The sequence below is a fragment of the Augochlora pura genome, chromosome 5, assembly GCF_028453695.1.
Source record: "Augochlora pura isolate Apur16 chromosome 5, APUR_v2.2.1, whole genome shotgun sequence".
Taxonomy (NCBI): domain Eukaryota; kingdom Metazoa; phylum Arthropoda; class Insecta; order Hymenoptera; family Halictidae; genus Augochlora; species Augochlora pura.
Window position 1 is genome coordinate 11987740 of NC_135776.1, and position 127355 is coordinate 12115094.

General features: G+C 35.2%; 3 protein-coding genes across 3 annotated transcripts; 2 read left to right on the plus strand and 1 right to left on the minus strand.

Moving 5' to 3' along the window:
* The first annotated feature begins 48986 nt into the window (after positions 1-48986).
* On the plus strand, positions 48987-55173 carry LOC144470084 (trypsin-1-like). Its single transcript, XM_078180898.1, has 5 exons — positions 48987-49096; positions 51118-51286; positions 51820-51955; positions 53821-53928; positions 54668-55173. The coding sequence occupies exons 1-5, from the start codon at positions 49045-49047 to the stop codon at positions 54962-54964; spliced, it is 762 nt and encodes a 253-aa protein (XP_078037024.1). The 5' UTR covers positions 48987-49044; the 3' UTR covers positions 54965-55173.
* An 8465-nt stretch (positions 55174-63638) lies between these two features.
* Positions 63639-95878, plus strand: LOC144470112 (trypsin-1-like). Its single transcript, XM_078180944.1, has 7 exons — positions 63639-63770; positions 63854-63906; positions 76975-77063; positions 77166-77304; positions 80286-80402; positions 84688-84834; positions 95373-95878. The coding sequence occupies exons 1-7, from the start codon at positions 63725-63727 to the stop codon at positions 95526-95528; spliced, it is 747 nt and encodes a 248-aa protein (XP_078037070.1). The 5' UTR covers positions 63639-63724; the 3' UTR covers positions 95529-95878.
* An 8222-nt stretch (positions 95879-104100) lies between these two features.
* On the minus strand, positions 104101-120993 carry LOC144469830 (trypsin-7). The gene is made up of 6 exons (XM_078180501.1): positions 120927-120993; positions 117395-117456; positions 115580-115668; positions 112813-112951; positions 108736-108999; positions 104101-104247 (listed from the first exon to the last, which is right to left on the minus strand). The coding sequence occupies exons 1-6, from the start codon at positions 120991-120993 to the stop codon at positions 104101-104103; spliced, it is 768 nt and encodes a 255-aa protein (XP_078036627.1).
* Between the last annotated feature and the right edge of the window lie 6362 nt (positions 120994-127355).

Sequence of the window (127355 nt, forward strand, 5' to 3'; positions counted from 1 at the left end):
GCGGCGCCACGTATAGTGAGAGTGTCATGGCGGACAGAGCGCTCGTACCGAAAGGGTTAAAAAAAAAAATTCTTTATATTCTAAAATAGCTACGAATGTACATCCGCATCATAAAACCACTCGCCTTAGAATCCTGAAAACTTTCCTTATGTCGTTTAATTTAAATTCTGTACGCACAATATATTATATATAAGTATGTATATGTTATCGGCAAAGTTTGAAATCCGATATTCTATAGAATACGACATTTTTAGGCAATATGAAAAACGATTCATATTTCACACATTTCCTTGGCATTCTATAGAATGCCAAACGAGAAATTGGCAAAGTATGAAATGCATCTCTGATTCGTTTCGAATATGGCGTGGCAAGGCACGTGACTTTTAACGCGCGTTTCAGGCTTAGAATCTGTTAGTTTGCGTTTACGTCAAGGTTATACAATTATACATATGTCAAGACATAAATATGTTTTATACGATGCATACATGCAATTTTTTAATTGGCATTTGGTATTATATTCACATAATGTATTCTGTAATATTTTGTATGCATCTATCATCTATTATGTACCCTTTTCTATATTTTAGTTATCGATTGAGTCGAAAAAGCATGAAAACGAGATATCTCGTCTACGCAGTGTCTTATGAATGCCTTAATACACTAGAAAAATTACTTACAATGTAACTAGTTCTTTTGTCATTATTGTTGAGGAGACGTCAGATGTATGACGAAATCCTCTGAATATTGCACTTGGTGCCTATTACTATACTCGAAGGACCACCCACTGTGTGTGGGACTAAAAACTGTTCCTAATTGTAACACGTAACCTAACCGTTACGTATTCTGTCTATTTCTGTACTGTACTGAACTGTCTGAATCTGTACTGTTCTCCTCAAGGTCTGTACCTTTCTGTGTTTGAATCTGTTCTAATTTGCAACCCCTCTTCGGGCCTTACGCGCCCCCCCCCCCCCTTTCCAGAGTGGCGGGAAAACCTAGTCATCCCTTCCAATGTGCCCGAAGCACGTTGTCTGTGGTGGGGATGACTAGACGGGCCGCGTGCACTCGGGGGTGGACGGATGTTTTTGGCAATGGTTTGAAAGTTCAGCTGGCCAGGATCGCTGATGCCGATACCTGACGGCCGAGTCCCTTTCCTTAGTCTTGGGACTTTATGGCAGGGCTTCATGGATCTGTGAGACTAAATGATGGCATTACCTTCATCATCCTGAAATCTATTTACTTTATTTGCCACATGTTGGCTGCGGACCGGTCCGCTAATGACTGTAATAATCCTAAATGCATTTAAAACGAATTGCTGAAAAACTCACAGATGGCCAGCCATACCATAAAGTCATTTCTAAATCTCTCGCCCTAACAATTATTATCTAAAAGAAAAGTCTCGATCTCCGTTTACTTAGACATAGTTCAGTCATTAAATACCTATTAATCGATTACCACTAAATAAAGTGTTTAAACTATAGTGTTATAGTTATATATTAAATTATACAAAATTATAGTGTTAAAACTGATATCTAACGTAGTGTTTAAAGTTATCGAGAAAAATTGTCATGTATAAAACACGCCTGATCACTTCCTTTTGCAGAAAACGCGTCGAATTGCTAATTTAATAATTAATGTAAAATTGAAATACTGTAAAACTGAAATATTGTAAAATTGAAAAAAATTAAACAAGTGTCAACTATATTTTCGTTCACAGTCCACTGCTACATATACATTTATATAGAAGTAGCCTAACAATTGGTATAAAAAATTACAAAAGATATTATTTAAACTTAAGCTTACAATTTTATTTAAACAAACGACCTTTCCCAAATTAGTACCTTTAAATTCGTCACTTTGAAGCGCATGATTTAAACAAAGATGTTCGTTCTGTGTCCTCTACTATTTGAATAATTAATTGAATAATAATTGATGAATGATCGTGATTACCATGACTACTTGTAATTACAGATCGCGGAAGTGATCGTAAACTCATCAATTACTGGCCGACTGTGCTGTGTACGAGGCAACGTCGATAAACGGAACAAGAGAGAAACAGGAATTTGATATTCGCCGAAGTTCGAGAGAAAAATGGAAACAGCGTTGAAAGCAATGGCAGAAACATCCTCGTGATTAATACAGTAGAAACGGAAATTAATGTTTCGAGATTGAGGCAACAACAATATTATTGCGGCCAGGACCAAACAGCGCCTCGAGGTAACGAGAGATCTTTCAGTCATAGCAACCTTACCTGAGAGGAAGGTAAACTGATCTCGGCTATTTTCAGAAGATTCTATTAAATATTATTAAAGGCTATTTTTTTATTGTGAAATTAGAAACTCTGTAAAATATTTATATAGCGTATAAAATGTAAGTATATAGTATCTAATATCCTAATATCTAATATATAAAATATAAACATATAATATTTACTACTTAAAATCTAATATATAAAATATAAATACCTAATATTTAGAGACTAATATATCAAATATAAATATCTATATAATGTATAAACTATATAAGTTATCGATAGGGTATTATAAATCATCCTAAATCAGTATCGTCGTTTCTAATCATTTTGTTCTTTCATTATATATCATTTTTACAGAACTTAATGAACCTAGTATATATTTTAATTAAGCCACGAGACTCCTTTAACTCTCGGGCTGTTTAATTCTTTATCCAAGCGAACATGTCGAAGTTTTATTTGATTTTTTAAATGATTTGTTCGTTGGAGTTCGGTGTTTGCTTTGACCGCATTTTAAGCAGTGATACCTTATATTAATAATAATATATATTAATGTTACACGATAATATGTTTTAATTTTATGTAAAATAGAACAAATACAAATAATAAATAAATAGCTATGGTGACCAAAACTAAACATGCGATTGAAAAGGGTAAAATTGATAAGCTTCGATAAGAAAATTATGTTCAATAATGTAAAGAAAATTTCAAGAAATAGTTTTCCTTTGTGTTTTACTTTTTTTCAGAAATGTTTAATGTTAATCAAACGTATAGGTTAGGTACTTTACGAATATGTGACTTTGAGACAATAAAACAGAATATATTTTAAATGGTTAAATCATATGACAATGAAAATAACAAATGTTTAATACCTTGAACTAAATAATCCATTCATACTTATTGCCATATATAATAATAAATCGATGTTACAAACATGGCAATATTACAGGAAAATGTTTCAGGAAGCAGAAGCAAGATCATTACCCTGGATGTTGGGGGTTACTTTTTCATTTTTTTCAATAGTTTACATAAAAATATCTAATTTCTTATTATTTGTATCATTTATATAACTTGCCATATTATTTGTATGAGTTATCATAAATTATTATTTATATCAGTTATAGCATTTCTAAAATAATTTTGACTTTATTAAAGACCTTTCCATTTAAAAGACTGTTAAATGTGCTTGACGAATCACAAGACTCAATTTCATATGCATAAATTGTATTAATATAATTGGTATAATTCATATATGATAAAATCAAGGCTATGTATAATAAAATGGGAATGCAGCTGGTCAAAATAGCTATTTTGGACATACGTTTAAAACGGCTTCGAGTGCAAAGAGAAATGACTCTAGATAATATTATAAAAAAAATGTCGATTCCCCGACTATTTTATATCGCTCGAATCACCGTGCGTGAAATTGAAGACGAGTATTCTCGTCTTCGAGTATTTTACTCGGTGGACCGCCAGTTAACACATATGTATTCGTTCGGTAATTGTTTGCACCGCCATTCACAAAATACCGGCATCTTTGACCCTATCTGTAGAAATGATATTACCTATATAAAAACAACGTTGCTTACAGCGTAGCAAACGCATATATCTTTCACTCAAATTTTGGAAAATGATAAAAAACAAATATGTCTTCATATATATATATATATATATATTTTTAATTTGTTTTTTGCTTTCTGAAGTTAAAAAAGAATTAAATAATTAATTTATAAATAATTAATATTTCTTCAGCCAATGGTACTGTTCAAAACCTGCTCCAGTATGAAGAGAGATGTTGCAAAAGTCATATACAGTTCTATATTTTTGTTGTGGACTTTGCATAACTTGCTATATTTCAAAGGATGTTTTGTCTTTCCTGTAGTCACTATTTTAACGCATTTATGTTTACGTAAACCATAATTTAGTCTGCCAGGTGGATCAAATTGTAGCGTACTCTTTGTTGGTTAAATTAAAAATAATACAACTCAAATAAATATCCGAACAGCCAAGCGCTTAAACTTTGAATAAAATTCTTCTATATACGATACCGAAAACTACGTTATTACTTTGTTTTTGTTTATGTTTTTCACCGTTATGCGACGCAACTGAAGCTGAAATCAGTTTTTTATTGGAGTAATTTTTGCTTGGTAAAAATTAGAATTTAATTTATTTAGAATTAACAGAACAATAATCAAGGAACTTTCTGTAATATAGAAATGATGAATTTTCGTCATTTGGCTATTGCTGATTGTTGACGAAATGTCGAATTTTCGTTATACGGACGAATATGTGTTAAGCATTCACGAGGTTAACCGTGATCAAAGCAACGAAATTTCTCATTCGCTCTCGAAGCGGTGAAAACGTCACCGACTTGGATTGCGTTGAACCGCATTCCCACCGAAGTCGGAAGGAAACAAATAACACGACAAAAGGGGAATGAGGAGCATCGGATACCAATAGCAGGGTAAGAAATGTCCTCCAGAAGAGGATGAGAAGTGAAAAGTGCCGAGCCGATGTGTGCTTCCGTCGCGCCGCGTGCGGCGTTTCGCGTCAGTGAAGTTTCGCCTTTGCTTTAACGGCATTGCGTAATGCATTATGCAGGGTATGGAGACTCTGGGAAAAGCAGAGAAATCATCGGTGTTCCGTCTGTTAACCGTTCCGTCAGTGTTCGTCCCGACAATCGTTGAACCGACCCCGTCCGCGTCGTTCTATGGGGGAAGTTGTTTCGCCGTTCCGTACGCGTGGAGTTGGCGCAGGTATGCATAATAATTTCAAGTGTCTGCGACTCGGAATCGAGGGGGAATGCAGCATCGTATAGCATCGTCTTCGAGGCAGATTAAGCCGCCAGAATCTTCAAGCTTCTTTAAGATTCGAGCTTCAACCTTTTTCGAGTTATTAGATGCGAGCTTCTTTTAAGATTAAAGTTTCGTCTAGCTTTGTCAAACTTGCTGAACATTGTTGCTTTATATTTTGTGAATATTCTATAAGTTACGAGATCAATGCTTCTTCAAGTTGCAAGTTTGTTCAAAATTCAAACTTTATCCAGCTTCAAGCTCCCTTAAGATTCTTCAAGCTTCTTCACGCTTCATCAGGATTCAAGAATTCAGAGATTAATAAAATCTTATTTTGAATGTAATAAATCCTAATATGTTAAATGTGGATCATTGATTTTTTTATATTACTACTTGTGTCCAACGAGTAATGTTACAATTAGTTTATCATATATTTGCTGCTATTAAAGCAGGTGTTTCCCGTTATACATGTATATGCAACATGTATCAATAGTAACTATTTTACACTTTAAATCGACAAATTACGTATATCTTAACTATAACCTAACTTTTAATTATGATCAATGTGTTTCATAAATCCAACATGTATCAACTGCAGCTACTTGACATTTTAAATTAAACAAACAAATTATGTATTTCTTAACTAATCTAATATTTAATTACGATTAACGTGTCTTATGAATCCAACATGTATAATTTTCAACTACTGTTCCGTTACAGGACGGAACTAGTCTTTACTGCCATCATTACCATTCTAAACACCCTGTTCCGTTGCAGGACGAAATTATTCTTTGTAGCAATAACTACCTTCATAAAAACACGATAATCTTCAAATAGTCTCCACGCATCCCTGGCCGGTAATGTCTCTAAAAGGCCGGTGCTTAAGCTATTGTTCGTTATTTCCTTCAATATACCCCACATCTGGCCATCAGCTTTCAATATTTTGTCAAGACCCGCAATAGTACGTTTTGTCTAACGCACAAGGCCCTTTTACGATTCACTGTCTGCCACGATCGATTATTGGAACACGCGGATCCTTCGCGGGCCTCAACCGAGGGTACGAACACTAACTGCGGGTGACCAATCAATACAAGACGACCGTTTCCCTTACTTCTTCCGAAATATTGCAATCTACAAATCCGCTTGTTCCATGTTTTAATACACACCCACACCGAGGTTACCTCGGAGATTATCAGTACGACGAAAGATCAGAACAACATTACACTTTACACGAGATTCATTAGCCTATCCATTACTCTAATCTGTTAGTTATTCGCACTATCGCAGTCAACTTATAGTACTCGCAGAGTCAACAGCATTTGTAAATTCTATTTTTTGTTATTTAGTGTTAATATAATAAATCGTTTTTTGTTACATTTACGTCAATCAATTTTATCATCCCTGTCATTTGGGAACCGCGTATCATCGAAATAATCGTGTGTGCGCGGATAAACAACTACATTACACATTAAATCAACAAATTATATATATCTTAACTATAATCTAACTATTATCTATCACCAATGTATTTTATTCACACGCACTCGACCCGAAAAACAATAAAATGCGTTAGAATGGCACTGTTAACAAGAAAATAGTATCCCTGCATCAATTTCTTCTCTATTTTCTCTCCTTACATTTGATTTCCTTTTCTCGTTCTACAATCCTCACTGTAACTGCAAGATATTACTGTCAATGCATCGAAACGTACAAACTATAATCTTTTAAATTCCATTTTTGTTATTCGTCGAATCTCTTATTTGCTCACACTGGAAACACGAGGAAAAAGTAGAACGATTGAGCTTCGCTAGGAATTTGCTTGACGAGAGGTATTCGTATACGATAAACCAGGTTGCGGGGCAAGTGCTCGGACATCCGATCAAAAATGCATAGTGGCACCTCCCCCTATGCGACGATCGCGTCGCATACTATGCAGCCGGCTGCATCGAATGCCTCCGAGGGGTGCAGAACGCAAGACACGCGTGACACGCGACACGTCCAGCGATCGCATATTAATCGCTACCTAACGGAATCTATCCAATAAATTGTTCATTATATTTGTACAATGAGGTATGGCACGCTTGTACAATATTAACCGGTTAATTGCCACAATCTCTTCGAAAAGTTATAATCTCTCTAATTTACTGTACTTATCCTGCATATTATTTTTATCTCGTTTAAATAAAGGGTGTTTCAAAATTCATATAAAAAGTAATTGTGATAGGAAATGCTTGCACATAATTAAAAATTGTAAATTTTGTGTTGATTTATAATATATACAGTAAAAGGTTATGTATGAAATAGTATGTCGAATAAATGACTTCCAAGATTTTGTTGGCACATGTGTACTCTTTTGTTGAAATTTTCTATGACAGTTTTACATTAATATTGCTGAACTTCGTTAGTACAGTGCTCAATTTGCTTCCTTTAAAATGTGAGAGGTCTTAGACTTCTTGGCATAAATTTTAGATTTCAAAAAGAAAACAAAAATAAAAGCCCAATGGAGTTAACCCCTTGCATTATAATAACGAGCCAGACTCGTGATAAAAATTCCCTGTAAGATCTATTGAATATGAATATTATTAATTTCTTCTAATTCGAAATCAAATTGAATTTTTCTATTATCAAAGTCTAGAAACGGAAACAAATAAAGACAATACAAGAAACAAAAATTATCCGGTCCTATTAAGAAAAATATTAAGGACAAATAAGTGCTACTCAACGCAACGTGAAACGAGTCGTAGTGCAAGCGGTTAAATCGCATGATCTAGACAGCAAATTCTAATCACGAAAACGGGACCTTACACCACCAAGAAATGGCACCTGCAGTAATTGCATTCTATCTCGGATTCTATGGCACGTGACACTGTCATCTTGAAAACCCATGTCGTTCACATCTATAACTTGCAATTTGAACATAAAACGTAAAAAGTGCTTTAAAATTGATCATACTGCACAAAATTATAAGAAACAAAATGTTGTTGATTTTAAGTATTCCTCGGTGTCTACAAATTCATACAAATCGAATATTATTATAATATTTTACTTTGTTCCAAACGTATACTATTGAAGGATCGTAAGTGCTGGTAGATAACATCCATGATCGCGCGGAGTGCAAAGGGTTAAAATCACTCGACGATTTACTCAATTCCAATTGTAACAATTTTGCCGATTAACCAATCCATGCAGTTGAAAACGAACCTCGCCGATGAAAATGATCTTGTTCGAAAGCCTTGACATAACCTTGACGTATTCTTGACATAATCTTGACATAATCTTAACATAATCTTGATATAACCAAGCCGTCCACCTTAAATCCACTCGTTGTTGTCCGATGATTCATTGAACAAACTTTACTCACTGTGGTGGTCAGGAGGCTTCAGTTTTGAGTCAATTGAACTTTGCAAGCACAAAGATGCAAAAATATTGTAAGAATACGCTTTAAAGAGTGTTCCGCTTATAAGGAATCGCGGAATCAGGCGCGCGACCCAGCAGTTTACATTGTATATAAAACCATCCGTAGCAGGCAGTTCTCCGAAAAGCCATTACTTTACTAAAGTTTTATCTGTTTATTTCATTATGACCTACAGCTGCATCCAAATGTTAAACCATTATCGCATTCATAGATTTGTCTTTAAGTCGAGGCACTTTTCCGGGTTTATTGCCTGCTACGTGCAAATTTCAAAACATGCAGTGTTCCGTCCTACAACGAAATTTTACCTTTCTTCATTTCTCTTTTAAAATCCGATTTCTCCAATTTAGAAGATAAGTATTTTAGTACCTCGTTTACATCGCTAAATTATATTAGTACCTAGTAAATTATATTAAACCATAAAGCAATTCGTGAAAATTAGTTTTCCCAGTTTATGGTAGAGTCGCCAGATGGGCCGCGCCGGTCACTCGCTTGGGTTTTCGAGGCCTACGCCATCGCCAAGGTCAGGGCCCTCTGACTTCCCTCTCCACCTCACCAACGAATGTCTACTTGGAGCTGAACAGCCAAAGGGTCCGCTCTGGCCGGACGAAGCACAGTTTGCTTAAGCCGGCCGATAGAAAAGCAGCGGTAATACCCCCTGCGAAGGTGCCGGGTTGGTCCATTTCGCAGGTCCAGAGCTCCCAGTCTTGCCTCTCGTCGGCGGAAGGACTTTTACTGTATGATATTCGGCTGCCACTGAGGTGTAGCAACATAAAAATCAAAATAGCCATGAAGACACACACCCTCATGCTTCTTTACCTACATCGGTACACTTTGTGGGTGACTGCACCACGTTCACCCACCGGCAGTCTTCTACTCCTATGTTAGCCCTCATATGTTATAATAATAATCCAATTCAGGGAGTGCTTCTTTTGTACATTCGCTATAGATGGTCTGAACCCATTAATAAAATCCAGCTTAAATATCATATCGAATATTAATTTGGTCCGTTTGTGGCGGGTGTCGAACACCTTCTCACGCACCAACGGGGTGGGAGGGCAAAATACTCCAGTAACTGTGACGGAAACAGTCACTGCGCCCACGCACTGCATAATGTAGGTAGGTATATCGGTATTGAGACTCTCTTGCTCTTGACGCTGTTGACGGTCAACGAGATTCATGCTAAACTGCCCCTTAACTAATACCGTGCCAGGGCCTTCGTTCGCCAATCTTCTTGTGTAAGAATGTTACCGGCCCACACCACGGGGAGGTGAAGGTTGGGCTTTGTGGGCCTCCACCTCACCAGTACCCAATCCGCGGGCGAGCTTTCTCTCCGTAAATTTATAAAAGGGATGCAAAACTTGTAATTACCAACATTCTTCATTCTCTCGCCGTATTACACAACAAACATTCTATCAACGCCTACACATTATACAACTTAGAAAGTTACAATAATCGTTATCTTTAAGTGTTATTTTTAATAACGAGTCTAGTCTTCGTTTCATTAAAAACAAATCATTCATTTAATATCCCGCTCACTTGAAAAAGTCATTGGGAACCGCGTCATTACGATCTTAACGGGTGTACGCGGAAACAAAGAGCTTGTCGAAGTGTACAATTGCTAACCAAGGTGTCGAATTATAATGCTCTTGGATTCTCAGGAACACAAACACAAACTGCTTCGATGTTTGCATTGGAAGATGGCCAGAGCGTTTAAGGTTACTAATTGACCCAGTCTCCCTAATTCTTTAATCTTTTCACAGTCGATGACCTTCGACAACATTTTAACACACGAATGGCGCAACATTCAAATCTTGCATGAATTTTCGGACACGCGCAATACTTTTACAAAATATGCAATATCAAAGTGTGTATACTTTCTAATCAGTTGCTTTCTAACGAAGCAGACATTTTTTGTTACAATAAGTATACTCGTCGATAACAGCTAATTAATTAAAAAGATACATATATTAACGTGGAAGAAGAATTGATGTCATCAATTTGAATTTTAATTAGATCGATCCTCTTCAGCAATCATTACACTGCACGACTCAAATCTTGCATGAATTTTGCGACACGCAATACTTTTACAAAATGCACAATGCCAAAGTGCATATACTTTTTAATCAGTTGTTTTTAACAAGGAATATATTGTGTATTATGAAGTGTAAACTCATCGATAACAGCTGATCAATTAAAAAGATATATATCAACGTGAAAGGAGAAGTGATATCAACAATTTGAATTTCAATCAGTTCGATCCTCTTTAGGAATCGTTATCGGTATAAGGCTCCAAGATATTAAGGGGACACAACAAATAACGCTTTCAGAGAATAATTAACAATCGCCAGTGTTAACGCAATATCCACTTCCCAGCGGCGGTCTACGTGCGCTAGCAGCGCGCACTAAATGGGTTCCCTACAAATTGGATCGTTGCGTTTGTTTATGGGAGAGGATACGTTTTGCCGAAACCACGATAAAATGTTTACTCGCCGAAATTGCTGTGGTGCGGGCTTTTCATTTGCGTGCCCGGCAAAATGCTGTCACTGGAACTGGTCAGGAAAGACACCTGGTCAAATGACAAAAAGATGCTCCGTGACCTATAAACGCTAACCCAATTGTTGTGCCTATAAACAGTAACCTAATTGTTGCACCTATAAACAGTAACTAGTGGCGGTGATTAATTTATTCTTGCTTATTAACGTTACTTTTCATTGTCACTACTGAGTGTTATTTGTCATTAAAACATGTCTGAGTACCCTGCCATCGAATTAAGGTAACCTGCAAAAATTCTGTTTTTTAACTGTAGTATTGTGTTATGAATTATAAATTGCATGTTGTCTTTAATAGCTTGTATTTTTATTATAGACTAAACTGAGTATATGCAAAAATGTTAGATTTACATTTTATTATCATCGATTGATTCTGCAGTTGTTCTGCCATGCGAACGATAGCAGACAAAGCGTGTGTTTATACAGGGTGTCCCACAAGTCACTCGCAATCGGGAAATGAGGGATTCTTGAGGTCATTTGAATTTGATATTGATTTAAGTTCGATACCTTTGTTAACAATAATCTATTGGGTAGGTTAAATAACGAAAGAAAATAAACAAAATGAAACGTATTATAAAGGGTGTCCCAAAAATCGCTTTTAATCATGAAATAGTGAGTTCCTGAAGTCATTTAGAATAACTCTTTAATTAGAAAAAATGAAATCCGCGGCTTTGTTTACTAGTTATTAACGAAAAACAGTGAGCAATGAGAGGAGACATCAACTGACGCGAGACGGCCGAGGCAATGAGGAGTAACTAGATCTCGCCGTATATAAATATTGCAATTTTACAACTTGCACGTATTCGTAAAAGTAAGAGGCTCCAATTTATTTAAATTTTACACATCTTTAATTACGACAATAGCCGCAGTAATGTAACTTATGCAGTCATCTTCCACGAAAGCGTCTTCATAACGTATATTATTGTAAAATGAGAAATCGGATGAACATTACAGAATTATATTAATATTTAATTTATACTATGTATAATATAACGAATCAGATATATCTCTTACTTTACTGATTTCATTCTAGTACAAATACGTACGAACATTCCTATATTAGGAAATAGATTTGAGAAAGCAGTCGAGGTATAAATTCGATATCGATTTGATTTGTAATTCAATTTATTTACGATAAGAGAGAAGATAAATTGAATCGACGCAATGTATGAAGTGTTAACGATAAAATGAAAGTGAAACTATCAATCATCACTTAGATTATAGCTGCTGCAGATAATGGTTTATACTAGTAATCTCTACTTCGCGTGCACCTTTTTTTGACATGTACACGTGTAATTAATTGACGCGTGTTTTACTATATCAAAAAGCGGCATTTTTTAATTCGTTTTGTTAATTCATGTGATAATAGAATTATAATCCAATCAATCATCTAAACAAAAAATTTAAATCGTTATTACGTTTTAAATAGTGATATATATGTTAATGGGAGTCATTGCATGTATCAAATATTGATAACAAAAGAGGATATAATATTGTTCCAATAATTAATGTGATTTGTAATATGTATATTTTTATACACATATAATAATATTATAATATAATGTATTATATTATATATGATATTGTGAACATATTTGCAATATATGTGTGTTATTATTTAAAAACTACTACAGAAATATGTTATTACAAAAACGTGAAAATTTAATGCAATTCCTTCTGGATGTAGAAGAAACTCATTGACACAATACAGTTTTATAATAAACAACTGATCTTTCGAATGTTTAAAACTAAAATTAGCTAGATCGTTCAATTTTTTTTTATCTTATCCTTACAAGGTTGAATGCTACGCCAATTTTACCGGGATTATCCGTGGCGTCACGATGAAATTTCCGTTTAACGATACATATAATGTTGAAATATTGTATACAATAGATAATTTACAACGTATAAACATGTTTCAAATGTTTTATACTGCATCCATTTCTTCACACCACTACATCGACGATGATAATAATAAGAAATTGTAAGTGTTGTCTTTTGTCTAACTTTCTTATGTTTTTTTCAATCCAGACACGCCGGTCACCGGTGGCCCCCATGGCGTCACAGCCAAGTTAGGCGCCGGTCACCGGTGACCCCCGTGGAATTCAACCTGTTAATAAGAGTGCCCTATCAATGAGGCAAAATCATTACGTACAAGGAACGAACGTCGACACGAAAATATAAAATCGTACGAAATTGTTGTCCCCACAGCATAAACAGTGTTCGCCTCACTTCCGGAATCCCGGACATTTTTGCAGCATTCATTATTCTATAGCAGTGGCAACACTTAAACGAGATCACGTAGCAGCTGCGATGTATACACCACAAAGGCGCCGCTTAGTTTTTGTTCGTCTGTGAAGCTGCGTCTAATGTTTCTAATAACCAACGCAGACGGTATCCATTTCCTTTGTGAAAGGAAGACGCCCCCTTAACACGGGCAGGAGGTAACCTTCTCGTCGGTGTTTCATAAATCTCGAAGTAGCAAAAAATGGCAAAGTAACGTTTCAATAAAACACAGTGTGGATTCGCAGGGAATTTTATATTTTTATTCGAAAAATAGCGGAGCCGAGGTAATGTTTTATTTCATGTGTATACGTACACACCAAGTATTGCCACCAAAAAAGTTTCAAAAAAACCGCATTATGGTATGGAATGTTTCATAAATTGGCACAATTAATTTTTTTCTGTATTCATTTCATATTTTGTGAAACGATAGTATTTTTTTATTTTTATTGTGACTGCTACAACTAGAGACTTCTTGACGCCGGGACGGACGCACATCGAAGAAGGAACCGCTCCGTCCTCGAATACCTGACGATCGTTTTCCGATCGTCACTTCTTAATCATGACCGCCTATTGATTTTCGCTCGTCCCTTGTTCCTTTATTCAGAATTTTTCCTCGTGCTCCTCCACAATTTTATGATTTTCACTCTCAACCATTCTGTCGACGAACTTTTTTGGCTTTCAGCGGAAAAACCTTACAGCGTGTTGCAGTTTGGAAGTGCTTTTTTTTCGTCACAGCATCTCAGATTTCTTTAAAACATAGTCTGCGTTGCCATGACGATCGACATAGTCTGCGTGAAAATCTTCGTGTACAGCGTCAGTTTCGTTCCAGATTTCATCCCCGCAACTTCACCGTTTTTAAAATGTACGTGCCGCGACAAAAGTGGAAGATATTTTGGGTGTTTGTGCAATGCCTACATGGAGACATATTTCGTGATCAGTGTGGAATAATAGTGCAGTGAAAGTGAACGTTAGTGTAATCTGTGTCGTTTTACATACGTGGATTACAACATTTACAACTGAATGGGTGAGTTTTTCATTAATAATATTTGTGAAATTTTTGAAATGAATAGAAAACTTCTAAAATCCTTGTGCTTTACTTTAAAACGCGTCTCAGAGCCTGAGCGCAGCCCTCTCCTTCCGTCGTGCCCCGGAGTGAGGTCGGTTACAGCCCGCTGGCTTGCGCGGGTAGCAGCAGGTTGAATTCTCGCGAACTCGCCTCTCATTCGTTACTGTTTTTCATTAATAACTCGTTAACAAAGCCGCGGATAGCATTTTCGCTAAGGAAAAGGTTACTTCAAATGCCCTCAGAAACCCCTCATTTCTTATAGTTACAATAATTTCGATACATCGTGTATAGTGCTTGTAATGGATACGAAGAGATCTGCGCGTAATGTGTACGGATTTGTATACGTCTTCGACTGAACACAATATTCAGCGAAGCTGTCGGAAAATAATATAAAGGACGCGGTGCAATGGATCGTGATAAATAGGTACATTTCAAACTGTGCCAAACAAGATGCTTGTGGTTGCAACGACGGCTGACGAGATTCTGGTTAGACTTGGTCGGTACACTAAAACTCTAAACGCGAAATAGTCCTACGCCATTTACTAATAAATAGTGGTGTTTATCCGCGCACACACGATTGTCTCGACGATACGTGGTTCCCAGTGATTCTTTCGAATGACAAGGGTGATAAAATTGGTTGATGTAAATGTAATAAAACTCTTTATTATAATAACACTTAATAACAAAATCGAAATTATAAACGACGTTGATTCTGCGAATATTATCACGATTATGATTACGATGCAGCGAATAACTAACAGATGAGAGTGATGGTTAGGCTAATGAATTTCGTGTGAAGTGTATGTTTGTACTGTCTGTTCGTCGAACTGATCATCTCCGAGGTAACCTCGGAGTGGGTGTGTATTAAAATATGGAACAAGCGGATTCGTAGATAACAATATTTCGGAAAAAGTAAGGGAAACGGTCGTCTTGAATTGATTGGCGCAAAGAAAAGCGTATACTAACGGAAAGTGACCGCCCCAAACTCATCGTCACCCGCAAGGTAGTGCTCGTACCCTCGGGTGAGGCTCGCGAAGGATCCGCGTGTCCTAGTGACGGACCGTGGCAGACAATGCATCATAAAAGGGCCTTGTACGAGATTAGATTTTTTGGCGCACCCCCATAGCTGGTTACCGTACGTCCAAATTGGAATTATTGTTGTTTTATAGAGTAATAACTTGTTGTTTATTGATAGAGGTGATCTGTAACCAAGTAGCCAGTACAGTTTACGTAGTTTGAGTTCCACTTGTTTTCTTTTAGCAGTGAGGTGGGTTTTCCAGGTTTGTCTTTTATCCAGATGCATGCCTAGATATTTTGCCTCGTTTGTTGTTGGGATTACTTCAGCGTTGATTGTAATTGATGAGTCTGGTACTCGTCGGGTTGTAAATATTACATGCTTTGATTTATTTGGGTTAATTTTTATTTTCCATTTTTGAGCCCACTTTTCGATTTCATTAAGGCCGTGTTGTAGTAATTTTGTAGCTTCGTTTGGTTCCTTATGAATTGCTAGTACGGCTGTGTCATCTGCAAAGGTTGCTATATTGATACCTTCCACTTGTGGTAGGTCAGCGGTGTATACCTGGTATAGGATGGGTCCTAAAACGCAACCTTGAGGGACTCCGGCTTGTATTGTTTGTATAGTGGAGTAACATTCATTATGTTTGACTCTAAAATAGCGTTCGGATAGGTAGGATTCAAAGAGTTTATAGAAATTATATGGCAGTTGAAGTTTTATCTTGTACAGTAGACTTGTGTGCCAAACACGATCGAATGCCTGACTTACATCGATAAATGCTGCTGAGCAGATTTTGCGTTCCTCGAAGCATTTCTCTATTGCATCGACAACTCTGTGTATTTGCTCTTGAGCAGAATGTTTTTTTCTAAATCCAAATTGGTGTGCTGGAACTATATTGTTGTCGTTGATGAATGGTTGTAGTCTCTTTAGTATTATTTTTTCTAATAGTTTGGATAGTATTGGAAGTAGAGATATTGGTCTATATGAGGCGGTCTCCTGCGGTGGTTTACCTGGTTTGGGAATTAGTAGGACTTCAGCAAATTTCCATTGAATGGGAAAGTATTGAAGTCGAATAACTGCGTTGAATATGTTGGTAATGGCGACAATGGCTTTTCTGGATAATTCTTTTAATAGTTTTGCTGTGATTAGATCGTAGCCCGGAGCCTTCTTACTATTTAGTAGATTTATTTCATTTTCCACTTCTTTTGGCGAGCAGTGTTTGATTGTTGGGCAGATCTCATGGGGCGAATTTATAAAATCCATTATAGTGGTCATTTCTTCTGGGTCTGTAGGTATGTCGTGAGGTGCGAATATACGCGAAAGATATTTAGCAAAGGTCTCGTCTCGGCTTTGTCTTTGTCATTTCTCGCCCATAATCCATCCTCTGTGCGGATTGGAGCATTATGTTGGATGGGTCTTTTCAATTTCTTCGTTGCTTTCCATAGCGAGTAGTCTGTATCCGAGTGTGGGGAGAGATTTCATATGTATTGTTCAATATTGTCATTTTTTAGTTCGTATAGTAATTTTTTTAATTGTTTAGTTAACTTGTTCAGGTGTTTTTTGTCAATTGGGTGTCTGCTGAGTTGCCACTTTCTCCTAGCTCTTCTTTTTTCGAGAATTTTTTGATGTATGTACATAGGGTACTTGATTAATTCGGTCGATTTTCTTTCCTCAAACGGAGTGGAGAGATATGCTCCGTGCTGCAACTGTTCCGTTAGATTTTGGACAGCTTGGTCTATTTGACTCGGTGTCTTGAGTGGAATTGATAAGTTTATGTGCTTGTTTAGATAATCCTTGAATGCGTTCCAATCTGTGTATGAATTATGGAGAGTGGGTTTTTTTTCTTTAGTATGAGGTGGGGCTGCCAGCATAGTATGATATGTTTTATAGTTGTAAATGTTAAAATAATCTTTATCGGTAAAGTGAGTTTCTGATACTAGTAATATGTCAATATTTTGTGAGTTAAGGAATAGTTCGATTTCTTGTTTGCGTTGGGCCATTCCATTGGTGTTTCAGAGGGCAATTCTAAGTACATTATTCGTCATTTTTGTGAATGTTTTTAATAACAGATGTTAGTAGGTTGATGATAGTACTGTTCTGGTTCATTAGTTGGTTGAACATAGTCTCAAATCTGTTTAAGAATTCGGTTATTATATTTTTATTTTCGTTCGCGGGTTCTATTTCTTGATTGTTTTGTTTGACAGCTTGCGAGTAGGTTAGATTTTCGCTAACAGTTCGACTGGAGAGTGGACGTGGATTTGTACTTAAAGGTTGTTGTCTTCTGGGGGCAGAGTCGTAAGTCCTTGTTTTATACAGGTCTTTGTAGATTGAGCATCCTTTATAATTAGCTGGATGGGGACCGTTGCACAGCGCGCAGGTAGGCGGAGAATTTTTACTCTTAGTACATTCGTTTGTTGGGTGGTTACCTGCACATTTTACGCAGTGGTAGGCTCTTTGGTGCAGTAAGTTTTGGTGTGGCCATAGGCTTGACACCGCATGCACTGAGGTATTGACCTTTTTTTACGGGGGGGTTCTACCGTTATTTTAGTTCCCAGTAAATGGTTTAGATTGTATATTTTTTTGTTTTCTTCGTTAGGTTCTTGATCCACGAAGAACATTGGTAATGGCTCTTTTGTTTGCCAGCTCCGAATATTTGATACATTGCGGATTGCGAATCCTTTGTTGCACAATTCTTCCTTGATTTCGTGTGTAGGTATTGACGGGTGTAAATTTTTTATAACCACTCTGTATGCTCTCTCCTGCTTCAGTTGGTAAGTGTGGAATTCAACTTTTGATTGTTTGAAAAATTGAATCAATTTCCTATAAGCCTCTACGGACTGGGTGTTTATTTTCACTGTATTGTTTGCTATTGTTTTGCAAACGAATTCTGTGTGGTTTAAAATTGATTTTACGCTACTTATCATAGCTGTAAATTTTGATACGTTTTGCACGAATATTGGTGGGGTCTTGGGTTCAGATTTAGAGTTAGGAGGTTCTAATTCTGGCTCGCTCATTGAATTAAGGGCTTCGTACCTATTTGAGGTTGTGATGTCCTGCTTTTCTGCATTACTCCGCTGGTTTAGGTTTTGAGTTTTGCTCCTCTTTATCAGCTGCCAAGCGACGCTGGTGTCTATCGATGTAGGCTCTTCTAAGTCCATATTGATGACTTTCCTCTTGATAGTGGAAGATTGGACTGTACGCCTTATGGGCGTACTTAGTTGTTCTGTTGAGCACTTCACTGCACTATCTATGGTTGAATGGTTGAGTTTAGTTAGATTAATTTTAAAGTTAGAGTAGCGGGCTTCAGGAGTCCCGCTACCCTTGCTGCTTTAAGCACGTTCTTCGACGGCCGCCGTACACAGGTAGACACGTCTTGACTCTACGACGTCTCACGCGCGAATTGAAGAAAATGACAAACAATAGATTAAGCACCGGCCTTTTAGAGACAGTACCGGTCAGGAATACGTTGAGGATATTTGAAAATTATACTATGCGCGTGTTTTTATGACGGTAGTTGTTGCTATAAGAATAATTTCGCCCTGCAATGGAACAGGGTGTTAGAATGGCAATGACAGCTGTAAACTATGTAGTTCCGTTCTGTAACGGAACAAGTGGCATACTGGGCCTGCCGATTAGAAACAATCTATCGGGATTGAGACGGTGGGGGTAGCTCGACAGTTAGAAACGGTGAGGCCGTTGACGATGGCAGCCTTTGAACTCCGTGTAAATTACGGAAGATGAACCGTCGGTTGGTGGAAGACTGTGTTGGGGCGTCACGGCGTCGTCAGTAATAGCGACGAATTGTGACGTTATATGTGTGGACTCTATTAAAAGTAGGACCGGAATTTAGTGGCGAAAAAAACTTTGTAGCGGGATGTTGGTGGAAAGGTAGTTGGAATGAATTCTCGGCACAGGGTATAAGAATTACTGAGGATGAAAGGAAATATATTCTGATTAGCAGGTTACAGGGTGTTACAGGTTTATTCTTTGATCAATTTCCTTGCTAACTTCTATGGCGAGCAACGAAAGCAACTTTGATCAAATTGAATTTTTACTACTATCAGGCGGCCGGTCTTCATGGCTGTCTTCTCCCAATAGATCTAAGCTACCCTGCGAGGCTATCGTATCCCTATGTCCGGAAGGCGGCCGGCCTTTCGGCCTGTCCTCTCCAACCGTCATGGTCACCGATGAACCTATGCAGTTCATACAACGGGCGGCCGGCCTTCATGGCCATCCTCTCCCTGACTACCCTGTGAGCAGCCGTGGCTTACTTCGTCCTCTCTCACAGGTGTAGCGCCGAATCTGAGCAAGATCCCTCTATATATACTACCTCGTTGCTAGCCATGAACCGTTAATGACAATTTGGTAACTAAGGAGTCTGTCGCGTCTCGATGCTTCTAGAAACTTCGATCCTGGTCCAGAAATAACCTCAATGATGGTAGTCTTTTGTCTTCTTCTCCTTTCGCCTCGTTACAACTTATATATTTAGCCTCGTACTATATACACCTTTCCAAATGGAGGTCTGAGGTCCTCGAATGCTAATCCAACTCTGTCTTTCTAAAAAATGTTCTCTGTCGAGATAAACTGATATCCCTCTCACGCATTTCTAATACACGCTGATTGGTTTTCCATGATATTATAAAAAATAATATTATAGATTATATAAAAAATAATTTTGTAATTTTGTAATTCATCATGCTCGGTTTCAGGTGGGACTACATTATCGTTTATATCGTTACGTATTTTACGTCAGTAAGTTATTATCTAATCTATTTCTTTCTAATTGAACTTCTCATCCAATTTCGGATGACATTTAGGGCATTTCTAAAATCCTTGTAAAATGTAAAATGTACTTCTTGTAAAACGCGACTCAAAGTCGTAGCATAGACCTGACTTTCCGTCGCATCGCGGGAATGCTATAGGCTTCAGTCAGTTGGTTCGCATGCGCAGCAGCAGGAGAACTCGTCCGTGCGCAATCAACTTTATTCATTAATAACTAGTAAACGAAGCCGCGGATTGCATTTTCGCTAAGGGAAAAGTTACTTGAAATGATTACAGGTACTCCTCGTTTCCGGGGTGCAAGACATTTTTGGGACACCCTATAGAAAATTGCAAAAACCCAAAGAATATGTTTATTAATTGTTGTATATAGACTCGGTATAACAATATGATCTTGGTGGAGTATGATTGACCGTGTCATTTAGCTCGCCAAAACTCGGGCCCGAGTGTTAGTCACCAAAGCGTGGTAAACAAGCCCGTAACTATCACTGGATTCGTTATCACCGCTTTCATTTAAAACTTGTGTATGTATTTTGCATTTTGTAAGGATTTATTAAATTTCAATAACAAAACTGCTTTGTAACAGCAACTATGAAAATCTTGACTAACTTTCGTAGCGTACTGATAGGAACTAACATTCATTTACGATGATGTTATATTACGATGTTTATGTTAATGAGCCTGGCTCGTCATGTTCATGTTTGGCCCCAAATCTTCATCACGAGTCAGACTCGTTAAAGCACGGGAAGGGGTTAATGACCTTTTATGAAATTGTTCTGAACGATGCATTCAGTTGTAATGTCATTAGTTGTGATAAATGATGCAGTTATAATGATGTTAGCCAGATTATTTCATCTAGTTTAATGCTTCATTTTAAATTACTTTATTATATATATAATATTGAATTTTAGCGCGAGTAAAAGGTGACATTGATATATACAGTCTTGGTAAAGCAATGTGATCTCGGTGAAATATGATTAACATAACCACGACATGACTTTGACATAAACGATGAACATTGATGATCGTTTATGAAATTGTTCTAAACGATGGATTCAGTTGTAACGTCACCAGTTGTAATAAACGATACAGTTATAATGATATTAGACAGATTATTTCATCTAGTTTAATGCTTCGTTTTAAAGTTTTGCACTCGAAACTATTTTCATTATATTTTTAACATATTTTCTGATTTCGGTATTTCTATTTTTATGGTGTATTGCGATTTATGCATATAAAATTGAGTGTATTAGCAAGTAGAATACATGTTATTTGAAAAATTTATAAATATAAACGGTTCCGATACTGTTACAATTATTTTGAAAACTAGTATAGTAATTTTTAGTGATGCTTCAGAGTCGCCATTCGTTTATTATATATATTATTAAATTTTAGCGCGAGTAGAAGGCGATTTTGTTGGTAAAACAATGTGATCTAGGTGGAATATCATTTACATAACATTGATATAACTGATGAACGTGGAGTCGCCACTTGAGTGCAATGGGTTAACATGATCAAAAGATTCCCATCTAAATTCAAAAATAATTTCTAATTTTATCTCGTCACGCATGCACGATAAATTAATATTACCACTCGTGTCGCAAAAGTTGCAGTAGTTCTATCGTCTACCGTTTCCCTGAATCTTATAAAAGAATTAATACCCTCAGTATCATCGTTACATATTTTGATATGCTTTACAAAATAAAAGTAAATACTCTTTCAAGCTTGAAACCACTTTACAGCTGGAAGGAAGCTCTGCTGCGCGAATACGATACACGGAAGAACTGGTAGAACAAAAGAATGAAAGGATAGTCCAGAGTGAAACGTACCATTTTTCACAATTGCGCAATTTGCGGGAATTGTAGCTCGTTTTCTTTCTCAGCGATTACCGAAGTGTCTTCTCCGAGCCGATGCGCGAGCCAGTGAACAACGAACACGACTCGATCTCGGCTGCTCATTCCTGACGTTTCGTTCGGTGTAACACGGTGGGTCAGGGTTAATTGGAATCGGCGAAGATCTCGTCCCGCGGAGCGAGCGAGCACGTCCGCAGTTCGAGCGGTGATTTATTTCGGTTCCCCGACCATACGGAAGCGAAGGGCGCGCTTCGCTTCGATGGGACCATCTCGATAATGTTTCACCAACGTATCCGCGCTCGAAAGTTAACTCTGCAGTCCGCGGAACACTATTTAATTAACAGATTCGACGGTACAATACGCGTCGCACTCTCTCTCTCTCTCTCTCTCTCTCTCTCTCTCTCGCTCTCGAGCCCGCATATATTTGATGACTGGTGTAGTCGAACGGGGTCAGCGAGCTGTCGGAAGTATTTAAAAGTGGGCTTGTTATCGAACGATTCCCGATATGGATATTTACACTACATTTATCCACCAATAAATGTTCCGTCCAATCAGAAAGTGTCTCCAATTTGGAAAAATTGACGGGCGCGTTTCTCTAAACAGCGAGAGCGTAATAATATTTGTCTGTGCTGACAGCTGGTGGTGATTTTTGCTGAAACTCGCGACTGTTTCGGAGCATACTTGTTCAATCTGTGAAGGATAATTAATGTTTATGCGTTGTGTATGACAGTAAATATGTGTAGGGGATCTTGTTATAGAGATTATTAATGATTCCATAAATGTGCGACGTAAATTATAGTATAGATAATTTATATGTAGTATATAATTTATAGTATTGTTACGGCGACTTGTTTGAATGTGGTCGTAACGTGGTACTGCTCTGTGGTGAATACCCCTTAGAGGGAATAGCTGAAGACTGGGGTTGTCACGGATCTGTTGTGCCAATAGACAGTCAGCAGTCGAGATCGGACCGTCGAGCGACTCATATCGATATATTGTATCTACAGGTTGTGGCAAATAAAGTGTTACAAAGCAATATCTGCATTATGGTTAATGATACGCGGAAATGCTTGAGGAACAAATTGTTTGGTTCAAAGGGGCACATGTTGTGGTGGAAATTGCTTTTTTTAAGTCATATTTTTGGGGTTTCAAGGCCATCGATGTTTTTTCAAATGGAACTATGTATTTTTTTTCGATGACATTATTACCGATTTTAAGACGAATCCATCGACCTATAACTCAAGGTCATTCTAGTTGAGCAAAGTATGAAAATAGTTGAAAAACTGAAAAATATCGCAATAATCACGTTCACTTTTGTGACTTTTCGAATTGAAATTGTGAATTTTCGCGATCCGACGTATTCATATTAGAAGGTAATGCGTAAGTAAATAATATGTTTATGCTGTCGCGTGAGGTGAACGATTCAACAAAACACGAACGAACATCATTTCGGGCATGTTCTGTAGGTAGAACCAAACCAAGGTTAGTGGATCCTGTGAAAGCGATTATTGCGACATTTTTTGGTTTTTCAACTATTCTTATGCTTTGCGCGACTAGAATGACCTTGAGTTATAGGTCGCTGGATTCGTCTTAAAATCGGTAATAATGTCATCTAACAAAATACCTTTAAAAAAGAAACAATTGTCACCACAACATATGCCCCTTCGAACCAAACAATTTGTTCCTCAAACATTTCCATGTATCATTAACGATAATGGAGATATTTCTTTGTAACATTTTATTTGCCCCATCCTGTATATTGTATATTGTAAATAAACGAGCTTTAAATAAAATGCCGCGACGCGAGACGCGTAACACGAGTAGTGAAATTCGCAACAGTATATATAATTTCTAACCCATATTATTTATAGGGTACAATTTATAGTATATTATATTATAACTTATAATATACCATTTACTGTATATAATTTATAGCATAGAATTTGAAGTATATATAATTTATAGTATATAACTTATAATATACAATTTACAGTATGAATTTGTAGTATACAATTTATAGCATAGAATTTATAGTATACAATTTGTAGCATATAATTTATGATATATAATAATTATCAATATTTCCAATACTTCCTTTAAATTTGGTTGCTGTAAGCGTCTTCGGTTTATTCTGCATTGATTTATACTAGCTTCTAAATCGTTCACGTCAGACTGCAGCATTGTCACGTTGAAAAATGTAATCTGTACTTGAAATGTGAAACTCATGCTCCTGTAATTGATGTGTTATTAACATTAGAGTTCGTCTTGATAAAGTAGTCTGTCTGCATTCTTAACGTACTTGAATGTACATCTTTTTTTTCGAATCATAGAAATAAAAAACTGTAGTTTCTTCATTTTTTTATCTAAGCCTATAATGAAAATTAAAAAAATGTATTTACTATTTCTTGGTAACTTATATATGTACATGCTGAAAATGTCATCGAAATCAATTAACTTTTACATGGGTTCTAGACAATTAAAGGTAGAGAGAATCACGGTTTACACAAATTTCAACCAAAAACAACTAATTTTTACGTGTTTCTATTGCCTATAGCTTCACTATACATCAACTAATTTCAATAAAATTTGCAACAAACTTATGAGCACTAAGTGCATTTTTAAAATCGCCATTATAAGCTCGTATGAAACGGTGAAAGAACTATAATATTGACCTTGCTTATATTCCAAGTAAAAATTGATATTAAAAAGAAAATTATTTCAGTCACTGTATAATAAACTAATCCCACCGACATCAACAGAAAAACTCAAGTAATCTCGACCGGCTTCAAAAAAGCGGCACTACTTTAAAAGTATCGACTACTGTATAATATCTGTACAACATCTGTAAAAGTATTGACCACTGTACGGTGTAGAGCTTTGAGGAACGATATATGTATGGTAATGTCTGCTGCGGTCTACGGCCATAATTTCAACGATGAAGAACGATCGATACGTGCATAACTCCAATTCTCGAAACGAACCATCATAACCGAACGTTTTTCACGAACATCGTCATGTTCTGAACATTTATTTTTTAGAAGACAATCCCGTGTCGGTTTCGTCGCACTGCACACTATACAATATCCTATATACTATACAACACCCGTTCACTTTACCGTAATCCTTTACAGCGAGCGGGCGCCATTTTTGGCTTAACTTTCGCTCCACTTCTTTTCATTGTTCGCTGTGTAAATCTGCGCATCGTGAATTAAGCACTTTGGAGGTGGAATCTGGCGACAAACACCACGGTGGAAACTCCCTAAATTATTTCGTCCGCCCCATCCTAAATTGCGTTGGATTTCACGCGACTACTCCCAGATTCCGCGTATATTTTCTTTATCGTGTACACGGTGATGTCCGTTTGTATCACTGAATCAGTATTAAGAACGTTGTGTCGCAGTTATTTTCTTACCTCGCGGTTTCGCTGTCGAGATTTATGGCTAGGAATACAAGGAACTACAGTGTTCTGTTCATCGAAACAGAGATTATTTTACTATTACAAAAATTATTTTACTACTACTATTTACTCGTAATATAAGTAACCTCAAATGTTTTATTGATAGATAACTTAAAATAGTACACGTAACCGTGGGCAACCGGAAAGAATAGACAAATGGACTTGTGCCACTTTAAAAATAAACGGCTCAATCTATCTCTCGAATGTTTCTAACTAAAATTAAATAAATCATTTAGTTTCTTCATTATCTCGCCCTAAATAAAAGTGTCCCATTTGTTTCGTACATCGAAGCAGAAATTACTTTACTACTGCTGTTCACTTCGATGGAGCGGAGCAAGCTACGACATTGGTTTGCCACATGTGGAAATAATAAAACATTCAAAATGTTCAGTGGGCCCTCGGATCCTAAGTTTTATTACATCTGGTAAAATTCATCTTTGAACAGTTTAACCCCCTGCAGTGCCATTTTCTTTAGAAGTTGCACGATTAGAATTTCTTCGATCGCTCTAAATTCTTAGATCAGAAAGGAAATTTTATATTTATGGTGTGCTTATATCTACTTGAATGTTTAAATATTGGTAACGAGAGAATAAAATTTTATTCCCAGTTAAAGGAACGGATGAATATTCATACCTAATAGCTTATTACTAGAAATCTCCATCACGAGTCTGACTCGTTAAAGTACGGCAAGGGGTTAATGAAGGCCTCCATAAATGGCTTTCCGAGCCGATATACCATCGAAGAAACTGTAGTGGTCGCACTCGGTGACGGCATAAATGGTCGACCTTGGTTCGGTCCTCAAGGGTCGTCGCCGACCCGCGCGCCGTTTCGCCTGACCGTAAAACACTTGCGCGGACCCTTTTCCCTTCCACTCTCTTTCGGAAAATAGCGAAACATGTGTGCTATCTTTAATTTCGCGAAAACTACATGACATTTCTGAAATGTAAATTGTAGTAAAGTTTACGACGCGAAACGAAGGAACATGTTAATAAACAAAATCGTTCTTACTGATATTCGTAGTTCGCCAAAATAACGTGTAGAAACAAGGGGCGAAATAATAGCACGCTTGAACTTTCTGTTGCCATTATTCAGTAGGTTGTGAGCTTTTGACGAGGTATTAATCAGTTCTACATAATACACAATCAGGCGACAGTATGGGTCGTGGAAATAAATTAAGTGACAGTGTCTCATGAGTCGTAATTTGAATGTTTCTCAAATTTCAAAAATTATGAAAAGAAGCAGAAAAGTTATACATAATTTGTTAAAAGACGCGACAAGTAATGGGAAGAAAAAGAGTTCTGGGAGGCCACCGTCTTTATCAGAAGGAGTCAAACGGACCATTACGCGAGTTGCATCAAACTCGACATTAACATCTCGAGAAATTTCTTGCCGATCAGGCGTTACAGCGAACATACGCAGTGTCATGTAACGTAAGCATACAGACGAAAAAGGATTTAATCTAGACGATCCTGACGGGTTGGCATATTATTACCGTGACATTCGAAAAGAAGAAATTGTGAGACAACGACGACGAATGGGCGGTGGTGGAATAATGATTTGGGCCGGAATTGGTTACGAAGGGAAAACTGATATAAAGTTCATTAATGGCAAAATGAACAGTAAAATGTATATTAATATCTGAACAAATACAGAAACATACACATAGGTTTATAAAAGGAAATTTTATCTTTCAGCGTGACAATGCTGCCGTGCATCAAGCTAAAATTGTTAAAGCATATTTTACGAATCAAAATATTGCTGTTTTGCCATGGCCTGCCCGCTCCCCCGACTTAAACATAATAGAGAATTGTTGGGGTGAATTAGCACGTACCGTATATAAAAATGCAAGACATAACAAAATGACAAAATGCCATCCTGAAAGAATGGGACAATTTATCCCAAGAGACAATAAAAAAAACTGTACAAATCATTACTAAACCCAATAATTGAAGTCGTTGAGAATAAAGGTAGTTATGCTAATTACTAATTTTGATATAAATTGTGTTTCTAAAATAAAATATGTGGATTTTGTAAATGTGCTATTATTTCGCCTTCTGTGTCTACACGTTATTTCGGCGAACTACGAATATCAGAGAGAACAATCTTATTTACTAATATGTTCTGTTGCGTCCCGAAGGAACAATCACCTGGAATTTCTGCCGATGGGGTTTATGACACGGACGCGAGGGAGGTTATTTTTGAGAAGAAGCCCCCTTGTACATCTGGAAACCAGAAGCATGTTAATTTCATTTCCGTCTTCCTCAATAACCATTACGTGTCATAAAGTTAAGATTTCCAAGAGAACTTTCTAATAGCATTTTTGAAGCCCACATCTGGGATGTGCCGTAAACCGGGTAATCCGAAGGGTCACGCTAATTAAGTACGCGACGGTACCGTAACTGTCGAAGGCTGACCTGGGCGATTTCCCGTACCACTTTTTAACGCCATAAATTACATACATGCAAACATCCTCACGACGCGACAAGAGGGTGTCGCCGAGTCAACGAAGGCATTGATGGGTACTATGCAGCAGTAGGTAAAACCCAATCAGTGCCCTGCTTACATACCGAAATGCAAGTTCTCGCGAAACCCCCAAAAAGGCAGAACCCCCCCCCCCCCCCCCGACGGATCCTAGTTCGACGACGATCGAGTCGAACGATTCGTCTTCACTTCATCAGTCTACAATCATTCATCAAACGGTCCACATCAAGGGACTCGTGAAGCAGTCGAGGAAACATACAACATCACAGTCTCCCAGTCGAGACATCGCAAGTTGAGTCATTCAGTCTCCAACGTAGAGCTGAATCGTTAAGAAACAACATCGTACGCGCAACCACTGTTCTACCATTTGAATCCGTTACCCAATATTAATTTGGCGGGTAATATATCCGCGACACCGGCATCACGCGCCCTCCAACGGTTCAATCGGGGCCTTACAACCCCGGAAGGGTGGAAAAACACCCACGCGTCGATACCGTAGTGCTCGCATCGTAATTCATGTTCCTTGGTTTCGTGTCGCAAGCTTTAAAAACTACAATTTACATTTGAGAAATTTCATGTAGTTTTCGAGAAATTAAAGATAGCACGCATGTGGTATCTTTTTGTCCAACACTGTACGAAGGGAAGAAGAAACAGGACTCGAAAGGAGTCGTCGCGAGTCGGTCGGCAGAATCGGAAAGAGAATTACACGGAACGGTCGCGCCAAAATCGGACATCGAGTCACGCGACACAGTCTCGCAGAATCGATCATCGAGAAAGAGTCTTGTAGAAACAATCGGTCGAAATCGGCTGTCCAGAAAGGTTTAAACAGAAAGTGTTCGCGAGATAAGAGCAAACGTCCGTCTAGATCGACGTCTTTCGCCTAACGAAAAAAGTAGCGCGACGAAACGAAGCTTTGTAGAAACACCGCACGTACACAACGACTAAAATTCGTTATTAGACAAAGGATCTAATTCGGTTAATTCGGTGAAAGGATCGCCTAAGCAATTTTCAAGAGGAATAGTCGATGCATCCTCGTGGCCCTTCGCCCAGAAATTGGTTGGTTAGCAGACGATTGGGTAGCGTTTTCCCCGGCGCCGCTCATCGCTACCCTTGTTTCCAATCTACGCTTTACAAGTTACACGCTGACGGCAGCGAATGTCTATGACGGTGGATGAGCGATCGAGAGCCGACGTACGAAGCGTGAACGTTGAATATCCCGCCGGCTCCTCCGCGAAGTTTGCCAATCACTTACGAAGCCGGATTACTCGTGTCTGCTTCATGGTTGAAGACGCCTCTCTCATATTGTCGTAACGCGCTCACGGGAGCCGACACGACGTTGTAAACGAATCCATTCTCGCCGGTGAGATCGCCTCACCTGATACGAAAACGTTCGCCGTACGAGATTTTTCGAAAGCTTATTGAACGTCCATCGCGTTACTCATCCACCCCTATCCAGTGCAGCAGAGTGAGCCATCCGGGAAAAATATGAACTCGACTGAATTATAACTCCCACTCTGAGCTCTGGGTGAAATATTGCTACAAATAGTTTGTATCAGACGGTAGCTATACTTTTGAACAAAAAATATTTTTATCAAAATAACCGACAACGCTGAAACTTAATAACTACAATATTACTACAGAAATAGTTTGTATTAGACAAATTTTAAAAATTCGAGAATCAGTTTTTAAAATTGTAACAGTTTTTAAACTTTCTGTATGAGAGTAAGATAAATTGTGCCATAGAGAAACAACTTTCTTTTAAATACCAGATTACGAAAAAGTTGTTTTATGTACAAAATATATAGAAGAAAATCTGGAACACTGCTTATCAGAAAATGTTCCAATGTTTCTTGAAAATTTGAAGATTGTAAACGGCAGTAGTATTTTGCTTCACGCAATTCTGTTTTCCTTCGTGTCAAATATCTTTTTGGAAAAAAGATTTTTATTTCTGAAAAGTATAATCAGATTTTTAGCAGTTGACAATTTTCTTCTTTATCTGACTTCTTACAGAGGAAAAATTCATAAGAAACCTGGTTATATTCCACGTTGTTCTATAAACATTGAACATATTAACATTATTAGTTCTTAAACTATTTAATCCATAATTAAAATCACGACCGTAATCGTATCCTTTTCATTTAATGTTGGAGATATATTATCTGAAAAGGGAACAAGATAAAATAAAATTAAAAGTTACACTTTAAATTGAAATTTTTTTATTTCACAGCCTTAATTTGACGATAATAAAATCATAGATTATTTAGATTAGAAAGGTTTATCGAATCTATTTCGACTAAAGGTACAATTACAGATACAGAACAATTAAAATGAATGAATATTTTTATTTTTCACTTCATGTTATGGATAAATAATCGCAATCAAAATACATTCCAATGAAAATTCTTTACACTGTCTACGTTGACGTTGCGTCAAAACTGTAATTTTTTTCAAACACCCTAATTATTTACCCAGTTTACGAAGTTTCGTATTCCAAATAGCCCCAAAGTCTTCCTCGTTCCCAATCTATTGATAACTCGGTGTTCCGAAATTTATTTTCAGAATTTATGACACACGACAGTTTTAATGAATTCATTTACTTTGACAGCGACAGTCATGGGAAATAACCATGGGAAGAGTCGCGCGATCAGCGCGCGGTTTTTTCCGAGCGGGCCGTTCGATTCGGAGAAACATCGATTCCGACTGGAAATACTAGGGAGTCCCATGAGTTTCTTCCTTTTTTAATGCAAAATCAATAGACGATATTTTTTATTCAAGGTTGATTTATTGTGTTATGTAAGAACCATTCTGTTTCTTTCTCAGAATCACCACTCGAGCGCAAAGGGTTAATATAAGATTATAAGGATCAATTTAAGATTTTCAATATAGAAATCCGAAGAATCAAGAAATCAATTTCGTTCTTTTATACAAGATAAAATTCTCATCGAACTCTTAACGTAACACATATGTGTATGGTAATTTTTTGCAATGCCATTCACAAAATGGCGACATCTGTTTTACGCTGTCTGTAGAAATAGTATGGTCTATAGAAAAGTAACGTAACTTGCTACAAATCATATATTAGAATGCCTCATAAGTTCCTTCCTTCTTTTATGCAAATTCAATAGACGATATTTGGACCGTTTATTTTGAAAGTGGTGTAAGTCCATTTTTGAAAAAAATGAGATATCGCGTAATTCATGCTTAATTTAATGTAAATTTTTCATGTACAACTAGTCCGTGTTTAATTTATTAAAAAATTCCCACGTTTTGTACAATTTAAAATTGGTCGGTAAATGAAATTACATAATCATCGATTATGAAAGTGGTGTAAATCCAATTGACAGAGGTAGGTGGCTTAGCACAGGATTATTATGATGTAATATAGCAATATAGAAAACATGATAAATTCATTTTACGTGAAATGAGACGAGAGAATTTCGTTTCAATAAAAAGTCTTCAAAATGCAATTAAAAAACAGATAAGGAAAAACACTAATGAAAAATAGGTATATTAGTTGCAAACACGTTGGATGAGGTTTCTCAAAAATCTACCGTACACTATTTTATATAAAACATCGACGAAGGACAAAGACTTTAAAACTATGAATTTATTACCTACACGTCCTGGAAGACCGCTAAGATTTGAAAGAATCGCCCTGGCGTCTTTGTACTGAGATGCCAGGCCTATTACTTATGATAAATATAAAAACATCAAGCAGTTATTAACTTATATACCTCGGGTGCACCATGCATATTTCGAAACACTGCCACATGCAGAGCATAAGTAAATACTATCAATATCTTGTAATTTTAACAATGTAATTAGCCTCTAAAATTAGAAATACTATTTTATGTCGTGTCATTATTTGTAAACAAAATTGCATTAATATGAAGTATATTTTAAGTGATATTTGATTTTTCAAAATTGAAATTAAACGATTTTTACAATTGTCTAATTTTGAAACTGGTGCAAGTCCATTTGCAGCCCGTAAGTATACATCAGTTTAGTAAAATACGCCTAAAACAAATTTATATAACCAAATCACATATTGATAAAACAGTAGAAACATTGCCGGACTTCATATAATTTGCCTAAATTTTTTAATTAACAGATATGTTAACCTTTAATTTTCTCGAAACAAGAGAAAATGGACTTACACCACATTCAAAATAAACGGTCCATTTGTTGTTTAAAGGTTGATTTATTGTATTATATATGAACCGTTCTGCTCTATTATCTTGTTCCATCTCTTCGGAAGCTTCATTATGACTCCTTTACAAAACGGTTCAGACTTATTAGGTTGGAAACTATGACACGGGCGTCGCAATTGAACACAGACTAAACAAAAACGCCCGTTTCATAGTTTCCAACCTAATAGGTACTTGTAAAATTTTTGATTTCTGACATTGATCACGGAGAGAATTTTTTAACGAAAGAAACAAGTAATAATCGGATGGTACAATGTCTGGGGAATTAGGAAAATCAGGTGGAACGAGTCCCAATCAAACTGTAAGAGTTTCTGTCTTACGGCTAACGCAATATGACGGTTTTTCGGCTATGGCGGCTTTCAATTTATCCAGTTGATTGCAATATTTTTCAGAATTGATTGTTTCACCTTGTGGAAGGAGCTCGTAGTACACTACATCTTTTCAGTCCCATCAAATGCGCAAAAGAACTTTCTTCGAATCATGTCCTGGCTTCGTAACAGTCGAAGATTGATTTTCCTTGGACCAAGTGTGTTTTCGATGCACATTTTCATATAAAATCTGTAGTAATACTATTTATTCTTACAATTTATATCGAAGAGAATTAGACGATATTGTACAATATTGCAGTATATTGTACTGTTGTGTCGTATCGTTCGCCTCGTTGACGACTTAGATTTACGACCGGTTAACGAAGAAAGCTTGCAAGGCTAACTCCGGAGAATCCGTTTATTTACACTTTGTACAGAAGTGATCTTAGCTACAAAGGACTTGGCTGCAGTTGTAGCTAATCTCGATATAATTACGTCGCGATTTATAATAGTTAAATGATTCTAAACTTTGCTGTCTTCGATGTAAAGACGATTCTTTGATCTTGCTACCTCGGTGCAAGACGATTCTAACCTTGCTGCACTTGTTGCAAAAACGATTCTAACTTGCTGCACTTGTTGCTGAAACGATTCTGTTATTTTGATGTCGTACTAGCTTTTAGGAAAGCTCGGTTGCAGGAGAAATTTGGTGGAAGTGGAAAAATGTTTAAAGTAGGGATAGGAAGGAACTCTGTGGTAGGGGATGTTTTAGCAACGTTTGACAGCGATTTCCTCCAGGTCTGAATTTACCGTAAAAATAGCCGTTCGCGGAACGGTCGCGAGCCTGGCTTGGGCCTTCAGGCCTCTGTCCGCGGAGCCCTTTGAAAATCCCCGAGGTTTATGATGCCAGCGTTCGCTATTGAGACCGAGAACAAGAGATTGTAAACCGATTACCATGCGTCGCGCGAAATATTAAAATTACTTGATGGTTCGGTTCCTCAAAAATAGCTTTTTACCATTACTAGCATTATAAACTGTAAATTGGCCTTCCTTGTCTGAATGTCGTTCTTGGGGCCCTATGCCCAGGACGGAACATGTACGATATTGTACAGCGCGGTTTAACAATTTGTTAATCTACTACTACAACTTATAAATACAACTTTCAACTTCGCACGACTTGTCTCAACGCGTACACCACCACGACTCCCTACTTGATACAACTTAATTTCTGCGACACTTCGCAACGACTTTTAAACAAGAAAGAACTATGTTTCAACTCCGACTCGGCTTTTTATATTATTGCGAATCTCAGTACTCATGTTACGCGTCTCGCGTCGCGGCATTGTATTTACAGCTCGTTTATTTACAATATACAATATAGATACAATATATCGATATGAGTCGCTCGACGGTCCGGTCTCGACTGCTGACTGTCTATTGGCACAACAGATCCGTGACAACCCCAGTCTTCAGCTATTCCCTCTAAGGGGTGTACACCACAAAGCAGTACCACATTACGACCACATTCAGACAAGTCGCCGTAACAATAAGTACCTACCTTCCTTTCCCAAATTTTCACACACTAGATGTGGGCATTTGCGTTGACGATGAGCCGAGGACCTATCGGTACTCGCAGCTCGGGGCAGGTCTACGCCGCTTTCCTTTTTAAGACTATACAACTTTACTACACTAATGTCCTTCAACCTACTTTTAGAATTATCAGTCGGCTGCCGAAATATTCCCGACACCACAAATCCAAAATTCGTCTACAGTGATTTGGTTCTTTAAAAAAGGATTTGTTTCATATATTCCGATTCACATATCCCATCTTAATTAAATGATTATGCACGGTTGTCCCGAGAATGTTAGTGGCATCCGCTATCTCGCGCACACTACATATATCGCGGATTTTCATCGAGCATACTCTCGAGGTCATACATAGTGCGGCGCGGAAAAAACTTATGATGAGACACCCTAATTACGTAGGTCCATCGACGTTCCCTGGGAATTGAACGCGACCGTGGAAAGTTTAGATAAATATGAGACAGAGGCGGTTTTAACGAGACGCGGAGCTAATCGCGAATGGTGCCTCCGTGTCCAATTCGGGGATATTACGGCACGCAGAGATGGGAGTCGGCTCGACGCTGCATCAAATTTAATTTACCGGCGTATATAATGTAGGAGCCTCTGACATTAATGGTCGTCGCAGTGGCGAAGTTAATTAAATTTGATTACAAATAATATTACGCAATATTACACAGATACGCCGACGGTGTTTTAGGCGTGACGGCCGACTGATAATTCGCCGGGGCGCCGCGGTTTCGAATATAAATTCGGCCATGGAAAATCCTCTCGCGGCTCCCTCTAGTAGACCGACCCCGCTATCTGGTGCAATTAATTCACTCCTCGGCCGTAACACTTTACGCGGCTTCGGTAAACGCCATTGGGATACGAACCGTTCTATGCTGCGTGATGTGCAATGACAGGGACTCGATAGAAACTCTCGATCGCGCGAGCGGACTGTCGTAGATAATCCGATACACTTCGAATACAGATATACGCGATATTGTTTAACCTCTCGCTCTATTTGGTTGGCAACTAAGTGATTGCGGACTTTTAAATGAGAAGGAACATTCAATATTTTTGCTTAAAAATATAACTTTATTCAATTAGATATTGTTCGTTTTGTCGATAACCTTTTGCCATCTGTCGTAATTCCATGTTCACAAAACTTTCGATTTTTCTCAACAAGAAACTGAATTGAACGCGATTTTACGTTGTCGGTGTCATTAAAGATATTACCATTTAAGGAGTTCTGCATGGAACGAAATAAATGGTTATTTGAAGGTACAAGGCCAGAGCTATATGGTGGATGTCACAACACATACCAACCTAGATTAGATACCAACCTTAATTTGAATTTCTAATTCAAATTAATAATAATTTTCAAATCTAATAATTTGAATTGCAATTATCTAACCTCAAAATCAATTTGAATACGCTTTTAGCATTCTCATAAGTATTGCACGTAATCTATGCTATAAAATGAAGCATAAAAATGAATAGGGTTGTACGATTACTAAAATAGATAATGCTAAAATTGCTAAAACTTTACATTAGCCTCACATATTTTATAGAAATTGGCAGGGACAGCACAGAAACACGTTCTTGCGCATCATGAAATGTTAACAACTATTATAATTGTCTAAACTTTTAAGAGATATCGCTAATTACCGCTAGAATTCAATTTTAAACAAATTTTAAATGTTAGTATGACTTAAGAAACTGGTACGATATTGTCAACTTGCAATATAGTATAGCAGATTAGTATGCAAGATTAACCCCTTGCACTAAGATTTCTTTAACAACTACGTTGATTAACACTTTTTCGTCTTTAATAGTTTTCTTGACGCAACCAGAAAATTTTTGTTTCCTGATTGCCTTTACTTACCTTCATTTAAAATTTTGATGACAGAAGATAAAAATTTTGTTTCGATTTAATAGAAATGATTGACAGTCATACTCTTTAAATTATGTACAAAATGTTTGTCACGAAACTGACTCGTTATTATAGTGCAAGGAGTTAAGTAGGAAAAACAAAATTTATTAACCCTTTTTTAAAATTTAGCTGTACACAACAGAGTAATATATTTCAACATTACGCGAAAATAAAGAAAATAAGTAGCTTCAATGGCTAAAAGCCATAGTTAACCCAGTTAAACTTGTTATTATCCCAAGCCTAATCAAGTATCGTTACATCACCATCCTTTCTTCAGCAATATTTAGTAATCCTTAACTAAACATCGCAAAACCGACACGAACTTATTCACTGCTACGTAATCAACATCTCGTAAAAAACAAGCACACATATAAAATAGTTTAAACAAGTAAATTTCAAATATCCAGTATACTTCGATCGTATACACAAGAATAAGAATAAACGCTCTCGGAAATCGTGAAATATTTATTAAACCAGAGAAACTGCAAACAAGACAAAATTTCTGGACATTACTCGGTGATCTTCTGAGCAGGTCGCAGGGTCCCTTTTGCATAACTGCTGCGCATTATTTGGCCCCGTTGAATTTTGAATAAACAGTTATCTAGGAAACTAGCAATCAAGCGAATCCAGAGCCTGCAAAACGACCGCGAAGACATAAACTGCAAGAAAATTAGCCACGTATGCTCCTGCGACTACTGCGAATTCCAAGAGCAGCGCTGGCACAAGATAGCAACGTGGAAATGAAACGATGCCTCTGGGTATGATTTACAGAAACCGGGGGTGGCCATTCTTTCGGTGAAATAAGTCGGCGGATTCGTCCAGCAGTTCGTACATAATGCAAGACCATTTATAATGCATACAGGAACGATACGTGTAGGTATAATTACAGCTCAACCCTTGCGATCTTCGCAAGCAGCTTCTCATTTCGAAGGCTCCGCACCGTTTGCGTCTACGTTTCGCCAGCCCTCGATTCTTCGCAGAAGCTGCCTAACCAACGTTACTTGCCACTCAACAGCGGACAATGCCTAACATCAAATATTAACGAGGGTCAGGATGTTGTAATATTCATAGATAGGGTTACAGAGGGCCGCCCGACTGTTTCGTTTCGAATTTATGGGATCTACGCGGAATTAAGCCACATTTGGATTCTCGAATAGCAGCCGATGTTAATAAGTAATAGCTTAGATTATACATCCAGGTAATATTGTTTATAGTGTATAGAGTGATGAATGGTCTTAGCAATGTTTACATTTTTCATTGTTTTAGGCTTTTGGATGAGGGTGTATGAAAATTAGATTAATGAAGCTGCTTCTAGTAGTGTATGTTTGATATACAAGACGTTTTTTTGGAAAGTGGTCTATTTTATTTAAAAAATGAGATATTGTATAGTTTGTGATGAATTTACTGTAAACTTTTTATTTGTAACTAGTCCATATTTAATATTTTGAAAAATGTCAATGCTTTGTTCAATTTAAACTTGAATAATGAAAGAATCTGTATAGAGATTAATTATGAGATTTTTAAGGTTATTGTGAAATTTCTAAATAAGATAGTATATTTTTATGCGTGCAATATTGTAGCTTGTAAAAGAAAGAATACATTCATGTATAATATTATAACTTTTAGATGCTGACAAAATCGACAATGATCTTGAAAATTCGACTTGAAAACCTGAAACATTTAACAATTCTGCATTACTTAAACGTACCGATTATTCAACTAAAGGAACTGCCTAAAACTGAAGTTAACTTGTTAAATACTAATTAATTAAAATTGCCTACATCATTGCCTTCGGACATTATCAATAATAAATATCTCAATTTAAGTATAAATGGACTTAGGTAATTTTCAAAATAAACGGCTTATAATTTATAATAGGTACAAGACAAGTACACAATAAAACAGAATTCTTTGCGTAGAAACAATGATAATGCGAGTCAAACTGTTAATGCATCACCATTCAGGTAGATCACACTTGATTGTGTCGGGCGAAATAGATTTACAGAGAGATCATAGATGTAAAATCTACTTAGATCTCACAGATATTTTTCTACTTTTACGTTTTAGCCTGCGAATCCTCTTTTTTCACCATTTCGCTCTCATTTTAGATTTACGAGAACTCTAGATTCGAATACATTATTTCGATTTATGCGGGTCTCGAATGCGCTGTCTCCTTCGGCTCATTATACATTTTGTAATTGGTACAATACTACTACAATAATACAAATAAAAATTCTTTTTTATTCTTCAAAACATTGTTACGAGTCGAGGGACGACGTGCACACGTGGCCAAGAATCGATGTGATTTTTCTTTGGAAATTGGCGAGGAATGCGTGGAATGGCCAGGGCTTGTTTTATGAAATAGCCGATGCTTGTTACTGTTTTATTTGTTGTTATTCCCTCATATATTCAGTCGACTTTTAATTTCATCATCAGATTACTTAACCTTTTTTTATTAAAGAATATCAATATCCTTGTACAAGCAACCTGAAAGAAATATCGAACTATACTGTGTCAATATTGTTACGACGGCTCGAACAATTAAATCGATCAACTACGCGTTGCACTGTTGATCGAGAAAAGTCGATAAATCGATCCCTGGATTTCTAAACAACGGGATTGTTTAGGAGAAAAAAGTGGAAATATTGACTCGAGACGCTACGGAAGCTTGACGTGTTATTTACGACTGTTATTAATCTCTTGCACAATAATAACGAGTTAGACTCGTGACAAATATTTCATGCAAGATCTATGTATTATTATAAATATGAATATTGAATATAACAACCTTGTTCCGTTCATGGAAGCACTTCACATCATACAATATGTCAACCTTAATCACAGCAGCAAACATAACTTACTAATACATCTTCATTTACACAAATTGTATAAATAAATATGCATGGCATTGCTAACAGTCAGTGACGGCATAAATGGTCAACCTTGGTTCGGTCCTCGAGAGTCGTCGCCGACCCGCGGGTCGTTTCACCCGTCATAAAACATTCGCGCCGACTCTCTTCCCTTCCGCTTTTTTCGGATAAACAGCGAGATCGGGTAACAGCTGCGACTCCGAGTGGGAAAGGTACGAAGGGAAGAAGGAACAGGACTCGAAAGGAGTCGTTCGCGAGTCCGTCGGCAGAATCGAACAGAGGATTCCACGGAACGGTCGCTTCAAAATCAGACATCGAGTCACGCGACACAGTCTCGCAGAATCGATCATCGAGAAAGAGTCTTCTAGAAACAATCGGTCGGAATCGACTGTTTAGAAAGTGTTAAACAGAGAGTGTTCGCGAGATAAGAGCGAACGTCCGTCTAGATCGAGGTACTTCGACTAACGAAAAAACGAGCGCGACGAAGCAAGGTGTCGTAAAAGCACGGCACATACACCGAGCGTGGCCAACTTTATTGTGTACCTGCCGCGGCGAGAGCCGGATCCGTTGTTTATTTTTGTGCAACCAACCGGTGAGTGCAGTCGATCTTGTCCGTGTAAATGGATTATTCCTAGGCCGATGATAGGACGTTCGACGACGGCACTCGATGCGGCGAAAGTTTTTTCCTTGCAAGGGAGCGGGACACTCGCCCCCGCCGTCCCGTGTTCCGATTACGAGCGAGACGAACTCGAACTGGTTGAAGACGACGGCGGGCCAGATGGGGTGGCGAAGCGGCTCGAAGGGCGGAGGTGGACCGAGGCTAGGCGGAAGCTGACTAATTGAAGTATTTTAATTATTTCGTAGCGGGATGAAGTTCCGAACAAGTCCGTGCTTTAGTGAACTGCCGCCGTTGATGTTTTAAAGCGGACCGGTGTAAGACAATTAAGCCGGTAATTTAAGCAATATGAACTTTCGCAGTTAATGAGAATTGCAACGACCGGCGATAAATTACAACCCGGCGAACATATACGCGTATCCATCGTGAAAGAAATGTATTGAGGCGATATAACACAGTCAAACGTCTTGTAACACGACGAAGGATTTTATTTATAATTTTGGTCTAATGAGCAAGTGAAAGTGTTCGTATAAGGAAACTGTTGTTTTTTCTGATATTAACCGTTTCGTTACAAGTGTCAACTATAAACAGCATATAATACTATATAAATATCATATACAAAATACAATACAATATTATATAATATAATGTAATATAATTTTGGAACACCCTGTATGTACATATTCCTAGAATGATAAAAGACAGTACATAAAAGCTATAAATTATATTATAAATCAAATTTGTATTACATATTATATTCTATATATAATATGTATATATGTATAATATAAAGTATAAATTAAATGTATCTTAATACCTGTTATGTATAAAAACCATATTTCCCACAGAATTATCATGCCTGCGCTCACATCTTGCATATGTCTACTTAAAATGCTAACAATTCAACGTCCAAATCCTTTGATCCTCTCAATCCCAACATTCATCCCCAAATGTTTCACCAACTTAACCACCAAATTCCCCACTTACCGAGGTTTCCTTATTACGTACAGTCGGTAACGAAAATTATGGTACACCTTTTAAAACTAACTAACGTTTTGAATGCTGCAACGACGACTTGAATTTTTCTTTAGATGATACAGATGCCTTTTTCAAAACTTTGCTATCGTGTAAAATGACAAAAGAAAATAAAAACCCTTTTATTTCTTAAACTTTTTAACGAAACCTGTAACAATAATTTGACAATATTGTGTTTTGTAGATTCAGTAAGTTATATATAATATACATTTATTGAGGAAAGTTAAGAAACAACGTAACTTGAAAATAAAAATAGCATAAAGAAATAACATTACATACATAAATAAACAATAATTTCTTTACCGAACATGCTTGTACAAGGATCACAATTAATTTCAATCAAAGAAATAAGACAAAAGTTGCATGACAAAATTTAAGAAACATACATCCCGTAAGTTATATAACCACATTTAATAAAAGCAGCGATATGTAGATGTCTGCAATTTTCATAACAGTCTAATAGTATGTCGGATAACCCTTGGATTTGAGGACAAGATTAGCATCGCATTATTTCGATTAATTGAACAGAAAACTCAACCGGTATTTCAGACCATACTTTCATGATTTTTCCATTAATTCTGCTTTATTGAAAAAAGAATGGTTTCCCAATTGACATCCAACGTAATCCTACAAATGTTTAATTGGGTTTAAATCTAGCAATTGACTTGGCCACTTGATTACATTAACATTTTGTTCTGCTGGGAACATCTTAATTAATTTACAAGAATGTCTGAGGTCGTTATCTTGTCGAAATGACCACCCTGATAACATTTTTTCATTGGCAAACGGCAGCGTATGATTTCGTAAGATGTCGCGATACACAATGCTATCCATTGTTTCTTTTATTTGTATTAATGAACCAGAGCCGTTACGTGATAAACAACCCCATACCATTACATTACGGCCACCAAATTTGATTATGGGTTTTAGGTATTTAACATTAAATCGTTGTTCATTAGAGCGTCGCACATTATTTTTAGAATCGGTACCAAACAGGTTGAAGTTACTCTCATCGCTCCATAGAACTTTTGACCACCCGGTAGCAGTCCAATTAAGATGTTTTGTAGCAAACTCCAACCGAGCTGCTCTATCCTTCTTCGACACATGAGGTTTCTTGAATGGTATGCGTGAAAAATGATTATTTTCATCTCAACGATGGCTAAGTGTCCTGCTATTAATGTTTTCCAGACACTTGATTTTTAATTTCAAAAGCACTGTAAAATGGATTCGACTTAGAGAGTCTTGCAATTCGACGATCTATCTTTTTATTTGTTTTTCGCGGTCTGTCAGTTCATCGCGCCGTTTTAACAATTCCATATTCATCGAATCGTTTTATGATTTTGGTGATAATGCAACGATTCACACTAAACACTTTTGCTATGTCAATTCTTTTCTTATCTTCCTGAAACATTTTAACTATTTTCAGATATTCAGCTTCTGTTAAATGTTACCTTCTTATCTAATTTCATGCAAACTATAATATGAACTAGAGTCAGCAACGTCACAAAGGAAACTACGCGTCTCAAAATATCTTTGTTTAAATTGCAGACTCAACTAATTACGAAAAGGTTGTATATTAATCCTTTTACAAGCATGTCTAGAAAAAATCATTGTTCATCGAAGTATAGAATGTTATCTCATTATCCTATCTTTAATTTCGAACTACGTACCTTAGGAGAGAATGTATACCGAAATTACCAAACAATTCCGTTGTTTCTTAATTTTTGTCGGTGAATGTATCTCACATCTATTACTAAGAATTACTTCGAAATCAGTTAACTAAATTGAATTCGTTATTTGAGAAAACATATCGTATCGAACGTAGCCTAAATTTCGAAGACGAAATTAATATTTTATGTTTTACTAAACAATTGGACTATCATCGAACGCTAATCGTTAGAAGTTTCCAAAAACTGCAAATTTCTCGCACCTGTTGGTCAAAACTGTTAATAATTCTAACGAAACTGCGATTTCTTTAATTATTTACAGTCCGTATCAAGCTCAACTTGCGGAACATACATTAACCTCCTGCACTCTACTCTCAGGAGTCATCGTGTTTCATTAACACTAGACATTAAAGTTTATTAGCTAGTATGGGGTATTAATTTATTATAGTGCAACTTTTTGAGAAATGTACGTTTATCTAAAGAAAACAAATCACAATATAGTACAATTACTGAGATATATAATTATATATGTAAAATATATAATGATCAGTTGAAAATTTGTTCAAAATTAGGCTTGCACTTTGTATAATGAAAATGCTGCTATACAAATATCCGTCATAGCAATAGACAAGCGAAGCGCGTTTATTGTTCTGTCGTTGTATTGAGATTGCTTAGATTGTGTAAATACAGTTATTGTATATTTTATAAATGATCTTGTGACAGAAGAATACAACATAGAAGACGTCGAATCACTTATTATTGTAAAATATGCAGTAATCTTTAAAGAATGCTTTAAAATTGATCGTACTGCACGAAATTCTAAGAAACAAAATGTTGATTTGCAAATATTCCTCGATGTCTACAAATTCATATAAATCGGATGTTATTATAATATCTTGCTTTGTTCCAAACGTATATTATACATATAATATAAAGATTCATATGTTATACCATGCTGGTAGGCAACGTCCATGATGGCGCAGAGTACAAAGGATTAAAATGAAACAATGTTAAACAAATATAAGTCTCGTAGAATTCCTCGCTCGAGAAATGAGCCGTCACGCATTGAGAAACTCTCTCGTTCTGCTGTGGCAACATAACACTGAAGAAAAACGTCTTCTAGATTCGCGTTCAGCGGTCGCGAAGCATGCGTATTCGATTAGATTCGATTAGATTCGATTAGTTCTTTGTGATAAACTTCATATTGACGAGTGAAATTAAACATGTTACTTACATAGTTATCAATCTCAAGTGCAGTAGGGATGTCTGATAAATCAAGTATCTTTGATGATCTGTCACGTTCGCGATAAAAAGAGAAAAAAGTGGAATCCATGCGAAATGAACGGTAGATTAATCGGGAGGCAATCGATTTGTGGATTAACGTGACGCGGAACGTTAATCTAGTCGGTAGCCGTCCACGGACGGGAAACGTGTTGAACGAAAATGAGAGAGGACTCTTGAAAGCCTGATCCTGAGACAAAGGAGACGGAGCGGAGTATGTTACGTTCTGATGAGTTGCGCGCTTTGTACGTACCGCCGGGTATTCCTAGGGTAATTAAATCTTGTAGCTTCGAATGGAGGAAACACACTTCTGGGAATGAGACGAGCGGTAATGTTTTTCGGTGTTCAGCGAAGCGGATCTAATAGAAGAGATGAAAAGACCTCGCGAGAGGGATGCGAAAGAAAGCGCGGAATTAAAAAGAAATTCGATTCAACGTCGGAATTGAAAGCGACGTTTCCGCCTGGCAACGTATTTTTAGAGCCGTCCGACGAATGCCAAATAGAAATATGTTCTGTCAAATGAATACCGAAAATCGTTCATTTAAAAACCGGTTGCGATAGGTGCGAGAATATTTTTTTATGCAATTATTGTCACCGATGGGAATAATTCACGTGCAGAGCATCCGCGCGACCTCTCAACCAGTTTGTTTACAATTCCGCTTTGCGTTAATCGATGTTAAGCTTGCGCTGCGATTTTCACAGTCGATTCAAATGTCGAACGAAGGATTCGAATTTTGTGTCATTGATACAATTTTTTTATTCGAAGCTTACGGTGCAGCAATTTATTTTGAAACACTAGGAGTGGTAAGAGGCATTTTATATTCTATTTTCTATATTCTACATTCTTTGTTCAATATTTTATTTTGTATAATCTCTCTTCTATAGTCTCTACATTCTCTATATTTTCGACGTTCCCTACATTTTCTATATTGTATATTCTCTAAATTCTATATTTTCTATATTCTGTAGTTTCCATTTTCTATAGTCTTTATATTTTATATTCTGTATATTCTATAATCTGTATATTCTATTGTCTGTATATTCTATAATCTGTATTTTCTATTGTCTGTATATTCTATAGTCTATATTCTATATTCTATATTCTATATTCTATATTCTATATTCTATATTCTATATTCTATATTCTATATTCTATATTCTATATTCTATATTCTATATTCTATATTCTATTTTCTATATTCTATATTCTATATTCTATATTCTATATTCGATACGAAAAATCGCATCGTATCAAACAAAGCATTAAGAAAACAAAATTAATATTTCATGTTTTATAAACAATTTCAAATATTTATCTGACTACAATCAGACGATAGCGTTCAGCGAATCGGAATGATTTGTTTTCTATTTATAAGGGAAAATCATTTGGAATCTTTCTTACGAAACGGAGCGCGTCCGCTCGGTTGCTAAACAGACGAAAGTGATTAATAAAATGTGTGACTAAACCGGATCGGACGCAACCGACAGGGACTCGTTGACAATGGACAAAGCCCGGGAGACGCATTACACAATTGACATTCAGAACTGTCGCAAGCTAATGCCTGGTGCCGATCTGTTTCGCTTTATTGCATTGAAGCCGTACCGTAACATAAGCCGATCGCTGCTGATCCATATATTTGCTGACAAAATGTGTAAATCAACGCCGCCGATTAACCCTCAAATTCTAACGACCAATCGCGCGTCCACGATTGGTCCCTGGTTACTAATAATGTTGCGATTAGACACGCCGCTTATACCGCGGGCTGTAAATTTCATCGAATTAGACGAGCGAGCAGATACTTCCAGAAATTTAACCACTTGCGCTAGAAAGTTGCGTCAAACGCGTTGAGATGGTATTGTTCCAATATTGCCAGTGAATTGTAGAGCAAGTCGATGCTACAAACCGTTTTGATTTTTACTAAACAGAAGTAGATTGTTAATAATATGATATTGATGTCGTGCGTATTCATTTATATCTGTGTAAAATTCCTTATCTATGATTGTACCAACGCGTTGAGGTGCTACTTAAGAGTTACAATGCAGTGCACGGCACATCGATACCGCAAGCTCATTGATAGCGTAAGTGATATAGTAGAATATAGTAGATATGTCGTGATAAGTGAATATAGTAGATATAAGTAGATATAGTTCATTTAGTTAATACAATTAATGTAATTAACCCCTTAAGTAGATATAAGTAGATATAGTAGATATAGTAGATATAGTAGATATAGTAGATATAGTAGATATAGTAGATATAGTAGATATAATAGATATAGTAGATATAGTAGATATAAGTAGATATAGTTCATTTAGTTAATACAGTTAACGTAATTAACCCCTTAATCTACGATTTAGTTTTGAAAATTTCGGGCCGAAAACGTATACAAGCTCGCGCAGATGATCGGGCCAACCGTAAATATTATATAACCGTAAATAAACTTTTTGTAGTACTTGCATCTACTACAATTATTACATCACGTTGTAACTACTTATCAAATATTCCACAAATATTTATAACTTTAGAAGGGCGCCGCCGCTAATATTCATCCTCGTATTTGGCACGATCATCGTATTACGGGCGTAGCCCGTAATATTTACGTTTGACCCGATCATCTACTACGGGCTATGCCCGTCGCTTTAGGTTAAGGGGTCGCGCTAGAAAGATGTAACATGCACTTCAAGATACTATTGCTCGAAAATTGCCAGCGATGTGTAGGCGACGTCGATATTGCAAAGTGTTATGAAATCCACCAGACGGAAGTAGAATGTTAATGATTAAAAGATTAGTGTTGTTCGAAGTGTTTATTCATATCCTTGTATAATTCCTGATGTAAGATCACACTAACGCGCTAAGGCGCTGCTTAAAGGATTTCACTCGCAGACGCGGTGAGGTGTCAAAGTAACACCTCACACCGGGGATTATAGCACGGTGCACGGCAAGCCTGAACCGTAAGTTTATTGATAGCGCAAGTGGTTAATATAGTCAATCTAGTTAATCTAATTAACATGGTTCACATAGAGTTAATAGAGTTAATAGATTTAATAGAACTTGATAAAGTAAATACAGTCAATAGAATCAAGAGAGCTGGTGCAGTTAATACCGTTAAAACATATAGAATTAATAGAACTTTACAGAGTTAATATAGTTAATATGGTTAATTGAGTTAATATATTTAATAGATTTAATAGAGATAATGCAGATAATACACTTAGTATAGTTAATATAGTTAATAGAGCAAATATAGTTAATACAGTTAATAAAGTTAATAGTTTGTATAGTCCCTATAGTTAATACAGTTCACATATAAGTCATATAGTTCACATACTCCATATAATTAATATAGTCAACCACTTCCGCTATAAAGACGTGCCACGCACGTCGTGACGCTTTCGTTCCAAAATCAATCATTCGTAGTAAAATCATTAAATAAATAGAACCAAAGGTGCCAAAAATGCTTTATGTAATTTAACATCATTATATATTATTACTTATACTTAGAATTAATAAAAATAAAAACAGTACTTACAAAATTAATGTCAAACATATTTTATTATATTATCCGATGCCTGTCCCATTCAATACAATTAATTAATAAATAGGACAAAAGACACTTTTTTAAAAGAAGAAGAAAGTAAAAAATAAAACAAGTAGACGGATGAAATTCATTGTCCCGTTGAATAAATATAAAAAACAAAAACTGCAATTTTTCGCATTATTTATTCCATTCAATTGAAATAACTTGGCAAGTCATATATGCCTTTTTGAAAAATATCTTCAATTTTAGAGTTAATAAACAATTCAAAATCTTTTATAAAATCATTTTCGTTATCGTATTATTTTTCTCTTAAAAATAATTCATAATTTTTAATCTTCTGTTTGCTTTCTGCAGTTATATAATATCCGAACAGCGAAGCGCTTAAACAGTGAATAGAATTCCTCTATACGGAATACTGAATACATACTACGCTATTACTTTGTTTTCGTTTACGTTTGCACCGTTATGCGACGCAATCAGATTTGCATTTCATTTCTGACACCGAAATTAGTTATTTATTGGAATAATAATCTCTGTTTGATAAAAATTAGAATTTTATTTATTTAAAATTAAAAGAACGAAAATCAATTATTTTCTGTAATATAGAAACGACGAATTTTCGTAATTTGGCTATTGGCGATTATTTACGAAATGGCAAGTTTTCGTCATGCAGACGAATATGCGTTAAATTTGTTTGTTTATCTTTGATAAATTTACGAATAATAGAACAATAGAAATTTTACGAATGGATATAATGGAAACAAATGATTTCGTTTTGGAGTTGAAATTGTCTCGAGTGCAACGGGTTAATTTCTTGAGATTCGAATGATATGTATTTCTTCGAACTTTGCTTCACAAGAAACTTAAATGTCGTTAGGTCGAATAATCTGCTAAGAAATTTTGTATTATGGTAAATGTACCTATTATGCAACCCTTTTCATGTGACATGCGATTATTAACAATTGATTATAACTCAAAAGTGAGATTGTGGTATATTTATATTAATCATGATTTATAGTCATAAACTTTGAGTACTAGTATGAATAAAAAGTGAAATTGTTAACTTGTAATCCTAATTTATTTTTGATCCAGGACTTTTAATAAGAAAATACAATTTTATTTTAAAAAATTTATACTAATTCAATTTTTTTACTAAACAACATGTTTCTTGTCAATTTAAACATTGCAATTTGTTCTCATGTAATTAATAAGTAATTTAAATAAACTACTAAGAAGATGGTTAAAATGGAAGTTGCTCAATAATTGTACCATATTAAATTGTAATATTAAGAAAGAAAAGGTTAAGTTCATTTAAACTTGTATTTTGGCTAAATTAGCATTTGTATATTGGAGATTGTTCGCTAAATGACGAATATTTGTTAAAAGAACGAATAATTCGAATAAGAAATTTTCAAACAAGAATTACACAGACTAATCAATTTCTTGAAATCTCCTTGTCCTAAAGAAACAGTATTTACAGTAGTTATCTCCCAAAACCCAATAAGACTGATCAATTGATAATACTATAATCCGTAAATCTGTTATTTAAAAAATCAATGTCGTCGTGAACGCGAAGGAGAGAGAGAGTAGCGTCATCCTGTTCGGTTCAACCAGTGTTCACGAGTCGCGAATAATCGGCAAGCGTGTGGCCGACACGCTGTCCCAAGAATTCTAAATCTCCTCACTAACGGTTCGCCGAAAAATCTCTCGCCTCCGATATTATAGAATCCATCGGCACGATAAACATCGCTAAAAATTCCTTATCGGCTCTATAGCGCGCTTATTCAAAGTCCCATCGCCCCGCTTAGCCGGCTACGACGTGATTTTTATCTCGCGATATCGTTGCAATCGTGCTTGCGAAAAAGCTAGACTATTCTTTTCGTAGAGAAGATCAGCCAATCCCTTCTTCCCCTGCTGCCACCCTGCTCCGCCACCGTAACTACGATATTACGAATGCCTGCGCCACGTGCCGCTCGTGCAAAGTACGGTGCATTGTCGTCAGATAAGGATTTTTCGCTGAATCAGAAGAACAAGTTTCTCGTATAAAAGCACGACGCGAACGTTCTGCAGCATACTTCTCAACATGATCCGAACTGTGTGTTTGGTACTGACTGTTTTAATCGCCGGAGCCTTGGGTGAGTGAGAATAAACAATTGTTTAGAGCTCGATCTCCATTTTCCCTTGCTTTGGGAATTGACAACTCCTTTTAAAAATTTGATTTGTCGCGGGTCCATTTCATTATACTCGGAATAAGTTTGATTGCTCATATAAATGAAATAGAAATATAAGTAAAATATAAATATAAATAAAATATAATTGGAGCATTTCTCACAGGGAAAGTCGAATATAAATGCTATTAACCCTTTACAGTCGAGTGGTGGCTCTGTTAAATAATGTTTATATTGACAAAGTTTATATTTAAAAAATTGTTAAACAGTAAAATTGTTGATACGAGTCGCACGAATCAATTCTGTATGCACTTTGTTATATAGAATGAAAATACTATAAGATAGAGAAATTGTTTTAGATTTATAGCTAAACTGGCTTCGAGTGCAAAGTGTTAATCTTTTAATTAAGTAAAGTGAATTATTGAAAGAAATCAAAGCAAATACACAAAGTTTTACAATTGTTGTTTTTCGAAATAATAACTTTTGGCAAACGATTTTGTTTTCAGTTGCAATGATTGACAGTTCTTTTGACATAACCTTGACAGTTCTTTGTAGTCAGTTCTAGAAACAGGAAGTGCCAGTAGTAATATATAGTGATATATAGTGACATATGGTCATATACAGTGATATATTGTAATATATAGTATTATACAGTAATATATAGTAACACAAATAATAATAGTTTACCAATAGCATCAATTAATTGCAAGTATTACTTTGTATCTAATTTACCTATTAATATTTCAGAAAAAATATTATCAGTAAAATGAACTAACAACGTGCCATAAATTAGTTTCAATATAGATACTAGTCCATCTTTTTGCTTCCAGATATAAACAATAACTTTCAAACTCGACGCATTTTGTTTAAAATTACGAGTCTGAATTGACAATCAACAAATATCACAAGAAATAATCCTAACAGTATACATTAAATTACGATATATAAATAAAGGTGACAAATAATCAGACAGTAGACAGATGAATTGAACAATTATTATTTGAACAATTTCCACAATTTCGATGTACTTTGACTTTCATCCTATTCGCTCGTTTCTCTTCTCACAGATAATTTGGTCGTATCAGTAGAATTTACGTGGACTGACTGATAAGACATGCAATTAGTCGATACAGATTTTATATCGCTTTGTAAGCCACTATGTCACTGTGTCTTTCTATGAGTTACGTGCAAGGTATGCAAACAATTGACGTGTCAATAGGCTTGACAGTCAATAGGCTTTTAACAAGTTTTTCACTGCAAATAAACTTAACAAAAATTATTTTAAAACGTGGCAGAATAAGTTTTAACGGCCCCAAAGAATTAAGTCTAAATTCAAAATAGTTTTCCTTAGTATAATTCATATAGTATAGTATGTACAGTATATTTTACTTTGCACTACTTACAAAGGATGCTCGGCAATCCGTAAATGCTGATCTTTTTGGAACTGTGCAGATTTGTTGGGGAAGAGAAAAGAGTTTTTAAAACTACAGTATGTATGAAAACTAGTTGCAGTAAAAGTAAATAAGAGTTTCTATGCTTTTTGAGGAAATATTGTTAAAATGATATAGAATTGTTTGAATAGGAAGATTGTAAGAACAATGCAGATATTTTTATTTATACAAAAAATAAAAAACAGTACGTATTAGAAAGCAGAAACGGACTATTAGATATTTGTTGTAAATATTTTCCTATAATTACTGCAGTTTCATATAGATTAATGGGAAAGCGTCATTGAAAGTCCTAAAAAAAATTGCATAGCTTTAGAAACAAAATTTAACTTGTACTTTCAATAAAATTAAATAAAATTTAACTTGTGCTGAAAAATAAAATAAAATTAAATTGAATTTGTACTGTAAATAAAATTTAACTCGTACTTTAAACAAAGTTAAAAACAGAAAATTAGATAAAATTGAAAACGAAATAAGACATAAATAAAATTAAAGTGAAAGTCTCGATTGAAAATCTAAGCGGAAGTTGCACCATTGCAGGCTCCGTGCTGAAGATGCTGCCCCCCCTTCCGGACTCCCGTATCGTGGGTGGAGACCCAGTCGATATTTCGAAACACCCGCATCAACTGAGCCTTCAAACTACGGGACACATTTGTGGCGCCTCGATCATCAGCAGTAAATGGGCCGTCACGGCTGGTCACTGCGTGGGGTAATAACACAAATGCGTAAAGCTAACAGCGCGTGGACACGAAATACCCTAACCCTGTTCCACGTGTCACGGAATTTGGTTATATTGGCCCGGGCCAGTGAAAACTGCGTTTCACCAGTTAATGTCCGCCGATAGAATATTTAACTGGCCGCTTGTAAAATTTATTAGCGCGTCGGAATCGACTGCTTTGACGTCGTGCAAGCTTTCAATTGTATTATTAATTATTCGGATAATTGAAAGTGTGCCCATCGTCGAAGTCGCGCGAATAATTGAATAATGCCGGAAGACAGGGTGTCATTAAATCGACGCTAGCCGCCGCGAAATTCTATTATCGAATTAAATCAACTTCAGGGATATTACATCCCATTTCGCGTGTCGACTATTGCATAATGAAGAGGGGGCTCGCTGAATGCCGGCCGCGTATTTTGAAAAGGAAATGCCAGCCCGGTTTCATCGGCGCGTTATACAGTCGCGCGCGCGTCAATCTCAGGTAAACCAGAATCATTGGCACTTTGATGTCTCGTCGATTACAGATCGGCAGCCAGTCGCTACAGTCTCAGAGCTGGCAACAATGACAAGAACAAAGGCACTCGCCACACTGTGAAGAACATTATCCGCCATCCTCAGTACAACTCGCAGACCATCGACTATGATATCGCTCTTATCGAGGTGAGTGAAACCTTCGAATTCAGCGAAATTGAAGATTCCAGGTTGAGAAACACAGAGCCAGATATGAATTTATCATTTATAATTACGCGCAGATTGCGGTTTCCTTTGTTTTATATTAACATTATACAAGATAGCTTTTTCGACGTACGATACTTACTATACGAAGATTTATTTTCGAATACAGATTTTTTTAATAAAAATTACTCCGTCGAGTTCTCTACTAGATGATAATATATCTAAATAATAATATAATGTTTAAATAATAGAACGCTTGGATCCCATGATATTGCAAAAATAAATTTTCGAAGACTTTATTGCATTCCCATTTGATATGATTTATTGCATTTTATTCTTACAAAATTGAGTCTTTTGGATCGTATAATATATATCTGTATTTCCAACAGCTTTTTAAACGTAAACAAATTTGGTGAAATCAAAATTATTTCAACAAGTGTGGAAATTTTTAGTGAATCCATACTATGCCATAATATATAACCTTGACTAGATTTCACTATGAATCTTACTTTATATATAGAGTGTTCCAAAAATGTGTAATAAAATGTTATTGAGGAGATATTAACGAAAAACTGTGTATCATAGGTCGCGTCGTTCAATTTATCTGCTATCGCAAACAAATCGAATGATAAATGTTTTCGATATCGAATTTATTCCGCGGTTGATTTCTCAAATATATTTAATAATAATACAAGAATTTTCATATATACTTGTACTAGAATAAAGTCAGTATAGTAGGAGATAATAAAAGTTCTCCTTCGTTATGGTACGAATTCGATATTAATATAGTTCTATAATGTTCATTTGGTTTTTCATTTTACAATAATGTACATGATGAAGATGTTTTCGTGGGAGATGATTACATAAGTTACATTACTGCGACTCTTATCGTAATAAAAGGTGTGTAAAATTTAAATAAATTGGAGTCTCTTAGTTTTACGAGGTAATGCACACCAGTACGTGCGAGTTGTAGAATTGTATTATTTATGAACATCTGTTCACTGCTCATTGGCCACTGTTTTTCGTTAATAACTCATAAACAATGCCACAGATTGCATTTTCGCTAACTAAACAGTTATTCTTAAAAACCTCAGAAACTCACTATTTCACAATTGAAAGCGATTTTTGGGACACTCTGTATAATACATTTTATGTCGATATTTAACCTAACCAATAGAAAACCTAACCAAACAAAAGTATCGTATTTAAATTAATATCGTTTTAATTGAAATGAACATGGACGTTCATGCACGATAAATATTCCAACGACATACAACAGTCATATACAAAATACAAATAAATCTCTAAATATTCATCCCTTCTATATTAAATATTGTTACTAGATGGTTCTTGCCGATCAAGAAGATCAGTAAATAAATTGTACAACAAAAAAGATAACATTATAGTAACTAGGACATCGTTAACACTACTTAATTATAATATTTTTCGTTTCACACGAATTTTATGAATTACAGCGCCTAAATTAAACAATTAAATCAACACATAAACTACTCTGTCCATAGTTTAATTAGATATTCGAAGTAACAAAACACACGTTTTTATACAACCTATAATTAATAATAACTAACAATTATTACACAGGAGAGAGTGCGCGATTTAAGAATACGTAAAAAACGCATTATAAGTTATTCTTAGAACACTGAAATCGTGAAGCATACTTCAGACATGATCTCTTGCGACTTTTACAGAAAATTTTCACAGATATCCCCTGTCTAATGGTAACCGAGTTTAAGTTGCTCCGCGTCTGCGGTCACGAGACAGTTTTAAATATCACATTCTTACAGTTAATCCGACATCTGACGCCCTAAAGTTGACAAATGCTGTTGCAGGTCAATGAACCTTTCAAATTCAGTTCATCTGTGAAGGCTGTACAACTGGCTAGCGCGGAACCTCCAAGTGGCAAAGTAGTAGAGGTCACAGGCTGGGGAGCCCTGAGGGTGAGCGAACTGTTTCTACGTTTCAATTTTGATTAGGCTTTTACAAATGCCAATTCTGATTCTTGATTTGCCGAATAACTTACACGGTTTTTCTGCGATGTTCAGTTGGTTAAAAGTCTTCGCTTTATTGAATTAATATAACAAATTTACCGATTAAAATGACTGGTTTCGTATTTTTTGTTTTCAAGTTGCTTGTAATTATCCAGACGATTTTATAGACAATTATTGAACACGTTTCGTGTAAATATCATAATTATAGTAAGACTTCATGCAATTATTATATCATAATAATAGTAGATATATAAATACAGTTTTTCCTAATGTTTACTAATTATTTTGTTGCTTGGTAGATTTAGTGTTGATCACTGCCTATTTTTGGAGTAAATAAAAAGACTTTAAATTGTTTAAAATGCGCTGTTAAAGTATGATAATGGTCACGATAATTATGATTATTGCTTTCGGTATTTTTTATTATTAGAAGTATCATATTCTAGAAAAATTTAGAGTGGACATTGCGAAAATAAATAGACTATTAATAATATACTATATAAACTCAATTATATAATTCTATTTACATAATGAAACATTCCATCTTCGTAGTTAACATTCCCCCTTTTTCTCAAGAATAATATTAACTATTCTCCAGAATTAATATTTATGAAGCAACAAGTACTAAATAAATAAATTGCTTTGTACGACAGATTTATCTCACAAAATTCCATTTTTAACTGTTCCCTAGGAAGGAGGATCTACATCGGCATTGCTGCAGAAGGTGTCCATCCCCATCGTTGATAGGAAACAGTGCGAAGACGCATACAGCCGCATGAACGGAATCACGGACAGAATGATCTGCGCTGGAATCACCCAAGGAGGCAAAGACTCCTGCCAAGGAGACTCTGGTGGTCCTTTGACTTCTGGCGGCACTCTTTACGGCATCGTCTCTTGGGGCTATGGTTGCGCTAAACCAAAATACCCAGGCGTTTATACGAACGTGGCCAAGCTTCGCTCTTGGATCAAGCAGAACAGTGGCGTATAAATAATCAAACGACAATAACTACCGCCGATACTTATTTTCCCATATTTTACAATATTTCTGTTTCCTAGTTTTATTTGATTTTGTTTCTGTAAAATTTAAACATTCGATTCGTACATACAATTAGTGATAAATGCAGAATGCATTTTTAACAGACTTAAGTGTTCAAAAAATTGTTATGTAATGAATAAAAACAGATTAGGATAATGCAACTGTTATGAGAGTTTCTTATTGTAAAAAACCATCTATTTTCCCAAGCGACAAATATGAATAAATTTTTCACCGATAACAGAAACGTATACTCGAAAAAGGTGTGATTGGCCAGGTGATTTGCAGTAATTTTTTCCTTAACGAATTAGTTGCGATCTTGTTTATGAATTACTAAAGAAGAAGACGGAGCAATTAACAATATATAATTAATTCAATTTTTTGTTTGTATCTTTTCTAATTAAATGGCAAATAGCTCGGTGTCGTCAATTAATGTTAATTATTTTTGGAGGAACAAGATATATAAATCTATATATATAGTATATTATACATATAATATATTGTATATATGTATATACAATATCATAGGCATATATACAAAATATCCTAAGCATACTTATAATCAGTTACATTGTTCCAAAAGTGTCTATTATTTAAATATTAAAACTATTACTACTGAAAACATTGAATGAAAACAAGTGTACCAATCCAAATGTTTCACGATGAATTTATTTTGTTTACATGTATATAATTTAATAGGGCGCTGTAATTTTAAGACAAAACAACAAAATTGGGCCAAGATATAAAATACCATATTGACAGCACACGTTTTGACAGCAGTTTATTTATCTGCGAAACACTTCCATTGACCATCTCACCACTGTTCCAAAGTTTGCTAAACTTTTCCCGATAGTTTACTTGGATGTACACTTTGATCATGATACTCGTTTCATTGAAACCATTTCGACTGTCTGTTTTCATCGCGTTGAATACTGAAGTCAGTTACTATAGTACAATTGCTATGGCTTTCGTTCGTTTCGAGCATACTCAACTTTGTATTCATCGAGCGAGACATATTCAACTCTTTTATTCAAAAATAAATGAAGGAAAGAATATGGGAAAAGAATAGAAAGAGAATAAACCAAAAGCACAGTGATCGGGTCTCCTTAGAGTAACTGACTACACTATTCTGTCTATTGAAACATAATAAATTTTTCCTAATAGTATCGTAGATTTCAATCGAAAATGGACAACTTTGGCAAACACGACTTATTTTATTAACACGTTGACGACGGCTTGACCCATCGGTCATAGGTGTCAGACCCGTGGGCTGCGTACATTTGTTTATTTTGCTTGCATTTCACAAAATAGATACTACAAAATAGGTTTATGTTATTTTATCTGAACAATATAAACAGAAACTCAATAGTAAAAACATAGAAATTCAATATTATAAACTTAACATAATTATTTAATTTTTGTAAATTTCGGGCGCCGACTCAGAGAAAATGGTGAATATCGGCGCCGCGCCGCGGCGTCAACGTGTTAATCGCGAAAGGTATCTAATACTTAAAAATTATTTATTAGATTTTATCTTAATTTCTATTTTGATTTTAAGTATTTTATTAATCGCGAATGGCATCTAATAAATAAAAAATTATGTTTATAATGATATTAGCGCTTTAGCGGTATTAATAAGAGAACTTAGACAAAGCTAACATGATTTTGCCAGCCTCGCGGAGGGAATATAAACTAACAAAATAAAAATTTCATCTATGATGACGTTTCAGTGGTTTCTTAAAATATTTAAGTTGATATTAACATGAAAAATATATTTATATTCTTTATAATAATCAATTATTATAAACATTTATTATTACAAAACAAAAATTATCAGACTGACGCATATAAATTGTCCGTTTTTAAGTGAATATAGAAAACTGTATATCCTTTTTCAAAAGTCAAATATTTAATTAATGCAATCTTACAAAAATTATTAGGTTGGTGCATATGAAATATCGGTTTTTTAAAGCGCATATCCTTTTACAAAAACTGTTTATTTAGTCACTGCAATTTTAAAAAATTATTGGGTTGGTGCATATGAAATGTTAGAATTTGAAGTGTATATTTAAAATTGCATATCCTTTTACAAAAGCTGTGTATTTAATCGTTTCAATCTTACAAAAATTATTAGGTTGGTGAATATAAAACATCAGAATTTTATGCGTATATTTAAAACTGCATATGCTTTTTCAAAAGCTGTTTATTTAATGAATGCTGTCTTGCAAAAATTATTAGGTTGGCCTATACGAAATGTCGGACTTTTAAATAAATATAGAAAATTGCATTTTCTTTTTCAAAAGCTGTTTCTGGAATTAAAATAAGGTCCATTTGCTTCAATACACTTTTTCCAACGCGATTTTAATGCATAAATGCCTGTCCTACAGAAATTCTAATTTTTAGAATCAATAAACTTTGAAATGAAATTTTTCAAACAGTATTTAGTCTGTAAAAACTATCCTAAATGATTCAAATAATGGAAGTCATATTTTAATTCATTTAATTTTCGTAATTGTTATCAGAGTTTATTAATCCTAAAGACCGAAATTTATTTGAGGCAGCTATTTATGCATTGAAATCGCGTTGGAAATATTGTATTCAAGCAAATTGAGCACCTCAAAATCACCACTCCAGTGGAAACGGTGATGTCAAGGTTATGTCATATAAATATAATTATTATTTGTGAAGTTTTAGTTGCTTATTTATCTGTTGTTCATATAGGATTATTAATTAGAAGAAAATTAGCTTTTTACAAAATAAGAATTCGTGGGGGTTATTTACTATAATTTCTCATGGATTATGATCTATTGGAATATTTTATTTACTGAATTTAAATTATTAGGAAAGTGGTAGACGTATATTCTTAATTATTAAAGATAGAATTAAATACTGTTGAAGACACAAAGGGAGAAATTAGGTGGGCTGCTTCTTTGGCAATGATCTTTATTCGACTGACTCTTTCTCGTCGAAAAAGGGGCCTCCTCCCCTCGACGAACCATCTCATCTCCCAAACAGAGACCTCTTATCTCCGAGTCATAAACAGTACGCCGCCTGACCGGCGACCATCTCAGAGATCGCTTACAATATACATATGTATACCTGAAATAAGATTAATATGATTTTTATTATCTTCATCAAATACAGCAGCACCTATTTTAATCAATTTAATTGGTGAAATTTTAATGTTTATGAGGTTATTGAATTAATCTTTATTAGTTTTATTGATCCAACAAACATCACAATGAATGAACAACTCCGAGGTTACGTTTTTATCTTCCTGGAAAATAAGCGAAACGCGTAATATATTGTTTACTTTATATACAGTCCCTCTCGAGTTTTGTCAAACGGTAAATTAGGGTTTTATATACCACGATCCAAATTTAACATATTGCGCTATCAGCAATATCTTTAAAAAGTCAATTTCGAAATATTAAAATTAAAAAAGTATCTCTAATTAACTATTGGGCTGTTGGGAAAGTCATTTCATTTTTTTTTGTGGAAATGAAACACAATAAGTCACTAAACAAAAACTATTGCAGAAGAAGAATCAAACAAAATTTTTAACAAACAAGCCTTACTATATCAGTTGTCCAAATATATAATGATTATGCGGTTTAAGTGTGAAGTTGGCTGTGAAAAAATATAATTAGGTCCTTTGTTGAGAAAGAGCGAAATTACTTTCCGAACAACCCAATATAATACAATCATAATATAATTTTCAGGAATTCCATATTCTTCATAGCAAGAAGCTTACCATAGGCGTAGGAATAGCACATATGGGCGTAGAAGTAACGCAAGGACAATGCAGGCAAGCCTCTAATAGAGATTATTTTACGGAGAATTTGCAGTGCGTAGTTTCAGCGAGAATACACGCATCGAATCCTTTTGATTTCGCATAGTTTGTACAGTCCGCTTGTATAGTCGCGTTCGAACAATCGCACAGCCAAGACATGTGCTTTGTAGCGACCCTCGAGTGCAAACACAGAAGCGAACCGTCGAGAGTCAAAAGAGAGAGAGAGAGAGAGAGAGAGAGAGAGAGGGAAAGGGAGAGAGAGCGAGTGTGTGAGAGAGAGAGGGAGAGAGTGAGAAGTCGAATTACAAGTAGGTGTAAGTGCTCACGCGCCGCATTGCATGCACGCCTTTCGTCGATATTCACCAGCATCAGTAATTAACACTGTGATTACAACCTCGCCTTCCATACCTCCCAATTAGTACACGGCGGAACACCCATCATGCCAACAAGAGCCATACATACGTACACGAGTGACACACGGAGGACAATTACAGCCGCCATACTACTTTCGACAATCGAAACGAAACAGGACGGTTAATTCAAGTAGACACTTCGTTACTACAAAATCAAGAAGAGCGCCGACAGGTAGATAACACTTCCTCTCATCAAAAATTACATGGCAAGGTGTACAGACCGCTGTAAAAGTAGAAAACGTAGAGGCAGGAAACGAAGATATACACGCTCGGTAAAGGAAAGTTTACACCAATTACAAATAACAATGCTAGTGTTGCGACGCGTTATATGCTCGCACCGTCACCGTCTTTCCGTTTGGTTTTAGGCTACGGTCAATTTGGTTGATGCCATTTTTGAGAGTCGGTTTTTTAGTATTTCTTAAGCGACTTTATTAGTTTACGACACACTGGTACGACTAAAGGGTAACGGATGACATACTTGGGAAGGACCAATGTGGCTGTACCGTTCTCAATGGCACTCGACGTGACCTAAACCCGCACAGGGCACCAAGGGGGTTCGGCAATTTTTTTCCCGCAATTTCCATGGGATACAGTCGGCATCATTGTCAGCGACGTCACAAGTTTTTGGCATTAGGCTGCCAGACCACCCTCCATCGGACCATTTGATAAGTTATCTAATTGGTCGGTCCAGTGCCCCTCTATTTTGTAAAATCCTGGTGGAGGGGATTTTTACCTCCACGTTTTAGCGGAGCAATGAAGCTCAGAGCAGAATATCGTCAACCATCAACCACACAACGTTATATTGTACATAGCTGCTCTTTTAAAATATAAATATTTCGTGATCATCAATTTCTAACACCTTCTACAACTCTAACGCCTTCGCTGAATATTGGGTTCAGTTGAAGACGTACAGAGATTCGTAAATATCTACTACCTTCGGAACTGTATGTACCCCTGCAGATAGTTTTCTACTGGATCAAAATAGATTTTTATTGTCGAGCAAACATCGGCCGACACATGAAACCAAAAAAATGTTAAAATAATTTAGCTCTTTTGGTCAAACGATACCAAAATATTTGTTTTAGTGCATATGAAATGACGGATTTTTAAGTATAATATAAAGCCGTATATCTTTTGTTAGCAGGAACTTGATTACAATGGAACGTAGCAACACCATGTATTTGCTGAATATAGTTTAATAATTAATTAATGGCTGTATAACGAACACGCAGTCCCATGTGATTCGCGTGCATGCCGAATGCGAGTGCATGCTGCCGGGGCAATAAAATAAGAGACAGCGAGACGAGGTACGCGCGCGTTTCTTGAAGGATAAGGACTGGAATAAATAAGTATAAACTGAATCAACTATCACTAGTTCATTACAAATCATGTAGTGGGAAATTATCATGGAGTGGGAAATTTTTTTATTGACGATACAATGAACGCAAGCGTCTACATCGACGTGTTGCGAAATAACTTGTTAACGAGTGCAACAAAAATGGGCATAAACGAATCGTTTCAATTCCAACAAGATAACGACCCGAAGCACACGTCAAGGAAAACAAGGGAGTGGTTATTGTACAATGTAACAAAACAACTCCCTACACTGCCTCAATCGCGGATATTAACCCGATAGAAAATCTTTGGCATATTTTAGATTTCAAAGTTCGAAAAAGTAAAATTAAAAATAAAAATGATCTAAAAGCGACGCTTTTATAATAGAAGAGTGGTCTAACATTTCATCGGAAATTACGCAAAAACTGGTCGAATCGTTACCTAATCGATTACAGGCCGTACTTAAGTCTAAAGGCATGCACACCAAACATTAAATAAGTTTAATTGTACATTTCTACAGTTTCGCAACACTTGCTCTTATAGCAAAATCGTATGTATGTGTGTCAACACTTTTTTGACTCTGGATTTTTCGTTTTCTAGACTTTATTTCCTTATAACAAATAACTGAAACTTCTCAGTAAACATACTATTTATGTGCGTCAAAAGACACTAATAAACATAGTTAATGTTAATATGACACATAGTTTTCAAAGAAAACTGGCTGTGCCAATACTTTTTTGATCTACTGTACATCTCGGAAACTTTTCGACTCAGGGTCGTTTACCGCTTGCCTGGGTTATTTTCCTTTTTTCAGGGTGACTTTTCCCTGTGAATTATTCCTAAAATTCACCGAGAGTGAAGGTCTTTAGAGAACGTTGTTTACAGCAGCGATCGGTTTATTATTTAACTGTCTAGGGAACCTAGCATCTAACAGCGCGCATCTGAAAACACCCGACTGTCAAGACGTGCATCGTCCGTCGGTAACACTTATTCAAAAGCTGTTTACTTCATTAAAATATGCTTCGTTTGCTTCAATACGCTTTTACCAACGAGATTTTAATGCATAAATGCCTGTCTTAAAGATATTCTGATCTTTAGAATCAATAAATTATGACTTTTCCAGACTGTCTTCATTTTCATAAAGTTTAGCCCATGAAAACGGTTCTAAATGTTTAAAAAAGTCCAGCTTATTTCGCTCGGTTAGTTCTCGCGGCACCCACTTATCCATTTTGTTCACTTTGCCAATTTCAGAAAGGTATCGCAATATTGTTGTATGGTTAACTTCCATTACGATAGCAAGTTCTCTTGTAAATACAGTTAGATTCGTTTCAATCGATACTTTCGGAGCATTGTTTTTCACAGACGCTTTGGGTCTTCCACGCAGTTCATTTCCTAAGGAAAAATCAAGAGACCGAAATTCGTTAAACCAACGCTGCACTTTTCAAATGGTTAAACAGTATTCTCCACAAACGCCTGGCTTATACCGCGTGTAGCTTTTGCAGCATTATTACCAACTTTATACTCGTATAAAGAAATTACTCGAACATCGGTTGCAATCGTATCCTTACAAAATTCAAAATAAATGATAACATGGAACATTTTTGACAAAATCGTCCGAAGTTAAACGCGACTTTGACAATAGACGATACGACTATAAACAAGGTTGTGCAAACACAAAAGTTAATAAACCCGTTAATAGTCCCGTTAATAAAAACGGGAAGACAAATGTTTGCGTACCAAGGAAATCTGACATTTTGTATTCTTGAGGGGTTGTGTGGAATAAAACACTCTCGTGTAGTATAAAACCAGAGTAAATAATTATATATTTAGAAGTTAATATAATGGTACGGTGGAAGGACAGGCGCACGATGTGAATGCTACGGACTATACAGAAGAACTTGTGAGCTAGGCGACAGTACGCAGTTCTGTGCCTAGCGTACTTGAAGGTTTACCTGAACCCTCATAAAAGTTCGGTACCTGGGATGTAGAGGTTTTCCTAAAAATACAGACATACTTCGTTCTGCTTAACATGTATGAACCAACCTAATATAAACAAATGCAATGGCTTTGCAGAATTCAATAAACTTAATTCCAATAAGATAGTAATTGAAAAGGTTCTATAAGTCTTGTACGGTGTTACCTAAAATATCGTAGAGGGGTTAAGATTTTTCTTCATTACACATACATATTAAAAAATCTCATACTAACTAGAGTCTTCTGTTTTCTTTCTTAAAAGTGAAAATAAAAAATATATTTTAAGAAAAATTAATCCTTTGCACTCGAAGGTATTTTATTTGTAAGTTTAAAATAATTTCTCCAGCTTGTAGTATTTCCATTCTATAGAGTAGTATAGTAACCTAGAAATATTATAGTAATAAAAACAATATAATGACAGAGCAGGCAATAAATAATAAATAATACATATAATAGTTCAATTATTTGAAAACTCCTTATTTCCTTATTCACTTTGAATAATCAAAGTTTCTTTACTAAAAAAAACAATACAAGTACGTTCTTTTATATATTAACTCGTCGACATTAAAGCCGCCAAAAATCTCTTTACTCTATTAGAGGTTGCATTGCGTTCCAAGCGGCACAAAAGTCCGCTCTCCTGATAGCTCTTTCATTTTCCTCTTTCATACTTCTTTCATATCGCAGCCATTCGACGGATAAGTCAATTCGTTGGAGACTTCTAAACTATTGGTAAATAAAGAGCATCGAGCAGTCGAGGGAGGCGCGTCGATCGTGCGCGCACGCACACAGTCACAGAAAACGTATACAAGAAATGCGTTTTAGTAAGCGTGCTCACCGTCGATTAATTTTAAATCGCTCGGAATCGAACGTGCGACTAATCTCGACACGTTTCTTCCATTATCTCGGCCTGGATGCGATATCGCTAATCACGATCTATCTCGGAACACGCGGACGACAGAGACGGAGATATTTCGTCTCGTCGGACTCGAGAGTTCTTTGCCTCTATACCGGAATAAACGTAATGGATAGCCGGTGAATTTTTAAAGTTGACGAAACAAGGCGGTTTCGAAAGCGGCTATAATGATCGATAACGCCCGTTTATCGGTGACAAAATTGACCCGATCGCCTATCGGTGGCTCTACGGTCCCTGCTCCAATAATTTGACAGACCGGAGCCAGTTCGGTGTCAATTCACGTCGACATGTCTAAGAAAGTGCTGTTCCTGGTCTGCATCCTCCTCGAGGACGGTAAGTTGGACATACACGAGAACGTCGACGGGATCCAATTCCGCGAGCAACTTCATGCAAATATTCTTAACTTCCCGCCGCAGTTCTTGCATCCGCAAATACCAGGCATGTGAACATCGAGGATTATCCGTACCACGTAAGTCGACAAGATCCATCTCCCGTATCTGTTAATATCATGTACATTTGTGCACGAAAGTATTGGAACGCTTACATCTCCAACATTTAACTGAAGCAATTGAAATCATATTACACACGTAACAAGAGACGTATCTTAAGATTACATAAGTGAAATTAGAAAATAATTCAACAATATATACCGTTTTTACAGTACATTTATCGTTAACATGTACTAGAAGTGGCTGACAAAAGTATTTAAACGGAACATTTAATGGTTATTTAAATTGAACGATTAAAGATTTTAATAGCAAGTTGATCTCCCGTTTGCTTTTATAAAAACCTAAGTCTGTTTTCCATTCAGTTGACTAACTGAGAAGTAACATTTGCATCTATTGATTGCCATATTTAAATAATATTTTGTTTTAACGTTTTCTTAATCGTTTTTCGACTTTATTCCATAAGTGCTCAATGGGGTTTAAATTGGAATTTTGCGGTGGATGTGACAACACGTGTGGAACATTATACAATATCCATACTTTGACTATTTTAACGACATGCTTCGGATCATTGTCCGACTGAAATCAATAAGTCTTTGGTAAATTCAATTTTGACACACTGTTATTTAAATTTTCCTGCAAAATCTTTTTAGTACTTCGTTTTGTTCATTATACCGTCGATAAATACAAGGTTTCCCACTCCAGTAGGTGCCATGCAGTCTCAAAACAATACCAATTTATGTATTTTATGTTAACATTATGTTTTATATCTATTATGTTTATAGTCGGTCATATATTTCGCGGTTCTAATTCTGTAGTTTGTTTCCTCTAGACACTGTTGTGTTCATCGCTACCAAAAACGTTAAGTTTACTCTCATCAAAGAGTAATACTTTGTCCCAGAACGAATTATTTTTATAAATAAATTTTTCGGCGAATTTTAAACGTATGATTTTATTCTTCTCCTTTTCCGAACTGCGCAATCACCATTCATGGCAATTACGATCCAGAAGCGAGAGGATGTTATTTGATTTTTCGTATAATTGTCATTTCTTCTCTTTCAATTATTGTAGCATTTTGGACACCCACAACGTGACTTATTAAGAATGTTACCTTGCGTATTCAATTTCTACTCAATATAATAAATAGTGAATTTGCTTCTAATTACAAGTTGTGCGATTTCGCGATTTCTCTGTGTGGAACATTATACTGTACAATATCCAAAGTATGACTATTTTAGCGGTATGCTTCGCAACACTGTCCGACTGAAACGATTATTATATTAATTTTGAATTCCAATTTTCCCGATTTTCCTTTTTTAATTTCTCCATAAATTATGTCAATTTCTTTCCAAATTTATTAATCATTTCGTACAATTTCACAGTTTATCGTAATCGAAAAAACATTGTTATTGCTGTCACTTTAATGATTCTGTAAAAATAGCCATCTTTCCACTCGATACGTCATTAATTTTATATTAATAATATATGCTGAAACAATTTTACTTAAAAATCATAAGAGGCAGGGTTTTCATTCATTTGGGCCGAAGCAATTGTTGCTAACGTTACTTTAATACTAAATTCCCTCTCATAGTATAAGAATAAAAGCAAACACGCGAAGCAACTCTTGAAAAAATTTTTCCTTCTCCGACTTGGACACTTTTTAATACAGTAAAACATCGTATAACAGGGCGCAGGGCGCAGAAATTGCGGCGGTGTTGATGTTACAAGAAAAAAGGGGATGTAGAACACGGTATTTACGAGTGATATTTACATTTTCACAATGTAGCAGGAGCGGATGCGACTGAAAGCGAACATTAGTGCATGCACGGTAATGAAACAGACAAAAGAGAGTAAACGTAAAAACGTAATTATATACTTTCTTTACTGTAAGTAGAATCAATCATGATGAACATTTTTAGTTTGAGCATTTTCTTTTTTTATAATAAACAAGCTTTGTTACTGTTTCATTTATTATATTTCCTGCATATATTTATTAATTAATGTTTATATAATTAATAGATCTACGGATATAATGTATTATTGTATAATAATATGTATGTAATATACAATAATATATTAATATATCATAATATATATTAATAATATAATATCATAATCCCTTAGTGTACTTTAACCAGTCTGATTCGTGATGGAAATTACTAGTATTAATTTAATAATTATGGATGTAATTCCATCTTTTAAAATTGAACTAAAATTGTCATTAATATTTCAGCAATATTCAAGTAAATGGCACTGAATAAACATTAGTTTCCTGTGTCTTCTAAAAAGCTATTGAAAAATTTCTAATCGCAGTAGCTGTAAAGAAAATAATACGTCAAGGGTTTATAACATATAATAATTTAATATATTAATATTATATGTAATAACATATAATTAATAATTTCATATCACACAGCCTTCAATTTTTCAAATAAGACATAAATTCATATTTGTATGAGTCACTTCTTACTGTGTAATAATCAGAAACTTGGAAATTACATATTTCATAAATGAGTCACTTGATAACTGTAAATGAGTTTTCAATGTATTTATTTAACGTTTCGCCAAGCTTATCGATTATCGAAATGCACAGTATCATTTCATTCCACAATCGACGCGAATTTTATGGTGGCCGTATTTTTGGAGATCAAACATATCTAAATTCTCATATTGTCCATTAATGAGTCACATCTTATCTGAGTATTTAACATTTCTCCGAACTTATCGGTTATCAAAATGAACAATATTATTTACTAATTCCACAATTAAGGAGAATTTTACTGTCATATCTTTCCATATCAAATATTTACGTGTTTTTATACATTTTGTCAATGAATCATCCTTTTCCTATGTATCTAATATTATTATAATGCACAATATGTCGCTACAGTGATGTGTAGTAACAATATTGTTAGTGATGTTTTAATGGCTTCGATGGAATTTAATGGCTAGATAGGAACGTATAATTATTCTACTTTAAACTTCCGTTGTGCCTGAACTTCTACATTTAACTATGCTTCTCTTAACTTCTTAGGCACGTCACGACATTATAGAGGCTTTCGCGGATGTTTCGGGCTTTATTCAATTGTATTATTAGTCATTAAAGTAAAACTGTATACGTACAATACACTAAGAAAAAATATATATATACCACATATTATGAAAAGTGGTAATGTAGATATAAAAAACTTTTTTTGTGCAAAATTCAGCCATGCCTAAGAGGTTAAATAATAATGAGATAACAGAATTTTCCTTAAAAGAACACAGCGACATTCGCATTATATTCTGGAGATTTTTCACAGGTTGTTCTAAATGTTTGTATTATTTCTTAAGTGTCTTTACGGCGATCACAGCAATATTTATTATTTGATTTGTACGATAAATAATTCTTCTCAGTCTTTTTCAACACTTAATGATAAACAACTAGTAGAACTTAAACTTCATGGAATGCAAAATACAATAGAATTTCTGAAAATAATAATACACTCGCTACTTGTAAGATAGTTGTTAAACGTTTCGATTACATATTTGACATTTGTGATTGAAAGTTAAAGGTATAGTTAAAAGTAGAGGAGGTAATTCGAGGAGTCTCGGAGAGTAGACGTGTGCTGAGTAGGCGGTTGGAAAACCAAGAGTATAAGGTGAACGGAGACAGGAAGAAAAGATAATTGTGGGTGGTAAAAAAGCCACAAGGGAGATAGTGTAGACTGAAAAAATAAATGAAGTGGGAAAGAAGAGTTTAAGAGGGATTAGTGGAAATATAGAAAGAAAAGCTTTGGTGAGGTTAAGAGTGAAAAAATGGAGGGAGCTACAGGGGGAAATGTGTACGAAGAGATGGACAACGAGTTGAGCGACACCTATTCTATGGTGGAGGAAGTCGAAGAACTAGAGGAGGGACAGTCGACCCAATCGAGGGGTCCGGCTACGCCTCGAACGATGAAAAATAGAAGAGGCCGACCGCTGGACTCGAAGAATCTAGGGATGAAAAAGGAGGCGAACACGAGTTACATCAAGGAGGCGTTCGCGTGGAAAGGGAGGGCGCTAAGTGTAGGCACCTGAGGGGCAGAAGGCGGAAAAAACAGTCAAGAGACGGGAAAAGGCGAAATGAAGGACATGAAGAAGTTGATTTTGGAACTGGGTGAGAAATTGGCAACAAGCATGGCGGAGATGAAGAGGGGCATAGAGAGAAAGCGAATCAATCAAGGAAATATTGGGGAGCGAAATGAGCAATATGAGAAAAGTATTCAGGAGAAAAGATGAAGAATGGAGAATTGAAAAGAAAAAGATAGAGACAAGACTTGAAAAACTGGAGAAAAAGATGGAAGAGCAAGAGGGTAAGAAAATTTAGGTGGAAAAATTACAACATGAAAAGTGGAAAAGGAGGGGGAGGGGTAGGAAGAGAACAAAAATGGCTTTGGGAAACACAGAAAGAGGAAAGGATACTAAAGAAAGTCGAGGTAGAAGTAGGGAGATTGACGGAAGACAAATAGAAGAAGGAAGCACAGAAATTGAACTTTTTGGATAGAAAGCTGGAGTGGGCGGAAGGGAAAAATAGAAGGAACAATATAGTAATAAGAGAAAGTAACCTGGAGGGGAGGGATCTCAAAAAGGAGGTGTTACGACGTAACAACAGCGAAACACCATGCCGTTAGAAACAATTTGTATATCAGATAAAAAGGTATACCTGGTCAACCACGCGGTACGCCGACGCTCACGTTAGCCTCGGAAAAAACCCAAGACTTGGGCCCAACCATGCGACCCTTCGTCGGCTGCACGTAGATAAAGTTGCAGAAAAATGCTAAGCGCTGATTGGTGCGCTCTTGGGCCACCAAATTACTATAAAAGGTGCGACAAAAATAAAAAACAGGCACTCGAATAACAACTGTACAAAGAATAACCGCTGTCTCTCGGAGAATTCTTACCTCGCTTGTCTAACGTTTATATTAAAGCAATTTCAACTTGACTGATTTCCTTAAACATTCACTTGTGATTAATTTCCCAACGCGAAGTCGAGCGATAACCAGAAAGTATCTTTCAATTAAGTTGCCTTAGAGCAACTCAAATTTTGCTCGCGCCAAAACAGGAGGTGAAAACTTTTCTAAGGGAGAAATTGGGGACTGAGGTGGAGAATATCCAGAAAGTATATAAACTGGGAAGAAACAATAACGATTGAGGAATTTTAGTGAAAGTAGGTGATCAAGAAGCGAAACGAAGAATTATGAAAAGGAGGAACAGGTTGAAAGGCACGAAAATCTTTCTGGATGACAACCTGATGATAAAAGAACGGCAAGTTCAGAAGCTAATAAGGGAAAGAACAAAGAAAGAACGAGAAAAGGGAAATGACGTGAGAGCAGGTTACATGAAAATAGTTATAAACGGGGAACTACTAAGATGGAACGAGAAAACGGAAAATTGAGAGTTAGGAAATTTTTAAAAGAGCGAAGAGGGAGAAGGGGGAGAGGAAAATAATCATTTCGAATATCGCAGGGATGAGAGCGGACGAAGGAATATTGGAGTATGCGGAAAACTGCGACATCATTATTCTATTAGAGACCTGGTTGGAGAGACAGAAAGCAAAGAAGTGCGTTGAGAAGTGGAACGGCGAACATGATTGGCATGTGAAACCGGCAGTGAAGGAGAAAAGGAAAGGAAGAGCGAGTGGAGGCCAATTGATAAGAATTTGAAAGAATCGCGCGATTAGAGACGGAAGAAAGGGAAGAAGGACGTTGAGAAAGAATAAAGGAGTCAGTGGATGCAATAAGTTACAATAGTTTCAAGTTGTACAGTATTGTTATAGATCCTTAATCTAAAATGCAAGGAGTGTGTTAAGACGCGATATGCGATTGCACTACCGTCCCGTCTTTGCATTTGGGTTTAGGCTACGGTCACTTTGGTTATTTTCATGTTTTAGAATAGATTTTTAATGTTTATTTAATGACTTAATTACTTTACGGCACTGGTACGGCTGAATAGTACCAGATGACATACCTGGAAAGGTTAGCATGGCCGTACCGTCCTCCGGGCAATCGACGTGACCTAAACCCGTATCGGGCACAAAGGGGGCTCGGCAATTTTATTTCTTACAATTTTTAAAGGATACAGTAGACGTCATTGTCCACGACGTCACGACTTTTTGGCGTTAGGCTGCCGAACAAATCCCCATCGGACCATTTGATAAGTTTGTGTAATTGGTCGGTCCAGTGCCCCTCTATTTTTGTAAATTCCTTGTGGAGGGGTTTTTCACCTGCACGTTTTAGCGGAGAGACAAAACTAAAACCCGAATTCTTTCAACCGTCGATCATTCAACAAGTTGTTGTACATAGTTTCTGTCTTATTAAAATATAAGTATTATTTTTGGTGATCAACTGTCTCACATCCTATCTACAGTTTTTTTAATTACTTTCGCTGAATATTGGGTTCAGTCGAAGACGTACATTGGTTGCGCAAATATTACCTGCGAACCTATACGCACCCTTAACAGAATGTATTTAAATAAGTAAATAAAGAATAGTTAAAAGTATAGTGAAAAGTATTTGTTGAGTTTGAAGAATACGCGAATATATAAATATTTAAATCGCACAACCATAAAAGCCGAAAAAAGCTGACTAAAATCATTCCGTGTAGCCTGTATGTCATAATAAATAAATAATGATACAGAAAAACGAAAGAAAAATACATATTAAGGAAAATAGTAATTTAGTTATGAAAAACTTCATACGCGCAAAATTCAACCGTGCCTAAGAGCTTAAAGAAGTTATGGAGCTTTAAAGATTGTCAACACACTTTTTAACGCGACTGTATGTATACGGTTGCGATCATGTTTCTGTATTTCAACGTTCAAAAATAAGAATGAAAATTCATGTTGGATACGAGATGGGCTAATACTTTACGACGGACACATAAACGTAACTTTTCACGACCCCATCAAACTAACCACACCATTCCATACCGCCACCATGAGCACCAAGTAGGTATCTCACCTCACGTGTAGCCACAGAAATTTTCAATCTTCCCAGACCAGGAACTCATCAAGCGAGATTCGGTACACGACATAATTGAAAAATTGCCGACTTTTCATCCTCTGCAATTTTCTGTAAAATATTTTAGAACATTCTACCGTTCCTTGATTTAACCACTTTAACCGAGATAATAACCGTTGTTCACATAATCTTGACATAACTGTGATATAATTTTAACATAATTTTGATATATAATCTAGACATGACTGTGACATAATCTTGACATAACAAATACATAACTTTCACATAAACTTGACATGACTAATACATAACTTTCCCATGAAATTGACATAACTAATACATAACTTTCACATAAACTTGACATAACTATTACATAACTTTGACAGAATCTTGAAATAGGTATCTCGTTGTTACAACGACATAAGCTCGTTACAGTGTATCACTTGTTAAAGTTGAGAATTTTCATTTTTACTTAAAGTTAGTGCATTATTTATTCAGTTTTAATTTTCGAGGTTTATTTAAAGCTAGTAAGTTATTGACAAGGTCTTGGTAACGAGATCGCGTTGGCACAGTAAGAATGAAAGAAGCTGTAAACGAGATTGTAAAAGCTGGAGTTTCGATAAGTTAAATAATTCATTTAACTGTTTTTGATTGTTATATCATTAGTTTTTAAAATATTGTTATTTGGAAAATTTTGTTAATTATTTTCAGTTTTATGTGATAGAAAGAATTATTCCTCATGAAATCTATTAAAGATAAAACTACTTACGATGAAAAAAACGCTGCACTTGTAATATTAATACCAAGATTACTTGACTTCGTTACACTGCCGCATTAATGAATACACTAGTCACGTTCAATGCAACCAGTTTATGAATGGGACAAAATGCATTTCTTGATGAAATTAAAAACAAAGCAAGTGAACGTAAGAGAGGCTAATTTCCTGCATGTATTCCTATAGTCAATAGAATATTATACACTTGTATGTGAAATGACTGACCTTTTGAATGTTTTAAACTAGAATTGAAAAAGTCGTTTCGTTTTTTTCTTATCTTGTCCTAATCTTCAAATTGAGATAACATTTTTAATGCTAAAAATAGCCTTAAAATGATTTTAAACTTATTGAATATATACATAATTATACTGATTTACAGAAGACCCTGTTCTGCTTTCCATAAAATTATTCTTGGAATTAAATCTTAAATTATTCGAGAAAAAAGTGTAGGGGCAATTAGACTGCGATTGCTATTGTGTTTCTCAATATTGTTAATCTAACAAATTCTTGTTCTACTTGAGAATCGTCATCTGTCCAATATATTTAACCAGTTAGCTGCGTGGACCTATTTTGAAGATAAATTTTGTTATGCATTTTATCGATTACATTGAGGGTAGCTTTTTTATGATATAATCGTGACATAACCTTGAAAGTTGTTCTAGAATTATTCTAAAGTTTGAGAATTTTATGAATATGTTTCACAAGCATTTTGATCTAAATCGTAGGAGAAATATTTTTGTTCTAAGTTGTAAAAGTGCCATTTACTTATGACGTGTATACTAGTAGTTTATAGTATTATTTATTAAAAAAGATTAGTTATTTTAAAAAGTATTAAAGTTTTAATTTAAAGTCGAGGAGGCTGTATCAAAAAATTGCAAATAAATTCTCGACACATCATTGTCGAGTGAAATTTTTCCTTTGCAAAGTTGAACCGAAATGAACGTAGAAAAGAATTATTTAAACTCCGTAGAACTATTGGAATTTACAATAAGTGAAAGTTCTATAAAAGTATTTCAAAATTCTCGGTTTTCCCGCTTATTTTGATATAAATGTTGAACAATGTTGGGGTTATGTTATGATCGTAAATGTCATTTGGTCAACCTACCGTAAACAAATATTTCTTACGTTTTTGTAAACTACACACTTCATAGTAACATACGTGAAACTTCTTTTTGTTCTTATTGTTTACATTTCTGAAGTACGGAATATAATAGTCAAAACTATAGTGGTGTCCGAATATTTTCGTGACCGACTGTATATTTTCAAAATTTTTGTTAGAAGGATAAACATTTTCAATTCGTTTAAACGTCGTGTTCTTTTTACGTTTATATTGGCAGGAAACTAAGGTAACGTTTCCTATTGTTGTCGTATGTTTATTTTGCATATTAGCATTATATTTATGTTCAATTTTGAATCAAATAGAAATATTGCGATGGAAATTAACCCTTTGTACTCGATGGTATTTTAATTGTAAATGTAAAATAACTTTTCTGACCTATAATATTTCCATTTTATGTAGCAAAGTTCATTTTATGCACATTAAATTAAATCTTGTTACTTGCATCAACGGTTTCACTTTTAACAATTTTTAAGTCTAAATTTTGTCATTGCAAAAATGATTTTCTTACTTGGTATAACAATTATAGTAATGCCTGAGAGTCTCCACTCGACTACAAAGGGTTAATTGTCTAGATATCTAGTACAACATTTTATGCAACTTAAAAACTGTTACAGAGAAGAAAGCACTACAAAAGAGAATTAAAAATAATAAAACAGAAAAAAAACAAAATCCTAAGTGAAGCGACAAAAAACTGCTTTAGAGAATCAAGTTATAGCAAAATTTTAATTACCAATAAAGTAGAAATGCCCGCAACAAATCTCGCACAATACACGAAATATTATTTTTAATTAATAATAAACTAAAAAATTGATTAATTAAATAAACTACAAACAAATCAAAAGTCGAAAGTTGCTTAATTGATGTTTCAAATGTTTATATGCATTGGATCGATGAATAAATAAAAATTATCTCGTCAGACAAACAAAAATTGTCAGTTTTATAACTCTGATAGATATGGTTCGTATTGATACGATTTGCATAATTACGATAACATCAAATTCAGCAGAAACATCGAAGGTAAAGGTGCAATGATTTAAGTAGATTTTTCTCTCGTGCGGAAAAATTAAAAATTCGTTTCATTTTCAACAGAATAAATTCCGAGAATTATGTGGACATGTATGGGTGGAGTTTTAATTCCATTTTTTATCATACGTAGATGGAAAACATGAATTTGTATTCCAATACGACATTGCAATGGTCCGTGTTTCCAAACATACTTGCGAATCGTCGAAGTCACAGGACATTCCTCTAATGGGTTGACCTGCATGTACTCATGATATGAACCCCATACAAAATTTATGGGGAACAATGACCAGAAGTATATATGTCTGGCTATTACGTACCTGGAAATTTTATACATTCGATGACGAAACGAATTTTTGCTTCAACCCTTTGCGGTCAATTTAAGTTTATACGTTTATACCTAAAGTTTATACATAAGTGTTATACTGGTCGTAATGAACAGTAATACATAATATACAAGATTAAGTATGAAAAACGAAATTAATTCTTTTCAAATAATTAAATCTTTTTCATAACTGATATGCAAAATATACAAAATATATAGAATGTGAAAAATATTCACGGTATTAAAGTAGACTAAGTACTAAATCTAGTCTGATCTATTAAATTCGGAATTACAGTACATAACGAGTACTAAATTAAATTTAATCTAAATAAATTACTCGTTGACGTTTCTTAAAAACTAATTTGTATCGCCCCACTTTACACAATGTTATCGATGTATATTTAAATTTATTGAAGATGTGTTATGATTTATGCATCGATTGTGATTTTCGATTGCACTTTATACTTTTATTGCATGTTTTACAATAAATATTTTTTTCATCATTTTCATCAATAATGAATTTAGGATCGTTTCCATTAATAAAATTCTACACTTTCCAATTTTTGGCATTTTAGATATGAAAAAACTCTCTCGCACAAAATTCATTTTGCTTCAATAATAATAATAAACTATTCGAATACGAAATATTAATATACGGCACCTAATGTTTAATTAGCAACTAAATATAATACTAGAATATATATTCTATTGACTGCAGAAATGCATACAGGGAATGAATCTCTCTTACGTTCACTTGCTTCGTTTTTAATTTCTTCAAGGAATGCATTTTGTCCCATTCATAAACTGGTTGCATTGAATGCGACTCGCATTTTCATTAATGCAGCAGTGTAACGGAGTCAAGTAATCTTGGTATTAATCTTACAAGTATTGCTTTTTATTCATTGTAAGTACATACTAATCTTAAATTACAGAAATCTTCTTCGCCTCTTTCACTAATACTTTCACTAATATTGTATCACACTTTAGAAGTTTTCAGGAAGAACTCTTTCTATAAAAAGGAACTGGAAATAATTAACAAAAATTTCCGAATAAATATATCTTGAAAACTAATGACATAACAATCAAAAACAGTTAAATGAATTATTTAACTTATCGAAATTATAATTTTTTTTTTTTATCTTGGAGGAAATCTGCAGCAGACTGGGGGTAGTGTGGGGTTCCTGTACCAAGATGTTGGTGGTGTCCCCCACCCACGGTCTTGTTGGCTAATCTTGACCGGGTGAGGGGCAGGGGGGAGAAATAAACACGTCCCCCCTCCAGGGTATCCACTAAAACCTCCACGGCGACCTTCGGACGCAATGCCTTCATCAGGCGGATTTGGGGGAGCCACGGGAACTCTTGGAGAACACGACCGCGGCTCCCCCTCATCGAAATTATAACTGTTGCAACCTTGTTTATAGCTTCTTTCATACTTACTACACTGAATGCACTTACGTTACCAAGGCATTTTCAGTAACTTAATAACTGTAAATAAACCTCGAAAATCTGAACTGAACAGATAATGTACTAACTTTAAGTAAAAATGAAAACTTTGTCAACTTAAACATGTCAACTTTAACAAGTGAAACACTGTGACGAGGTTATGTCGTTGCGACAACGAGATGCCTATTTCAAGATTATGTCAAAGTTATGTCAAAGTTACGTTACGATTATATCAAGTTTATGTCAAGGTTATGTCAACTACGGGTGTAACATCGGTTACAGCTTCTTTTGTTCATAGTATGCGTACACGCATCAAGTGATGGTAGTGAACGTCCCATGTATAAGCATTCCTTGTATTTCACTCACAATATTGTTAAAAATATCATAAATTAATCTCATATGATTACTATAATTAGAAAATGTATATCCAATGCTAAGTGTTTTTTTTACAAGAAATACCTAATCAAAAGCAGGAAATATGAAGTCACTCATTCATGACAATAAATTACTTAAAATTATGACATAAGAAAGAAAATAACTTATAGTGCGTCCTCAACTCACGTATGTTAACATAATCATAATACAAGTATATTAATCATGACAAGTATAACAAGTACAATTTTATTATAATAAGGATTTCAATTTTTTCGATTATGCTAATGCCTCATTCACTATGATATACCCCGTTCATTGCAGTTTTTCCCTACGTGTCACCTTGCAAGCAAATCCCAAGGCATAAGGTTAATTACGACGTTTCGAAGACACGATGTCGTGATCCTGATAGTTTTCATTTTCGGTAGGAGTCAAAGTGACCGTACGTTCAAATAATTGGCTCTGTAGAACAGTGAAGCACAATCGGGCGACGTGATCCTCTAACAAAATTTATTTTCAAAATATATCGACGCTTTTAAATGGCTAAGACCCAGCCGTCTTCGGTACTGTTAAGCCGTGAGGAGAAGGAAGAGGATCTCACAAGACTCCGTAGTCTTCCCCGCTAGACGATTAGAATTTTTAATCGGAATAAGCCACAAACGGAGTTTTACAAAGAACTTTATTGTAAGGTGAAGATCACGCTGAACTACGTATAGCTAAAATGAGCCCCGACAGCAGCGAGGCATGCATTTTTATACCCTAGCACAATAGGAGTCACCGGACATTGGTCAGCTATCCCTGATGCAGTTTCTAGGCCGAGCGGGGGCAAAGTATAACCCATGTTTTTGGCGACCCAGTATTTTGGCAAAAATGACATACAGTGGGGGCAGTGCATAACAGTACGCATTCGTAAAGACTAAAATTCCGCGTCCGAAAATTGCTTCCTTCCGCATTCCTGATGTCCGCTAAACTATCCTATCAATCAAACAAACAGCGATTGAGCCGATTATCGGAGTATACCATGCGTTCAAATCACTGTCGTCTCTGTTGCAGGTATCCATCGAGAAGAACGGGATTCACGCGTGCAGTGGCGCGCTGGTCCACGAGTCCTGGGTCATAACCGCTGCATCCTGCGTTTTCGGGCGAGTATATTTCTTCTCCCAGTGGAATTTATGCCGCGCCACGCAAATTGCTTCGCCGTGAGAAAATCAGCAAATTTACGGAACCGTTGTGGTTGCTTGCAGGGCCGAGCCGTCGACAGTGTTCGTGCGAGTCCGGACCGGCAAGCTCGCATCCGGCGGAGATGAAATGGAGGCGTGCAGCATTCTAGTGCACCAGGATTTTGATAAATACGTCCTGCTGAACGACATCGCGCTAATAAAGGTACACGGCTAGCTTTTAAAAGCGGCTGAAAGCACATTTGTTCCGCGACATTTCAACCGCGAGCCGGAAGCCGGGCGTTTATCACGGCGGCGCACACGCGGACCGGAAATTTTATTATTGCTTTATCGCTTCGATAAGGCCAGTTGGCAAGTACCACGTCTATCGCTCTTCAGCCATTTCATCGAGTCAGCGTGTTTCCCTTGGAAGAATAACATACATCGAGAAGCACCCTTATTTTTTAATATTTCGGACGTTTGAATGGGAATACAAGAAGGTCGATTATATGAGGTGAAGCGATATGATAAATAATAAACGTTAAACTAATCAATTTGTCAAATAGGTACTAAACGGACTCTGAAAAATGGCGTCGGATAAATCGACGAAGCCTAAACACAAATATAAAGACGAGACGGGGGGACCATATACGCGTTGCAACATTTATACATAATTTATAACGATTATACTTTTACTATTAACGATTTACTTATTTATTATTTAGTATCTACAGATACTAAATATATATAAATAAATATATATAAATAGACAAAGTGAAATAGCACAAGAAGAAATGGACATAAATAATATATACAACAACGTATCAGGATTGATACATTAAAGCTTATTGTCCATGCGTTTATTTAATATATCGTTTCTTGGCACTTTTTGTTTTTATGGGTGCATACTAAACAGACTTTGAAAAATAGAGTTCACCAAATCGACGTAGCCTAAATTCAAATATAAATATGACACATGATCTATCTATAATAGTTTAAGGAACTGCATCAATAAAACTGCCTAACTCTGCTTGATAATTTATGGGTGTAATCTCCATATGCGCTCTCATCGGTTCGAATTGAAACCAGATCTCTGAACACGGAGTAGCCTGTTGTTATGTACTAATGATTTACAGTGCGATGGACGCATCACTATACAGTATGCTTCGCTGAGAGAAAAGAGTTTAATAAACATTGGAACTGTGATGTATTGTTGCTCGATTAAATGTGCCGCGTATATCGGCGCGCAATGGTAATTATTGAGTTAATTATAACGCCGAGAACAAACGGGGTCGGAACTGTTTCGAATAATTGCTCTCGCGTGCGCGGGAGTGGAGGCTGTCCCAGTCCCACGGGTTTTTACACGGACTTCACCTGTTCGTTTTGCAGATAAAAAAAGTCTGGAATAGAATACCGTATTAAAATGTCATAAAATAGCATACGGTTGCGTTGATAGCCTTTGTTTTAAAACAATAACAGTATAAATATTAATTGCATAGGCTGTTTTAGAGAAATTCTGATGTCTTCATTTTTACTTGTTTTTATTTAAACAGAATACTATACTTTTTACATCAAAATATGGAAAGATATAGAATTTTCATCGAATTTCGAGCTTTACATACATATAAAATTTATTAAATGATTATGTATACAATATAATTATGTACATATATATTAATGTAATATACTAATATATAATCTGATACTGTTGCATTACAGTCTGCTGACTAAAATCATTCAGAAAAGAATTGTTGAATCGTTCGCATGATTGTTTTATTTTTTCATGAGAAAATGTAGGACAATCTATTTATTATTAGATCACGGATTTAATTATTAAATTTTAATATTTTATTATTACATTCATTATTATTAATATAATATAACATATAATATACATATATAATAAACATATAAAAATAAAAAATGTTTATTAATAGTATAGTAAATTTGTCAATATCCAATGTACGGAACATGATACTTTGGTTTGAAATATACTTTCTTACACACTAACAATATCAGTATTTACAATATATGTCGTACTACATAATACACTTAACTCTACTTTTAATTAAAACTATTATTACTGTTACTTTCATATTATACATAACAGTTGTACTTTAGATATTATTAGTCGTTTTCTTTTAGAGAAATAGAAATACATAACATTCCTAAAAATACAAATTTTCCTAATGCTTAATATGACAAAATTTATGAAATAAATTTTCATAATAATATACATAATATATTCAAGAACTAAACTTTGTTTACAAGAACTCATTCATCAGACGTATGCCTCAGTTAGGTGCTTCGTAATAGTAACTTATGTTTTCCTGCAGCATTGTGTTCATGTTATTTACATTTTTATAAACACAGTATATTCAGGAATTAATTGATATTTAATCCAATTAAAGATATGATATACGTAACAATTTTTATTAAATCTAATTAAAAATATTATAATATCAAAGAAATTTTAGTTAGTTTTAATAATTTTTTGATAATTATGCCAGATTACTTTATCATCTTCATTATTTTAAATCACATTAAATTTATGAAATTTTTTTTTTATGCGGTAGAGAGGGACCGCATAAAAAAAATCTCACTTAGAAAATATGTCAAAGCTTCACGAAATAGCAAGAAAGTGCTTTCCAAACAAAATAAATAATTAAATTACACATTGAAACATTTTAACAAATTTTAATTTCTAATTTTAAACATAGAGAAATTTCCAAAATGTACATAATTCAATACCACTCGTTGTAGTTCAAAATGCGCATATTTTTGCGATAAATTGGTTCGTAATCGCTTTCGTTACTTGAAGAAACTACAGTTGATTTATTTTTTAAATCTCGCACTATAAAATCATATACGAAATAGTAATTTTCATAAAATTTAATACAAATTCAACTTCCTTTCATATTTATTCTTACATCTTACATTTTTACAGCACTTCCTGTATAGAACAATATAATATTCTCTAATAAAATAATATTCTACATAGAAAATTCAATTTGTATTTTAAAGCGTACGAATTTTTTTTTGTCGATATTCATATACCGCACAAAAAAAGCGCATAAAAAAGACCGCACAAAAACAGGTTTGACTGTATAATTATTATTACTATTATTATAATTATTATTACATTTACAGACTGTCCATTGTAATAGCAAATATTATAGTTTAATATCGATCTATCTTTTGTTATAGTTAAAGGAACCTGTGCAATTCGGAGTAAAATTGCTTCCAATTGGTCTCCCGGACGAACGTGACGAAGTACTCGACGATGGAACGATTTGTTTCGTGACAGGATGGAAACATAACCTCGTAAGTCCGTTTCGTATTTTCTGGATGCTGGCGATAACTATCGATGCTGCTATGAAATATTTAAAATTGCCCTCCTCAGTTTACCAGATTAAATTCGCTAATCAGTTTCATATAATACTGTGCGCATGTACCTATATTATCGAAGGATGTTACACAACGCCGTATCGTATCGCAGGGAAAAGTTATTTTCATGCTGTCCGTTCTCTGCTCGCTAATAATTATTATCATTCTATGCCATCGTGTGGTCATTAAAGCACAAGTTCATTTATTAAATACTCGCTTCACGTGATATCTGATTCAATTTCGGCTCAGATACGTGCAAACACTATGCATAGTGGAAATGGTAAAACGCAAAACGGATACTGAACTATTAACCCTTTTGTTACGGATGCCGACTATGCTAGGCGTCCGCGAAGTTTGCTATGTGTACGGACTACGACTACAATCGGCATATAATACTATGTAAATATAAAATAATACAATATACAATAAAATACAATACAATATAGAATATATAATACAATAGACAACATTATTATATATTGTATTGAATGTACAATACAATAAACAATATATTATTATATACCGTATTCAATATACAATACAATATATAATGTAATACACAATATACAATATATTATTATATATTGTATTCAATATACAATACAATACAATATAATGTATCATCAGTACAGCGTAGCGGATTGTCATAACGAAAGAATTAATGTTATCTTAGAAACCCAAAGTAATAGTTATTTTTTAAACAATCTTTGTTTAAAGGATTAGGAACAAAGTCGTGATGACTGATCCAATTCAAGCTAAAATTACAAAATATAACCTAAATTAATTAAAAACAACATAATTGAATGATTTCAATCAAAGATCTCAATTTTTAGTTACAAGTAACAATTAGAATATCTAAAAGTTATGTTCCATTATATTAATCTTTAATAATGGCAGTAATTCTATTTCGATCACTTATTGTAATATTGATAAAGTCAAAATATTCCATTTATTCATAATAATTATGCACGAAAAAAATTATGTTTTGGTTACTGATAATAATAGTAAAAATCAGTATAAGAACAAATTAAAATATTATTGTTAATTAGAATATTAATGTTTTGGTAGACAGTGCATAGTTTTCTCACTCTCTTTTCCGTCATACTCCTCCATATCATATAACATATACAACAACATCGCAAAAAGCATTGTTGCATTGTTTTGCATTGTTTTGCTCCGAAATCGTACGCTCTAACCATTCCGCTAACCGATTGAGTTGTAATGAGCGGAAACATTTCGGCATATATTCCGCTCGTTACAATTTTTTACTCGCTTAATTCGCATTTTGAGGTTTAAAAAATTATTTGTTTCAATGCAATAACGTTTAAAATTACTTAATCCACACTCGCGGTAAACTAGACAAGTAGCAGCTTCTTTCTGACAGTCAAAAACATCGACACATTGGGTTTTCACATTTTTTTTGACAATGTTGCAGGCGAGCAAAAAAACTGAGGCAAATTGAGTACACGAACCGTGATAGTACCTTATCAGGGAATTAATAAAAAAAATAGCTAATATGTTATTTTTCGAAAAATCTTCAATTTTTCGATTTTTGGGGGGTTTTTCATTTTTGATAATCACAGTTTGCAACTGAAAAATCTGAAAAAATTCTATAATACCCGGCTTGATGTCCAAAATAAGCCATATTTTTTTCAAAATTTTAGAAAGCCGCTAAAGGTGGAAAAATGCCGGAAAACCGCGAAATCTAATTGACCCTGTAACTACCCTCACGGACAAGTTTCAGGGTTAAAATTTTGCACAGATGAGTTTTTATTGATCAGCTATCGAACGGTATATGACTCATTGAAAAACCTCTAAGGGCAGTTTTGACCATCTTAATCGGCTATGCCCTTTCATTAGAATCGATTAGATACATTAAAGTTTATTTTGATTTGGAAATATATTATTATTGGAAATATAGTTCGGAATAAACTTATTGGGCGTGAAAATATTTATTCTTATCATGTGCATGCTGACAGTGCTGCAAATGAAAGACTGCTGCAAGGGTTGTTCAAGTGGTTTCACAATGGAGATTTCAATCTTATAGATGATAAGTGATTTGATAAATCATTTAAAATTGATAATGATCAAATCTCCGATCTAATCGAAAGTAATCAACACTATATTCCGCAAGATATTCCTAAAACATCGAAAGTGTCGCAGTTTTTCATTGGCGAATCATTTGCATCTGTTTCTTATTGAAAATTCAAATATTAATTTCTGGCGCAGCTAATATATAAATAATAAGTAAATAACAAGTAAAGAACAGGTAAATAGCGAGTAAAGATTAAGTAAATAAAAAGTAAATAAAAAGTAAATAACTAGTAAATAACAAGTAAATAATAAGTAAAAAACATGTAAAAAAAGCAAGTAAATAACAAGTTAACTACAGGTCTTCGAGCAAAATAAAAATATTGTAAATGAAATATGAGAAAAAAATGAATTTCCTCCTGTAATAATTTTCACAAGTTGAAAATATTATTTTATAATATTGTTAAATTCTTCTGTAATAGTATTTTGCAGTTTAGCATTTTACCGACTTATTTTTGTCATGGGCACATAAATTCATAGTCAATTTAACATTACGTTATTGCAAATAGATTATTAGCTTTTTCATTTTTTGTGAGCTTATTTTGCAACGAAAAATCCAGAGGATTTCTCTAATGTTCAACTTGTGATCCAAAATATGCAATGCTTTTTTCAAATTTTAGTTAGCAAGCGAAAGAATAAAATAGATGAAAAATGGCACGATCTAATTTATCCCATAGGCACCCTTATGGGATAACTTCAGGGTTGAAATCTTACATAAATGAATTTTCTGTGAAGAACTATTGAACAATGCAATATTGGTTAAAAAAGCTCCAAGGATAAACTTTAGGAAAAATTTTTATCCAATTTAATTCTGATTTGTTAAGTCACATTTTCCGTTATTATAAATACCAAATACGATATACATAATTACGATTATAATTGCTGGAATAACAAGAGATTAAAATTTCGAACTAGAACTTATTATAGAAGCAATAACAATCGCAAAATGTATCGCGAATTATGTAATTTTAATCGAAATAAATAATTGAAGTAAATAATCGAAATAAATAATCGGAATAATCTCACGGTGTTACGTTAATTTAAGAACAAATCGAAAACGATGAAATTTTATTGACAATAAGCAAAAATAAGGAAACTTTGTTTTTAAATTTAACTTTTAATTTAACTTAATTGAAGTTAGTAGAAAACGGTTAAATTAATACGACGCGCAGCACAGTGACTGTAATAAAAGAAAGGAGGTCACGAACAAAATAAACATGCAAGAGAGGAACTTCATTTTTAAATGTTTTCAAGTTATTTCTATATTTATAACATCGGTAGATAACTGAGATCTTTTTTGTTAATATAAATTCTATATCACTTATCGAAAAGTATATCAAAATATCCTATAAATATATTAGCTATCCATTAACGCTAAAAATGTAAATACAAAACAAAAGCTACAAATATAATATCAATTATCGTTAAAAATAAAGTAATCATAATAATCATTAAAAATAGAGTGCTTTATTCCACATTTATTTTTCCAAAGTAAAATTTCCAAAGTAGAAAGAAAATATCATCAGAAACCTGGCTTATGAATTAAATACCGAGAGAAAGTTATCAACAAATTCCGATCCTTTGTTATATAAATAACGAAATCATACATTCCCAATTTCTAAACTAAGATAAAAATGATCACCGCATAGACGTTCTCAAAAAGCCCCTAATTCCGATTCCTAAATCCGAATTCCTAGTCGATGTAAAAACCGTGCACAACTGTGCACGCAGTGTCTCTACGATAACTGACATGTGTAACAAACTGCTATGCCGTGAAGGAGGAAAGGATGAAAGGTCCCTCGAGAAAATATCCTTCTTTTTGTTGATAACGTGGAGTTTATTGAAATAGGTCGCAAACAGAATGTACAAGGAAATGTCTTCACTAGTTTCACAAGTCTGCAGTACGCTAATGCGGATTCAAAAGTCCCCGCATTTTGGGTTTCGACTCCCTTTATACCTTTGCAACGGACGGACTTGGTCCTTGATGTCACGTTGGTCATAGGCCTAATTAATAATATATATAACTAATAGACCAAATTTTAGAATTTAGACAAAACAGGGTTGATTCATTCTGTTTTGCTCGATGCTAATCTTACGGGTGACGCAACATAACAAAACGAACGATTTCTAGGAAGGACCAGAGGAGACGCAGCTGACGGCGACAGCGGTCCCAATAGTGAATCAAGACACCTGCATCTCGAAGATACCCAGCTACGAGCCGGTGTTCCAGAAAATGGTTTGCGCGGGTAACATGACCCTCGGGGTGGAGACGTGTCAGGTAAGATGAAGACAAGGGAACTTTGACGAGGGATAGGGCGGGGAGGGCCGGAACGGTGGGAGCTGTGTGCATTCGCGAGCCACGACAACCCTGCGACACCTAAGATCCTGTAGCGTCTGCTAAGCAGATCCGTCGACGTCGGCGTCGTCGCGCGACGCGCCACTCGTGCAGGAGTCTCTCTCTCTCTCTCTTTCTCTTGAAGTGTGCATGTACACGTTGTAGATCCAGCGTGCAGTGGGTTTTGCAGCCGGAGTACCTCCTAACTAGCCCATTTTGCTTATGGGCTTCGATGTCAGACGCAACCGTTTCGCGAACAATGAGAAATCTGACACCCAAAAACGAGCCGCTAATGTGTCTGACGGCCGCGTAAGCGGCAGTTCCCATGGCCGATGTGTCGGCGAAGTGATCATTAGGAAGATAGATGGCTCTGCACAATATGCGCTTGCTATTGAAAACTAGCGCATCGGACGAATGGGAGTTCTATTGGCGATATGTCAGCCCTTTCTTTGTCGGCCAGCAACAAAGCGCCGAACCGTTAATGAGAATTTGAAACGTTCTTTTGGAATTAGTCGGCTCTGTTTGAAAATTGATCACCTTCGGTGTCGCGGTGCTTTAACCATTTGCAGTCGGAGCTGTTTTAACCCCTTGCCGTATTTCAATTATTGGCTTGGAAAATAAGTATGCCTTGCAAATAGCATGCCTTAGCCAATAATTGGATTGTCAATAAATGGTCTTAGCACGCTCTTTTCTTTTGTCAACGTGATCAAACTACTTAAATTATATTGTTTTCTTGTTGTTTCGACTTCCACGCTTAAGATAGTTCAAAAATTATAACGATTAGTTACTTAGTTTTGTTTTTATCCCAGTTTAACCCGTTGACGTACCATTTTCTTCATAGTCACTGCGATTAGGAACATTTTAATTGACACAATTTCTTAGAAGGGACAGGACATTAATGTTTATTCGGTGCCCGAATTGCTTAAATATTAACAACAAGGGACTAGAATTTTATTCCAACTTTAAAGAACAAAATAACATCCATACTTAATTATTTATTACTAGTAACTTCCATCACGAGTCGAACTCGTCAAAGTACGACAAGGGGTTAAAATTGAAAGAACAAGACGCACGGTTCAGACGCATTTTATTCTGTTATTTCTGAAAAGGCAAAAACGCATCGCCAGCACAGAAGTTATGCCCCGTATAAGAAAATGAAGCCTTGAAAGAAAGGCAGTGTCAAAATTGGTTTGCCAAATTTCATTCTGGTGATTTTTTACTGAAAAATAGTTGAAGTTGACGAGACCATTATCGATTAAGATCGTCATAGCACAACGCGTGAGATTGCAGAGAAGCTAAAACGAGATTAATACAGTTTAGCTATGTTAAGAAATTCGATTTATGTTCGTAAATATTTTCTGTAACATGTATCGTCATTAAGCGGTGTGAAAAGACGTTTTTCGAATTTTAACTCCAAATTATTCTCCAAGTTAAATTATCTCTCCATAAATTGACTTCTTGAATTTTCGTACAATAGTTGTCAAATTAATTAAACGTTCATTCTCATATCATGTTCCCCCGGGATTGCATTATTTTCCCAATATATTAATTTTCCAATTTAACAGTATTGACGACTGCTGACAAAGGGTAACGATATATAAATAAACAATACGTAAATAGACAAAAATATATAGGTAAACTGTATATAGAATTCATGATTTGGCTTAAGTAATAAATAGTGTAGTAAAATTAAGATTAGAGTGAAATTATAGACAAGTATTCATAAGACACAGAATACAATAGATAGTTTATAAAACAAGCGGAACATAAAATATAAGTCTCGTACAGAATGGGGTGCATATAGTAACCGAATTATATAATTAGATTAACATGGGTCATTCTTAACATAAAATAAAATGTAATACAATAGTAGAGGGAGTGAATAAAGGGAATAACAGATGAAATAAAAAGTAGAAATAAATAAAACAAGTAACGCGTTATTTGCGTTCTACACTGATCTTGACGATATATTTGTATACATATACAATTAACTACGGAAATAATTTTCCAAAATGACCACTTTCGCGTTCTCAGAATATAAATGCATTCGACCGCGCGTACAATCAAATTGTTTTTCATTTAGAGCAAATCAGGAACGACTATAAGGCGTTGTTTCGCTAAAAGGCGTAAAAACATGCGATTAAACTCGAAGGATATAGCGTTTGACGCTTAGATTGAATCGGTTCTATTTACCAGCTCCTGGGAATCGCGTCGATCATTGAACGCGCGCTCATTCATTATTGAACATTCAATTCCGTCTCGTCCAGGGAAATCGTCTTTGTTCCGCGTTCTTTCATCGACGCGTCAAAATTCCGACCTTTGGGCACCATGGCGCGCTCGCGAGAGCGCGAAAAACGAAAAAGAAAGGTGGCCGGAGCGAATGGATTCGGTGGCCTGATTGTCTTTTATGCGTGGGCGCCGCACTTGTGCCGTCGTCCTGTGATTAAACGCGCGCCGAAACGCTCCCGCGACGAATTCCGTCTGTCGATTGCACCCAATAAGCGGACAATAAAGTCTGCCCTGCGACTCGAGGACGCGTTTGCAACCCCAAAAAACCGTCTAACGTTCGCCGATAAATCATGCGCGCCGGTGTCCTCTCTCGAGCGAATCCAATCGCCGCGGCGCGCAGTGATTCGAAAAATCAATGTTTTTATTTTTTTTTAATAATACTATTGTAATCCGGGGCCTTTATATTTACATACAATATTGAGAAAGTTAATTAAGTAACCTCCAACACGCAGAAAACACATCTACATGGAAAACGATCTCGTTGCCTCAAACATTTGTCTATTATATTGGCATATTTTTAACATTATATTGTTTCAAGATTACAGTGATAGATGTAAAAATGAATGGATTATTCGGTCGAGGGTATTGAAACTTGTTATTTTGATTGTTGTATGGTTTAATTATACGTTCGACAAATTTTAAACTAACTTTTCTCCAAAAAGGTAAAAAGTGTGCTCGGATCTCCAAATCGTCTTGCTTCTAGTTGCCTTTTCGCTTGTAATTTGATATTTTAGTGGCGCGTGTGTGGACAAAACCGGATGTTCTTGAGAAATGGGTTTGTGCTCCATTTAATTACCAAAAGAAACGGATGTGTTTCTTGTTTATAAGAACACATTCCATTTAAACTATTATCCATATAAACACAGAAGAAGTTTACATAGTTTTAGACAAATTTTTCAATCTTCTTTGTGTGGATATTAACAATAAATTACCGCGTATTCAAAAATTTCCTGAGTTGAGCACTTGTATTCAATTATATTCCAGGTTAAATACTTTTATCTATTCCAGATTGAATACCCGTCTTCGATTGTATTCCTAATCAAATACTTGTATTCAATTGTAATCCAAACTGAATACTTGTATTCAATTATATTCCAGAATGAATACTTGTATTAATAATATTGCATATCTTATGAACAATATGTTATTAATGTCTCATTTTTGGTAATATTTTCATACATTATTTCTTATTTTTATTATTCTCATACATTTGCATACAATTGCAATTTCTTTAACATAACTCTGTATTATTTTTACACGAATCGATTTATCTTTTACATTCTCTTTAAAAAATTCCTAAGAAACTTAGGTCAAAAATAAAAATATAATTTTTGTTTAAAGCGACTATGACTTTCTATTCTCTTAAACAAATTCTTAAGAAACTTGGCCCAAAAATAAATCAATTTAGAAAAAATAATTTCTGTTTGAAGTGCCCATAATATCGAATCACCGTGCCTCGTGTCGCATCGCGTTAGCACCGACTCGCGAATCTCCAACGCGTTGAACGTAGCTGGCAAATTTATATCGACGATAATTAACGCGTAAAACGAACGACAAACAGCTGGGGCGCGCTTTCAATCAAGGAATATTCGGGCTAATTTAAATCATCGTAAATTTGTCACGAGTCCCCGTTGCCGAGCCGCCCGTTCCACCATCCGCTGCGCATTGTGCTTGCGACTGTTATAATTCTTCTTTAATTGCAGCGATGACAGGGATCCGCGGGATGATTCTTAATTGCAGCGCGATATTTTAAGGGATCGTTCGGGACCCGGAAGAACGAGCACGGGTTACCGCTTCAGCAGAGATTCTAATCTTCCTTTCGTTCGGCGGAAGATCAGACCGTTTCTTGCTGAATTATGTTTCCTTTGTCGTGAAAAGCAGTGTGGCGACTTAGGCGAGCGTTCGGAATATACCTTTGCGTAACGACACTTATCACGCTGCGTTGATTGGCACCTATTTGCATTAATATTTTCCTTGATAGAATCAAATAATTTGGGTTTTTTTCTATTGTCTTTATTTAGTTTCGTTCCCTGACTTTGATATCAGTAGAATTCAAATTAGAAGAAAATAATAATATTTATACTTAGTGGATCTTGCGTGAAATCGTTGTCACGAATCTTATTCGTTATTATAGTGCAAGGGGTTAATCTCTAGTTTCGGTGACTGAGAGTTGATAGTCGAGCGGAATTTTAATCGTTCGGCGATAAGATTAGATTAGATTACCTAACAGAGTAGCGTTTCTCAAGAACGCTTGTACTGATAACCTAATAAATAAAGTGAAATAAAATAAACTGATAAACGTTTATGCACTTGTAGAGTGACTCAGCTAAAGGAGGATACCTAAATTATTTTTGTGGAGTATAATGATTTGACTGCGAATTTTATTCACATCTAATTTAAAATGGAATTTAAACGTTGAATAAGATTAAGGATAATATAATGTTAGATTCAGTTGATTAACATATATTTGTCCAGTAATTTGTTGCATCGCCATTCATAAAATGCCAACATTTTTTTATAATTTGTAAAAATAATATGGTTTATAGAAAAACAACGCCACTTGTTAAAAATCATATATTTTTCAGTGAAATTTTGGAAAATGAGGAAAGAAATTTTTAATTTCTTTTTTTGTTTTCTAAAGTTGCCTAATACCTATGAAGAAAGTTACCGAATACCTAAGCGCTGAAACTTTGAATAAAATTCTTCTATAAATCAATTATTTTCTAAAATATACAAATGACGAATTTTTGTCATTTGGCTATTGGTGAATGTTTGTGAAATGTCGAATTTTCGTCATGCAGTCTAATACGTATTATCTATACCTGGAAAGTACAATTCCTAGGTATAGCTTAGTGTTTCTATAAAGTTGAATAAAATGTGCAACGACACGTCACAATGCTTATACAATCTTTATACCTAGGGTCTAAACGAATCAAGACACTGTCCAAATCTTATTTTGTTTTATTGTCAGATCATCAAGCATGAAATTTATAGAAAATTTCGTTGGTCAAAATATGCACTCATATTGTCTATACACTTTTGCTACTTAAACGGCAAGTTATTCGCGAAATAAAGAGTTTTTGTCATGCGAACGCATATGTGTTAAGGATGCCATAATGTTAGGTTATGTCGATTAAAATTATAACTTTCAATTCGACTCCTGCACCGTGCAACAGATACACATCGATCGAGAAGTAGACAAAAGCAAATAAATTTGAAGTGTTCAGTATCTGTAGTATCAATTAAGAAGGGTACAGTTGCACTTACAGTTGCATTTGCCATACGATGTCGATAAGATATCAAAGATAATCTTGTGAGAAGGAGAATAGTTTGTCCTTGAATTTCTGTCTTATGGCAGAATTTGTGAAAAAATCAATAAGCTCGAGGATTCTCTCTGAAAATAACTGCTGATTCATATAATGTTGACGATGACAATGATGGACTGACAAAAAGATACACATTTATAAAAAGAAAAGTTTAGACAATTTAGAATTTTTTGTGACATAATTTTTTATCAAGTTTTCTTTATTTCAAGCTGTTGTTACGTCACGGATGAGTAACTTTTATTCGAATTATTATTATGCGGGGAAAACTGAGATAATTATATGAAAGATTGGAAAAAATTAATTACTTCGCCCTAAAGAAAAGTTGGAAAGCAAAAAGTTTATTCCAAAAATTATTCATATGTCAACAAAGTGCAGTTTCGTTACCAATACCATATGATTCGAATTTCTTCGATCACACTAATATCTTAAAAGAAAAAGGAATTCATATTTATCATGCGCTTAAATCTACTCGAATGTTTAAATACTGGTGACAAGAGAATCAAATTTAATTCCTACTTAAAGGAACGGATGAACATTCATGCTTAACAGATTATTACTAGAAATCTCCATCGTAAGTCCGACTCGTTAAAGTACGGCAAGGGGTTGAGAAGCATACATCCTACGTGTTCATTTACAGGACAGGTGACACTAGATGATAAGATTAATCGCAGAATAAATATCAATAGTGAATACCATTCCGACCCAAGCGTCCTGTAAGACACAGCACAAAAGATGCTCGGCGTTATCAGCAATTGAATGTGTGTGCGATTGAATAGATATTGAACATCATTCACGGCGCATAATGGAAAATTATCACAATGCATAGAGATTTGAAAGCGCTTCATCGTTATAATAATAACAATAAATTCGACGGTGCCGCGTAAAGAGCGATACCCTATCGGTCGGCTCTTCAGGCTGCCAATAGATTCCAATACCATTTTTGCCCAATTTTCGCACGGAAAATACAATCCCCCGAAAGTCATATAACTCAGCCCGCCTTTTGAAATCAGGTGAACGGGCTGCTGGCGATTCGAATATACTATTTCTGAATACGATCCTGCTTTAAGAGAGGAAAACTAATTGGAATTTTCCAGACCGCTCCCTGGTAACGATTCTAACGCACTTCGAAATAATTGTCAGTCTCGGCAAAGAGAACTCCGAGATTTATTTTTTGCCTACCACCGATCCGTTTGATGTATCTGCGCGTTCTGATTTATGACGTTCGTCACTGACGGATATAACTTTATAAGATGAATTTATCTCCGACATAGACTTCACTAGAATACTTTTATAGTAGAGATAATATTTACTTGAACGTTGACATCCGTCATTGGAAATAATTGCATGGAATAGTTTGTAGTTTGTAATTACTTTAAACCTTTAGCTGCGGACGGCGTGTATACATGTCATAAGGAAATGGCGATTTTAAATCTTACAATAAAAATACTTCTCTTACGATTTAGGTTAAAATGTTAATGAAATATATTGATAAATTTCGCACACTTTAAGATAATTCTAGAACAACTGTCAAAGTTATGTCACCAAATATCTACAATACATTCAGTGTGATCGATAAAACCCATAACAATATTTGGCTTCAAAATAGATGGACGCAGCTAAGTAGTTAAATATATTGGACAGATGACGATTTTCAAACCGAACAAGAATTTGGTAGATTAACAATATTGAGAAGTATAATTGTAATGATAGTCTTGTTTTCGTGAATAGTTTATGATTTATTTCCAAGAATAATTTCATGAAAATCAGGACAAGGGACCTTTGTGAAGCAGTAGAATTATGAAGATTCTCAATAAGTTTCAAATCATTTCGAAACTGTTTTTATTATTGAAAAATATTGTTGTCTTAATTTCAAAATTAGGAAAAATCTAGAAGTCTCCGTAGGGGAAAACTGTTATGAATTTTTACACTTTTCTTTAGGATAATACAGCAACAACCTAATCGACTTGTTTAATTCTAGTTTAAAACATTCAAAAGGGCAGTTCTTTGACTGTAGGATTATGGAATATTATATATATTCTATTGGCTGTAGGAATGCATACAGGCAACGAGTCTCGCTTACGTTCACTTGCTTCGTTTTTAATATCTTCAAGAAATGCATTTTGTGCCATTCATAAACTGGTTGCATTGAACGCGACTGGCGTTTTCATTAAATCAGCAGTGTAATGAACTCAAGCAATCTTGGTATTAATCTTACAAGTACTGCTTTTTATTATTCATTATAAGTACATCCTAATATTAAATTACAGAATTCTTCTTCGTATCTTTCATTAATATCACACTTTAATCGTTTTCACGAGGAATAATTCTTTCTATAAGGAATAATTTCTATAAAAAGGAACTGGAAATATTTAAAAAAAATTTCCGTATAAAAATATCTTTAAAACTAATGATATAACAATTGAAAACAGTTAAATGAATTATTTAACTTATCGAAACTTCAACTACTACAACCACGTTTAACAATCTCGTTTACCTCAATCTCCTTACCAAGACATTTTCATTAACGTACTAGCTTTAAATAAACCACGAAAATCTAAGAGGAACAGATAATGCACTAACTTTAAGTAAAAATGAAAACTTCAACTTTAACAAGTGATATACTGTGACGAGGTTATGTCGTTGTAACAACGGAGATTTCAATGGAAAGATTATGACAAAGTTATGTAAGAGTTATGTCAAGTTTATGTCAACAACGATTATAACCTCGGTTACAGCTTCTTTTGTTCTTACTATGCGTTCACGTATTACGTGATGCAAATGGACATCCCATGTATAAACATTCCGTGTATTTCATTCACGCTGTTGTAACAATGTTAAATATTTAACTCGCTGAATTACTATGATTACAAAATAACTATCCGATGCTATGTATCTACATTCTTCAAAAACACCTAATCAAATGCAAGAAATAAAAAGTCAATAAAACGTAACACTACATCGTTTAATATGATAAGAAAACAGAAATAATATTATTTTCAAGCATAATGGAAATAAAATTGATGGGAGCGAAATTGGAAGCGATAACAAATTAACTGGAAGCGACTCTATTGTATTCATTGTCGTTCCATCCTACATTTACATTGTATAATTCACATTATTGTTAATGTTGTACTCTGTTAATGAGATTATGTCAAAGTATATACAGAGTGTCCCGGAAATCGTAGCACAACCGGGTAGGGGGTGACTCTACATCAAAAACGAAGAAAATATTTCGGTATAACATTTTTTCATTCGGTGCTCCGTTTTCGTGATAATCGACTTCAAAGTTCGTTCAACTTATAAACGATTTAATACAATTTGCTTCTCGTGTATTTTACTGGCCTGCTTGTCTCTGTCCGGGACAGTGTTTACAAACAGTGATAATTGTGCGGTTGAAACAATACCAAGTGTGATTACTCATTTTTTTATTCTTTTTTACTACTTACTATTACAATGCTACAATAATTGTTGAAAATATCCTCCTCGCTGCTGCATATATAAGTTTGCGCAATGAATTAATGACATCTGGACAGACTGAAAGTTGTTATCGCTTTTTAATTTTTCGAATGCCTCAGCAATCTTATGTTTCAAATATGTAATATTTACTACATGCAAATTATATCATTCATGTTATAAACTTGCTATATACGAACACGACACTTGACTTGATTAATAATACACGAGAAGCAAATTGTATTAATCGTTTACAAGTTGAACGAACTTTGAAGTCGATTATCACGAAAACGGAGCACCGGATGAAAAAATGTTATACCAAAATGTTTTCTTCTTTTTTTATGTAGAATCACCACCTGCCCGGTTGTACTACGAATTCCGGGACGCCCTGTATATATATTTAAAAACGAGAAATCGATATTTACATAGTACATATATAGAACACATTGAGTAGAAACCTTAGTAAACAAAGGTCGAAAAGTCAATCATTTCTAAGATGTAAACATCTTTGTTTGCTACCATTATAATTGACTTAGCACTGATTTTTCGATATTTACAGAAGATTTACCACGTATTCTTCTTTTATTTTTATACACGCCAGGCATCTTCCTAGAAAATTGTAGACTCTGTTGAAAATTTCAAATTTCTGACGACTCATTTGACAAGCATGTTGAATTGGATTACGAAAAGTCAGTGGTAAGTCAATTATAATGCTAGCAAACATAAATGTTTATACTTCTAAAAAAAGTTAATCTTTCAATTTCTGTTTAGTAAGGCTTTTTTTAGTTTATCTATCTTTTTACTATCCTATATATCATGTAAATATTGAATGTTTGTAATGCACAATCTAATCAGAAGCAAGAAATATAATGTCACTCAACCGTAACAATACGTCACTTAACATTATGACAAAAGAAAAAAAAATATAACTTTCAAGCATAAAAGAAATTAATTGCCTGCGATAGCTACGTATTAAATAGCAATGTCCTCAACTTACGTATTTTTATATAGTCATAATACAAGTATAAGTATAACAAGTATATAAATCATAACAAATATAACAAGTACAATTTTATTATAGTAAGGATCTCAATTTTTTCGATTATGTCAATGCCCCATTGATTATGATATGCCCCGATCATGGCAGTTATCCCCTATGTGTCACCTCGAACGCGAATCCCAAGGCAGAAGGTATAATGGCAACATTGCGAAGACGCGATACCGTTGCGACCGTGACAGTTTTCATTTTCGGTAGTGTTCAAAATGACCGTTCGGCCAAATAATTGGTTCTGTAGAACAGTGGAGCACAATCGGGCGACGTGATCCTCTTTTCGAATCAGCGATGCATTAGCAAATCAGCGTGGGCGGCGCTGCGAGTAATCACTGAAACTGTCAACCCTCGTCTACTTGCAGGGTGATCCAGGTGCTCCGCTGATGGAAGGCCAGACGCTGATTGGCGTTCTATCCTATGGATTAGGGTGTAAAACTATGATACATCCGGGCGTGTACACCCGTGTCAGCAGTTACGCGGCTTGGATCTCCGCGAATTCTGGCATCCGCTATACATGAGATGATATTCGCGAAACTACAATGTCAACACCGCTAACCTTCACCGAGAACGCTATCGCGCTCGCGCTGCTCCGAGCGGAGCGGAGAAGTTTCCGCACGTCCACGTCGCTCCTCGCGGTGCCAAAACGCTCTCATAACTTTACAAATTTGTCGAACGCTGCAAAGGATTTTATGGAAATATAATGGAGCCGTGAGAAAGGAAATTCCACCTATTCGCCGTGCACGAACGACTTCCTGCCGCCATATTGCGCACGGCATTTCATTTTTCTTGACGCAGTTCGCTTTTTATTTGCATTCCTCCGACGAGCGAAGTGTTTTCTTTACGTCCTCGATCGGAATGGATGCGGAAACAATGTAAACATTTGATAATGTGGGGGTTAGTGGAAAATACGATGTAACTTGTTATTGTATATATAAAATGTTTATATGTGATAATAAATTATGAAAAACGATGTTCTTTTTTTATGGTAATCGTCCGATGTTGTTGTTTATTATTTCTGTTATTGAATGGTTTAACAATGTAGGTCTTGTGATTTATTTTGAAAAGAATTTAATGTTTTGATATTAACCCTTTTGAGTCGAAGCTACTTCAATTCGAAATGCAAAACATATTTTATGATCTACTGTATTTCATTTTATATAATTTATTGCAGTTTATATGTACGAAATTGTGCCTGTTGCAAAGTGTAATACTCGCAATATTAACAGTTCTTAAAATACAAACAAGCCTAATGCTGTTAAAATTAATTTGAAAAACAGCAGAGCAATTTTTGATGGTGCCTCAGAGTCGTCGCTCGAATGCAAATATACTGGAGTGGCAGAAAATATAAGTATACTTAGGATTGTTTATAATACTATTTATTTCTGTAATTTTATTTATTCATTTCTATAATTATATATATATATATATTTAATAACACATGTACGTTAATCAAAAATTTCATTTCCGTCATTAAAATTTAGGTATAAAAATGTCAGGTTATGAATAAGTTATGTCAGTCAAACTTACGCTGAATATATCGTATATAAATTCATAGATATTACTAGCAATCATTTTTCCTAAAACGATATAGAATTTGAAAATACTGTCATCAAAATTTGGATATAAAAATGTGAAATTATATCCAAGTTATGTCAGTCAGTCTCCTGTCGAAAATTTCGTGTATAAATTAATAAATATTACTGTCAATCATTTCTTCTAAGTTTAAGCAGGATTTGAACCTTCCGTTATCAAAGTTTAGGAATGAATATATGGGGTTATGTCAAAGTTTATATCAAGGCTATGTCCATGTTATGTCAGTCATGCTCCTGACGAACAAGTCGAGCATAAATTAATAAATGTGATTTCGTACAATTTCTTTTAAATCGAAATACAATTTGAATCTTCTGTCAAGTGTATATTGTATTCTATATTTTATTGTATATTGTATTGTATTATGTTAGTAAAATTTATTGCTAACTTATTATTATTTACTTATTATTACTTTCTTATTTTTCATATTTTCAAAATGACGTAGTTTTAGAAATACTAACTTTTACTGGACCAACCTATATATATAAATGTATACATACAATATAAATAGCAGAATGAAGGTACGGTTGCTTCAGACTTCAGGTAAATCTCGTCAACTATAGCACTAATTGCCAGTTAGCGCACTGACACTGTTAAAGTTAATTTTATTTAAATAGATCTCTTATTTAAATAGATGTCGATTACCAATCCGCATTATTCTCTGACTATCATTACTACTACATGCATCCGTCCAGTTCCTAAAATATGCACTTAGCAAGTTCTGAATATTTCAAACGGAGCTGCAGGATTCTACATGTCTGAGTGACATTAACTTATTTATTACGTAAACTGAGGCTAACTCTGAATAAATATTGACGTTTCTGTTTACGTACTTACCAAGAATTATTGAAAACTTGAAAACCGCAATATGCGACGTAATCTGTAAGCAGTTATGTTTATTAAATAATTAAGCTCACAATCAAACTCATTATTACAGTAACGATAATAATCACAATTCCAAATTTTATTAATTCTATTTAATTAACGCCTCGTCACTCGATGTCTCAGAATTCGTCTAATTTTTAATGAAAAATGAATCAATTCTTTTTCTCAATTATTAAGACTGACCATTCTTTATATTTAACTTTTTTAGACCCAGTAAGTAAGCCTTGAATTTCCGTTTTGTTACAAATTTATATTAAATAGAGCAATATTATTTGTACACATTTCTATTCTTTCAAAGACACGAATGTTGTTTTTCGGCTCTCAATTAACGCTTTCAGCGTAAGATAATAACATATCATTGAACACTAAATTTGAGAATATGTTGATTTTCTTAATATTCTTAGAATAACAATTTTAGTACTTATGTCTTTTCCCTTTCGGATATTTCTAATCGGCAGGTTTTACAAAATTGTTATTACCTCTTTTAAACTATGACAAACGGTTGCAGCGTACTTCGATCAGGTATATATGACTCTTTTGGTCGGAATCAAGAGAATTATTTCAAGGTTAGGTCAAAATTATCATTGTTAAAACAGAAAGTTATGACAGAAATTACTATGAACCATAATTGTCATAACTGAAATAGAAAAACGATAGCATTAGATTTATCCTTCCATTAAAATCTCATTCCTTGCAAATAATAATTCTAAGCTAAGTTCAATCTCTTAAGCACGGCTGAATTTTGCGCGAATGAAGTTTTTCATAACTAAATTACAATGTATAATATACACATTCACTTTAATAGTTTACCTTAATAACTAATTCGTTTATTTAAATAATTTTAAGGTTATGGTTCTCATAAATTATAGATTTCCTTAATATGTACTTTTCTTAGTATATAATAGCACTTGCTATATATACTCTTTCACTTTAACCGTTTACTTTTATAACTAAAAGTATAATCGAGTAAAGAACGATACATCCGCGGAAGCTGCTCTAATGGCGCGACACGCCTATGAGATTAAAAGGAGCATAGTTAAATGTAAAAGTTAAGAGTCAAGGGAAGTTTGAAGTAGAATAATAATACATCCATATCCAGCCATTAAATTCCATCGAAGCCATTAAAAAAATCAATAACAATATTTTTGCTACACATCACTGTAGCGACCTAAATCAAATATCGGAATAATATGAAATATTATTCTATAAGAATATAATGCCACAAAAATATTCAATTTGAATTATTCACATTTAATTATTAACTTCTTTATCAATTATATAATGGCATATCTAAGCCTAGCTTATTCTTTCAATTTTCTTAATGCAATAATGCAAATTTGATTCTTAAAAACTCCTACATTTTTACATTTCACCATAATGCATACATTATTTGAGCCATCCAGTGCACACATCGATTAACTCCACTTTTTAAAAAATCTTAAATTTAAGTGTCAAAGCACTTAGTATAGTCATAACTTTTTATATTTATAATAACTTTCCTGAATAATAAAGATTAACACCATTAAACGGCAAAATTTTTTTGGCCACTGAAAAATAAGTATTTTATTTCAGAAGCCATTCTGATTAACTCCATTCTCTAATGTAATCGTTGATTTGTTGCCATGCATCAATGCTTGTTTTTTAAACAGCCGAAGATGTTTCCCCCTCTCAATAATACTGGTAATAAAATCGCATTGGCAAACAGATAAAAAAAATGTTTGTTTGGCCAGAAACTGAAGGATCTCGTGGGTCTCAAGAAAGGGCATAGCCGATTAAGATGATCAAAACTGCCCTTAGAGGTTTTTCAATGAGTCATATACCGTTCGATAGCTGACCAATAAAAACTCATCTGCGCAAAATTTTAACCCTGTAACTTGTCCGTGAGGGTAGTTACAGGGTAAATTAGATTTCGCAGTTTTCCGGCATTTTTCCACCTTTAGCGACTTTCTAAAATTTTGAAAAAAATATGGCTTATTTTGGACATCAAGCCGGATGTTATAGAATTTTTTCAGGTAAAAAAAATTTTCCCGTTAAAATCAGGATCGCCACAGTAATATTCCTGATGAATTAATCACAAATAATATATTATAACAGAACTGTCAACATTCATTTTTATGGAAAAGCTGTAATAAAAATATATAATAACTAACTTTTTCTGTAATGAAAAACTTAAAAATTTAAAGACTGAATTTAACTTTACTGCTTTTTTTCAGTTGCCAAATTGATTAACTCCACCAGTCACATAAAAACTGTAACATTACCGACGATTATTTTTTGGCTATTATTTCTTGTTAATTTTATACATCGTTAAATGAAAGCTATATCTATATTTATGCATTCTACATTATATATGTGAATCTATGTTATAACAGGAATTTTAAAAAACAATGTACATCATTTCATCGCGCTTCTCGACTTTTTGATTTATGGAGTTAGTCGATGTGTGCACTGATCGACTCATTTACGAATAGTGTAACTCAATCAAAATTTAAAAAATTATATAAATTAATTTATAACAACAGTTACACTATTTAATTTAAATATCTAATTCAACTTATCTAATTCTCATTTAATTATTCAATCTAACTTTTACACTTCAAATTAAAAATTATTCAAAGAAACAGCTTGAAACATTTTCTTTGAAACAGCCTGTAGAACAGGAGGAATCCAAAGAATTCGCAACCGATACGTTCTTGAACACGGAAATTCCAGTGGAAAAAACGACGAGCCGTGTTCGGGGCTTACAAAATTCGCGACAACATTTGCACAGCTTCGAACGAATTTACAATCCGCGCGTCGAGACCCCAAAAGGATTATCGATTACCCGGTTAATTAGCGGTTTCGTCGGCTGGTACTTTACTGCGACCTGGTGACTCATTTCCGCGGCGGCGGCGGCGGCAAAAAACTGGCTGTCCGCGATTCCGCGCTCGTTCATTAGCAAACTAATAGTATCTTTGCGCGCTAAATGCGCGGATAAATATCTGGTAGTTCCGATGAGAAATAACCGGCTCAATTATGGGACCACTTGTTACGCTCATACATTAGGAGCCGTGCGGCACGTTTATCGACCCGCCTACGTCGCCGTGTTTAAACAAGCGAGCAACGGTGCAAACCGAGAGGCGGAATTTTATTCCGGCCCGAAAATGTTGCGATATTATCGAACTTCGTTAACGCTCTTGCCGCTCGCAAATGGTCCGAACGCGGAAACCGCATCGATCGTTTGCTGTAAGTGATATTTTCGGACGCGATAATTGAACCAATTACGACAAACAACTGTTCCGCAGGTCACCCATTGTCGAATTTTAGACGGCGCATAGATTAGAACTAATTTATGGTTTGTTCGCACCTCGGTAAACTACCGCATAATAGGAACATTTGTCACGCGTTAAAAATTGTTTCGTCCTGCAAATGAATTTTAGCTTTTATTTCTTCTCAAACCGAATCTGCTGTTTTCTTCATCTACACCTTCAGCTCACTTTCAGAAAATGAAATGAATAACGATCGAGTTTTTGGGAGTACTAGACTAGACTACTCTATAAGACATCTAATATGAACTCGGCTAAGATGAAAAACTGCCTATTCTTCTCTCCTGATCCATTAGATCGTGTAGAACATTTTTCAACAAGCTATCAACGTTTCATTCTATACAGAATGAAAGGATTGAACTAAAGGACAAAGTTATGACAATTACGCGTGTCATGCGTGCTAACAAGCGCAGTCGTAGTTTTTCTCTGTTACTGTACGTTTCTATTCCCTTTTTGGATGTTAATAATGCTCCGTCTTGTAACCAAATTTTAGTTTTTTATTTCTTCTCCACTCGAACTTGCTGTTTTTCACCATCCTTTTGGCGGAGCGAAACCCTATTAATAAATTAAATCAAGGTTCGCAACCATTGTCGCATTAAATTTATAGTGTTACTCGGTGATGAAGCAATTTCTGCAATAAAATCAGGTGCCCCATTGACATCTTCTGTTCGGTTTAGGACAGGGCCGCCGGATGTGCCGTAACGGCCACTTGCTCGCGGTTCTCCCGCCACCTGCGTGGCTCTGCGATACTTGCCTACCAAATTCCCTCTCCACCTCGCCGTCAATCAATCCAAGTTCGAGTTCTTCTCGGAGAAAACTATAAAAGAGCAGAAATTTTGATTTCAGTCTCGTTCGCGATTTACCTTATTCGTCTTCGGGACTTGTTTATCTTTGGTTCTTATCGCTCAGTCCTCTCAGTCTCGTCGAGCCTCAGCTCTCTCAGTTGTTATCGCGGCCGTCATTTTCACGCGGTTACTCGCATAATCTCGACGCGCTACTTGTTCTCGGCCAGTCTCTTCAGTCGCCACTTTGCTCTCTCAAACTGCTCCAGTCGGCTCGAGCTCCCGCTAGTCTCCCAGGTGATCGATCGATCGATCGCGATATCGCGCAGTTCGAACAACTGTAAATACTTGTAAATACGCAATCCATTTTTCCAAATCAGCCGCTCATTTTTAATTAAACAGACGGCGATATCGTGTTATCCTGTCGGCCAGCGTCTCGGTCTTACAACTCGAGAGATAATTTGATAATCGCGGTGTAACGATATCAGGTGCATGCGCGAGTCACCTAGAAAAATGTTGCAGCTATTGTTGTCATATAAAGTGATTTCTTGTACAATGGGCTATAGAATAAAATTAAAATGTAGAAAACCGGAAGGCTATTCACACTCGAACGAAGAAATGTAACTTTGAACGATCAGTGATTAACCAACCAGTTAGTTGTAATCTCTTTGAAAAGTTTGTATATTACTGTAATTACAATGTACATGTTTTCTTTAAGTACTTAAAATATACATTTTTATGAAGAATATCAAAGTATTTATCCTTCTTAACCTATCAGCTGTTCTTGATGTTTATACTCTGCAAAATTTATTATATGTTGTGTATTATATATTATATTTATAAAAGAAAGGAATGCATCTTGAAGACATAATTTTCATTCTTGTAATATATTATTTTTATTTAAGACATTATGTGTAATAAAAATATTGTCGTGATGTAACAGCAAAAAACATTCATACAGTATTGTGTAACATTTAATCGTACCTTCGTATTATTTGGTATACAGTAAATACATACATAACATTTCATATTAAAAAAGCTGACGTTTTACTGTCCGATCTGTTAAAACTAATTGTCCTATTCATATCATCTATGTTACGTTTTATTGACTTTTTATTTCTTCCATTTGATTAGGTGTTTCTTGAAGAATGTAGATGCATAGCATCGGTTAGTTATTTTTTAATCATAGTAATTCAGCGAGTTAAATTTTTAATATTGTTACAACAGCGTGAATGAAATACACGGAATGTTTGTACATGGGACGTTCATTACCATCACGTAATACGTGAACGCACAGTAAGAACAAAAAAAGCTGTAGCCGAGATTATAATCGTTATTGACATAATCTTGTCATAACATGACATAAACTTGACATAATTTTGTCATAATCTTGTCATTGATATCTTGTTGTTACAACGACAAAACCAGCAGTACTTGTAAGATTAATACCAAGATTACTGACTTTATTACACTGTCGCCTTAATGAAAACCCCAGTCGCGTTCAATGCAACCAGTTTATGAATGGGACAAAATGCATTTCTTGAAGAAATTAAAAACAAAGCAAGTGAACGTAAGAGAGACTCATTTTCTCCATGCATTCCCATAGTCAATAGAATATATATAATATTGCATATTCCTACAGTCAAAGGACTGACTTATCAAATGGTTCAAACTAGAATTAAACAAGTCATGTAGTTTTTTTTTATCTTATCCTAAAGAAGTGTTCCAATCACGGCACTTCTCCCCTTTCATAACCAATATGTAAGTACAAAGTTATGGCAAAATTACTATAACATGCAAGTACAAGGGGTTTCTCAATAGAAGTAACTAACACTTTTTCCCAAATCACTGTTCTCCCTTACCTATCAAAACTAACGGGGACACATTTCTATCTATTCGTTTCTATTTATCCCTTTTAGTTTCGATTATTAAGATTCTGCTGTGCTTAAAATGCATACGTTATTATTAAATAATAACATATTCGTTGAATTATGGGAACCTTGATGAATTAGGAAACTGAAAAGTCGTGTTCTCACGCTGTTACATTGTCACGAGAACGAGTCTGTAGCTCAGGAAACGATTAAACTTCCTTTATATACAGGGCGTCTAAAAAAGTCTAACAATCCAGAAATGAGGAGCTTCCTGAGATGATGTCAATCAACTTTTTCCTTTACAAAAACTTTCTCCGAGGCACTATTAACGAGTTATTGACGAAAAATATTGACCAATGGGAAGCGAGCTCGGTAGCGCGCGGCGGTCGAGCCAATGAGCTGAAGGAGCTCACTACCTCTCATTGGCTCGGTTGCTTCGCGTCAATCGAGCTTGCCTCTCATTGGCCAGTGTTTTTCGTTAATAACTTCTCAACAAACATTTGCGTTAAAGAAAACGTTGCTCCAAATAAATTGAGGTACCCTCAGTTCCGATTGCGAGTGACTTTTGGGACACCCTGTATAAATATGGTGGTTATGTTGCAACGATGCGCATTTAAAACAGTTGATGTTTGGAAAAGTTCGTGATCTTCTGTTTTCTCACAAACCAGTTTTCTCTGTAATCCAGTTGCGAAGAACTGTAACCCGCGTGTACACGCCCGGATAAGATGGGCGCGCGCACCCGATACCCCATGACACGATTCCGATTAATTTCCCGTGTTGCACCATTGGTCCGCCACTGTCACCCTACAGGCAGAAGAATATGTTGTCGGTAAACTTTTCGCTAAAAAGGACAAATGCAAACATTAGTTGATACAGTCGATAGGTAAAATTTTCTAAAGCAGTTGTAAGTGGTAGTAGACAAACAGTCATCCATTAATTTAAATAAAAATTTGGGAAACATACAGCAAAAAATCCAGTTCGTTTTTCGATTTTTGTGCTATAATAGGTGAAGATGAGGACAGAAATTATTTTGATTGGTTGATATTTCATTGCTCTGAGACTGAATTTATTGCGGACTGGTTGCATAAAATGGTGGAGTTAAAAACACCTGTTTAAAAAGGATTAAATAACTGGAGTGTAATCCAAAGTTAAAAATTATCCCATTGAACAAAATACAAAACAAAAGTAACGAAATAAAAGAAAATAAAAATACCCTCAATTTCGTTTCATTTATTCCACACAATATTGTTAACCCAACAAATGTATGAGCACACAAAGTTGCATTCATCTATAAATCCACGAGCCACACACGATATTCTCCCCCTTAAAATGAAGCATCGTATACAACGTCTTCGAAACGTTGTTCCGAAAATAACGAAGCCAGTTTCAATTTTTGAGAGCAAGTTAACAAGAGCACGTGGGAATTTAATTAGGAAACTTCTCATTAAACTGGTCGGAAGAACCACGGTACTCAATTAAAAAGGTACGTAGCCCCTTTTATCCGATTCGAACGACATCCGCGATACCGTTCGAACGTGAGTGGAGATATCGGAGGGAAATTGCAACATTCGAGACGCGAGTTTCGTCGATAATGAACGAGGTCGGAGAAGCATCGTTGAATTAAATTCAGTCAACGAACACAAGAAAGCAACAAATAATTGGACTGTAAAGGGTTAACGATGCTGTTTCGTGGGCCATCCGGGCAAGATATTCGCCATACATCCAGTGAAAATCGATACAGCTGGCCACGATATATTATCCTCGACTTCCCGTTGCACCGATACGGCGCGGCGGTGCATTTTACTTGCGAAATCCCCGGCAATTCTCACGTTGCTATAAAACTGAAAACCTGATAAAACGGAAATCAAGATATCGGGCTACAGCCCTTGCCACGTAATGGCGATCAACGCTGCCATATCTTACCATGTTTTTTCGTTAGTCGGAGGACGTCGATCTAGACGGACGTTCGCTGTTATCTTAGGAAGACTCCCTGTTTAACCCTTTCTGAACAACGGATTCCGACCGAATGTTTCTGGAAGACTCTTTCTCGATGATTGATTCTGCAAGACTGCGTCGCGCGACTCGATGTCCGATTCTGGCGCAACCGTTCAGTGGAATTCTCTGTCTGATTCTGCCGACCGACTCGCGCCGACTCCTTTCAAGTCTTGTTCCTTCTTTTTTTCGTACCTCTCCCAGTCACAGTTACGGCCGTTACCCGATCTCGCTATTTTCCGAAAAAGAGTGGAAGGGAAGAAAGTCCGCGCGAGTGTTATACGGACGGTCGAAACGGCCCGTGGGTCGGCCGCGACCCTCAAGGACCGAACCAAGGTTGACCATTTATACCGTCACTGAGTGCGACCACTACAGCCTCTTCGAGGATTTATCGGCTTGGAAAGCCATTTATTGAGGCCTTGATTAAGCCGTTCAAAGATGAAGTTTGCCAGATGTGGGAAAAATTTGGGGCCGAGGGCCTACGGAACTTTCTGAATGTTTCATTATTTCTACATCTGACAAACCGATGTCGAAGCTTGCTCCATTCCATCGAACTGGGCAGCAGTAGTAAAATAATCTCTAATTCGATGAACGGAACAATGTTTGTTATAGAGTGTGTTCCAAAAGTTAGAATGCCAAATGAAAAACTGGCAATGTATGAAATACATCTCCGATTCGTTACGAATACCACGTATCAAGGCATATGACTGTTAACTTCTTGCACTATAATAACGAGTCAGACTCGAGGTGACGATTTTATGCAAGCTCTACTAAATATGAATATTATTAATTTGTTCTACATCGAAGTAAAAATAAATTCTTCTGTTATCAAAGTATAGAAACGAAGGTAAATAAAAACAATAAAGAAAACAAAAATTGTCTGGTCCTATTACGAAAATGAAAGGAGCATGAAAGGAGCGGTAGTGTAACGGGTTATGGCGCGTTCCTCAGACATAGAATTTGTCAATTACACTTTGCGGTTATGTCAAGGTTATATCCTGCCCGATCTATCGAGCTGATGAACAACAGTAGAAAAATAATCTCTGCTTCGATGAACAAAACAACTTTGCCGACTTTTGTTCCAGATTTTTTCGTTTTTGAATCGCGCGCACGTTCTCCCTCGAAAGTCCCTCGAAATGTTTCTCTTATTAAACGTTAATATTTCAGATCTTGAAGGTGAATTGCTTAAATTTTAATTGCTTGGGGATAAAAACTGTCTCGCCTTCTGCTTAGTTCTTTATACATGATGGTAGATATTTTAAACCACTATTTTAGTTATTCGCAGTTGTACAGTTTAATATTTCATTCAATTTCTTGCACTGAGTTGGCAATACCACGCCTATTTATTTATACAATTTGTGTAAATCAAAATGTATTAGTTAGTTATGTGTGCTGCTGTGATTAAAGTTGGCGCATTATGTGATGGAGTGAAGTTTTTATGTACTGTTTCTTTTGTTAAAATTTGTTATGGGTGAATATATTATTTTATAATAAAGAAACGTGTTATTTGATGTTTTATACTAATTTTGAAGCTGTGAAGAGAAGGGATTGCATATACTCCATGTAATAGAGTGAATTATAAATTCTTTTAAATTATTTAGGACATACTGAAATGTTATTATTTCTTTCCTTATTTAGAGTAATGACATAGCCTCAATAATAGATAGTAAATTATTGGTTGCCATGAAAACCGATTCATAGACTACCAATCGGGGTAAAAAGCCGATTTATAGGCTACTGGTCAGTAAAGTGTTACAGTCAAAATGAACCAGTATGTGTATAAAGATATTTTCGATGTAAAATTACATGAAACAATAAACAGTGTGCCAATCAAATAGAGGTTTCAAGCTCATGGCAAAAATCATGGAAGAATGCTTGAAATTGCAACCATTTTAGGTTCTTAACTAGCCAGCTCATAGTCCATACCTGAATCCCAGAAGAAGAAATATTAAACTCAATTGTTATTATTATTATGTAAAAGATTATTATCGCGTTATCGTATTACTATAAAATGTTCGTCGATTTTAATGCAACTCGTCAGTTTAACCCATAGCTGTCATTTATTGATAATATCCACACATATAGGTAGTTGCAAAGTTTATTTAAATCTTTGTAAACTACTTCTGCGCAATTTTTTAAACGGAATGTGTTCTTATAAACAAGAAACACGTCTGTTTCTTTTGGTAATTTGAAGAAGCGCAAACCCATTTCTCAAAGAATATCCCGACTTGTCCTCGGACGTACTACTAAAATATCAAATTACAAACGAAAAGGCAGCAAGATTTGATATAATAATTTACAGTAAGGTTCAAGGAATAGTTTTCCATCGAGATCCCAAGACACGTTTTACCTTTTTCGAGAAAAGTTAGTTTAGTTTAGTTTAGTTAGTTTAGTTTGTTGAACGTATAGGTTAGGTTCTCCATGAGTGCGTAACTTCGAGACAATGCGATACGATAAATAATTAAACCATAAAGCAATGAAAATAACAAGTGTTAAATACCCTCAACTGAATAATCCATTCATATTAACATATATCGTCGTGAACTTTGAACAAATTGTTGTTAAAGACGAGGCGTTGTAACGGGCAAATGCTTGAGGCAATCTTTTAATAACGTGTTTTCCGGAACTTGAGGGTTACTTTTTTGGTTTTCCTCAATGGTTTATGTAACAATAAAGATTCTAGATTGCGAATATGTTACAAAAGGATGTAAATAGAGTAATGACCTTTTCTGTTCTTTTTTTTTGTATTGCTCGAATTAATGTACAGCGCAAAGTGGAGCGTTCAAGTCAAAAGGCCAGTTAAAATTGTTTAACATCCTCAATTGAAAAATCCATTCATATTTACATTTATCACTGTAATCTTTAAACAATATAATGTTAAAAACACGGCGGTATAACAGACAAAAGTTGAGACAACAAGATTGTTGTCCTTATTAACCTGTTTTCTGTGTCTTGGGGATTAGTTTTTTAGTTTTCCTCAACTTTTTCTACAAATATAAAGATCCTTAACACGTTCAACCCGGCGTGTACCACGTGTACCCGGTGGTACACAAGACATTGTATTTTATTTGTACATATATTTCACAATTCGTAAATAAAGTTTTATAAGTACTTAATAACAATTTCACGCAACAATGTCTGACTTCAGACTCAAGCCACTGACAATAGAAAAAATAGCGAAACAAACACCCGCCGCCAGACGAATATACAACTGATAATATCGAGCCCCCCGACCGTACGGACTTCGAAAAAAATGCGCCGGGTTGAACGTTCCGCTTTAAACGACAAGAAGACAATTACCTGACACGCGTCCTTCCCGCCTAGGTTTACATAACCGGCGCAAATCATTCTCCTCGTGATCGGCCGGATCCCGTATAGCTCGGCGCACTCGGTATTAGAAACGAGGGGCACCTCGACTTTACGTAACTGGTTGGTCAGCCGGCCGTTGCTCTTCAACACTCCCCAGCCAGTCACCACCGCCTTGGTGCCGGCTTGGTAATGATCGGCGACTGGTGCCAGGAGGATCGGCCGCACTCGGCCCCCGTACACCAGCGGCTTTTTCAACTGAAATTGTAATTGGTTTCAGGTAACGGCAAGCGCGGCAACGAACGCGAACGCCGGAGAGGCTGCGCGCATTGCGGAATTGATTGTGAAACGGTAATTGAATTCTTTGGCTTTATTCGACGGGGGACGCGTATCTCCCCGTTAATAAATAAACTTCATCGATCGGGGACGCAGTCCGCTCAGACCGGTTACATTCTCGCCGTTTCACAATGCGCGCTCGAAGTCGACCCTTCTGTTGGTCGAAACACAATGCTGCATCTTTAATGCGTTAACTGCTCTCCACCGGCGCACGCGCCAGAAAAATGAACAAGTTTCGCGTCGGAATTGTACAACTTTTGACAGGAATGGGATAGGGACATGATTTTATAATATACTTAGCCTTTTAGTTGCGTAGGGTGTGTATACAGGACAGAAGGAAATGGTAATTTTATATCACGCAATAAGAATAATTCTGCTACGATTTAGATTAAAATGCTCATGAAAGATAAATTTCGCTGACAAAGACTGTATTTAAAAAATTATTGAATAGTGAGATTGTTGGTACGAGTCGCAAGAATCAATTTTATATGCATAAAACTGCACTTTGTTATATAGAATGTAAATATTACAAGTCAGAATATTTATTATAGATTTATACTTAAAATGGCCTCGAGTGCAAAAAGTTAATTTCGAACGAAACAAGACCGAGTTAACCTTTGCACTAAAGTCGTGACTCTGTGGCACCATAAAATTGTTCTATCATGTTGAAAAATAATCTTTATACTAACAAATTTTGCATTTAAGAAATTGTTAACCTGATGTTAGTATGAATCACAAGAATCAATTGCATAAAATGCACTTTTTTATATAAAATGAAGATAATACTATAAACCATACAAATGATTCGATTTTTACAGTTAAAATACCATCGAGTACAAAGGGTTAAACGACATAAATTTCACTAAATTCCCAAATATATATCATTTTCCATACCTACTTTTGAAAATCAAAAAGAAAAAGCTATAAAAATTAATTTACAGTTCCCAATACATAAATATTTAAATAGTTACGAATTAAACCATAAAAACGTAGCTTTAAGAGCTGGAATAATGTACTTTCCACAATAAAAATTTATGCTACGAGAGACCATAAAGTCGGTAAAAATTGTACTAAAAAACTATGAAGAAAAATGGTCGAGGAATAACAAAGAAAACAATATTATACAATAACGAAATGATAAAAGATATTTCCATTAAACACGAGCCTCGAAGCAGCCGGATAGGACGATCCGAGACATCTAATGTTTATTTGGGTATCTACGAGTCCGTAATACGATATCGTCGGCACGATATTATGGGAGATCCTATATTTTCTTTGCGATTTTACAAACAGCACCGGACACGATCTGACCTCGATGAAAATACCGGAACCAACGCGAATGACCACGGAGCCGTATAGATGCTGATGCTTGAGAAAAACAATACGTCGAACTGATTGGAAAAGGGCGCAACATCGTCGATAGTCGTAGCGTTTATTAACCTTTTGCACTCGAAGTCACTTCAACAGGAAATCTAAAATACTTTCTCTGGTTTATAGTACTTTTATTTTATATAACAAAGTGCATTTTACGCAAATATAAGTGATTTCTGTCATTCTTAATAACATAACGTAACCTTAGAAATTTTTTAAATGAAAACTTTGTTAGTGCAGAGATTATTTTTCAACGTGATAGAACAATTTTATGGTGGTTGGCAGTCATCATTCGAGTGCAAAGGGTTAACTCCTGTTTCTGGTACTAATAATTTTAACAATTTTTCTAAAACATAACTTTGCTGCTATAAAAATTATTTTGGAGCAGGATAGAGTAATTTTAAAGGTGTCTTAGAGTTACCACTCGAGTGCAAAGAGTTAACTCGGTCCTGTTTCGTTTGACTTAGTCGCGGTGACGAAGTGTGAGTGGAGAACAAATTATCCCTTTGCGCTCGAAGCTATTTTAACTATAAATCTAAAATTATTTCTCCGGATTATAGCATATAGTAACATAACCTCAACAATTTTTTCATCCTTTGACTGTGGCATAATCTTGGATATAACAATATAGACGATACGAAATAAACAAATTAATCGCTAAGACTTGCTGACGCAGATCGTTGTAAAGATAATCTTAGAGAAAGAAATTCGATATTTATAATGAATAACAAGTTTCATTTAATAAACACATTGTTTAACGCAATGATAAGTTGATGCAACAGTGATGGTGTTAGAATCGACAAAATGCAGAGGTCGTATATATTTGCGTTTTATAGACATTGGTAAGCCAGCGAGGACGTATAAGTATACATATACGCCACTCGAGTGTAAAGGGTTAATATCTATTTTTCAATACAAATCTGAAATAATTTCTCTGGCTTCTGGTATTTCCATTTTGTATTATATAGCAAAATTCATTTGATGCATATGAAATTGAGTCTAATGATTCATATAGGAGTTACACATTCAACAAATTTTTAAATCTAAGATTTGGCGATATCTATGAAAATAATTCTGGATCGTGTTGGAACAATTTTAATGGCTCCGCAGAGTTGCAAAGAGTTAACCCTTTACTCTTTCGCAGTACTTTGACGATTCTGACTCGTGATGGTGATTTTTAATAATAATACGTTAATTATGAATGCAATTCCGTTTCTTTACGTCGACATAAAAATCTATCCTTTCGTTGTTAATGTTTAAGCGCTGAAGTAAAAAGCGCACTATAAATACCGATTTTATTTCTCCTCTAAGAAATTATCACGGACAAAAATTATTTAAGCAGTGTAATTGCAAAAGTAATGGTACTACAAGGGGTTAAAGTAAACAAATGTGGAGTTAACTAATTCGTTGGGTGGTACAAAATCGAGACTTTACGTTGATTGTTCAGGGAGAATATTTCACCGGATTTATTATGTTTAAGTCGGTAGTTTATAAATGAAACAATGGGACAGCACTATAAAACATGTCAATATAAAATTAATTGTTGAAAATATAGAAAGAATCGTCTAAAGAYCTTTGTCAGTTTTAAATTACRGTTCAAGATATTCTATAAAAAATTACAATGTTTAAAAGAAGTAGTTTTTGCTTGTTATAGCGATGAATTTCTTATGTCTCTAAAGAATTATTTAATATAACAAGTCAGTCATCTTAGATTTAAATACTTGAAAACAGAAGAAAATATTTATATRTTCTAATATTATTTGATAAGTTCGTTGTACGGTGTTAGAATGGTTATGTATTATATATTATATAAATATATAATATTATATATATATATATATATATATATATATATATATATATGTGTGTGTGATAATAATTATTATTAATCAAAATCAAAAAGAGAAACTTGGTCGCAGCTTTAACTAATAAAAATGAAGAAAAATTGCTAAACAAAAACAATGCTCCTAAAAGAACATATTTCGTTATTCAGACAGTAAATCATAACTTAATAAATAAAAAAAATATATATTCAAATAATATTTACTCTATATCTCTAAAAGTGGCGAGATACATATTTATAAATTTCAATTTGCACACACCTGTCTATGTCACAAACCTGTAAGTAGATTCTGAGCGAAAGATGAAATGAAATTGGCAAAGGTAACTAACTTAGAACTTACTTCGTGTTCCAGGATTATTTGCGGACGGAATCGTTTCGGTTTACTCTGGTAAGTGTATTAAATATTTCCAAATCTAGCAACCCAGTCTCCGAGTACCGGGCTGTCAAAATGTTTGTTAAAGCGAATCCGAAACACGCGGTCCAACTTCTCGACTCTGATCTAAAATGTGGATGCCACTCACCCGAATTAGAGCTATATCGTAATCAGAGTCCCTGGGATCGTACATCTCGTGGGCAATGATTTCTTTGGCGTTGGCGACTATTCCATCCTCTTTCAGGTCGGAAATACCGGCCTTTATTGAAATTAATGGAGTGAAGGCTCTAAAACGTAAAATTCTTAGAAAAATTGCAGAAAACTGTATAGAAATGTTTGCAGAACATTTGGAGATTAAATTGAGGGCCACAAAAAGGTACAAGTGATATTTTGGATAAAATTGCATAAGCTGGATCTTAAGAGCGGAATTTATTAAGTAGATGTTTTTATAATATAGCTTAACATTTTATTATGCTAGAATATTGTTTTTTATTGATTCATCTTGGTTTTAACACTTTAGCGACCGGTCATTTGATAGTAAATAATTTTATAATAAAATTATATTGTCATAACATTAGCATTGAACAATATTTTTTTAATTTTTATCTTATTAATCTAGAAAGCTATCTAATAATTACAAAATTATATAATAATATTGAAACTTACAGTAGTTTAATGTTAAATTTTCGGTTCTATATTTATTTTATTTATTTGATTCATCGCAAAAGGTATCTAACATTTAAAGAATCATATAATAATATTTTAGCTTACACTAGTAAAAGCCAGTACTATTATTTAAATAATAGAAACCAAATTATTGCTTACGGTAAAGTATTAATCGGCCGGTAAAGTGTTAAAATAGTTGACAAATACGTGCACTTTATACATTCTAGTATATTGTATAACAATAAATACTATCGTAAACCAAGTTATATAAAAAAAAGCCAAAATATTGTTATGTCCAAACGATCATGTTATAAAGAATGAAAACCAAAATGTTATTATCATGTTGCTCTTTTATTTCTTTTGAAAATTTCTTTCAATCTATTTAATATCTAATGAAAACATTTAATAAATATGTAATATGTATAAATATTTTCGTTCCATCTTTGTTAATACATTTGTAATATAATTTTAATTACGTTAATATTTGTTATACAATATGCTACAGAGTACAGAGTTCAAAATACATAAGTACAGAGTTCACTGATATATAAATATTAAATTGCGTTGTTATGAATAAAACAAAGAATAAACATTAAGTTCATCTGTCGCTATTTTTATGCACATTTATACCATAAAGGGTATGCTTAAGTACAGAACAATGGATTAGAAATCCTTTGAAATTGTAATGTAAAGTTAGGTTAATCTTATTTATAAAAATAATTCTTTAGAGTAATATGATGATATGTTCTTTAAACATTTTTAATCTGTATAAATATATAAAAAGGCTTATTATCAACGTGAATTTCAATTTTCAAAAAGGTTGAAAAAGTAAGATTTTAGCAACGTGTATCCTAAATTGTACCCCTATTATAATTTTGAGAACACCTAATTACACGGTTTAGGAAGTGTGCATCTGAAAAGTGGGATATGCTCATTTATAGAGTAATTTCGGTTTAATTTATACATATATTTATTTTTTAAAGAAACGAATGCTTATCGAAAATTAAATCATTAAAGGCAATAATAAGTTTGGTGTGTTTTGATACGCTAGCACATGCTTCGTACACCCAAATCGAAAATTTCAAACATTATATCATATTCTCGAGGTGAACTTGTTCAGAGAAATTGTTGAATCAGTTTTCTTCATTTACCGATATATTAACATTTTAAGATGCACTTCTGAAACGTTGTTTAGTAACGCCTTCGCGGTACGATCTTTATTGGTGTTATTTTTCTTTTTTTGCTAATTGTCTTACACGTCTAATACCCAATCGAAACGAGGATGCTTCTGAATGGAGGACGCAATTCGTTGGACCAATTCGTTTTCGACATATCACGGAAATATGGTAAAATTTCCATTCCTTTTTAACAATATCAAAGGTCTTTTAACTTTTCCTTAAATATGCTTTTTAAATGTTACTTTAGGAATTCCGAAACGTTTGCAGCATTCAAATCTTATTGTTTATTATTAAAAGGCTTGCTAACCTTTTCCATATTTCCTGTGTTCCATTTTCCACACGTTCTTTTCGACATGGTTATCTAATGGAAATATTGTTTAAAATGTGAGCCAGAACAAATTAGTTTCAGAAATTATACCAGTTCAAGTTGGGAAACTTCGCAACAGTTCGATTTGGGTTATTTACTCGCTGCTTCAAAAAACGCGATTATCTAACCACAAAATCAATTTCAATGCGCTTTCAGAATTCTCATAAGTATTGCACGTAATCTAAGCTAACATTAGCATAAAAATAATCGCAATTGTACTATTACTAAAATTGTATTATGTATAAAATTAGCGGCCGATAATATACATTAGTCTCACATATTTTATAGAAATTAGCGGAGACAGCACAGAGACACGTTCTTGCACATCATAAAATGTTAATATCTATTATGATTAACTGAGCTTTTAAGAGATGTCGTTAATTACCGCTACAATTGAATTTTAAGTAAATTGTAAATGAAGCACGATTTAAGAAACTTGTATGAAAAGAGAAGAGAGAGAGAGAGAGAGAAGAGAGAGAGAGAGAGAGAGAGAGAGAAAGAGAGGCAAATCCCCTAATTGTTCCCACATATATTTGGGAATTTGTACTTTCGTCACATTTTGGATAAGTAGACTTCTCGTTAACGTCAAGTTGTCTACTTGTCCGACAATAAATAATCGTTACACGCTGTGTAATGCGATTCCTAAATTTGGTCAAGCGTCGTTAAAAAAATTGCATGCACAGTTGACGAAAAAGTATGCGTACCTCTGGACACAGTGCGCGGCGGTAACGACCCATTCCTCGCTAATGATAGCGCCACCGCATACGTGACGATTGTTATATCGGAGGGACACCTATAAATTTCGCCGGTGTATCAATTTTGCGAATCATCGGCCCCGACAGCCGTGAAATTCACAATGTTTCCCCGTATAATCAGCGGAACCGTGTTAAGCACGGATTTGCATTCTTTTTGTCCGTAAACCGGGGATTTTTGTGAAAGGCAAACTGATTATCGTCTGTTGAAACGAAAAATTCTCGTTATTATCAGACTCTCTACCGTCGCTCCATATTAAATAACAATACCCTTTAAATTTCATTCTAAACGAGAAATATTCGAGGCAATTAATATCTGGAATATTTTATTGAAATGAAAACAATCGTTTCGCGTCAACGTGAAAGGTACCTTACTTTAGTTTTGGATCTGATGCCATAATTAGAACGCGGATTTTATTATGCATTTATGGCAAAAACGAGTAGGTCGAATACAAAACAGTGAATGCAGGAAAAAGTTTAATAATGCCTATCGATTACAATCTAATTATTAATAGTGTTAAGGAGGAAAGTAAATTTTGGTTTAATTACTGTTTGTTGCAATCGTGGTGGAGAATTTTTATTGCGTAAAAGTCGGCATTCTTCTCGTAGTTGTAAAAATATAAGACCAGATAAATGTTATCGCTGTTATCTAATAATATGATAATTTGCAGGAAGATACTTGTTATTATAAAAAACACAGTTCCAATATTCCCATCGATTCAGCTGTTATTTTAATTAGTGATCTAGATCATGAAGCGTAAACAAATATATAACTGAATGAGCACGAACTAAATGTTAATGTACATAAACAAGAAATTAAGATGACCATCCATTTGTATACTAATATTCTAAAATGAAGAACAGAGGCGAATTATTTTTCCAAAAATTGAAGACTTAAAAATGTTGATAACAGTTTTCTCGTGAAACAGAAAAAGTCAAACGTTGCAAAAAATTTAAATAAACATTAGAAAAAAAGTATTCGTTACTTTTCACGATGAATAAAATAAATAAAATAATGATAAAATGAATGAAATAGATAAATAAATATCGTTCGAGGCTAATGTAATGAAAATATAGAAATGTTACTAGATTTAATTATCCTCTTAATATGTTTAACAATCAATGATTTATATCTATAATCATCTAAAATAGATTATATTTATGATATATTTTATATATTACAAAAAACTTGTAGGAAGTGGAGAAATGAGAATTTTTCAACACTAAAACTCAAATTCTGTCTACTAAAAATATTGTGTACAATCAAAAGCTTCTACCTTCTAAAAATAATTGCTCTTTTATAAGTGAACGTGTAACAATTTTCTTAAAAGAAAAAAATGATTTCTTTAAAAAGATTAATATTCATCGTATCTCCAAGTATCCTAAAATTTCTGTTCATGAGTTTATCTTTCGTGAATATTTATATAATTAGGAAAAAAGAAACTTCATCAGTTCTAATTACGGCAATAAACAACACCAAAAGGGAAGTTAATTTTTAATTTCATCCACCGTTGTATATTTTTATTGCATTTTAAATAAACGACAAGTGATTTTGTTACGAATTGTCACATTAAAGAAACTCGCAGACACAATCCTACTATTGTTTACTGGACAAATATTACTAATTGTTTGATCTCCTTGAATTTTCGGTATGTTCCTCCTAATTATTTTAAACGAAACAATATATATATAGTGATAAACAATGAGCACTAGAGGGTAGAAACTAGGTTCTCGTCTTGGATATTTGTAACATCGGCGAACACTCACCTGGTACGGATGATCATCGATGTATGCTGGCTGGCCTCCAACAATGCGACTCTCGTCATCGACTGAAAGAATCAATCGTTAGGTTACCGTATCCACTTGCAAAGCTATTGTAGAAATTTTAATTAGAGCGTGTAGCATTGGCCGACATGTTCCGATGGGGCTTTTAATGGGCTCCCTTAAATTGAAAATAATCGGACCAGCGAAAAAGAAGTGCTCGTGATATCGCGACGACACACAGTGCTCCGAGCAATACAAAATACTCAAAAAATCAATATTTCAGAAATTTTTATAGTAATATATTCGTAATCTAGGATCTTTATATTTGTATAAACAATTGAGAAAAACTAAAAGATTAATCCCTAACACCTAGAAAATATGTTAGTAAAGACAGCGTTCTCGTTGATGCTGTTTCCCTAATTATCACGAGTGTTCCCACACACAATGCTTCGAGCAATACAAAAAACAAAAGATCAATATTTTTTTTACTTCTTTTTATAACGTATTCGTGATCTAGAATCTTTATTCTTACATAAACAATTGAGAAAAACCAAAAAAGTAACCCTCAAGTTTCGGAAAACACGTTATTAGAAACCGCGATCTCGTTGCCTCGAGCATTTGCCTGTTACATCGCCGCGTTTTTAACAACAATTCGTTCAAAGTTCGCGGCGATAAATGTAAATATGAATGGATTATTCGATCGTGGGTGTTAAATACTTGTTACTTTGATTGTTATATGGTTCAATTATTTATCGTATCGTATTGTTTTGTTGTCTCGAAGTTATGCAGCTATGGAGAACCTAACCTATACGTTCGACAAACTTTAAACTAGCTTTTCTTGAAAGAGGTAAACCGTGTGTTGGGATCTTGATGGACAACTATTCCTTGAACCACTCTGTAAATTATTATATCAAATATAGCTGATTTTAGTAGCCTTTTAGCTTGTAATTTGATATTTTAGTGGGGCGTCCAAGGACGAATCGGAATATTATGGAGAAATGGGTTTGTGTTCCATTTAATTACCAAAAGAAACGGATGTGTTTCTTATTTATAAGAACGCATTCCATTTGCATAGGAGATGTTTACAAACATTTAATCAAATTTTGCCACATTTTATGTGTGGAATTAATAATAAATTGCAGCAAATCCGAAAAGCTTTCAGTTCGAACACGTTAACCCTTTGCACTCGGGACTAATTCAATGCCAAAATGAAGATACCTGTTTCAACATATAATATTTCCATTTGGTATGATTGTTTTTATTTGATACCTATGAAACTGAACGTGTATGCTTCTACAAAATCTTCATTATTTGACAATTAATTTAATGTTGTGGAAATTATTCCGGAAATAGTGTGGAAATTTCTAACGTCGCCTCAGAGTCGCCGCTCGAGTGTAAAGAGTTGTAACCTTGAGAACAGTATACTATTTATGTCTGATTTTTGCAAACATTTCTGTATATTATTTCTTATTATTTATTAATCTGTTAGATTATAATATTTGCTGCTTGTTTATGTATTATATTTAAGTGTATATCAGTTGAGTACATATGTATTTACCTTAGAATGAGTGTTACCTGTTTTTTTATCATATTGATACATTTATATTATTACATATTTTTCATGTATTGTGTTGATATTGTTACGTACGGAGATTACTCCCGACGTTTTTTCCCCTCCTGGAGGGTTTGAGCTAGCTAACGTCGGCCGGGAGCACGGTACCGCGATCAAATTACAAAAATGTTTAGTTTCTAACGGACGTCAGCCTAATCGTAGGGGATCACCCGTCCATGAGTCACTGTATTATTCGCGGTGTAGGCCCCCACGATTCAAACACAAAAATGTTTAGTCTTCTGACGGACGCCAGCCTAAGGGCTGGGGACCACCTATGTCACGGTATCATCCGCGGGATGATCTGGTCACGTAGGCCCAGCCCCCACTACCGAATTTTCCAGTTTAGCTGAATATAAAAGGACCAAGATTTTTCTCCTCTTCGGGCTAGTTTCAAGCCAAATCGCGACGACGAGACGTAGCAAGATCGAGCCGAGTTCTCCTTCGAGCAACAGTTAGCCCCCGCCGACTTGGTACGTAAACCAGGGAGCGTGTCTTAGGACTTTCGCGAATTCTACACTACACTTACACACTTGTAATAGACTGAGCTTGTTATATTATATTAATTTTACTTGCAATTCAGTGTACAAGTTATTTCATTCCAATTCCTAGTTCGAGTCAGTTGTTGGTACGATCCCACAAAGATACACCTTTGCTGCTCGAGGTGTATCGATTAATATTTCTTTCAAAGTTACGAGGCCAATTAGAATCAATCTAAACATCCACAAAACTCATTTACCTCTGGCCACGTGTGCAAACTGGCCCTCGGCTCGTAACAATATATGTTACATGTTTGTATATAGTGAATTTACATTACATATTTAATGTACCGCCTACCCTATAATTAATAATAAAAAATGTTTCGACAGAAAATTGATCACTGTACACATTCTAACAAATTCAAAATGTTGTAATTTAATAGAAAATATACTTTTGCACATATCGATTCCTCTTTCCATTCTCTTTAAAAAATTAAGATATTTACGTTGAAAATTAATTAGTTTAGAAGATATGAGTTTTGTCAGGAGTTTTGATCATCTGTAAGATCGAAACACTGCGACGCACGGTGGGATATTTGCCTAGTTTCGCTGCCCAAAATTGTTTGTTACACTCAACTCATCGAAAATGTACCTATTAATTTATCTATAGCATTTCAAAATAAAAAAAATAATTACAAACGAATCAAAGTGAATGATAAAAATAAATATTCGAAAATATTTATATTGCTTGATCTAGAAAAAACAAGCCTATTTATTTATATATTTATAGTATCTTAGAATAGTGACGATAATTTTAAATGTTAAGAAACAAATGTCATTATTAATAACATTGTATGAGTAAATATACATAATCTAGGAAATATATATAAATTACTTTGTATAATATATAAATGATAAATAATAAATATATATATATAAATTATATCTGCCTTAAATTGTCTACAAATAAAAACTGAACGCAACATCTCAATAAGTGATCAATAAAACAAACGAAGAGAAGTGCACAAATAAATAATAAGCAACAAAGAAACGAAATAAACATAAATAAACAAGATAATCTTACTACGTTATTATTTATACATTCCAACGCAATTCGCTCCTCTCACGCAAAATTTGAATATCCATATGCTATATTAAACATTCGTATTTTCACTCTACGAGTGAAAAATAGATTCAACAGATCAGCCTCAAAAAAATTGCCGGCGAAAAATGCATCGAACACCGCCGCAACAGATCGAGGTGTCGTTAAATTTTAACATATCTGAGCGGCTCGCGCGAATAACAAAGAGCGCCGAGCGTTAATTCGCGACGCGGAACGCGTCTCGACTCAAGCGGATCGGTTCGCATGATATTTTTTCTTTGCTCTGTTCGGTTCGGATCTGTTTTTACACGGTTAATGTTCTTTATGGAGATCGAGTGTACTTACGGTGCAGTAAAAAGAGCTGCGACAATGCGACTGGCGCGAGCTGCAACCACAGGAGTAAGGTATACATGGCGCGGGAACTTGTCGAAGGAACTACCTCACCGCCATCCGGCTCGCCCTTCTTTTATTTCGATATTCGGGTTAATCGTCGTTCGTATCAATTTACTCGGACACGACGACAAATTTCCGACCCACGAAAGTCTCGGGCCGCTGACCCAGATTCCGCGCCGATTACGCAAAAAGGAGAAGGACTGAAACTGAAATAAAGTATCAGCGCCGCCAGCGCAACGGCGATTACGAAGTGTATTTTGGACAAAGTCGTTAAGTGTGTTATTAACAATTTACTATCGACTTTTTATCGCGACCGGTAACCTATGAATCGATTGACATAGCAATTAATAATTATGGTAGCAATCTATTAATTAATAAATAATTATTATAGCAATCTATTATTGACGTATTATTCTATAATTAATAATAATTTAGATATCAAATACCTTTCGCGATGAATAACATAAATAAGTGTTAACAATTTACAGACCGGTAGCCTATGTATAAACCGGCATTTTATCGCGACCGGAAATCTATGAATCGATTGTCATGGCAACGAATAAATTTCTATTTATTATTGAAGTTTCTTTGTATAATTTTTAAATATTAGTACCTTGTATGATGAGTAACATAAATATGTGTTAACACTATACCAACCGGTAGCCTATAAATCGGCTTTTTATCGCGACCGGATATTTGTAAATCGATTGTCAATGCAACCAATAATTTGCTAACTATTACTGAGATATTATTATGTAATTAATAATAACTTAAATATTAAATGCCTTTCGCAATTAATAAAATAAATATTGTTTATTGCAACTGTTATGGAAATATAAAAACATTTACGGTCAAATGATCGGTTGGTTAAGTGTTAACTCGAATCGGATTTGAATACGTTTCTTCTCGGTAATTTAACGAGATGATTCTTTGCAATAAATATTAAAGCGAGTGGTGATATTTTAACCCCTCGCCGTACTTTAGTGAACCTAACTTGTTATGGAGGTTTCTAGCACTAATCTGTTTCATATAAATGTTTCTTCGTTCTTTTAAGTGGGGATAAATCCTTGTTCTTTTCGTGAACGATATTTAAGTGTTTATGGAAATATAGGCACAAAGTAATTGCAAATTTTCTTCTTAAAAAAAAAATTGTTCTAATCGTAATTGGCAAGAAAATGGTATGGCAAGGGGTGAAAAGAATTTTGTGATAAGACACTTCAGAAGATCTAAAATTTTAACGTGTCGAGTGACGAACATCGACCGCCAAATTTATATGAAAATCAAAGTAATTTGATTAATGATAATTATAATTTGATTAATGATATCTATAATTTGATTCACTATATCTATAATTTGATTCACTATATTGAAAATAGAAAGTTTAAATTTTTTATAGTATTAACGAGCCGAGGGCAAGTGGGAGGGTCCGGCAATTACTTGCGTGACCGAGGTTTCGCTGTCGTATTTTCGGAAAAAGGAGGTTTATTAATTTTGGACGAGCCTACATTTGTTTCACCGTCGGAACCCAAAATGAAGAAGGATGTGGACGATCCAGTGTTTATCTCATCACCAGGACCCACAAGAAGGTAACTCGCATACGAGCCGGCGTTTTTTTCACCGTTCGAACTTACGAGGGGATAGGTATATGTGATTGTCCTTAGCTTCGTAACCCTTTGAGTTGGTGCACCTCGAGCGGCAAAGATACACTGTGGCGGATCTGACACTAGCTACTGGGAATAGGATGTGGATTATAAATAAAATTGACTCTAAGTTTTGATATGAAAATACCTGAAGTATATTATAGGAAAACAAAGACTATTAGAAATGGTTGGTTGTGTATCGCGGTACCTAAATTCCACACTCTTGGTTTTAACGCACTGAAGCATGCGGGGGTTCGTACAGCCTACAGCTTAAATTGAGATTCAAACGTACAGTCTATACTATGCTGACTTTGCTAATGTACTGCCTCAGGTTGAGTTTTTTTCATGGGTGGATTGCTGTGAGGTTTTAAAACCGTATTTGGAGGCTGTGGCTTTCTTACCGGTTGAGAGTGAGAGGCTGTTTCTGTTGGGATTACCTATATGATGTTGAATCGAAATTTCTTGAGTTTCCTGTGGGGAAAAAATTTTCAAAAAAAACCCCTTCTTGAGAACTGATGTACATACTGCCCGAGGTTGACAAAAATCGTGGTACTTTTATATCCTGAAATTGTTTAAATGTGACGGCCAAACGTAGCCATGTGTCCGGCTTCCTATAATTTTTCCTGCGATTAGACGCGATGGTTTCTCTAATAAAATATAAATGCATGTATATTAGAGAAACCATCGTGTCTAATCGCAGGAAAAATCATTGGAATATAAATATATATTTTCTTTCAAAAATATATATATATGTAAATAAATGTAAAATTTATTTGATTTATATATTTCTTTATTTACATTTTCTTTGGTAATTACTCAGTATTTTTCTCTTTGATGATACGAAACAAAACAATCTTCAAGATGTAACGCAACTCCACAAGACTTGCGCATTACATTCGTAGTCATTCTTCTTTTGTCTTTGGAACATACATGGCAGTGTCTTCGTTTTCGTTTACTAGTTTCGGAAATGAGTATTAACTGGTGTTGCTTTAGCTGACAGGAAAATCTGTCGATCGCATCATGATGGGACGCGCGCGATGTACACAGCAGCAATCTCCGAGTTTTGCTCGAGAGCAGGTACACGATCTTTTATCCACGATTCAATCAAAAATCATGAAATCCGAGGTTCTCGTGTTCCGTATTGAAATGTTGATTTGTCCTGAATGAATTAAATAGTGCGGAATTAAAGAGGTACATATATGGAAACCTGTTTTGACCATTTTATAATCTTTCTGTATATCGGGTAATAACTCAGAAATTGATTGATCCACTCCCTTCATGTATTTATTATAGTCCATTCCACTTTCAGGTTTTTTAATTGAGTAATTGGTTATTCCACCGTATTCATCGAACACAATTTTTTCATTGTGAATAATCGTATCTTCTCTTTCGTCTGTCACAATGAAAGGGCACGAGTATTTATAAAAACAAAAAAATTGCTGACGCGTGTAACTTATTGTTACTTAAACAAAAGAACAACGGAACACCACGCTATATTGGGCGGTACCATGCGCGTTACACCAACGTGGTGTCGCTGGCTGTCAAGCGATACTCTGCGCGTTATACCACTGTGATGACACCGGACGTCATTGTGTTAAAAATGCATAGAAATTTATTTCTTGCATTTTATTATTTTCATTTTATTATTATTTCATCTTGAAATTTAATTCAATAAGAATATTTTCTGATAAAATAAATACAACACCTTTTATACAAAAATATAAAATGGATTACCTTTGACCTATGCTGATCATCAAAGATCAGACTGTATATCCGATACGCTGCTCTAATCAGGTTACAAACAAGATCTGTTGTACTACTTAAGTATTTGTTTTATTGTAATTATTAATACATTAAAGGCGGGTGATCTTGACTCGTTTTTCGTCCTAGAGCGGGCGCTATTTTATGTAATCATAAATTTAGTCTTACTTAGTCTTACTTCTGCTGAAGGGAGCGCTGCGACATCACCGCACGCTACGCAACGCCGATCGTCAGCGAGAATGCCGCGGCGGAGAACCCATGCTGCTGAGACTGATTGCCGAGGTACATCGATTGCTAAGCAGTTTGTTTATTCAGTTGTTAGCAGTAAATGATGCAAAAAACATTATCAGTGTATGCCCAGAGTCAGAAACTTGCGTAAAACGGTTGGACGCAATAGATCATTGGCATCTGGCGGAGAGCCACTATAGTGGCCCGTAGTACCTCAGTGACATCTTGCGCAGAGCCACTATAGTGGTCTGTAGTACCACAGTGACATCTTATGAAAAGCCACTATAGTGGCCCGTAGTAGCGAAAGGGTTAAGCCGCAGTCGAGATAAATCGTAGCACTACGACTCCCACCTTTAAGCAGCAGTCGAGATAAATCGTAGTACTACGACTCCCGCCTTTAATGTGTTAAGTATAATTGATTAGTAGATGAACATATCACTGCGACGCAAAATTCAGTGAGAACATAATTACAACTGTCACCAGATTGTCTCTGTGAGGTCTTTCTTCACTTCCGTACTAACTTAAATGAAGAATGGGCTTTTATTTATTTAGGATATTTAAAAAAGATATTTGTAACATGTCGAAACGGTTAATCCTTCTTACAATACTATAAGGGTGCTAAGAGTAAATTCTAGTATTTATATGGTTATTTTAGTTTATCAAGACGTAAAATATATAAAAATTATAAGAAACATACATAATAATGTGCATTTTTTGGGGATTTCACGTTAAATAATTTTCCCAGTGAACTATAAAGGTAACACGAACTATAGTTAAGCTTATAATGCAACGTTTTCCATTTATTGGTTTTGTTACGAGCCGAGGGCCACTGCACACGTGGCCGGAGGTTAAATGAGTTTGTGCGGATATTTTGTATGGAATGCGTGGACTGGCCGATGCCTCTTTCATCACCGGGTCGCCACTTAGTAGGATAAGGTTTCACGGACTGGCCGTTGCCTCTTTCATCAACGGGTCGCCACTAGGTGTAGGGATAGTTCACGGACTGGCCGTTGCCTCTTTCATCAACGGGTCGCCGCTAGGTGTAAAGATAGGGTAAGCGTGGACTGGCCGTTGCCTCTTTCATCAACGGGTCGCCACAAGGTGTAAAGGTAAAATGTTTCGTGGACTGGCCGATGCCTCTTTCATCACCGGGTCGCCACTTTAGATAGGAAATGCGTGGACTGGCCGTTGCCTCTTTCATCAACGGGTCGCCACTGGGGGATAGGTTTGGTTCACGGACTGGCCGTTGCCTCTTTCATCAACGGGTCGCCGCTAGGAGGAAATTGCGTGGACTGGCCGATGCCTCTTTCATCACCGGGTCGCCACTAGATAGGAAGTTGGTTTCGTGGACTGGCCGATGCCTCTTTCATCACCGGGTCGCCACTTATTGGGTAATAGGGTTTTGGATTGACTCTACTTTTGCCTCGTAACTTCAAAGAAATGTTAATAGATACACCTCGAGCGGCAAAGGTGTATCTTTGTGGGATCGTTACCAACAACTGACTCGAAGTGGGAGATGGAATGAAATAACTTGTACACTGAATTGAAAGTAAACTAATATAATCTAACAACTTCAGTCTGTTACAAGTGCGTAAGTGTAGTGTAAGATTCGCGATGGTCCTAAGACACGCTCCCTGGTTTTCGCACCAAGTCGGCGGGGGTTAACTATTGCTCGAAGGAGAACTTGACTCGATCTTGCTACGTCTCGCGTCGTGGTTAGACTTGAAACTGCCCGATGAGAAGAGAAATCTTAGCCCTTTTATACGCGGCTGAACTAGAATATTTGGTGGTGGGGACTGGGCCTACGTGACCAGATCATCCCGCGGATGATACCGTGACATGTGGTCCCAGCCCTCAAACTGGCGTCCGTTAGAAGACTAAACATTTCTTATGTTTGAAATGTGGGGGCCTACACCGCGGATGATACAGTGACTCGGAAACAGGTGGTCCCAGCCCTTAGGCTGGCGTTCGTCGGAAGACTAAACATTTTTGTATTATGATCGCGGAACCGTGCTCCCGGCCGACGTTAGCTAGCGTAAACCTTCAAGAAAGGAGCAGAAAAAACGTCGGGAGTAATCTCCGTACGTAACAGTTTATTAAAACATAATGTCGTTATCAGGCATTTGTTTTTATTTGTTCAAATGTACTTTATTTTTGCAAAAAATGATACTTACCAAATAACATAAAAAAAAATGAGAAAACACAGTAATATATTATTACAGGACACAATAAACTGAAATAATAATAAAGTACAGTCCACGAATGTTTATAGTTCTCATTTTTGTCTGAACATTCCTGTTTACGTAATTAGGTTCGTCATATGTTCGATTTTCATATCCTCTATGCAGATAACTTTATAATTAAATATGACAATCATCATTTCTTAATTAACTTTTACATATGACGCGCACGGTACGCAATACCCCAAGAAATTTGTAATAATATTACTAATAGTAAAATCATGCTGTGACTCTTAATTACAAGCTAATGCAACTATCAACTGCTAGATGACACTACTTAATATTTCGTTAAAAAAATTCGAATATCGGAACGTTCCCATTCCTCTTCTCCCTACATATGGCGTGAAAGCTGCCACACTGTGTATGTTGTATACTGAATGTACTGTACATTGCATGCTGCATATACTGTATATTGCATACTGCATATACTGTATATTGTATATTATATACTATATATGTATACTGTACATTGCATATATATATATATATATATATATATATATATATATATA

Excerpts from the sequence above, each read along its gene's own strand:
- LOC144470084 (XM_078180898.1), top strand. The coding sequence starts at position 49,045 with ATGATCCGAACTGTGTGTTTGGTACTGACTGTTTTAATCGCCGGAGCC. Across the intron at positions 49,097-51,117 it reads TTTAATCGCCGGAGCCTTGG|GCTCCGTGCTGAAGATGCTG; the intron begins GTGAGTGAGAAT and ends GCACCATTGCAG. Across the intron at positions 51,287-51,819 it reads ACGGCTGGTCACTGCGTGGG|ATCGGCAGCCAGTCGCTACA; the intron begins GTAATAACACAA and ends CGTCGATTACAG.
- LOC144470112 (XM_078180944.1), top strand. The coding sequence starts at position 63,725 with ATGTCTAAGAAAGTGCTGTTCCTGGTCTGCATCCTCCTCGAGGACG. Across the intron at positions 63,771-63,853 it reads CTGCATCCTCCTCGAGGACG|TTCTTGCATCCGCAAATACC; the intron begins GTAAGTTGGACA and ends TTCCCGCCGCAG. Across the intron at positions 77,305-80,285 it reads ACGACATCGCGCTAATAAAG|TTAAAGGAACCTGTGCAATT; the intron begins GTACACGGCTAG and ends CTTTTGTTATAG.
- LOC144469830 (XM_078180501.1), bottom strand. The coding sequence starts at position 120,993 with ATGTATACCTTACTCCTGTGGTTGCAGCTCGCGCCAGTCGCATTGTCG. Across the intron at positions 117,457-120,926 it reads GCAGCTCTTTTTACTGCACC|TCGATGACGAGAGTCGCATT; the intron begins GTAAGTACACTC and ends TGATTCTTTCAG. Across the intron at positions 112,952-115,579 it reads GCCGCGCACTGTGTCCAGAG|AGCCTTCACTCCATTAATTT; the intron begins GTACGCATACTT and ends TTTACGTTTTAG.